Source organism: Ascaphus truei, chromosome 5 (assembly GCF_040206685.1).
Source record: "Ascaphus truei isolate aAscTru1 chromosome 5, aAscTru1.hap1, whole genome shotgun sequence".
NCBI classification, from domain to species: Eukaryota; Metazoa; Chordata; class Amphibia; order Anura; family Ascaphidae; genus Ascaphus; species Ascaphus truei.
Genome location: NC_134487.1, coordinates 148,129,858 through 148,274,036, shown reverse-complemented (window position 1 = coordinate 148,274,036; position 144,179 = coordinate 148,129,858). Strand labels below are relative to the sequence as shown.

At 44.0% G+C, this 144,179-nt stretch overlaps 1 protein-coding gene across 3 annotated transcripts; it reads left to right on the top strand.

Annotated features, from left to right (window-relative positions):
- The first annotated feature begins 31,441 nt into the window (after positions 1 to 31,441).
- On the top strand, positions 31,442 to 111,655 carry RBM27 (RNA binding motif protein 27). 3 transcript variants are annotated; one of them, XM_075601034.1, is made up of 21 exons: positions 31,442 to 31,592; positions 46,967 to 47,085; positions 54,632 to 54,789; positions 64,935 to 65,017; positions 69,206 to 69,378; positions 71,955 to 72,218; positions 73,489 to 73,713; positions 74,716 to 74,850; positions 81,416 to 81,565; positions 82,632 to 82,773; positions 83,414 to 83,567; positions 84,361 to 84,588; positions 88,788 to 88,928; positions 93,046 to 93,168; positions 93,855 to 93,929; positions 94,256 to 94,411; positions 94,956 to 95,060; positions 98,364 to 98,555; positions 100,461 to 100,547; positions 109,536 to 109,646; positions 111,286 to 111,655. In XM_075601034.1, the coding sequence occupies exons 3-21, from the start codon at positions 54,706 to 54,708 to the stop codon at positions 111,367 to 111,369; spliced, it is 2,712 nt and encodes a 903-aa protein (XP_075457149.1). In that variant the 5' UTR covers positions 31,442 to 31,592; positions 46,967 to 47,085; positions 54,632 to 54,705; the 3' UTR covers positions 111,370 to 111,655. The 3 variants fall into 3 exon arrangements, with proteins under 3 accessions (XP_075457149.1, XP_075457148.1, XP_075457147.1); XM_075601033.1 differs by having other exon boundaries at positions 31,442 to 31,804; positions 94,256 to 94,393; XM_075601032.1 differs by having other exon boundaries at positions 31,442 to 31,804.
- The last annotated feature ends 32,524 nt before the right edge of the window (positions 111,656 to 144,179 follow it).

The window sequence follows — 144,179 nt, the reverse complement described above, 5'->3', positions numbered from 1 at the left end:
TTCACTCCCACCCACCAAGGAGCGGCGCCGTCCTCACCTCTCCCCCACCAACCCCCTTCCCTCCGGTCACTTCACTCCCACCCGCCGAGGAGAGGCGCCGTCCTCACCTCTCCCCCACCAACCCCCTTCCCTCCGGTCACTTCACTCCCACCCGCCGAGGAGCGGCGCCGTCCTCACCTCTCCCCCACCAACCCCCCTCCCTCTGGTCACTTCACTCCCACCCGCCGCTCCTCGTGGAAGAATACAGGGGAGGGAGCTTTATGTGTGGGGGGACGGACAGTGTGTGTGGGGGGGGGGACAGACAGTGTGTGTGTGGGGGGTACAGACAGTGTGTGTGTGTGGGGGGGGGGCAGACAGTGTGTGTGTGTGGGGGGGACAGACAGTGTGTGTGGGGGGGGACAGACAGTGTGTGTGGGGGGGGGACAGACAGTGTTTGTGGGCGGGGGACAGACAGTGTGTGTGGGGGGGGGACAGTGTGTGTGGGGGGGGACAGACAGTGTGTGTGGGGGGGGGACAGTGTGTGTGTAAGGGGGGACAGTGTGTGTGTGGGGGGGGCAGTGTGTGGGGGGGGGCAGTGTGTGTGTGTGTGTGGGGGGGGGCAGTGTGTGTGGTGGGGGTGGGGGCAGTGTATGGGGGGGGACAGTATATGTGTGTGTGTGGGGGGGGGGGGAGACACACAGTGTATATGTGTGTGTGGTGGGAAGGACAATAGTGTGTGTGTGGGGGGAGACAGTGTGTGTGGGGGACCCTGTGTGTTTAGAACACTGTAGGGGGGGGATGGAGCTGCACAGGGGGGGGAACACAAACAGAGAGGGGGGAGTGGAGAAACAGACAGGGGGAGTGGGAAATTGTACTCCCGGGCAATGCCTTGTCTCTCAGCTAATATATATATATAATATTATATATATACATTTGGAGGCGCTGCTGAGATACCTGTCAACAGGACAGGCTTTTGCTAGGCACACTAGGAAACAGGGAGAATGTCTGCTGCCACTTTGTGCTGCATGGGACGGAGCCAGGGGTAGTCGGGGAGCTGCTGGAGCTGCAGACCGCACAGACGACCTGGGATCCTGCAAGGGGTTAGTGGGTCTGGAGAAGGGGGCTATAGCTGTCCTAGTCACCTTGAGGTAGCACTAGTGGGGGACGCCTAAAGGGTAAACTGGTAACTTAGGGCTGGAATTCTGGAAGGGTCCGCGCTATGCTAGCCAACAGTAGGTAGATGCCCAAAGTACTGCATGGAAGAGCCGGAGTACTCTAGTCTCTATTCCAGACCACTTGACGTAGGGAGCACAGATTGGGAGGAAGGAGACACAGCAGACACAGCAAGAGTGAGCCTAGCCTGAGGTAGTGCAAACACGAGTCAGATCTACATTAAGTACACAAGGTGGTGCACAAGGCATTTTATTGCATCGGTGTGGCAGCTGCCCCGCAGAGAGGAGCTCCATGTGCGATAACAGAGAAAAGAATGGCGACCGCAAGAATGGAGGAAAATTATCCCTTGGTAGAAAGTGCCCCTCCTCTAGAGTCCACCAGGGGGAGTGCGCACAGTCAACTGCCAGTAGCAACTTCTGTTCCCCCTAAGAAAGAAACAGAATGCAGCAAACCACAACCTCAGCTACCAGGGGCATGGCGGGCCAGAGGAGTGAGTTACCCCTTTCTTTTGTGCCCATGTATGCATAAAGTGAGGAAGGGCGATATGGACTTTGCCTATTATTCATTGCCTAAAGGATTGAGGTGTTTGGGCTCTGATTGTGTATTTCTGGGAAAAGAACTTGTTTGGGGAACTATTTTCTTTGTGAAAGGAGCAAACCGTCTTGTGTCTAGCCCTTTTCTGCCTAAGCTTGAGGAGTTCCAAGCCCCGATGACAGAGACGGCTCCAGATCCGGTTCCAAAACCGGAACCCCAGATGATGGAACCACAGCTGACGGAATCAATGAAGGGTAAGGTGACTGCCCAGGGAGAAGGGGGATCGCTACCACTGGTACCGCCGGAGCAGGACCGCTTCAGGCCGATGGCCACCAGCGAATGTGAAGCGCCCCAACGCTGTTCCCCTGCGGAGATGTCCCTACCCCCATCCTGTACTACTGAAGACAGTAGTCAACCAGCTGTGGTGATGCGCCAGCCGGCGGACCACACAAGTGAAGTTGAAGATAAAGAGACGTTTATCCCATCTGCTGCGGACCCTGATGTAGGCCCGTGTGCCCTACAACGGCCAGTCCGGCCTACCACAGAGGAACCCATCGCAAGCCAGCGGAGTGGCGAGGAACCTCCTAACCCCCCACAGGCGCCGGTGGTGGCAACGGCGGAGAAAGGCCTAGCTCAGGCTCGGACGGAGCGGAGAGCAGAACCATCACTTCCGGTGGCAGATGTCATTCTGGAGGAAGAGGTTCCGGTTGGGAACCCAACGCAAGATGGCGGCGAGTCCAGCGAGATGGCCGTGTCCTCGCAGCCAAGCAGCTGTACCAGGTCGTCTGGGTCCGGGAATAGCCGGCAGGCCCTGCGGAAGCCTGGGAACACAGACACGGGTGAACAGTCCGATGGTACCGGGCAAGGTAGCGAGAAGTTGCGGGTCGTAGCCCCGCGTATGCCGGCAGTGTTTCCCTATGCCCAACCCCCGGCCATAGTTAAAACCCCTGCCGCTGTCACTTTTTCCTATGGGTCCCCGTCTATCCAAGGGTTGTCTGGGGAGTCCCGAGCCACTTCTGAAAACTTGGACTGGGGCGAGTGCTTTACATCTGATGATGGGTCGGGAGGGGAAATGTCTATGCGAAGAGTGTCATCATGTACCAGTGATAATAGTAGTACTATTAATATAAGGTGTAGGCCTAAGAGCCTTGGGTCCAATTCTAGGTTCCCAGGGACATTGGGAGTTTCATCTGGGAATTTGGGTAATGTTGCTCATATTGTGCCTATTGCCCGGGGAACCCCCTATGTGCCTCCACTGTCGGCAAGAGTTATTAGGGATCGCCAAAAGTTGTTACTTAATTTTCACCATCCATGGAAGGGAGCAATGACGTTTGAAATGGGTTCCCTTGATGAAGAAAATTAGGATCCTGGCGGGTTAGACGAGAAGTGGTGTAGTCAAGAGGACATAGTCTACATCTCCAGGAGATGCCTTAGGGAAGTGTATGGGCATGATCCTCTCAGTCCACTAGCATCCAGGCAGGAATTTTGGGCTGATTGGGGGTGTCCAGTATGTCACCTAGAGTGTTACAGCATTGCTGCTCTAAACCCAGTGGACCATGCAGGCGCAGGCCACCTTAAGAGGGTATGGTAGTACCAGTATGGATACTCCAGCAGGGAGTAATCCTGGTTGTTAGACATCTACGTTAGGATGTATCTGTTATAATGTTTATGAGAAAAGATATGTACTGTAATAATGTGTTATTATGTTTTGCAGTGCTACCTGAAGGAAGGTTCCGAAAATTTAGGTCCCAGCCGGGTCGTTAGGATTCCACCAGGGGTAGAATGTAGCATTGTTTAAGATTGGTGTACATATCTCTTTCTCATGCTGGCAGTAAACCTGGTAAGTATGCAGGATTGCCAGCAACAATCATGAGGTTTGCCCTCAAACCCTGGTGAGGTGTCATATATCCCAAAGGAAGTGACAACATGCATTGTGTCCACACTTAGTGATACAGAGCATGTTTGTTCTCTGGGGGGTGATATAAGACACAGCACTGCCTAAAGTTAGGAGTTCAGTTTCCTGTTGTTGTGCTGCCTCTATTCAGTGAGAGGCACGTGAAGGTCTGCAACAGTGTTGCAGTGGTCTCATGCTAGCTGTGAGTCAGTGAGATACAGCAGCAGAGTTAGAGGAGCTGACAGCGACAGAGCAGCTCAAGAGAGAGATGCAGAGGTAGAGAGCTTACAGCAGACAGAGAAGCTGGGGAATCTCTTTGAGAGTAGAGGAGGAAAGCAGATCTATTAGAGGAGAAGGGACCTTCCTAATGGAGTGCTGCAAAGAGATGAGCGGCTGAGCTGCTAGCTGTGAGGGGCAGCTTGCCCATACCATCAATAAAGATGCCCTGTTCAAAGATACCCCCACTGTGTGAGTGTGAGATTACTCAACAGTGGCAGTCACCACCGAGGAGTTCCTCACCAGGACCATCTCCCAGCGGAAGCACAGATCCTGATGAGGTGGAGGCGCTGCACATGATATAGGTAGGACTCGCACCCACTACCTCAGCTGCCTGTCTGGATGACATCCCCTAATACCATCATGCGGGAGACTCAGGAGCCCTGTTGCCTACAGGTGCACCACCAGACACGATCATGTAATGGGGACTGGTTAGACCACATGGGCCAATGTGAGATTGGGTGGGTCAGTCAGGAGGGAATACCCGTTACATATATATGTAGCCCCCTGTAAACAGAACGGGCTACTTATCCTTCTACTACTGGAATAAGCCCTGGTAAGGGCAGGCGCCAGTAGTGACCATGGGTTTTTCCCCCTCACCAAGCCCCGCCTCTGTGGTACAGACAGGCCCCTGAGCTCTGTGCAGCCAAGACAGAGGGGAGGTCCTGCTGACATCATAAGGGACAGGGCTGTGTCTATTTAGTGGGCTGTCCTGTGTGTGTGGGAGTGGGTTGGGTTTTGGATGTCAGTCCGTCTAGTCAGCCTGAGAGTTCTGCATGGAGGTCTGAGTGGAATCTGGAGTGGCAGCTCTGCAAGGTGTCCAGGCTTGGAGTTCTGCATACATTTGGAGAAGAGAGCATCTGAGTGCAGAGCTGGAGGAATGCATCAGATGGGAGCTGAGGAGTGTGTATGGGTCTGAAGTGCTGTAGGACTCAGGACCATAAGGACAGAGCCATAGAGTTGGACCAATGCCCCTCACCCTGCTCAGGGGGTGAGGGGAGGGAGATCTAGCAACACCCACAGGGCCTACCCTGGTGGAGGTGGAGGCTGGGGTATTGAGGCCCCATCCAGACCATCCTGTCTGGAGACATTGCTGGAGGGAAGGGGAGGAGGAGTACCCCGGTGCACGGGGTATAAGGCTGCTGCTGGTGTTGAACTGTGTGTGTACACCTAAGAGACAATAAAGAGACTGTTCTATTTTACCCGGAAAGACTGTGTGTGGTTTGGAGCATTCACCCTGGGACCAGGGTTACTTCTCTATAAGGGTCCTACCCCACATCCCTGGGAAGTTATAGAGGATGGAGGCGCTGCATCACTAAGAGAATGGAGGCAACTACCCCAGAAGCCTGGTCCTGTATCCCCGACATTACCGCGGGAGACTCAGGCCCTCCTGTTACCGGCATGTTTGCACCACTAACAAACATGTAGCCAGCCCTCACTACACCCTAGACATGGCATCTGTGTCTGGGGGGGGGGGGGGGGATATGGGTTATATATATATACATATATATATATATAACAAAAGAAGAAATATATTAGCGCCAACCTATCACTATATAAAATCTCTAGAGTAAAAATATAAATAAAAGTGAAATGGAAAATGTTATTACAAATAAAAGTAAAAAACCTATGCTAAGCACAGTGGATGTGGTAAAACATTTAAAAATAATGAACCAATAAAATACATAATAAAATATCAAAAAAGAAAATGTCCAGAAAAATATATGTAAAAGATATACAAATCCCAAAATGTTCCAATTGCTATCCAAAAGAGTCTCTGCAGCCCGAATGAAGGGAACACCACTTCCTTAGGATATCTACAAAAACACAGAAAAAACAGGCGCACTCATAGCGTAAAATTGTATAACAATAAATTTATGGAGTAAGGGATAAAAATGCACACTCACAAACAAAGCTGAAAAAAATGCGTTTTTGAGTACAACTCAGCCCGTTCAGATGCAGGAACCCAAGGAGGAGGACTTCGGTGTGATGTCCGCGGTGTGTCTTGCCACAATAGCCCCTCTAGGTCCTGGCAGGGACCGAGAGCCACGAGGGACGCCGCCTTCCCCTCTCTCCGGTGCTACACAGAGCATACACTGAATAGAGTCTCGCGTGAACTCGATGATGTCAGCGAGGTTTCAGCCGGGGAGAGTTCACAGTGTAAACAGGAACTTGAATGTCTGAATGGCTGGTAGCAAAATGCTAGCAAAGCAGCAGGAGTGCAATAATGTAGATGAGTGCAAATAAAATATATAACCTGGACAGTAGGCTCCACAGCAATCTCTACGCGTTTCGTCTCAAGCGAGACTTCATCTCCTGATTGCATAACATTGCATAACATTGGTATAGATAGATCCTCCCTACGCTGAAGAATCTATACTCCTCAGTAGTAGTACTTAGGATCAGGCTTGCGAACCTTCCTGTCCTCACCATCCGGTACTGTGACCGAATAACAACTCTTATGGCCCCTCTCTTAGATATACTCAACCCTGTCCAAATAAATGTTCCTGCCTACTTTCCATACGCTCATTAGGTAGGACACCTTCTCTTCATTATTGTAGTACGCCACTGTACAGCGGGCAGCTACATAATCTAACACGGCCTCACTGAGCCATTCATCCCTATTGGCCTCTGCCTCTCTCATATGGAGTTCAGGAACATATGGGTGTAACCCATGTCCCCCCCACCCCCTCTGGGAGGTAAACTAAATTACTAGGTTAGTGTGGTGCTGAGAAATACCTGCTGGTTCAGGAGAGCTGAGTAGCCACGATGGTAAGGGGCAACAGGACAGGCTTTTGCGGTCTCTGGGTTCTTGTTCATGGTTTCAGCGCCTCCAGCTGTGATGTGATCCTTGGTGTGTGGATGTCAGTCCCCGCCACTGCACTCCTTACCCCTCCTGTCCAAGAACTGACACCCAGGCAGAGGTACAGTAGGAGTTTTTAACCTGATATTCCTCGATGAGAGCCATACCTTGTCTCCTGGTTTTAGTCTGGGCGCCACTAGGCTTTGTCGATCTGCCTGAGTCTTCTGTCTCTGTACAGATTGCAGTCAACAGGCAGCGTTTTAGGTCCTGTGTCGCTACCGACTGTGGCTCCTCCTCACCCCAGGTAGTCACCTTACCCAACAGAAAATGTAAAACAAAGATGCATATTCACAGCGCTTCTACGTGTAAGAAGCATGCTGCATGTGAAAAGATTGGCCATACATATGTGAAAAAACAGAAAGTGAATCCCTGCGCTTCTCCTATTGGGCTAACAATAAATGGGGATATAAATATACATACTGCTGCGGCCGAGTTTATTCGAGCATTTGCCCGTTCTCGGCCGCAGCAGTTACCTGGCGCGTGCCGGAGGGTGCCGGGCGCGCGCCGAAGCAGCGGAGGAGAGGCCTGCCGATCGCGGCTTCCCCCTCTCCTCTCCGGGTCCGCCGGGTCCCCCGGAACCCCTGCCGCCGTCCCCCACATCGCGGGACACCAGGGCTCCCTCGGGGAGCCCTGGACGCGCGTGCAGGGGGCGCAGGCACCCGATGATGCGTGACCGCGCATCGGTGACGCGCGGCACGCCGAGGGGATGCCACTTGCAAGCCGGGAAATCTCCCGGCTTGCGGAACTGGCCACACTGCAATAAAGTGTGTCGCCAGTGTAGTGTGACCTAAGTCTGTAAGACAAAGGAGACTTTTGGTTGCATCCTTTGATCAAATAATGTTAAGCCTGCTAACCAACGTCAAGGTAAGTCTCAAAAGCAGGTCCCTATGCTAAATGCATAAATGTACTGTGAAATATACCCTGAAGGGGTTACTATACTAAGTGTAAGCTTATGTAACTTAGTGCAGTTAAAAACTGGTGTATATATGGTGACAATACTTATGTAACGGGTATTCCCCCGCAGATAGAGTGAATGTGAGGGGGAACCTATATGTTACCAGGTTCACAGGAGCCTCCGCTGATGGGAACCTGGGATGCTTCTCAGGAACGTTCTCATCGGTCAGCGCCTCCACCTATGTAGGATTCTATAGGAATGTAGAATGGCCCTAACATAGGAACTCACATACACAGTAAGCACATACACCGAAGTATATATAAGAACAGTTTACTGTATACAACATAGAACATAACTCATACATCAATGACAATAACCTTAGTGTCACTCCTGTAACACTGGGCCTCATAGGCCGTAACCCCACACCATATATACCTGTGTCCCAAGAGTCCCGCAGCCCCACCCACGTGTGGGACAGCGCTGCCCACTAAGATGAAGTGCATAGGTGGTGCACTTGGTGACTTGGATAATACCTGCCCGGTGCTCCTGCTACCGGGTGCGCAGATAACCTTTACTTGGAATCCCTTGCTCCAGGAGATGATCCAAGATGCCTCCGCCTCAACGGTGGGTGGCTCCCGCATGGAGTCCCAACCTTTATAATGTCACTTATCTCTGCTAACGCAGAGGATGTTATATCTTCACAGCAATTCACCTTCACAGCAATTGACCTTCACAGCAATTCACCTTAGTTACGTTTCCTGGCTGGACCCTCACTTGTCTAGGTTCTACAGGACCCTGTCCCTAGTCTAAGGGGAGCCCCTGTTGTAACCACAAGCTGAGGTGAGTAGGATCTTAGCTGGGGCCAAGGGGAGACTTCTGGCCTGGTGCAGGAGGCTACTTTCCTCCCTGCACAAACACACCCTCCCCTCTCTGTGTCCCAGCACCAACTGACACTCACACTCGTGCTCCACTGTCAGCTTCCTGACTCCAGCACGCAACTTTGTATCTCCTTTGCTGCAGGAGAATCTGTAAACCCTATTGGCTTCAATGCAGCAGGTGATAGGGGTGAAAGGGCAGTCCCCAGAAGCTGCTGGGAATTGTAGTCTTTTATGGCCCTCTTTAACATTGGGGCCGCGTGCGCGAACTGTAATGGCTGCCGCTACTCTCCACTGAGCAAGCGCAATTCTGTAATCGCCGCCGCATCGCCCTAACTGCGCATGGTGACTTCTAGGGGAGCCAGTTCTCCCACACTAAAATGGCCAGCGCGTCGCGTCTGCACATGCGTGAGCCTCCGTGCCCCCGCGGACATAACAAAGATGGCGGCGCCCTGCCTCCGACGCCACCGGGAGACGCGCTCACCCCCGCAACTGCCTTCTGACTGGGGAAGGTAAGGGGAAGAGGAACGGGGAACCGGGGAGCTAAAGGGGACCTGGCTACACTTACATTTATGCAAGTACAGTAAAGTGCAAACTGAATTACAGGGACCTTGCTGGGAGATTACTGTATATATCTTGAAAAAGGAGGAACTACGCTCCCACAAGCTGCTCAATAAGCAGTTACAGGTGGATTGGCTACATACATTAATCACACACTAATAGTGGTGACATATAAATTCCCCCATTTATTGTTAGTCTTGTGTCCCTCCAAAAAGCGGGCACTCCTGACGAAGCTAGGACAGATCTAACGAAACGCGTAGAGTGAAGGAAGGAGAGAGCACACCGACTGGACCTGAAACTTGTGGCGTCGGGGCAGCGTGACAAGCAGAGTGTCACTCCAGGAGGCAGCTTTTTGGAGGGACACAAGGCGAATCTACCCAGCAAAGACGTGCACCAGGATGCAGTGTCGGAGGACGGGGTATCAAAGATACCATTATGTGACTATAGGGCAAAAACAAATGTGAGTGCCCTTCAAAGGGACTATTTTACCGTGTATATTGTACATTAAAACTTTATCAGCATATTTTTTTTTTTTTGTAACTTAATTTTATTAGTTTATAATAGTATACAGTACAATACATTACACGATACATTATATCATGGTGATTCTCCTTGTATCCGGAAATATAACTCTACTAATATCAGTGGAATAGAACTTCAACTTGTGGTCAGACTGGTGAGCCTAAAGGGGTATCAAGACACGGCTTGCAGTCCAGAGTCCATATTACGGTGTCATACCCCCTTCTAATCGGGGGGGATCAGGTGTACATTCTCTGTCACCGAGTCAATAACTGCCCAATCGGCTAACCGTCTGACACCCTACTCATCCAGACGACGTATACATAGACAGTTAGACAACTACATGGTTAGACAAACAAACGTGGAGACCGACAAACAATCAACCATACGGACGGACAAACCGGTAGACAAACATTGAACCAAGAGGAAGAAAAAGGGGGGGGGGAAGAGGGGGTTGGAAGTATGGGGGTAGGGATGGGTGTTAGTGATCGTGAATGTGTCTTAGAGTTGTTACGCGGCCTCTCTAGGTGTGTTGCCTGGCTGGAATGCGGTCATCCGATGCAGAGCATGGGTGTAGTACACCTCTCCCAAGGAGAACGGACCTGAAAACTATCATAGCCAGATTGATGTCCTTTCTATCCCCGGGGTGTCTGTCTGTGCCAACCAAGGCGTCCAGACTTTTAGATAATTGTCGCCAGTGTCGTTAACCAGACTCGTTAACTTTTCCATCTGGCAGATAAACCAAATACGATTCCGAATTTTTGGGATGGTTGGTATGTCTGAGCTTTTCCATAGTGCTGCGATCTCACACCGCGTTGCAATTGCAAAGTGAGCAATAAGTTTATTGTGAGCTTTAGAGAGACCCGCTAGTGGTCTGTTCAAGAGAAACAGCCACGGGTCTGGGGGAATAGTGAGATCAAACAGTCTCTGTATCCAAAGTCTAATTGTCTCCCAAAATGAGGAGATCCGCGGGCAAGACCACAGCATATGTAGCAGGTCTGGTGATCCTCCACATTGGCGTGGGCACAGCGGGGAGGATCCCGGCACGAACCTTGATAATTTTAGTGGGGTAAGGTACCATCGCATCAGGACCTTATATGCGTTCTCCTTGAGGGTGGTACATATGGAACACTTTGCTGTGGCTAGAAAAATAGCACTCCAGTCCTCGTCTTCCAGACATTCCCCGATGTCTGCTTCCCATCGTGATCTAAATGAGGGTATCTCATGGGCTTGTTCACTAGAACTGATCACCTCGCTGTATAGCTGCGAGGTAAGTCCCTTTGTGTCGGTCTCTGCCAGACAGAGCTTTTCGAAGGATGTCAATGGTGGGTACGGGGCAAATTTGTTGTAGAACGCCCTGATCTGAAGGTATCTAAAGAATTCTGAGTGGGGGATCTCTTTTTCTAATCTGACGTGATCAAACGTCTTAATTTTTCTGTCATGGCCTTCCAGATCTTTAATCCGATTATAACCTTTCTTTTTCCAAATTGATATATTGCCTACCGATAGGCCTGGCACGAACTCGGAATTGTTCCACAGGGGTGACATCATAGAGCGTGTCGTTGTGAGGGAATGTTTAAATTTTGCGGCCTCCCAGATTGACAATGAGTTGGTCATTGAGGATAGCGGCGTATTAGCGCCTTTTCGCACTGTTTTGGGGAGCCAGATTAGATTACTTAATTCTATAGGTTCACATGCTGCGCTCTCTAATTCGACCCATCTCTTGGATCTCGGGTCCGACTGCCATTGTATAATTTGGCTCAACTGTGCCGCTTTGTAATATGATAACAGGCAGGGTACCGCTAGGCCCCCAGCCAAGACCGGCCTTTTCATATTGATTTTGCTGACTCTTGGTTTTTTACCTCCCCATATAAACTTGGAGATGTCGGATTGAAGTGAGTGCAGGTCCTTCAATCTGAGTGGCACTGAGAGAGTTTGGAAGAGATATAAGATACGGGGGAGTGAGTTCATTTTAACACTATGGATTCTTCCTATCCAGGAGATCCTTTTACATGTCCACTTTTGTAGGTCTGATTTTAGGGTCCGGATTAGGTTGGGGTAATTTGCGTCGTATATTTCTTTGACGTTTCTGGTGATGTGGACACCCAGATATTTTATAGATTTGTGTTGCCAGTGAAATTTAAAGTTTAGTTTTAATAGGCCATTACGGAACTTAAACCTTCAAAGGCACCAGGGCCAGACGGCTTCTCAGGGTTATACTACAAGAAATTTATCAAGTTGCTTGCCCCACGGTTGCTCCAAGTATTCAACGCTATTTTAGCGGGAGCCCCCATCCCCAAAGAGATGTTACATGCGTCTACTGCACCGACACACTTTATTCGAGCAAATACCCAGTATGTACCTGGCAGATACCTGGAATGCGCCGCTCCTCACCTCTGACAAGCCCCGTTGCGTTTGCCTTCCCAGCCTGGGTTCATGCCTGGCTGACAGGCGGCTGATCTGTTAAATGATAATGATTAGGATTTAATAGGCTGCAATGCTTCGCGTGTCTACCAGATGGCATAAATTCATGAATTGTAATGCAGTATATATATATATATATATACTGTGCAGTATTGCAGCCAGCGGGAATAAAATGCTTCAATCCCTGCCTGGAAAATACCTCAATGCACTCGGGCAGAAAACAGTCACAAACCTCAATACACCCGGGTATACCCGAATTCGTGGGACTAGCCGAGCTCGAATAAAGTGTGTCGCCAGTGTATATCAATCATTCCTAAACCAGGGAAAGACCCACTAGATTGCAAAAGTTATAGGCCCATATCACTAATCAATACGGATATCAAGCTGTATGCTAAGTTGCTGGCCAATAGAATATGTCTTATCCTACCCAGACTTATACATCCAGATCAGGTCGGATTTATCAAGGGCAGACAAGCCGCAGATAATACCCGTCGATTTATAGATCTGATAGATTTGGCCACTAATGACACTGCTCAAAGTATGTTGTTAAGTCTGGACGCCGAAAAGGCTTTCGATAGGATAGACTGGCCCTACCTGAAGGAGACGCTTGCAGCATTTGGCTTTGGAGATCGGGTGAGTGACGCGATTTTATCGCTGTACTCTAACCCCACCGCCAGGGTTGTGCATCAAGGCTACCCCTCTCGGCCCTTCCAAATTAAGAGTGGTACAAGACAGGGTTGCCCATTATCACCCCTCCTATTCGCCCTCTGTATCGAACCCCTGGCGGCGCAAATCAGAGGAAACCCTGACATCTCAGGGTTAAACGCATACTCCCAAACCCATAAAGCGGCCCTGTACGCAGATGACATCCTCTTGATGATCACTAAACCCCTCACCTCACTACCGAACCTATTTGACCTGCTGAACCGGTTTTCTAAAATTTCCGGCTTCAAAATCAATCAGTCCAAATCTGAGGCTCTCAATGTCAATCTCCCCAGACACATAGAAAAATTATTAAAACTTTATCAGCATATTTAATGCTTTATGCCCTCCTCATTTTCGAAGACTCTACTTTACCTACCAGTACTTATAATATAATAATTTATTGACCACAGTGATCTGGTCTGTAACTGTTTCATACGCCCATAATACATATTTTCTTTAACTGTGCATGCAATTTCTTGTATATAATGTATACCCTGTTCATTTATGTAACTGTATTTATAACCATGTATTATTTGTCTGAACTCTGTGCCCAGGACATACTTGAAAACGAGAGGTAACTCTCAATGTATTACTTCCTGGTAAAATATTTTATTAATAAATAAATAAATCTATCTATCATTGGTTACTGTGTTTACCTTCAGTGGCTTACATGCAAATGATCAACTCCCTTACCGTCTCTTTTTTCTGTACTATTGGAGGAATGTGGTTGTTCCTTGTTAAAGGTTGAGTGATTACAGCAGTACACTTATATATATTGTTTTCTGCATTTATTCAGATTTTTGTTATATTTTTTATTGGTTGTATTGCTATTTACTGTGATTTACTATGCAACCACTGGGTGGTGCTATCACATTTATATATTTTGTGTTTGGGAAGCACCGAATAGTAGAATCTCCTTTTTCCACATGCTCACCCCTACTGGAAATGTCCCTTGTATTTTCAGATGCTGAATTCCCCAACTGACAAAAAGAAAATACGGTATTTCTTCGATTGTAAGACGTACCATCGATTTGGCCCTTACAATTGAGGAAAATGACTTTTTCACTTACCATGTTTCAGGAGAGGTCCCATGTCAGCGGAGGACGAAGCGGGCGGCAGCAGGAGAGGTCCCACATCTGCAGAGGTCCAAAGTCTGCAGGTGAATGAAGATAAGAAGACAGCGGGCGTGTGGTGAGGTGCGGCGGCAGGAGATCATACTGTAATAGCAGGAGAGCCGAGCAGGAGCAGAGCGGCATTGGGGAACGGTTTGGGAGGTGCACACTGTAACCGGAAGTCAGACACTGGTTAACTTCCGGTGTTACAGTGTGCACCTCCCAAGCCGTTCCCCTATGCCGCTCTGCTCCTGCTATTATGATCTATTAGCCGCCTCCGCCACCGCACGCCCGCTGTCTTCTTATCATCATTCACCTGCAGACTTGGGACCTGTCCTGCCGCCGCCACCGCACTCCCGCCCATTGTCCATCTTCAACCATCTGCAGACGTGGGACCTCTCCTGCCGCCGCCGCACACTTCGTCCTCCGCTGACATGGGACCTCTCCTGAACCATGTTAAGTTTTTTTAATACATCGATTCTAAGACGCACCTCCATTTAAGACATGTGAAAATCGAAATTGAATAGAATTGAGGAAATAGGGTACATATACCTTAATACCATAATCTCTGCACGTCATTCTTATTTGGCTGTATCTCAAAGCCATAGCCACAGTAAACCTCGGCACAGGAAAGGAAATAGGGAAGTAGTATTAATTTAAAGCAGGCACAGGAGAACGAGTAAAAGACAAAGGGGAGGAGAGATACGAGTAGGGCCTCAGAAAACAGGAGTCTCTACAGAAAAAGCTAAGAAATAGAAGGGCAAAGGGCAGAGAGAGATAAGAGAAAGGGTCAGGAGGAAAGGAAAAGAGGCTGGGAGAAAGGAAAAGGGGAGGGAAGGTATTGAGAGCAAGAGGAAGACGGGTTAGAGTGAAGGAAAGAAGGATAAAGAGGAAGAAAATAAATAGAATCAGAGAAAGAAAAAGAAAGGTGAGGGGACAGAGTAAAAGAAACAAATATAAATGTAGTATTATTATTATCTTTTATTTTACATTTTACGTGGCACCAAAGTATTCTGCAGCACAGTGCAATGCTGGAGTGAGGACAATAACATTGTATAACAAAAGAGTACATATGTTCAAACAGACTGAGACCATGGGAAGTACATCCCTGGCCAAGGAGCTTTCAGTTATGGGGAGAAAGGTAACGGAGAAAGGTGGGAGAGAGAATGCAGTGGTGCACAAGAAGTAGAGAGAAGGGGCAGAGAGAAAGACATGGAAATAGGGTTGAAAATTAAATGGTTAATTAGGGTGACCAGATTGTCAACAGGAACAGAGACGCATTAAAAAATTATTTATCTGTAGCACATGTATCCCTACCCTCTGTGTGCTACGTGCCTACGGTGCACATGTGGTGCAATACCTGTGGCTCACAGGAGGTCTGAGCCTCCGCTGCAGGGAGCCTGGGGTGGATTCTGGAACAATCTTGGTCAGCGCCTCCACCTGTAACGGATCCTACTATGTGGATTTGCCTGTTACAGGACCCATATACATATATAGGCATACACTCACACAATGAATACACAGGGTAACACAGAAGAACAGTTTACTGATAGCAATGTACAGTATATTATGGCTACTGGTTACAGCTACCCACTTGCCACACACGGCTGTAACTCACCCACCAATGTCCCCAACTCTGACCACAGTCCCCACAATACCTTATGAGGCCCTCGGGCACTCTACCACATAAGTGTCCCCAAGGTTATAGCCCCCAACCCTTAGGAGTGATCAGCGCCGTCACTGTACAGTGTATGTTGGTGCATGTGAGGAAGGTACCTGCCGGGTGTGTCCACACACGGGCGCGCTGGTTTGGTCTTGAGGATGATGGGATCCACGGACCCAGTACTGCAACCCGCGAAGCCTCCGCCTCTAGTTGGGTGGGTCCCGCATGGATGGTACCACCTTAGTAGTGTCTTTGTATGGTGTCTGGTCCCAGACCACCGTTGAACAGGATACCGCCGTGTACTGACTGTGTCCCTCACTCACTATGGTACTACAGGGGGCCGTGTCACTATACTATGGGCCGGTCCCGGCAGCAACCACAAGCTGAGGGGAGTTGGGGCCTAGCTGAGGCCTAGGGGGAATCTGGCTTAATGCAGAGGGTCACTGACCCCTGCACACATACCTCTTACCCCTATCCTGTCCCAGCACCGACTGACTAGCATGGGCTGAGTGCGCGAAATGTATCTAACTGGAAGCGGGGGAGTCCGGCCTTCCGATTGGCTCCCTGGCGTCATATGACTACCTGCCCCTATGCTTTCTGGGGGCTGTAGTCCCTGCGGAACCTTCCCTGCCTGTCAGACGCGCTCGCGCTATTTCCTGCGCATGCGTGACTTGTAATGGCCGCCGGGACTTATCTCCGCGCATGCGCGATGGCCCACAAGATGGCAGCGCCATGCAAAGGGAGCCGACGCGAGTCTCCGGCGAAGCGCTTGCCTGTGCTGCGCATCGCCCACAGCTGCCACGGAGGAAATGGGGGGAGTTCTCTGGGAGTCCAAGGGTGCCGGGGCTACATATAAAACAAAAGATATCACTTAAAAATAAATATTATAATGTTATCTGTCTATTAGCGTCCCCCATTATACAGCATTATTGATTTCTTTTCAGTTTCCTCACATAAAAAAAAAAAAAATTCTCGAGTGAAGCAAAATGATGGTTTAGTTTATATATAATAAATTGTTTCATTAGAGTTTACCAATATATTTAAAATGTTTGCTTTGATATGATCAATTCGATCACATAAAAACATGGAGTGTCGATTTTTGTACGGTTTTAGAGTTAAGTGAATCCACTCAGATAAAAGCTAAAAAACAGGACATGTGAACAATTTTAAGAAAATTGTCAAGACATTTACTGAAAATTCCGCACGTGTGTTCACCCCATGGTTAACCCCATTCCTTGCTAGTGGAAATTATATTTCATTGCCTTGCTTTGCAGTGTAGTGCAGGGACATCAGATGGTTAGACTTCTTTAACAGGAGTTTACTAAATTTGTACACAGAAGCAGTGTCTCAGTGAATAAAGACACCGACTGATAACAATGACACTGTGTTTCCAGCAGAGGAACCTGGCTCAAATCTCGGTGTCAGCTCCTTGTGACCTTAGGCAAGTTACTTTATCTCCCTGTGTCTCAGGCACCAAAAACATAGATTGTAAGCTCATCTGTGCAGTGGTTGTTTCTTATACTGTAATTGTGAAGCGCTTTCAGTCTCATTGGGAGAAAAGTCTCCTGAGGTTTCGGTCTCTGCTGTCTGTACGTGGCAGACCATGGACCGAGCCGCACTTCTTCTACTGGGAGTGTTTTTTCTTGGTCGTCCTTCTCTGGGCAGTCCCTGGAGAAGTGGCCTTTCTGCCCGCAGCCGTAACAGATGACTTCCTTGAGTTGTGGGCGAACCGGGTACGTGGGAGATACACTTCCTGATGGTCTGGACTTAACGGAGGGTGACTTAGGTGAAGCCTCCTCTTCCCGACTATAAGGTTTCTTGACCTTTGTAGCGGACGCTCCCTTAGTGTCACACTTGGGGGATTCTTGGGTCCGCATCACAAGATCTATGGGGTGGGAAGGCAGCGAACCCTTCAGTAGCTGTTTGAATCAGTACCGGTCCACTTCTGTGGCTGATACAATATTCTTGAATAGAAGGGTTCCCAGGGACAGGCCCTTTTGACACCTACGTCTCTCCACCCTCCCTCTCTTACACCCCCTCTATCTTCTTTCTCCCTCTCCCTACGCTATCAGCCTTACCCCCTCTCACTCAAACAACCTTTTCCTCCCACTCATTTCGCCCTCCTCCCCTGTCCACACACACTTCCCCCAATACACATACAACCCCCTCCCATTAGATACAATTACCTCTGTCACCAGGTTATTTACACCTTTTAAACAGGATCACTAATTTAGCAAAACAAGGTAGTGAAATAAATTGTAATTTATTTGGCATAAATTCACTTTCACACAATGAAACACAAAATACAGATGAAAAGACACTTCCTTTAGGGCTGGGGTTGAAAACTAGACTTTCCTAGGTGCAGGGAATTCTATGGGAGAGTTTTACCCTAACCGGGACTTAGCCCAGAATCTCCTGGAACCCAAATCGGCATAAAATTCCATACGCCACCGCTACGTTCTTGTAACGCTTGCACTCACCATGAAGAAGGAGGGACCCCAGTACTGAGGTGGGAAAGAACAAGACTGCGCACCCACAGCAGCGGAGACACGCCTGGAGGGTGGATAGTTAGCATAGCCGGGTCTGGGATGGTGATATTGGGTAAATCCAGATACTTGCCGGAATCCAGGGGCGAAGTCAGGAGAATGGTCAGTGTCCATTGTGCCATGGTTTGGGGTTGGAGCTGGGAGAGTGGTAGCATGTCTAAAAGCCGTGGTCAGGGTTGGAGAGGTGCAGGTAGTCAGGGGCAAGAAGGGGTCATTATCCAGAAAGGGTCCAATAGTCAAGCCGGGTCGGTACACATGGACGCAATAAAGAGAACACTGCAAGGCACAGGGCAAGGCAAAACAAAACGCAGGGAACACAAGGCTACTCAGGTTATGCTCAGCAATAAGAAAGTGAAAGTCTTTTAAAGTAAACAGGAACCAATGAGGCAGGTGGCGGAGCGGAGGCACGGCCTCTGCGGAGGCATGGATAGGCTGCAGGAGACAAGTGGGCACTTAGGACTGTTGACATGCAGCTAGGGGGTGGTGCATGCCTTCACGTGTGCGCGGCGTGCGTGACAGACGCGCAACGCGACCTCGGGCCGGAGCCAAGCTCCGTGGCACGGTATGAAGAGCTGCGGGTGCGCGCACGCTCTGTAACCAGAGCGGGGAGGCGCACTGCAGCAGGGAAGGAGAGAACACGCCGCGGAGGACGTGTTCCCCGATTCCTTACAGTTCTCTTCTGAGAACTTGGTCCCTTCTGACCGCGAGTCAGCCCAAATCTCCTGGAACTCAAATCATCATAAAATCCCAGCCACGAAGGCTATGTTCGATTCTGGGAACTTGGGCACAAAATGCTGGACTTAGTGTCTGGCGGGCAGGCTTTTCAGGCTTGAAATCAAAGCCTGATGCTTTGCTATTACTGTACAAAGCATCTTTGAAAATCCAGTCTGCGCTGTTTCGGCTCTGACTCAAGGGGAACACACAATCTGATTGGCTCATAGCTTCTTATAGCATTCTCTGCTTCATTCATAAAATAGAAGCAGACCGGACAGCCAATCAGCGAGTGGGAACATTCTCAAGCAGCCAATCAGAGCCAAGCTTAGTAGAAAAGCAGCGTCAGTGGGAAATTTGAAATACAGTATGAGAGATGGCCCTTGACTTTCAAAGGGTCCCCGGAGACTGCCTGTGAAATTTGTTGTGCTTTTGTTTGCATACACTTCTTGCAACAGCCTGAGAAACAAAACAAAGAATCACGTGAAGCAGTGACCAGAATTAAAGGGCTAAACATCCAGACAGGAAAACTACACTGCACTGGAGAAAGACACAATACCACAGTTTGACTGGAAGGACTGACAGACGGTGACCCACACAAGGTACTGATGCTGTGACCGGAGTCTACCAAACCACTTGTGTGAAGAGAGAAAAAAAAACCATGGGATTTTAAAATGGCCACCCAGCTGAAGTCAAATACAGACTCTGCAAGAATGGGGAAGTGTAAGAGACGTGTTCAGAGGTACGCAATGGAGACTGTTTAAAGTGAAACTAAAATTAGGCTTTATTGCGCCTGTCCCTTTAACACAGCAAAAGCATTCAAAATAAGCGAAAGAAAACCTGCTCCACTTTGGAGAATATCTACACATGTAGTCCAGTCCTCTCTAACTGGGTGGTTAGCTAAGCTAATTACCAGCCGCAAATATATATACATTTATGCAGATATATAACAGTCCCAAAAGAAAGTCTTATCTGTCTCTTGTAGCTGTAGGGGAAGCCTCTCTGCTCTCCTGGGTCAGCACCTTTGTGTGCTAGGCAATGTCTGTCCAGGTTTAGAGGTCTGGTCCCCTTGTCTTGCTATCAGCATACAGTCCAGTCCTTCTGCAGCTCAAGACATCTGTTCCTCTGGTCAGTCCAGTGTGGACTAAGGAAAAATCTGTCTGTCCTTCCTTGGTTCAGCCCCCAATTTTGAGACTAAGGAATCCTCATTTCCTGTCTCAGAACAGGCTCTGAGAGAGCTCTAATCAGCCAGGTGGAGTTGGTTAATTACTCGTATGCAATTAACCAGCACACTGCTGGATTAGAGGCAAGATTGTTAACAGGCATAAGTCCCTGTTACAGGAAGAAAATATGTTCCTGGTGTAAAGAGCCCAGCCACATGGAACAGTGTCCCTTCTGGCCTTATTCGGATGATGAGGATGGTCCCTATGTGGCCTCAGAAAAAGGGCAGCAGCCAAAGGAATATTTTTTTCAACGTGCCAAGGAACTGCAGCAGCAAGCAATGCGCTGTGGTCACAAGGAAGATACAGAAGTTTAACTTGGCAAGGGCGCATCCAATATCACTGATGAGAAAGAGTGTGTGCACAGTACTGCTGATGTTTCACAACCTACCAAAGTAAAGAAGAAAAAGTCTACAGAGACGCATGTGCGGGCTACAAACTCTGCAAGCAAAGTCTGCCCACCTGTAGGACTACCAACTGGGGTTCTAGCAAATACAGTCAAAACAGCGGCAATAGCGCCTCCCGGGGTTAGGAAGAAAAATACACCTGATAGCCCCAAAATGGAGGACAAGACATGGCATTCCTGCAATGAACCCTACCCCACAGAAGAGTGGCCCTTCCAGTCCTATGAGGATAAGGATGAAGATATCTCTTATGGGGAACCTGAACCGAGTCGCACCCACAAAACACCACAAGAGTGGTGGATGTGCCTAAACTCGGTACGCACCGAACAAACAGGTCTCTGCCAGTTAACGCAACCGCAAGAAAAGCCTGGTGGATACAGTGAAGCTGCTGAAGTTTTAAATAAAGACGGAGACCCCAGTATCCCTGATGGGATGGAGTCATCCAAAACACAAAGTTGGAAAAAGAAAAGCGGGTCTTCACTTACCGTGGAAGGAACAGACACGTCCGCATATCCGAGCGGAGAAAAAGGGGGTCCGAGATGCCCTGCAGCCTAGAAAAAATGTATGATTCGTCACGTGGATGACAGAATATCCAGAGGGCCCAAGGCAGAAGTTGTGTAACACAAAGAAGTGTCTGTTCAGTGCCAACAATGAGGAACCGTCAACCAACCATACCAGGGAAGCGGAGCTGGAACCAGTGAGTGACGATCCCTTGACCAGCCCTGAAGATGCACTGCAAGCTGCCAGGCATTACTGTGATCTGCTCCTTGAAGAATTGAAAATGACAAGAGAAAATAATGCTGAGCTACTGAAGACTGTTCTCGTAATTTATCTAAGGACGGATCGAGATACTGAGAACACTACTATTACCGCCATGGATGAAAAGCAGAGCAGGTCTGACCGAATGATTGCTAATCTGAAACAGAAGTATGAGAAAGCACTGAAAGAGATTACAGTCTTTTTAGCAAGAGGTTCACAATTGCCAGAGAGTTGGAAGTCTCTCAGAAAGAGGTTCACACTCTGCGCATAGAACTGAATGCCTCACACCAGGAGGTCAACAGTGTCCGGACAGAGGTGGACATATCACAGAATGAGGTTCATACTCTCTGCGTACCACTGGTTGCCTCACACCAAGAGATCAGCAGTTGCCGCACAGAACTGGAAGTCTCTAAAAAGGAACTTCATAGTCTTGCTGAGGAGCTGGACATTTCTCAAAAAGCTGTCTACAGTCTTAGTATGGATCTTAAAGTTTCTCAGGAGCTTCACACCCTCAACCTAGAGATAAAAGTCTCATGCCAAGAGACCGGGAGTCTCAACTCAGAATTGTGTAAATGGAAGGAGGACTACAAGGAGGCCCTGAAAATTACAGAGACTGTAAAAAGAGAAAATACAAGGCTGAAAGCAGAAAATTCTGATTTGACTGACCACGTCAATGAAAAAAATGAAAACCTTCATGAGCTAGAAAAAATTATGAAACTATTTGAATATGAAAAGTTAGAAGCATTGGAGCAACGCACACAAACAGGGCACCAACTGCAGAACCAACTGCAAGGTCTGCATGCGCATCTACAGATTGCCAAAGAGAAGCAGCGATCTCTGTAGGAAGAAAATCTACAGGCTGCTAAAGAAGTACAAGTGCTGCGGGAACGTCTGATTACCCAGTGTGTCCCTGCAAAGCAGCATGAGAAGATAAAGGATACCCTGAGCATCACCAGAGCATAGCTGGAGGCCAAGTTTAGAGGCCAGGTGACTCGGTACAAGAGGGAGTACAAGAAAATCCAGAAACTGAGGCAAGCATTTGCGGCCTGAGCGAAGAAATCCGCAGTGCTCCAAAATATAATGAAGAATGCGTTGATGCACCACAGCAGACTCCAGAAACAAGATTCTCTCGCTGATAAGCTAAACTTCTTAAAAAGGGAGAAAAGCAGCAGAGTAATCCAGAAGTACTACAAAGCTCTTGTCCAAGCAAGGATGGAAAGAGAAATATATCTGCCCAAATGCTCTGCAGCACTCACCAGACAGGCTGCCTACAGAGGAATGAAAACTCTTCGGCTAAATAGCCAGAATAAAGCAGCCTGCCTTCTCCAAACCATATGGAGAAAGCAACTTCAAAGAACGAATTATGAACATTTGAAGCAGTGTGACATCTTAATCCAGTCAAATGTTAAGAAGAGTCTGTAGCAAAGATACTACAAAAAAATGAAGGAAGCTGCTGGTGTGATTCAATCCAGATATAGCTCCTACATCACAACCAAGCAATCTGTGCGTTGCTATAAGCGCACCCGCAATGCCATCTCAGTACTACGATCGGCTTTCCACACAAGTCAGGAAAGAAGAACCGAATTAAGACTGAGAAGCGCAATACCAATACAGTCATGCTACTGTGGTCCCATGGCCCAAGCCATATTCCTCACAATGAAAATAGCTGTTAGAAAAAAAAGGGATTACCGGCGCCTATAAAATCCATTAAGTGAATATCAATAAATATCAAACCAGTCCTTGGAAAGTCCCAACAATGTCCTTAGGATGAATGGGCAGAGATGGGATGAATGGATAACTCTCACCATGCAGCAGTGCAATATGTAGAGAAAAAAAACAACAGAACAAATTATGGTTCAGTATGCCAATCAATGTTGGTAAATAACAATAAAAACTAACAACACAAAACAAACATAACAGACAAACAAGACAGACACTAGCAAGGCTTAAGATAAACACAAAGCTATTTAATAACACATAATACTGGGTTCCGGAGGATAACAGAAAATTGCAGCAGGTCCAGAGGGGTAAAATTGAGACCCTACTTACAAAACATTAAATGAAAGCAGGCAATGGAGATGAAAATCGCACTGGTAGTCCATCAGTGACCAGAGCTCCTTTCCATGCGTCCCCTCGTGCTCGGCGTGGATGATGACGTCACTGGAAGGAGGGACTTCCGGACGGATATGACGTCACACGTCATGGGACTTCGTAGAACGGTGCTCCCCTCTCTTTTCTTCCCCCTACAACTTGGATCGGCTGCTAAAATAATGTTGTCCTTCACCAAAGACAGCTTTACAATAAAAGAATAACTTCCCAACGCGTTTCGTGCGCATGCGCGCACTTCTTCAGGAGTACAGGCTGCCTGTTTTTCACTGCTATTTAGGTACACTATTTATGTGTTGTAATTTTTATCTATTTGTAACCATGCTGTAAAATGGTTGTAGTCATCTCTCCTGCTGACAGTAAGGCCTGGTAAGTTATGGGCATGCCAGCAGTAATTATGGAGGTTTGCCCTCACACCCTGGTGAGGTGCCCTATGTATGGATGTGAGTGGTCACAGGCTCTGACTCCCTGGTTGGTGATGTCAGAGTTGTGTCAGCCCCCAGAGGATACATAAGGCACAGCACTGAGCAAAAGTTAGTTCTGTTCTGTCTAGTCTAGAAGTTATCAGAGGAAGATCAAAGTTAGGGTATTAAAAGGACTAATGAGACTGTGACCAGGGACCTGGCACAGGTGCAGTATCCCTGCGGGGATAGGGAATCCCTACATTAGGAGGACACACCTTTCAAAGGGAAGTACGGTGATCAATGGAGGGCTGAATACACCCCATTGTGGAGGGCAGCTGGCCCACCGTACAAATAAAGATGTCCTTGATTAACAACACCCTCGTGTGCAAGTGTGGAGTTATTGCACGGAGAGGGGCACCACAGAGGAGTTCCTCGCCAGGACCATCCCCGAGTGACCGAAGGGACCCTGATGAGGTGGAGGCGCTGCACTGGATCTAGGTAGGACTCATCACACTACCTCAGCTGCCTGTCTGGGTTGGCAAATCCCCATACACCATCATGCGGGAGACTCAGGAGTCCTGTAGCCAACAGGTGCACCACCAGACACTACACCGTAATGGGGACTGGTTAGACCACAGGGGCCAATATGAGATTGGGGGGGTCAGGCTAGTTCACAAAATCCGTTACATTTGGAGGCACTGCTGAGAGGACCGGTCAACAGGACAGGCTTTTGCTAGGTCACTTGGAAACAGGGAGAAGTGTCTGCTGCCACTTTGTGCTGCGTTGGGACGGACCTAGGGGCGGTCAAGGGGGCTGACGGCATGTGTCAGTTCGCAGGGACGACCTAGGGGCCTGAAAGGAGTTGGGGGTTTGGAGCCGGGCTATAGCTGTCCTAGTCACCTTGAGGTAGTGCTAGTTGGTAGGATGCCAGAAGGGATAGCCTGTTAACGTGGTCAGGAATCCTGGAGAGGGTCTGCGCTAGGCTAACCAAGACAGGTAGACGCCCCAAGTACTGCATGGAAGCCCCAGAGTACTCTAGCCCATTCCAGACCTCTTACCGTAGGGAGCACAGACTGGGAGGAAGGAGATACAGCAGACACTGAGAGAGTGAGCCTAGCCTGAGGTAGTGCATACATGAGTCCAGCCTACTTTAGGTACACATGTGGTGGTGCATCAGAGACATCTTTATTGTACCGGTGTGGTGGCTGCCCCGCAGAGAGGAGCCCCCATGTACGATAACTGTTATGAGAAAATGGCGACCGCAAGAATGGAGGATCCGCGCGGTGCGGATAGTCCAAAATGGCGACCGGAGGTTAATGGGGAAAGCACACGAGGCGTGCGCCCCACTGAAGAGCAAGCTGTTGCTGAACTGTCTTTTTCAAGCCTGCTCTGGAGTGGAGCGAAAGCTGTGGCCGCACCGTTCTGGTCCTGCCTAGGACAACGGGGCGCCGCCCTGGAGGACTGTGTAGAGGACATTGAAATTGTGGCTGATGGAAAAGACTTACAAAATGGCGGCTCCCGCTTCTCTGGGAGACCGCGTGGGCCGATGGCAGACTATTCTGCAACTACAGAGAATTGGCCAGAAGTGGCGCCAACAGGAGAGCCCCGCCCGCTTGGAGGGTATGGCGCGAAACCTTTGGCCGCGCCTTCATGGACAGAGACTCACTCAGCCCCAGTGCTCAGTCAACCACTTAGTCTGTGGGACCCTCCCCTAATATCTACCAGGGGGAGTGGCTTCCAGCTATGCCCCGTGGGCCCAGGAGCTGGTGCGCTGACGGCACCACTACCAAAAGAAGTTCCGGCAGCTGAAATTGGGTGCAAGAAAGAAGGATACTTTGCACGCAAGGCCGCTGCAAGGAAGCGGCTGGAGTCGGCAGCAAAAACAGAGCCCCACCCTGTTGGGGAAAAGCGCGTGAAAGCTGTGGTCGCGCCCTCTAGGACTGAGAGAGGCGCGGCCTTAATTGAAGGACACCCTATTCCCTTGTGGGACCCGCCCATAATTGCTACCACTGGGGGCGGATTCCAATTGTGTCAGAGGAGGGCGGAGCTAACCCAAGGAGTGGCTGTCCATTCAACCCCTGTTGGTCACTCGTGCAGAACCAGCTCCCTGGACAGACCAGTATTACGGGTAGCTCCTACCAAGAATATGGCCTGCTCCCCAGATGCGAACCGGATGGTTTCGACCCAACCCTACGCGATACCCGGCGGGGTACTAGTGATCCGTGTGGGGGGCGCGGAGACAGTAGTAGGCCTCTGCCTACAATGCCGGCTGCCCGGCGGCGCCATGGGCATGGCCACGCGCTGTCCCCAGTGTGGCACACAATATCTGTGGCCAATGCCCACCTTCGTGCCCATACAGAACAATGATCCTGGGGGAAATACTGCTATGCTGTCCGGCGAGTTTCCCGGTGCGCTATGGACTAAAAGTACAGACCCTGAGGAGTGTGATGTGGTCGGTTTGGCAACCGACCGTGGGAAGAGAAGGCGGTCGCCGCGCTCGGTGACCCCAAGTACCTTAAGTGCGGATCCCTCGGACGAGGGACCCAAAGAGCCAATAAGTACCCGGGTCTGGCCGGTGGCAGTGCCCGGTGGGGGAAACGGGACTAAACGGCCACTTACCGGCAGCGACAGTGGGCGGAGTTGGGTGTCCCCGGTGGAGCAGAGAACGGAAAGGCGGAGCCCAGCTGTTCTCGGGATCGGCGGGTCCAGTGGCAACGGGCGATCAACGCCCAATCTGCGGACTGGTAAGGATAGCCCTTGTCCTTGCCAGACTCCGATACCACCGTGAGATAAGGAGAGGCCGTGCCAGGCCCGGACGGCGCACGTGGACGCGGAGGGACTTCCGGACCTGATTGTGGAGGAAGAGATCCCGCATGGGGGTCCATCCCAAGATGGCGACGCTTCCGCTTCCAGTGACGACAGCGTTTCCGGCAGAGGCGGCGGAACCAGTGGGAGCAGAGAACACGCAGCTCAGCGATCGGGTGGTGGTTCCCGATCGAATAAGAAAAAACGGAGTACGCGGAGGGTGAGACGTCACCGGCGATACCACTGTCCAGTGGTACGGGACAATCTCAGGAAGGCGAGCGGGTCGGAACCCTGCGGCTTCCGACTGCCTACCCCTATGCCCGACCCCATGCCCTAGCTAAGGCCCCTGTCCCAGTCACCTGTTCCCAGGGATCATCCTCTAGCTTGGGGGTGTCGGACGGGTCTTTGGGGGTTGGAGAAAACCGGACTGGGGATAGAACGAGTAGTTTTGATTCCGGGGAGGGATCCCGGGGAGGAGGACAATTGGGACGGGTATCTAAGTCCCGGTGGGTGCCGGAAGAGGAGGATATACCGTCTGGTGAGGCCCCGAAACACGAGAGGTGGTCCAGGCCCCGTTCTGCAGGGACTTCTGGGGTGTGCTCCTGGGGAGGTACTGAAGAGGGAGACTCTCAGGAGTAGAATGAGAAACCAAAGAGACCCGGTGGTGGGCACCCTTACTTGAGGGGTACGTGGGTTGGATGGACCGTACGCGGTTTTTGCTCCAAACAGATGACATTGTAGATTACTGGTGGGCTAGAGGGGAGTTCACGCCCGCAGAGAAGAAAAAGGAAATGCAATATCGGTGGCTCATGATAGACCGAAATGAAATAGAGCCCATGGGCCCTGGTATATTATCTGACCCCGTAGATCCGGATGAGCCCCTATCATGGGTGTTACCAGGGAGAGCAGGGAACGCCAACCTAACTAGGAGTAGTAGGGCGGAAAGGGCGATCATTGCGAAGTACAAGTACTCTCATGGGTTGGAGTACCCGTATGTTCCTGAACCCCTCATGGAGGAGATAGAGGAGAATCGGGACAAGTGGTTAAGGGAGACCATTGAGGAGTACATGGTCAACAAAGGGGGTGCCATTACTGGTAGCAAGGCAGAAGAGAGGATAGAGCACCTTATAAGGGTTTGGAGCATTGGGAGGAGCGTATACAAGCATAGGGTAGTATACAGGCCTGAGAGGGGGTCGCAGCGTAGCTACCATGTGACTGTCCTAGACATGGGGGGTCAAGAGGTAAAGAAACCGGACCCAAGACACTATTATTAGGAGGTACTAGTGACATTACGCGGGCTCGTGGCTGCTGGTCGGGGCGTGCTTGGCGTGATGTGTACTGTTTCCTTGTGTTATTATGAACCTGTGTGATGTTCTAATAATGATGTTCCATTTTACAGTGCTTCCTGACGAAAGGTGTTCAAATTTAGGTCCCAGCCGGGGACGGTGGGATTCACCAGGGGGAGAATGTAACCATGCTGTAAAATGGTTGCAGTCATCTCTCCTGCTGACAGTAAGGCCTGGTAAGTTATGGGCATGCCAGCAGTAATTATGGTGGTTTGCCCTCACACCCTGGTGAGGTGCCCTATGTATGGATGGGAGTGGTCACAGGCTCTGACTCCCTGGTTGGTGATGTCAGAGTTGTGTCAGCCCCCAAAGGATACATAAGGCACAGCACTGAGCAAAAGTTAGTTCTGTTCTGTTCTGTCTAGTCTAGAAGTTATCAGAGGAAGATCAAAGTTAGGGTATTAAAAGGACTAATGAGACTGTGACCAGGGACCTGGCACAGGTGCAGTATCCCTGCGGGGATAGGGAATTCCTACATTAGGAGGACACACCTTTCAAAGGGAAGTACGGTGATCAATGGAGGGCTGAATACACCCCATTGTGGAGGGCAGCTGGCCCACCGTACAAATAAAGATGTCCTTGATTAACAACACCCTCGTGTGCAAGTGTGGAGTTATTGCACGGAGAGGGGCACCACAGAGGAGTTCCTCGCCAGGACCATCCCCGAGTGACCGAAGGGACCCTGATGAGGTGGAGGCGCTGCACTGGATCTAGGTAGGACTCATCACACTACCTCAGCTGCCTGTCTGGGTTGGCAAATCCCCATACACCATCATGCGGGAGACTCAGGAGTCCTGTAGCCAACAGGTGCACCACCAGACACTACACCGTAATGGGGACTGGTTAGACCACAGGGGCCAATATGAGATTGGGGGGGTCAGGCTAGTTCACAAAATCCGTTACATATTTTATTAGCGCTGTTTACGCCGTCTTTTTTTCGTTAGCTGTTAGAAAGATACATTCTTTGGCTAGATTGAGGTAGAACTGTTTCAGTGTTCACACCTCTGCAGGTACAACACTAGGTAACTATCAAACTGAGATGCCACGGGAGTCAATCGGTATGGATAAAAACTCCGCCCAGCTTGAACCACCCGTGAATATGGCTACAGAACCCGATGCAGGTGGTCACCCTAAACTCAGGGAAGAAATGATCGCCGCAGCAGGGGAAAATACGTGACCAGGCGATCAGAAGAAAGACTGTGTTTGGGAAAAGTTCTCCTCGAGTGACTGAAGAGTGCTGAGTTCAAGCACCTTCTTGAGGAGACATTACTGACTTGGAGAAAGGACTCCAATCCCAGGAGAGCAGAGAAGCCTGCACACAGACACTGTCTTGAGCACAAAGCTGAGATCAAGACACACAGAGACCTATATTTCCTGGACACAGAGGACCCAGGAACATGCCAGAGACTGACATGGAGGGCCACCTGCTTAAGGTACCTCCTGAGACTTTGGGGTGATAGGCTGGTAATGGGAATATCCGTCCAGTCCTACAGATAGGGTCTGGGGAATTAAGTTAGCCCTTACAAAAGGATAGGGGTTTGTTATTTTTTTGTTTTTGTATGTTTTGCCTGAATAAAGGAACAGGCTCAATAAAGCCAAGATATCATTTCACCCAAATCGGTCTCCATTATATGTACCCCTGCACACAAATCTCTTACAGTCCCATTATCCTAATGTAACCCTCCTTAACCGGCTCCAGAGGAGTTTACATCAGATTGACTATATACATTGCATTGCTTAGTCTCTCATACCTGTTCCGGGTGTTGGGTAGGTGCAGGCTGCGCACGAAAAAGCATAGGCGCCAGGAACTTTTGTAAAATATAAAAGATGCTTTATTTGACATCCATCTATAAGGCTCCACAGGTATTGACATACATCTCACTTGACAGAAACTCGTGGAAAAATATAATACTCTGAACTTGATCCCCTTTGTAGTTCTCACTCTAAGGCTAAGTCCCCGGTGGAGGCTGCGGCGCGTGCACAGCTTAAAACCGCAATCTGCGGTCTGTAGGGAGCGATGGGAGGTGTGTGTGTGTGGGGGCGGGGGGGGGGGCGTGTCCTGCTGCACTCCACTGATGCTGCGCTTCCAATGGTCCAAGTGTATCTGCCCTCATATTGGCTCCCAGCGCACCACGTGACCGTGTCACCGCACGGGAACACAATCATGTTGTATCCTCTGCTGGCTGACGCGCCACAGCACTGCGTGAGCTAACACGCAAGGAGATACTGGAGGCTAACACTACTGAGGTGAGTGATTGGTCTGCGGTGCGCACACTGCCGCCGAACACACAGCCGTCACCACCGGGGACCTAGCCTTACGCTGGCTTGGTAATTGGCTTGTTACCCATAAAAAGGTTTACATTGCATTGAGTCAGTGATGCCCCATATTAAATGGACCTCCATGGAATACACTCTGGCCTCCGGGATTTACAGTATATCCCGCTACGGTGTACTGCATACTTCTTCCATACCTATCTGATCAGAATTGCACTAGAGACCTTCCGGTTGAGCTGATGAAAACACACCCCAGAGTTATTAACACAGAGAACATCTTACTAAAAGCATGCTTCCTCCTCAATAGTCAGAACAATCTCAACCATTACTACTGGCGCATACTGAAAGGGCACGGTCCTTAACTTAAAACAACAAACGGGGACGGGACATTTCTTAATACATTTAGCTAAGCACTTAAACCTATATACAGGACTCCCAGTGAGGACCCTAGGCAGAACTCGGAAGAACCTGCTTCTAGAACATTGGGTGGAGCTATATATACCATTCTATCTCCCTACAGTGATATAGTCATCCTACATCACATGATGGAGAGGGAGGAAACCTGAATGAGCCCACACAGTTAATCCATTAAATTATATAGTGGTCCAAACGAGGGCTACACTAATAGGCAATATTTGGGAATTCAACACACAGAAAACGCTTTTTATAACAGCCCTTCATGCAGCTCGATTTTTGAGGGACTATTTCTTTATACCTAAGTAGCTTTGGGGGGATGACCCCACCGATTTCAACCACCTGCTCCCAACTAGGGCCCCCCTAGTTGCCGATAAATTAACCCTTGGATATTCCTGGGAAAAAAATACTTGCCCCCTGGCCAAGGTGAACAATTTTGCCGCCTTGGCAGCCTTAGTTCTGGTGCCCAGCAGAAAGTGGCAAAGTCGTCAGGAGTTTCTATTGGAGATTCCAGCAGCACTTTTTGTAGATTTTGTTAAGTTAAATATACCGACAACCGGGGCTCTGCGTACTGGGTACACAACTGTTGAGCAATGCGGGACCAACACAAGTTCTACTAAGGTAAGAAAATACTAAAAGGGATTTGGGGGGATTGCCACTTTAATGGGATAATTGCAAAATGTAGAGTACCGACACCTAGGCCCTGTGCACAGGCAAGAAAGTAAAGTGTCAGGTCTAATGCAACAGAGGAGGAGTTGAATGGCTTGGTGCTTTACTTGTATTCCAGCTGCAATACATGCTGCTAAGCCGTGGCGGCCCCTTTAAGACACACATACACATAGCACCTTCACCATGCGGCACCAGAGCTTCACGTGCCGGGTCCGCCTACTCCTGCCGCGACCAGCCCAGGGTCAGCCCCGCCTCCTGGGCGCGCTGATTGGTTCACTCCTTCCTCGTCCCGCCTGGTTATTGGCTAGTTGGCGCTGTCACTCTTCCGGACTCACCGTAGGCCCCGCTGCCTAGCTAAGTTGTGCGGCGGTCAGTGAGTTTGTCAGTGTCGGGCCCTGCAGTGACCGCGGGCCGGAGTGTGAGTGTGTGCCAGGAGGAGGTGGGACCGCCAGCGGTCACAGGTTCGTATCATTGGCCTTCCCCCTCTCTGCTTCATCAAGATAAGGAAGGAGGAGGACGGCCTGGGGGGAGAGGGAGAGAGAGGACGATGAGCGTTTGTGTCGCGGTGTTGTCGCGATAGTGGTCCCCCTCCCCAGCCCACGACGGCCGCCGACATGCTGATAGAGAATGTGGATGCTCTCAAGACCTGGCTGGCCAAGTTACTGGAGCCCATGTGAGTAGCTGGTGGGGGTGGTAACAGGGGCTGTGGGTCAGTAGCCATAAGGCCTGGGGGAGGGGTGAATATATGTATCCCCTTAACCCATGAGCTGCCGGAGGGGCTAGCAACACATTGTTGTGCAATGTTAATATGTCACTGGCCCCTCTGGCAGTGAGAGGGGTAATCCCTTGCCTGATGATGAAGCCTGGCACTGGAGTGGTTAACATCTGTTGGGCTCTATCACTTCCCAGAAGTTATACTGGGGCATTACACCGGCAAATAAGAGATTCGTGGGGGGGATCGGGGTTGTCTTTGGCTCACAAGTGGTTAAATGTTTATTTGGATTGTAAGTGGTTAATTGGGAATGGAGGGTGGCAGGTAATGTTATTAGTGGTTGCGGTTAGTAAGGGGTTAATGAAGATTGGGGTGGATGCTAAAAGAATATGAAGGAGTTAATGGCGAGTCAGCGGTGGCTAAACTGGCGTTACTGTAGATCGGGCTATAAGAGTATTTGGCGGTGTTGACAAGAAGGGGTTAATTGGTATTGGAGTGGCAAAGGGTTAGCAAATGCAGGCTTTCAGGAATTCTGCTAGGAACCGGTTAATAAGAAAGTTGGGGCTGTATAAATGACTGAAGTGTTGGCGAGGTTGTAAGGGGGTGTTGCTGGTGAATGGGTTAATGGCGCAGAGATTTGACTATAGGGGTTTGGCCAAATGGTAGATCTGGTAGAAAGAGGTAAAGTGCCAACATATCACAGTGGGTACACAGTGACATGAATTGCATGTACACAATGACAGACAAGCGCAAACAGAGAAGTAATGAGGGCCCTGTCCCTGAGCGCTTACAATCTAGAGTAGAGGTTCCCATCTCCAGTACAAAAGGACCACTAACAGTGGAGTTTTTAAGCATACCCTGGCTTGAGCACAGATGGTTCTGTCAAAATGATTGGGCCACCTGTCCTAATGAGTGGATAGCCTTAAAACCTGCACAGTTGGTGGTCCTTGAGGACTGGAGTTGGAAACCTTTCCATTATCCTCTAGATTCAAAGATGGTCTCTAGCGATCTGTAGGGTGGGATGATCATTCAACAGGTAATGTTCAATTGACGGTATTGGCTAATGGATCTACATAGTACAGATTTCCGTACGGCAAAAATTGGGCTAATGGAGCAGTGCGTTGTAAAGACCTTGCAATAAGGGATTAATAGCAGTATGTGATATACACGTCTATCCGGAAAAGGTTAAAGGAGCAGAGATATGCTTCAGAGATAATACAATTATGTGGGAATAATTATTGCAGGGAGGTGAATGTGGTGGTCTGTGTATTTGTCAGAGCAGCAGAGGTTTTGCAGAAAGGGAGGAAGGGATTATTATTCTATTTAATGTACCAACTTGTTCTGCAATACAATGGAGGTTCGAGGGCAAAACACAATAAAATATAAAACATTAACATTCTGCTCCAAGGAGTTTACAATCTACAAGAAAGGAAAAGTGGACACAAGGAAGAGGGGATAAGATTGTTGACACTTCTTTCCCTGTCGGCCTTCTCCAAGCTAAATGTGTGTTTGTCATGCATGCATATATACCAACCTGCTCAAGAAGGTATAATCACATTATTCTGTAATGATTTTAAACAATATAAAGGAGAGTCCCACTCTGAGGTGGTCCTGTAAGGTAATATGAAGATCTAATCATGAAAAAACCTGAAAGGTAGACCTATCGGTCAAAGCACTTTATAGAAGAACACACTTTTGTTTTTGTTTTTATTTTTTTTAAACTGATTTAAGGAAAATAGTGGAAAGAGAGTGCACTTTGGATTTGTTTTTTTTTTCAATGTGGATTTATTCAGCCATACTGTGATCCACGTTTTCGGCTGTCGCTGCAGCCTTTCTCAAGGATATTGCCATCAGGAAAATGCCATCGGCAAAAGATAATCCACAAATATCACTGTGAAATAATTTGTTACAAAATGTATAGATTTGGCTTACTGGTATATAATATATTTGAGATGTATAGATACCTCAAATATATTATATACAGCTTTTTTTTTTGTTTGTTTGTTTTTTTGGGACGTATGTATCCAAGTAAATGACAACAATGGTTAAAGCGAGACCCTGCCCCAAAGAACTTACAATATAAGTGTTTTGTTGGGAGGAAACTATACTTCACACCACTGGAGTATGATGAAAGAGACACAGCACTGCTAGATCAAAAAAGTCCAGTACAAGAAAAGTTTGTGTCCGCCTTGGGACCTTTTCTCTGGGTATTGTGTGAAAAAGTTTTGTATTTCTCGCCCCTCCCCCCTGCGAGGCCGGTGGCACGTGCTGCCGAGTCCCCCGGTCTGCAGGGGGAAAGAGAGGAGGGGGAGTGACTGGGGCACGGCCGTGATGTCACCAGGCAGGTTAGCCCTCATTGGCTGAAACGCCAGGGGGCGTGGCCTTGCGCTCCGTTGGGACTCCTGCTCTCAATTTTCTTGAGAGCAGGAGTTTGTTGGCGCAGCACGGCGGTCCCACCTCGAAGCGGGCCCAGCCCCATTGTGAGGCGGATCTTGTCCCTGCAGTGTCCACCACAGCGGGCACTGCAGTAGCCAGCGGGGACCTGGCCTTACTCATACATTATACAATTTGGTTCTCCAGGGTCATGAGTCAAAATCGTTGTTGACCTGTAATGGGGTAATGAACTATTTTTGTCAACTTGTAAAATGTTTTATAGAGTAATACTTTGCTAGGCATTTAGGGGCCTTTAGGATTAAGCGTCGCGAACGACTTTATTTTTTCTCTCTAATGTCCCTCAATTAAGCGATTTTTGGATTTTGAAAGATTTATGGAAGAAACTCCAATGTTTTTTCAATGATTTTCAAACTTTTATCAGTTTGCATTTTTTTTCTTAACCCTTTGTGTCAGAGGGGCTGTGAAGCATGCGATTAGGGGATCTCTATCATTGATGGCAGAAGGGGGAGGAGTTATCACCCTTCCGTTCTTCATCCGTGAATATCGCGTTGAACTCGGGACACGATCTCAGGCTTAATTTGACAGTTACTATGTCGTTGGTCTCCTGGAGTGCCAGACCATGATGTAGTAGTAGCACCCAAAAGGTTAATTTTCAGCCATTTTATTTATAAGAAGAAAAAAAAATCCAGAATCGAAAGATCCTTGCGTTTTTGCAAGGGTTTCGTTTGTATTAATATCACCTGTGAGCACATTCATGTCACCATTATCTCTTGGCATACAGTGCTTCCGCTGCAGCCAAGGATTCTGGGAACTTACATGCAAATGAGCACAGTGTCACCTTTTTACTTCATGTCCATTTTAACATGGGAAGCCTGGATTAAAGAAGTGCATTGCCAGTAAACCTACTCAGACAGTTGTTTCAACCTTTTAAGTCTCATCAGTATGTGCTTTTGGAAAAAAAAATAATAATAGTGTGTGTGTGTGTGTGTGTGTGTGTGTGTTTTTTTTTTTTTGTGTGTGTGTGTGCGAATCAAATGCCAAGTTCAAGAAGTTTACATTTTGATTGTTCTGATGCTGAGTACGAACCTTCAGTTTGGTTAGAGGGCAGCGGGGCACGTTGTGCGACGTTTTGCCGCGGCCAAAACACTTTGCTCCAGGGCACCTCGCCGCAGGACACTTCGCTGTGATGTCCGGTCCACCTCACACCCGACCCGCAAAGCCGAGTCTGCTGCTACGACAAGTGCATGTTTAAATGTCTCGTTCTGAACTGCTACACGCCTAGACTGGCCGCTCAGAAGCGCCATCTCTAAATGTCCCACGTGGGACATTTAGAGATGGTATGTCGGAGCGGCCTGTTTATACATGTAGCGGTGCCGAGTGGGACATTTAAACATGCACTTGGAGCGATCGGGTGCGGCAGACCTGGCTTGTTGGGTTGGTCGGGCGCAGGAGCGGACATCCCAGCGAAATGTCCAAGCTGCGAAACGCCGGTGTTTTTGGTTATGGCCACAGTGAAATGTCCTAGACCGAACGGGGGTGTGCGCCACACAGAATCACCATGTGGGACTTTTGTAATGGAGTGATAGTATTTTTTGTTTTTACACCCGCTGTACCATTCACAAACGTGTACACTTTCAATTTCTATTTTAAAAGATAGGGCGTTGATTTAGGAAGCCACTCCTTTTTCCAATGTAGTATACATCTTTCTAAAATACAGTCCAAAGAGCTTTGCTTCAATCTTTTATAAAATGTCGAAATTTTCTAAATCGGACGCAGTACTACTTATTTTTTTTTTTTTTTTTTTAATATAATCCACTTTGACTGGCTAGTGGGCTAATGTCATGTTTGTGCTGGAGGATTTGGGAATTTGTACCTTAACCCTTGAACCGCATAGCTCTGCAATGCATTTGTAATCCCTTCTGGCACCAAAAGGGATAAAGCAACACTCATCTTCAACATACATCACAAATGTATTATATACTGTAGTAAGTGTCTCTAAAGATCAGGTTGCACTTTCAGATGTGCAGTCTGCAACGTACTGTGTGTCCGAGTTACTTTGAGATAAAGAAAGTACTTGGCCATGTGACTCTTATTTCATTGTGTAAGGTAAGCAAAATATCAGGGTTTTAGGCCCCGTGCTCTTCTCCAAGGAATTTAAATTAAAGGCCGGGGGACCGCGTGAGGCTTCTGTAACCTGCCTACCATGATTCAGCCGGCTTCGGGCACAAAGGTAAGGTAGGGCGAGAGCGGGGGATGGGGGGGGGGCAGCACCAAACGTTGGCGAACACCTGGTGTAGAGATGATGATGATGGATGCGTTGAAACTGACACGTGTCATCCCAAGGTGGTTATCCTTCTCTTGATCAAGACAGTGAATGCACTTTCTGCAAGACTAACTTCTACTTAAACTATTTTTACAGCTCCTGGTACTTAACGCCTAATTTCTTTACAACCCATTGCCCCACATTAGGGTACAGGAGGGCCCCAGTAATGCGGCGGGTTCCGTTCTAAGGACCCGCTGCAAAGCGAAAATTGCTGCAAAGCGGAACCGGCAATTTTAGTTATGTGCTCATGCGCAGACCTGCAATGCGCATTTCTGCGCATGCGCAACATTGGCAAAAAACCCATTCCGCGACCGGCCCGTTCTCGGTACATGGTGGCCCCCTTCTCGGTACCGGCGGATCGCCGAAAAGTGGGGCACCGAGAAGCAGGGCCTTGCTGTATATGTATTTAAAAAAAAAACATTTTTGAATGGACTGTTTACAGAAATGTATGTTTGTTTCATAATACATCTTTCAGCACCACCACCACCACCACCACCACCACCACCACCACCACCACCACCACCACCACCACCACCACCACCACCACCACCACCACCACCACCACCACCACCTTCACCTTCACCTTCACCTTCACCTTCACCTTCTTCAAGGTTTTTTTTTTTTTTTTTTTTTTTCCTTCGTCTTGGTCCCATCCCATGTGAATATTTAATTGTTTAATTACTATGTAAAACCATGCAAAAAAATAAGTACATTTCTTTCTTTTGTGCGCTGGGTCCCAAAGTGACATCAGACATTATTTTTTTGTACACTGTTGTTTTTCTCATAATTATAGACCTAGGGGCCTATGCAGAGAGCAGCGCTATTTCTAAACTCGCCATTTTTTGGAGAAAATCGCGCAGAAAATGGCGAGTTACGAAAAACGCGCCAATTTTTTTTTTCTATTTCTAAAACTCGCCTCGCGGCTGGCGAGAACCTCCATCTCGCCAGTTTTAAAAATATCCTAATGCAGAGAGGCGCGAACGGCATCTAGCGCCTGTTCGCGCCAATAAAATGGCGCGATTGTCTCCTTTTTGCCTCGCCAGCAAAAGTTGGCAAGAACCTGCCGCTCGCGGCCATAGGAAAGGAAAAAAAAAAGGTGCGAATTTTTTTTAACACATTTCTGCAGCGCACATCTCGCCAATTTAAACTCGCCACACGCATTCATGTTAAACATAGCAGAATTCGCACATTTCTGCATATGGAGAATAAAACTCTCCAAAAAAACTACTTTTTATTAAACTCGCCAATTTTAAAATTCGCTGCTCTCTGCATAGGCCCCCTAGTCTGTTTATCATACTAAACAACAAGGCACCAAAGTGACGAGTTCCATTTAAAAAAAAAATAGATTTTTATTTTTTTATTTTTTTATATGTGCATAAATTTGAGGTATGCATGTATGGGTTACTAAATGCACTTATGCAAAATAGTTATTTAGGTGTGTTCCTAATGATAGATAAAACAACGCGTTCATATTTGTATACTTGCTAATGTCTTGACATGGTTTAGGGAACCCCTGAAATATGTTACTATTCTCTGCAAAGTTATTTTACATAAAGCTTCAAACTAACACATTTTATACATACACATTAGAATACGCCTTGCTGATGTGGTTGGTGTTCTCTGGCAATAAACAGCAGCTACATATACATATGTAGGGGTGGAAATGTGCTTGCATGTCCTTGTGATAGTAGCTCCTCGAATCCATAACACGTGTAACAGTTGCAATGCCTGAGTGCAGAATGTCCAGATGAGGTAGAGAGTTTCTACCTAATTTATTTTTGGTGTTCCCTTGGGATTTACACAACATATCTATCTCTCATAAAAATGGACATTCGAGCTTGTGATCGTTTTGAGTAGAGATCACATGGTTGTGGGCAGGCCCCCGAAACCATGAAGGGGCCAGCACTTCTGTTCTGGTCGAATCACTGGAGCAGTGAACACAATCCACGCTAGAAAACGAGCAAATTTATATGATTTACCCTGCGTGTTTATATTTGGCCCCATATACATGATCGGTCACAAGGGCAGCCTAACGGTTAATGCCTTGGTAATAGCAAAAAGGGGTTGTAATGCTTGGCATTTAGTGAAAGGTGTTGAGGTGTGGTTTAATGATGCAACCAATGAAGGAGCAGATAAATATTTATATTTCCAATATTTTATAATGTATGTAGAAGTATCAGTAACGTGTTAGCCGAGCTTCAATAATCAAAAAGTAAATAGACGATACCGTTCTGTGGCTAACGAGATGCTTTTATTTGTGCGAGCTTTTAAGATACAGTGATCTCTTCTTCCGGCGATGTTACAATGAATAAAGCAAGCAAAGGGTATACTTAAAACTTAAAATACACTGGTTTTAATATATATATATATATAGATATATAGAGTTCCTTATGACCTTTCTTTATTTTTGGATGCTAAGGAAGTTGCTTTTGGGGTGTGCAGTTGTAGTCCTAGATCCCATTGCATATCTACAGAATCGACATCACAAGTAGCCTTCAAGAGGAGAAACTTCTTGGCAATTTGATTAATATTGCTACGTTGGATAACTCGTATAAAAGGAAATTTATCAAAAATGTGTCGCTCTAAATTTTCAGATTATACACAGTGATAATAGTGCAAAAAAAATATATATATATATATATATATATAAACAGTGATACTTATACAGATGTATAGGAAGATGCAGCTGTAACCCGGTAGAGGTTGCTCGGTCAATCCTCGTGATGTGAAGTAATGATGAAGTATCCGGGAAGCGCAATATGTGAAAAGAAATATAAATCGTGATAGTGCAATATTGTTAAAATTACGATCAGAATATAATGTCTTGGCTTAATATTTAATACTCACAAACGTGAGAGGGTAAAAGGCACATAAAGGTATCTTTTTAGGATGCTGTTAGTTGTCACTCGGTGGACAGGAGATGCAGAACTCAGTGTTCCCTCAAATGTATGGACTCCCAAGGACCTTAATAAAAGATACAACTGGACATAGTGCAGACCGTCAGTACAATTTATAATTGGTAAGTAAAAGGGAGTTACACTCACATTATATATTCTGATCCTAATTTTAACAATATTGCACTATCACGATTTATATTTCTTTTCATATATTGCGCTTCCCGGATACTTCATCATTACGTTGGATAACTGCAGCATTTAATATGCAATAGTAGTACAGAAGTCCCTCGGTTATCTGCGGCCCATTGAATTGCGGATCCAATGTTAATCTGTGGTGGTGAGCATGGGATAATGCGTTGAGCGGAATGCATTATCTGGCATCGGATAATGGGTATAGCGAGGATCACCTTTTTAAAATGAAATTGTCACCAGTTTTAGCTTCCAGACAGCTCTTACTCGACTGGAAAAGACAAACCATTACGTTTGCTATTGTGTACTAGGTTTACTTAATGCATATGTACTGTATGTATATTTTTAATTGATTAAAGATGAGCTGTGCTTCTGTGTTGGCTGGCAGGCTGATGTTCTGGCTTGCTTATCTGAAGACCATAACCATATTTTGACTGACTGTGCCTGGGTCGATCAAACTACAGGGTGACCCAGTACTGTTTTATTTAGTGTAGAAAAGCATTGTCTGGCTATGCACATGATTTGTACCAGTTCTCAAAAGAGAACGGTATTATATTACTAGAAGCGGCTCACACTCCTAGTTCCATGTCAATTGTTCATTTACCAGCTATCTGAGCGTACAGGGGTTTGGTGCATTGTATAATGCAAAACATACGCTATAAATAGTGTTTTGTGGTCCCTTGTCATATTTTGTTTTCTTACAGTACATTTCCATGTAGAGTGACGGAGTTGTGTCGGTTTCATTAAGGCTTATTCTTGTGGGATATTTTTTCACCTGTACCAAAAATTAAGGTTGTGGGTGGGGAAGGGAAGAATATGGGTTCTGAAGTACTTGAGGCTCTGACTTCAACTTCTACCTCTGATAACTCTTTAGTGATGTGAAATGTTCCATTTCTCTTTCTTTTGGTTGTCATAAATTGTTTGGCTGTAGTTCTTGCAGAAACACTAACTATACTTTATCAAAGAAAATATGATCCGGTGAGAACTATTGGGTTTTTGTTTCGATAACTCTGACACTCAACGTGTGTGTATATGATTGCACACACAGCTGTCTCTTAGGGCTCGTTCAGGGTGCCTGCTTTGGCATATGGAGGGCGCGCGTCCGCGAGAGCGCGCGTTGCTGGTGTAGGAGACGTCCGATCATCCCCTGCCGACAGCCTGGGCGTTCTGTCGTTCAGTGGGCGTGTCTTTGACGTCACATCCTAATCCTCCCGGCCACAGACAGAGAGCAGGGATGAGGTGTTGCAGCCTTGAAATCATTCTGAAGAATGATTTCATTGGCTGCCTTGGTCCCTGTGACGCTGCTTCAGCTGCAGTAAACGAAATTTTCGTTTACTGAAGCTGTCGTCAGCGGCAACGCCTGGCTTCGGAGGCAGGGCAGTAGCTACCCTGACAACATGTATTCAATTTGAATACTTTGTTGCTCACGGCAGCACGCAAGTAAGCACGCCCGCCCGCCGAAGCCAGCACCTTGAACGAGGCCTTACACATACAAATACACAATGTAATTCCATCCCTATATACCAATAGGGACCACATAGTATCCACACACACACTTTGGTCGCGTTTATAGTGACGGTGACGCGACAGATGACGTCAGCCGTTGCCACTAGCGAAAGTTAAACTTTAGTTTTAAGCGACGTCGCTGGCGACAAGGCATCGCTCTCTGGTTTAGAGACGGTCACGTGGCGATTGTCTCTAAAAAATCAAATTTACTAGTCTTCAAAAATTTTGGTCGCTCCGTCGCTGTTGCAACAGTCAATGGATTTGTTTTGGAGCGACGTCGCCGTTGCAAGGCACTAAAAGCGCAGCCATATAGTATTGCAACACCCTGATACATTTCTACTCCTACCCACACTATTAGTATACACTCCCACTCCACACCTTTTGTAAAGCGCTATGTATGTATGTATGTATGTATGTATGTATGTATTTATATATACTTATTTACTTACTTGCACTCATTCTTACATCACTAACATTCAGGGACCATTTTAACACCAAGTCATAAATCGCATACAGCACAGGGGGGAGGGATAGGTTTCAGTCACAGATACATTCCAGGATGCACTGTTTTTAAGTAAAAACCTTTCTTGCTTTATCCATTGTAACACCGCCGGAAAGCTCGCACAAATAAAAGCATTTTGTTAGCCACAGAACGGTATCGTCTATTCATTTTTGATTATATATCTATCACCACCTGTATGCCTTGAACTTTAAATACATCAATACCCAAAAAGGATTATGATTTTAAGTGGTACTCTCTTTATATTTCTCCAGTATATAAATAAGCTTCAATGGGGTGAAAGTCCAGAATACCATTTTGTTTGTTTTGCCCCGAGGTTTGTAATGCACAGTGTATGCCTTTGCATAGTTCATGTGTTTTATGGGTTACTGGTAAGTTCAGATACAGAATCACTACCGTATTGTAAGGATTCTGCTCGTACGTGCCGGGTTTTCACTACGGTCCAGGTTTTCTGTCTCCTGCCCTTTCTGCTCACTGTGGCCATGTTGGGTACTGGCAGTCTGCTTTATAAGGCCTCGGGCATGGTCAGCGCTTAGGCGCTGAGGCGCGCGCAAGCTTACCAGTGAGGCCCTGCAGCCGCAATGAGTGCGTCTTTAGCAGGAGCTCGCGCACGCTTCCGCAAGCGTGTGTCTTAACAAATTTTTAGTTTCGGCGCTCACGGGAGCGCAGGGCCAGTCACGTGAGCGGTTCGCCCAATGAGGGCGAACCAGCTCCGTGACGTCACTGGCCCGCCCATGTCTCTATGGACTCAGCCTAAGGCCAGGGCCATGGTCAAAAAGACCACGCTGAGGGGAAACATCATCCCTATCATCACGGCTTTAGACGGTGCTTCCGCAGGCGTGTGGAATTTCAGCCGACAGCCAAATTTAATTTTTCCCACTGAGGGAAGCGCAGGGCCGATCACGTGACCGCCAAAGGCCAATGGCAGTCCGTGACGTCAGCGACGTGGCGCGCTAGCCCTGCCTCCCGCCCGGCACACAAGCGAGCTCGCTGACGCTCATGCAGGGACACGAAAAAGCTCCTGCCTAAGCAGGAGAGCATGAGTCAGCGCTGCTCAGCGCTCTTGTCACTATGTCCGAGGTCTAAGGTTCCTGGTTGGAGTCGCCAAGCAAAGTTCTGTTTCGTCTTTGCTGTCACGCATTACCCTTTCGCCTATTTGGAATCCCTGTTGCTGACTGCCGCCTGCCCTGACCTTTGCCTGGATTCTGCACCACTGCCGCCAGCCCTGACCCCTGCCTGCTTGCCGACTATGAATACTTTTACAGGACTCTGGTCGGTTATTCTGCATTCCTACCTCAGCCCTGCGGCTCCGCCTCCTGCGGCTCCGCCTCCTGATTCGAGACGAGCTCCGACCGTCGCACGTATATAATGACAATGTCAGAAAGCATTCAGTATTTTAATAAACCCTCGCACATCAGAGGTTAATTTTAGTTGTATGTTGCCTTAAAGAAAGATGTATTGTTTTATGCCAGGTCAGGCCCACTGACCTTGTCTGTTTCTGTTTTGACTTGAGAACCTTATTCCTAGACAACACCTGGTTTCGCAAGTGGGGAATTGGTATATAGCATCAATTCTTCTGATGGTAGAAATAAATGGAACCTTCTAATGTCTTCTCCTTACCTTTCTTTTATCTGGCGTCATGTGACGTTGCAATTTGATTGTGTTGCCATGGTGATGCGTCGCCAGAAGCTGCAGGAGACTTGATAAGGAATATAGAGGCCTCACGCACTTCCCCGGAATGTCATTTTAAATGTTGTGGGGAAGAGCACAGGGCCTCTAAGTGCCGCACACCCCTTTCTTATGCTATAAAAATGTCACTGGTTGCACGGGGGGGGGGGGTTAGGATATGTCCAGAGGGTGGGATTTTGCTTGTTCCAATACAGGAAGTTTGGATACATACAAGCCATGCAATTGCGATGTGTTCTGATGTCAGATATGAGTTTCCATATGCCCTAATTGGAAAGAAAACGGATATTATGTAAGTACAGCAAGGCCCCGCTTCTTGGCGTCCCGCTTTTCGGGGTATCGAGAAGGGGGCCGCCATGCATGTGCAGATTGGGCCAGTCTAGGGTCGCTCATGCGAATAATGTTTTTTATTTTTGCCAATCTGCGTATGCGCACATAACAAAAATCGCCGGTTCTGCTTTCCGCGATTTTCGCTTTGTGGAGAGTTCTTAGAACGGAACCCGCCGCATGACTGGGGCCCTCCTGTGACCATGTATCAGAGTGATTTATAAAACTTAAAGCTGCAGATCAAGCAGTATCCTACATTTATTTTATTTTTTTCTCCCCCCCTAATCCCTTCTGTACTATGAAAATACATTTTTTTTAAATGCTACAAGTATTATAATGTAACAACCATTTTGTTTCTATAGCAACCATTTACAAAGTCACATCCCCTTCCTCTTCTGAAACAGGCACACCCCTTTTTTGAGCCCTGCCCCTCTTCTTGCAGTGCAGCAATTGTATCTAGTAACTGCCTGGTCACATGATCTTCCCCACTGAACTTTGTATCTCTGGTCCTCTTCTGCTGCACTGACAGCCATTTGATGAACCCCAAAGCTGAATCTACACTGATCGATCAGGACTTATCGATTGGCAACTTAGCTAATTATCATTGTGTGGATTATATTAATGCACATATTAAAGGGGGGGGGGTGGGAATGTACAGAAAAGACGGCAGCTTGGACTGCTGCTTTAAGTTAAAAATAAAATCAATACTGCAGCTCCAACCTTCACAGGAACTGTGTTCAGTCTAATTGGGTAATTGAAAGTTTCTGACGTTGGTAGAGCGCCAATTAACATGCCAAAATGGGGGGGAAGGGGTCAAGATGAACTCCACATCAGTAAGATATCATTCCTCGTTGTTACCTTCTTTGTGGCTCGCTCAGAAAAATAAAAGGCATGTGAAGTGCAATATATTACAATAGTGGCATGTGGAAATCCCACTCGCATTTTATGAATACAATACGGGCATGTAGCGCAAGTGTACGTCCGATATGTGTACCCTGCGGTCAGCTCTGCCTGCTCCAATGCCTCCATTTCTACAGGCACCGCAGAGCTCTCGAGAGGCTCGTCTTGATTCAGACATTGCAGAGAGTTATCTGGTGCCTTTTGGAGACGGATGTGTCGTGGCTGATTGCAGGGTGCACGTAAAAGAGGTGACGTCAGACACTGGAGGAAAAGAGATTGGAGCCTCAAGGTTTGAAACATGCCGCCACTGTGACTCCTGCTGTACACTTGCACTACATGCCCGTATTGTAATCATAAAATGCGATGTTTATGACCTGCCTGCTCGTTGGGAGCTAGAAAAGAAGAAAACGAGGGATAATATTACACTGCAGAGTTCATCCTGACCATTAAATACTTATACATATATATTTTTTTTTTCATTTTGGCATATTGATTTGCACTTTGCCAACTTTTTAGAAACTTTAAAGATATTGTTTGTGGTAACGTATAAGAATCCTCCCTTTTTATATTTTGAAGAAACTTTGCATTTATTGTACTGTATATTTTGAAGAAACTTTGCATTTATTGTACTGTATGTTCTAGTAGTAATCGTATTATGTAACCTGAGCACTGTACTATTTTTGTATATCAAGTGATTAATATTTTCGGACACATTTTGCTACAATAGATTTTTAAGTGCATATTTTTCTTGAATAACAAGGACCACAAACCCTGCAATTAAATTTTAATATAAATATTTGGTGGTTGCAGCAATTTAAAGAGAAAAAAATGTATGTACATATTTGTGATGGATTGAAGGTAGATCTTCATTTGAGGGACCTTGCGTTGGTGAAAAACGTTTGCTGGACACTGTGTATTAACTCTTGTCACATACTTGGCACAGGCTCATAGGTGTGCCGTTCAGGACACTATAATTGCCTGAGATTTCTTTTCCGTCTGCGGTAGTGTGGTGAATTTATTGTGATCTCACAAATCGCCATACTCTTGAATTTTATCTAGCAGCTGCGGTAGAGTATTATTTGTGATGTCAGAAATAATGCAGAAAGTAGAAGAAAAAATGTACTGTTGAAAATCAAATGCATATCTGACCACTAACCCTAGGTCAACTGTGTGTAATGATCTGGTCCTTTCATATTTTCATTTTCTGGTCTGCTAGCAATTTGTGTTCTAAAATAAATTTTGGAGACAGACTTACCTGGGTTTCCATTTATATAGCTGACATTGCGACAAATTAACAGATCTGAAAAGCAAGCAAAAAAAATTATCTTAATATTGACTGAATTATAGCATTTATAAGGAGTGTTTTTTACACTGTAATAAAAAAACTAATGGCAGGTGATTTTTTTTTTTTTTTTTAAATCTATATCTCTCAACGCTACCGTGCAATTAGATGGTCTTTTACCATGCAATCTCTTGTTACTCATGTAAAATACCATAGGTGAGCAAAACCTAAAAGGCACCTTAACCGTTTGCCAGGTTAGATGTTTCCTTGACCATGAGAACAAAATGCTCAAAGGTTTTCGCATGTCACACTGCTGCAGATTACTGAAGGAATCCTGTATATATTGCAATCTTGACGACTTAATATATTTATTTTCTAAGATGGTAAACTTGAAATTTAAATCTTTTGACGTGCTCTGGGTAGACTTTTTGTGGAAGCCTCATCGTTTTTTGCTTATAAGTAGAACTAGGAAAAAGCTTGCCAAATTGAGGTATGTCCCTATTTTAATTTTAATATCTAGAAATCCAAGCCTGACATTCCTGGCAGAATCTACAAATTATTAGGCTGAATCCATAGAGACTGCAGCCGTGCGGAGGCTGAGGGAAAGCGGTTGCTTTCCCTGGCCTTAGTGCGTGCGCTGTCTGGGGGCGGGCCAGTGACGTCATGGAGCTGGTTCACCCTCATTGGGCGAACCGCTCACGTGACCGTCCCTCCGCTCCCCTCGGTGCCAAAACTTAAATTGATCTGGCGCCTCCTAAAGCCGCCCTCATAAAGGGTGCCGGGGGTAAGTCTGTTGCCTCAGCGGCTAAGCGTTGACCATGCCCCCGGCCTTATGTGTAAATGCTTGTAGGCCTAGTAGATGCACATTTTTAGAACCTTGGGTTATGTTTCTATAAGCATCAGTGCAAATATTAGACAGCTTTACGTAAGTAACCAGTAATAATAAATGGAAACATGTGGAAAGGTCTAGCATGTGAAATAATGAATTCAGAAACATTATTGCCAGGTATCCTTGGGGAGGCCCCCCAACAGTCTTTGTGCCGTCCCCTATACCTGCCTCTCGGAAATAACCAGGTGTTTTTGCTTCCTTCCATAACAGATGTGATGCTGACCCTTTGGCACTAGCAAACTATGTCATAGCTTTGGTCCGGAAAGACAAATCCGAAAAAGAGCTGAAGGCCATCTGTGCTGACCAGCTGGATGTTTTTCTGCAAAAAGGTAATATTTTTAAAAAACTTTATAATTATTATTTTTTTTGAAGGTCTTAAAGTTGTGCCAGGCTTTTTTCCTAAAAATGGTGACACAATGGTTACGTATATCTTTATTTATTTAGCCCCATCCAGGTACATGGTGTTTAAAGCAGTAATACACGTGACTTAATGGGAATAAGTGCTTCAGACATAAATACATTAGGAAAAGGAGTCCCTGCCCCAATGAAGTTACAATCGAAGTGGGGAGAGCTTATAGACAGGAAGGTGTTCTGGTAAGGGCGTTTTCAAGGGGCCACGGTCAGTGCATATGAGGTGTATAGTATCAGCTAGTAGAACTACCCATGTGCTTTGTTTGCTCTACCCATGTGCTCCCCCCCACCCCCCAGAAGCAAGGAGAAGTATGTAAAGAAGGAGAATGTGTGAGGAGGGGTGTGATTTTAGTGCAGGGTGCAGATATGAAAGCAGCTCGTGTGAACTGAGAAGGAAGAGCTGGAGATATATGAATGGAGTTAGAGATTAATGCGGATGGCAGAAAGCCGTGTGTTGTTTGAAAAGAAGTAGGGGTGGTGATCTAGAATGCTGACTCTGATAGAATATGCCTTCCTTTCCAGCGCAGTTCAACACACGAATTCAGGGCCAGTAGGTGTCCAGTTGTTCCCTTGTTTCACTTCTGTTTAAACCAGTGTATCCCACTTAAAAAGGGGCCACTTGAAAGATGGGATGCTGCTTGCCCCCTACAGGTGCTACTTCCCCAGTCTCTCTAAATATATAGGCCTAAGAAGTCACCTGATCCCAATTCCGTTCTCCCCAGACAGCTCAAATAGCATATAAGGCACAGAAGACAAATGTTATTTATAATGGGACAGTTCTACCTATGCCAGCTGTTGGATTTATTCATCTGATCAGCACAGCAGATCTCAATAGCCGAGATGGCAACAAGTAACCCAGTGCATACCTGTGAAAAATCAAACCCTTCTCTAATCGGCAATTGGTCAGCAAGGCTAATGTTAGAAATGCTTCTGATTTATTCTGTTTGGTTGAAGGGGAACACTACTGAATCATTGCCAGTTTAATAGAATGTGGGGGGGAAAAGGACATTTCTACCGGGAACTGCAGTAACCTTATTGCAATAGAACTATTTTAATTGCTTTCCTATAAAGTAAGCATGTTAGAATGGCAAAAATAGACTGTGTATGATTAGTGATGTTGCATGATTGACACATAGAGGCGAAGGATGTTAGAAACAAGCAAAGGCTGGACCGGATCAGATAGACCATATGCCAAGACACTTCCCCACAAAAGGCCATTGATTAGTATTAAAATCAAGCCTATGTTCAGGCAGTATTTTCTTTAAAGAAGCTGTCATCTCTCGCCTATCGTTTTTGTATTTATTTTTTTTGACCTATTTGGAAAGTTAATTAAATGTAATGTCCTTATTTTAAGTCTACTCCAAAGTCTTCAGTATGGTTTACATGGCAAATTCCGCTGTTTATTCTAACTTGACTCACTCTGCAAGGCAGCACAGTTCTCTCCCCCCTCCTGTAGACTTCAAAGAGTCTCATCAGTTGAGCTGTTATCCTGAGCTTCTCAGTGACATTATAGACTTCAAAAGAACTTTATCTAAGTGAAAGGGGGTAAGCAGCCATTTTAATTTGGGTTTTATTGTTTTGAAATAAAACACAGTTTAAAAATGAGTCGGCAGGGAAAATACAGAGGTGAATACAAACCTTCTATTGTGTAGTATGGTGAGAAATTATAAAGAAAATGAAGGTAGACATGCAGGGGAACATGCTGTGCTTCCACTCCCTTGGGAACACAGAATTGTATGTTTTTCAAATAAGTAGGGATTGCCTCTGTCCCTTACATACAGTGGCTTGCAGAAGTGTTCACCCCCTACCAATGTCACCTGTTGAATTACAAATAATGTATGTGTATTTTTTTCAAACTAACTTCTTTACTTTAATTCAAAGCTACAAAACTGTAGTGATTAAACTGAACACTGGGGAAGAGGTTAAATGTCAGCAAAGGAAGTAAAAAAAAATACTTTATTTACTGTGGTTGCGTAAGTATGCAGCCCCTTAAGTCATTTCTTGGTAGAAGGATCTTTAGCAGCAATTACTTCTTCACAGGAAAATTGATTCAGTTCTGATAAGTTTGATAGTCGATGGACTGCAATGTTCAAGTCTCGCCATAAATTGGATTGGATAAGTTGGATTGGTTTCAAATCAGGACTTTGACTGACTGGGCCACTCAGGAACAGTAATTCTCTTCTTATTCCACCACCCCAGTGTGGCTTTGGGTCATTGTCTTGCTGAAATGTTTCAGAGTCTTGGTTGATTCAAACAGGTTTTCTTCAAGGATTTTCTTATACTTTGCACCATCCATTATAACATGATGTTGCCACCCCATGCTTTACAGGTGGGATGGTGTTGACTGGGTGATTTTTTTTTTTTTTGATTTTTTTTTTTGATTTTTTTTTTTGCAAAGAAAAATTGAGCTTTTGCTAGATGTTTAAATTCTAAAAAAAGTAGGTAAAATTTGAGCAATGGAATTCACCCAGTGAACCGCATCCCAACGGTCCATGTGCGTACATTGTTTAAATATGTGATAGAGGTAGCTCCAATATAAGTTCTAAGTATTGTAAGGGTGACTAAAAAAAATGTGACAGACTGAAATGAACAGTCATAAAAAAAAATAAAAAAAACATGTAGATTTGTGAATGATTACAATTAAGGATAGATATGAACCAACATAAATGTGATGTGTGTGAATCCATCCAGATTCTTTCTCTGACTATTCTCACTGAGCACTATGGATTCCTGCAACTCATTCTCCTCACTAGAACATTTAGAAATTTTAACCCACAACAGTTTCTGGCTGACCTTACCAACTGCCCTTGACACAGAATAGATTTCATTCTTGACCCCCGATTCTACACTCGACTATTTCCAATCCGAGTTCTTAAAACTCCTTGTGATACCTATGCTCCACTAAGCAGAATAAGAGTACAGGGGGCCCACCTTCCGTGGGTTACTGGCCTTATAGCGCTGTAGCATTTCTGTGATGCCTGGTGGAAAAGCTACAAATAACTGTCACTACCAAGTATCTTAACTACAGATACCTGCGGAATATGTGCAAAAGCACAATATTGTTCTGACAATCTTCGCCAGAATACATCAAACCCAGCTAACTTCTGAAACAATATATTCCAGCCTTCTAGCCATCAACGTCCAAGTAATATCACTATTGAGGATATTACTCTGATAAATCCCACTGACATTGCAAATGCATTCAATGATTACTTTGTGGGGTGTGCTATTAACTTATTAGCGAAACGCAACCCAAACCACAAACGTGAACCTCATTCTGAGAGTAACCATATAGCCCCACCCTCTCCCAACATTGCCCACAATTTTCAATTTGTCCCAGTATCCGAAGAGCAGATTACACAAGCGCTCCTCAAATTAAAACTAAGTGGCCTATGTGGACCTGACTTACTGCAATCTAAGTTCCTAAGACTTGGTGCCCCAGCCATTGCCAAACCAATTGCTTCCATAGTCCACTCTATTTTGTCTGTAGGCCATATCCCTAAAACCTGGAAAACTGCCCGAGTTGTCCCAATCTTCAAAAGTGGGGACAAAAACACTGTCTCAAACTACAGGCCAATCTCTCTTCTCCCAATACAATCCAAAGTTATGGAAAAATGTGTTCACTCCCAATTAAGTGATTACTATATCAAGACAAATTTAATTTTCTTAGCCAATTTCAATCTGGCTTTTGCCCTAAACATTCCATGGTAACTACTCTGCACTGAGATCCAGTGTGGAATGGAACTGGGACAACTCACTGGTGCAATATTCCTAGATTTTGCAAAGACTTTTTATACTGTTGATCATGTTATCTTGCTTAACAAACTCCAGTGCTCTGGAACAAGGAAGCATGCTTTAAACTGGGTTCATTCCTACCTATCGGGTAGATTCCAACATCTGTCTATCTCAGGCTATAACTCCAACCCCTTGGGTATCACCTGTGGTGTTCCGCAAGGCTCTGTTCTTTGCCCCCTACTATTCTCCGTGTTTATCAATGATCTTCCTACAGCTTGTAAGGGAGCTTCAATACACATGTATGCAGATGACACCATTTTACACGCACACAGCCCTAGCCTCTCCGACTTTGAACACATACTTCAATCTGACTTTTTGAGACTTGAAAATTGGGTTTCCCAAAACAAACTGTTTTTAAACACTGACAAGACTGTAACAATGGTATTTTAAAGCTTCCAATGATTGAGCTCCAGATCAGAACCAATGCTAATAGCACCCTAGCTCCTGTTACTAGTTTTAAATACTTGGGCATGTGGTTTGACTCCCATTTAACATTTGGGATGCACTTTGATACCCTGACATATAAAACCTATGCCAAACTAGGTGTACTTTACAAGAACAAATCCTCCCTAAGTCTGCTGGTCAGAAAGCGTATCGCACAGCAGATGCTAATGCCAATTAGCGACTATGGGGACATAGAATACGACTCGGCACCCCAAACCCACCTGGGCAAACTTGATACCCTCTACAATTCAATATGCCATTTTGTTGTCCAATGCAGCTACAGTGCACCACTGTGAAATGCTCAAAGAACTAGATTGGTCATCACTTGAGTCTAGGCGCAAAGTTAATCTTTCCTGTCTTGCCTTCAAATACTTTCTGGGCAAGCTACCCATCTATCTGAACAAGCTCCTAACCCCTACCACATGCAGCACCTATCATCTGAGATCTGACTCCAAAAGACTGTTCGTGGTCCCAAGGTTCATCAAAGTATCCGTCCGCTCCTCCTTCTCTTACCGTGCACCCCAAAACTAGAACAATCTACCGGAGACTCACAGCCACCACCATCAAAACTAAAGCTGTCTCACATTTTAATCTGGTCGGTAACTGTTACATATGCATTTAATGTATGTTATCTCTAACTGTGCATGCTATGTATTGTATATAATGTATACAGGCATACCCCGCATTAACGTACGCAATGGGACCGGAGCATGTATGTAAAGCGAAAATGTACTTAAAGTGAAGCACTACCTTTTCCCCACTTATTGATGCATGTACTGTACTGCAATCGTCATAACTGATGTAAATAACGCATGTGTAACAGGCTCTATAATCTCCCCACTTGCGCACAGCTTCGGTACAGGTAGGGAGCCGGTATTGCTGTTCAGGACGTGCTGACAGGCGCATGCGTGAGCTGCCGTTTGCCTATTGGGCGATATGTCCTTACTCGCGAGTGTACTTAAAGTGAGTGTACTTAAAGCGGGGTATGCCTGTACCCTGTTCACTTATGTAACTATGTATTTGTAACCATGTATTATTTGTCATCTTAACTCTATGCCCAGGACTTACTTGAAAATGAGCGTTAACTCTCAATGTATTACTCCTGGTAAAATATTTTATAAATAAAATAAATAATATATGTGCCCCATTTTGGGAAATGGCCTAGTGAGCACATTTCTACCTGTTTCCGTTTCTATTAATGGTATTGCACTATTGATGGGTCTTCGTCCTTTCGCAATATGTCAGTTATGTACAGTACATTGTACGTGCTTCGGAGCACGGAATCCAATCTAATTGGTTGGTAGGAAGAAAGCACAGAGACAGTAGCAGGGCGTTCTAGTAAGTGTGTCTGCAAGGGGCCAAGGTTTATGGTGTAAACTATCAGCCATGGAGCTACTCGTGTGTGTTTTAAGGTGGGTCTTAAAGGTGGATAGAGAGGGTACTAGTCAGATATTGAGGGGAAGGGCATTCCAGAGGTGTGGGGCAGTCAGTGAGAGAGGTTTAAGGCGGGAGAGGGCTTTAGATACAAAAGGGGTAGAGAGAAGACATCCTTGAGCAGAACGCAAGAGTCAGGATGGTGTATAGTGAGAAATGAGGGCTGAGATGTAAGGAGGAGCAGAAGAGTGTAAAGCTTTCAAAGTGAGGAGGAGAATTTAGTTTGTGGTACGGGATTTGATAGGAAGCCAGGAGAGGGATTTCAGCAACGGAGATGCTGAGATAGATTTCGGAAATCGTAGAGTGATTCTGTCAGCAGCATTTGGAATAGATTGGAGGGAGAGGCAGGAAAGCCGGACAGCAGGAGGTTACAGTAGTCGAGATTGGAGAAAAATGAGGGTCTGAGTCAGAGTTTTAGCAGTCGAGCAACAGAGGAAATGGCGGATCTTGATATTGCGGAGGAAAAAAACGACAGGTTTTAGCTACCGTTTGAATGCTAGAGAAGTCGAATGTGACCCCTACGCAGAGTGCTTGGGCTACTGGGTGAATTATGGTACTTCCAGCAGTAATGTGGAAGGAGGTAGTAGGAACTGTACATAATACCGCGCTCCTCCCTATAGAAGTTTGCTGCAGGTAAAAAGATAGGCCTTACATATAGAAAAACAAAAAGAACGATTCTTGCGCTCCTACCAATTAGGCTAAGGTTTAAATGCTCATCTGCTTTATATAGCAGTTACTGAGCCCCTACCAATTTTCCAATTAGTGCAGGTATATTACACCCCAGTGCCAGTCTGGACATCACCCTCCATTGAATGGTGGGTGAATGTGTAAGGCTGACAGAGAGATGTATATTTGTAAGTTGTATTATATTCACACCAGGGAATTTGTGCACCCTGATTACCTTTATAGCAACGGTAAGTATTATACTGGCATTAGCCAGATTTTAATTGCACTACTCACATAAGCTTATGCTTTATTTAACCCCTTCAGGGCTTTAACACTTGTTTCACTAGTCCATGGGACAATTATTACATATATATACAGTATAGTGTAGGTACATGCATTAAACGGGTTGCCTTGACGTGGCATGCAGGCTTACAAATGCTTTGGCCAAAGGGTTTAACCAAATACCCTTTTTCATGAGAATATTATTTTATCTTAGCCTAATTGGTAGGAGCGCAGGAATCGTTCTTTTTGTTGAAGGAGGTAGTAGGGCCAGGTTTGGGAGGAAGTATGAGGAGCTCTGTTTTTGCCATGTTAATGTTTAAGGCGGCTGAGGGCCATCCAGGATGATATAGCAGAGAGGCATTCAGAAACTTTAGTCTGTGCATGTGTTCTAGCCAAGCAGAGTGCGTTTGTTATTGAGATTGCATACACAATCTGTCATTCAAATCGGACATCCACAACAACCTCAGACATACAAAGTGCATACATTAAGTTGTGATAGGAATGTGGGATACTTGTTTTCTTACTCCACCTCAATGTGGAAGCAGGAGTGTTAACCGTTACAATATTTGCTACCTTGGTCTGGAGGAAAAGGAAATATCGATGAGAACTTTTCGCTATTAAATTGTGAATGTAGGAAAACCTGGTGTCTAATCCATCAAATGTTACATGAACGTCTTTGTGTTTTTCTATTACAACCTTCAGTCTGATGGTTTCATTAGTTCTACATTCCTTGTTCTTTCTGGAGTCTGTAAATGCATTGCAAAGCAATGTATTATAATTAGACTTAAAGGATTGTTGACTTTACGTGATTGGTTTTTGTTTTTGTTTTTTTTCCTTCTCCAGAAACAAATGGTTTTGTAGATAAACTTTTTGAAAGTGTGCACACAAAGAACTACCTTCCTCCTGAGGAAATACCGATGCCAGAAGTAAAGCAAGAAAAAGAAGAGGTTAAAGAGGACACGGCCGAGAAGCATCATCTGGCATTACCTGGGATGGGATTGGTGAGCTTTCATTCCTTTTCACAGTGGTGTGTGTTCTTTTAGGGTTGAATATTGCCAGAATATCTGATGTTATGACTTGTATTGTGGCCTCCAAGAGTGAGGGGAGAATATTACTTTATATAAACATCCTGTATGTTTGGGAGAAATATACCTTTTTATTGCACAACTGATTTCTCTTCTAGGATCAGTCTCTTTCTAGGCATTTATTATGTAAGATAAACTGAAATACGCTTATTACAGTTGTATGCTAACCCTGCTCAACGTGAAAAAGAGGTCTAATTAACACTAGTGGAAATCTCCAAACAGTGTGAAAGGGCAGTGCTCACAGGGAAAAATACTAAATGTGTAGACTTGGAAAGAAAGAAAGAATCCCTATACGTGGCACGAGAGAGACACCCTAAATTAAAAATATAGCTTTATTAGTATGGCTAAAATAATACTCTTTGGATCTACAGACGGAGAACGAACAAAACAAATAAAACCAATTAAAAATGACGGAGAGCGTCTAGGTACTACTGATTTAGCTAATTATTAGTATGCTGAAATTTATTGTATAATCTGCAACTTGAAGCTCATGATCTATATATGTAGTACATATCTTAAAGTTGATATATAATCGTAACGTCACTTTGTATCCTATCACTAAAAGATTTGATAGGTATTAAGTTATACTGGGATAAGATGGTTTTACCTAATTACCTGCTTTATAGTGTCACAATTAGTAACCCGCAAATGTAAGTGGGAGCCCAAATTTAGGACCCACCTGCCACTAAACTGTTACACATTGAACTTGTTTAGTAGGGTTATGTACTAAAAGTAGCGCCTCTAAAAAGCATATGAAGTCGCTACAGTAGTATTGGACAGCAGCCACTTAGTATCCAGTCACTGAAGGATTGGCAGATAAGTAATACTTAGGAGGTAGGATAGTTATGCCAGGCTACCTATTGGTCAGTATAACAATTTGAAACCCAATATCGTAAACGGGGACCCTCTTACCACTAAACTGTTACAGATTGAACTGTTTAGTAGGGTTATGTACTGAAAGTAGCACTTCTAAGAAGCATGTGAAGTGGCTACGATCATACTTGACATCAATTTAGATGTTGGCACTACAATCCGCTGTGGACATTCGATCATTACTGCAACTGAAAACACATCAATACCAGTCAGTATAACTTTAAACTGTGGTTGAAGTGCTGCTGCTGCCGCCCACAACCGCAGTCTACGAAGCACTCCAACCCAAAATGCGCCCTCGCCTCTCCGATAAGCCGGCGTCGCCACAGCAGTGACACCCGACGTACTTTTCACCTTCGTGGCTTCATCGGGGGCAAATTCTAGGTGATACATCTAGGGTTTATATACATGGTAGTTCTTAAGGTAATTCATTGTTTCAAGCAGCTCATTGGTCCTCGTTTATCCAATAGGCAGTAAATACGTATTGGTACACGCCCACCATAACACTACTTTTTGGCTATTTTGTTGTTCTGGGCATGTGGGTCATATCCTTAGGGGCTATTGGATAAAGAAGCGTGGCGTGTACTGTTGATCGCCCGCTTGTGGACTCACTCCCTGCAGAGTCATGGTTGCGTTGTTGGGTATCCCCCCTCCGTTTCCATGGATACCACAAAACATGGAAACGAATTGATACGCTTTATTAACTTTCTTCCTAAAAGAGATCGGCACAATTTAGTTAGTTTGCAGATTTAGGTATATGAATTCACTTTCTCGTGATCCATGCAACCCCAATGTCCAGGTTGCACTAAAAATTACCGTGACCAGCAACACCATACACAACTGAATCATAATCTAATTCACATTTGATTCGTTGTTGGGTGTTGGATATTAAAGGTAAGTATTAGGAAGCTGTTCCCTATTATTTCATTGTGAATCAGCACAGCGACATTATACAGGTTGCATCGACAGAGCCATGGACAACAGACAACAAAATGCACCAACAAAGTCCAGAACTATGTTTGTCCTCGGCACGGGTTACCCTCGAAAGAGTTAGCTCCATCTTCTCCAGGCAAATAATAAAGTTGTCCTTGTATTGTCTCAGTAACTCTATACATTTGATGTTTGCCGTGCTCTTTGTTCCTGAGGTGAGTCTTGTAGCATATATAGTTACATGAATTGCGCACCAAGGTGTAGACACAATGTCCCTATCCTATGCCCTTGCACGATGTACCAGGGTAATTATATTCTATAAGAGCTCTGGTCTCAATCCCCCCCCCCGACCACTATTTTTTTTATTTATTTTTATATAAAAAAAAAACTTGTTACTTTATTTTGTTTTATTACTGGGGGGGGGGGGGGTGAGACTCCCTTTCTATTGGCTAAAAAAGTATGATATGCGTCATTGTTTGGCCCACTTGAGGACGCACTCTTTGCAGGGTCCTGGTAGCGTTGTTAATAACCACCCCTCCTTGTTACCATGGACATCACGATACATGGAAACGACATCATATGCTTAATTTACTTCCTACCTCATTAAGCTCGGCACGGTTAGATTAGTTAACAGATCTGAATATATGGATTCTTATTCCTCATGATCACTACAAAACTGCTATCCAGGCTGCACTAAGATCGCCATGACCAGCAATATCATGCACAACTAAATCATGATGTAATTTACATCTGATTCGTGGTATGTTGTTGGATCTTCAAGGTAGGTGTTGGATAACTCCAGTTACAGGACATTATTCTAAACCATAGTAAAATAATCCCTATTGTTTCGCCGTGAATGGCTACAGCCACATTATTCAGGCTGCACCGGCAAAGACATAATCGACAAACAAGATGCATCAAATGAGTCCAGACCAATGGGGTTTACTTGTCCATAGGTATGGGTTATTTTTGAAGGAGTTAACCCATCTTACTTCTCCTGGCAAATAATAAAGATGTATTTAGAACTAGAGAAACAAAGGACCCCATTAGAGAGCAATCAGTGTTGTCACAGAATAACCACCAACTAATCACACTGGGCAGTCAAATCTGGTATGGTCTTGAATATGATAGGATATGATGAGTAGTATTAAAGTACACTATGCCAATAGCCCCCGATGGGACTTTGTTACTAGCTCCACATGGGTCCAGATATATGACCAGTTCATGGGTGTTTCTTCCCTGATCACAATCGTACCCACATTATGTCTTATACTTGCCGGAATTAGATATTTTATATATACTCATTTTAGCTAACCAAGTACTCGGGCTCTATTATCCCTTAGATCTTGTATCTAACTTGGATACCAGCTCTATAAGGTTCAGGCATTTCAATTTCATCACAAATTTTCTCCCCTCGGTTGTTATGGTTAACTCTGTGTTTAAGATTGGTTGGATAACAAACATACCTATCAGAGCAGACTTAACCTGATGAATACTGGGGCATTTCAATCGCTCCCGTTAAGCCTGGTCAAAGCCCGTCCAGCGAAACGTACGTCGGCACGCGACGTCATAAATGTGGGGCTTGTGTTCGTGATCTGAACACACTGGCCTCCCTCTTTAAGGAGTTATGCTCTGAATATACTGTGTAAGAGCTCTCTCCTATGATTTTTATTCAGCAGCAGTAGTTACTGATCTCTCTAATAGAAGAGGACCATATGTACCTATAATGGCGCCACGCTCGTGAGAGCGAGTATCAGCACTACTGGCATGCAGGCAGAAGGACATGTTTTATGTTTATGTAGCCCATCTGCTCTCCACTTAATTGGTCAGACAAGATTCTGGACTGACAATATCTGTCATCCCTCAATCCAGACCAGTACTATCAAACAGGATCCCCTTGCAGACTTTTTCTTGTTGAGCCCGTTTTACCCTTATACCTATATGTATTACTGGGGGAGGAGTCTGTGAAGTTGGGTCCCTCTGGTTACAGCAGTTTGGCTATCAGCCCAATACTACACTGTGCTCCTATCAGAGTTCCTGCTATAGCAAAACACTTAACTGCAGCTCGTTTGGGTGCTAATAGGATTTAGGGTTAACCATACTAGGCTATCCCTTTATCCAGACCCACACTATATAGAGAGCCGAATACTATACTGTGCACTTGCTTCACACGTTGAGCATTACACTACAGTCTATGTGGGATTTGGGGTTAGAAATAACAGGATATCCCTTTATCCAGACCCACACTACTGATAACATCAGAGGTGGTAATGCATCACGGCACTATCACCTAGGAACTGTGCTACTTATTGGTGTGGGGCTCACAGAGTCTTAAAGGCTAAGGCCCCGCTCCCTCCGTCAGCGCTCCCGCACTGCAGACAGGCGGGGCGCTGACAGACACAGACCGCGATATGCGGTCTGTAGGGAGCGGGAGCCGGGCGGGAGTGGGAGGTTTGAGCGGCAGGGGGGGGGGCGTGGCTTGAGCGGAGGGACCTGCTACTCTCCCCCCCCCCCCCCCCCCCCCTCCCTCCCTCCACGGGCTCGGGCTGGCACTCATACACAGACACACAGACACACAGACACACAGGCACACACAGGCACACACAGGCACTCTTTTACACACACACACGCACGCAGGCACTCACACACACACACACACACACACACACACACACACACGCAGGCAGGCACTCTCTCACACACACACACACGCAGGCAGGCACTCTCTCACACACACACACACACACACACACACACGCAGGCAGGCACTCTCTCACACACACACACACACACACACACGCAGGCAGGCACTCTCTCACACACACACACGCAGGCAGGCACTCTCTCACACACACACACACGCAGGCAGGCACTCTCTCACACACACATGCAGGCACTCACACACACACGCAGGCAGGCAGGCACTCATACACACACACACACAGAGGCAGGCACTCACGCACTCAGGCACACACAGACCGGCACTCACGCTGCTTTCCCCCCACACTCCTCCCCGCTCCCCGAAGCCTCCCCTCCTCATTGGCTCACAGCCACACCACGTGACGCGTCAACGCTAGGGATCACCATTCTCTTGTATCCCGTAGCGGCTGACGCGTCACAGCGTGTAGTGAGCTGTGCAGCGAGGGGGGACCGGGACCGGCTCGGGAGGATTCCCCTGCTGGTGGGGAACTCGTGTGTGGCTGCCCGCGCCGCCGGGTCCCAGGCCTTATGTATCTTAACTATACAGCTGAATATAGCTTGATCTGAGCACTAAACCGCAGTTTGTATGGGTCAAACTAGGATTAGGGGTTAACCATAAAAGGCTAACCCTCTATCCAGACCCACATTGTGAAGAGCACCAACCACACTGTGCCCCTACTATACTGCAGGGGATGTGGGTCATAATAGGATTTGGGGTTAACCATACTAGTCTATCCCTTATATCCAGACCCACCTTTATAGATGTACATCAGAGGTGGATACGCCTCAAGGCAATATCACCTAATATTCATGTGCCTGTTGGTGAGGTGGCTCACTGAGTCTCATGCATCCTTCACAATAATAGCCGGATTTAGCTTGTTAATGTATTTGTTGTCTGATCAGTTGAGATTTTTTACTCCCCACAACTGGGTCAGCCCTTAATCCAGATCATTTGTATCTTTTCTCATAGGACATTGTGTCTTTATGTGGGGGGTTTGGTAATTATTTTTGCCAGAATCGATCCTACACTGCATTGCGCGCGTGCATATTCCTTCTGCCTACGCAGACCACAGCGCTTCAGCACATGTGGGTCACAATAGGTTCTGAGGGTTAACCACACTAGGCTACCCCAATACCCAGACCCACATCCAACTATATAGCACATTATTTAGACAGTAACTGTGCACTATTTTGGCATATTGACTTACCCCTGAGCCAGTATTCGGGCCTATAGGGGGTTTGCCTCCACGTCACCACCCCTCCTTAATAGTTCGTTCTGCCATCATTTTCGCTTCTTTAGTTTTATGGCTATACGCAGAGCCTATTCACTTATTCAGGACTCATTTGCGTCTCATTTTAATTGAGAGTACGTCTCTCCAATAAAGTGTTCTTTTAATACTACTCATATCCTATCATATTCAACACCATACCAGATTTGACTGCCCAGTGTGATTATTCTGTGGTTATTCTGTGACAACACTGATAGTGCTCTCTAATGGGGTCCTTTTGTTTCTCTAGTTCTAAATACAGTTGATTACCCCAGATCGTAGCACTAATACACCCAGCAGTTGTGCGTGTTCCCACCCCTGTCCCCTTCCCCTCCCTTGGTTCGGAAATAAAGTTGTTCTTGCATAGTTCCAGTCTCTCTGTATATCTGATGGTAATTTTATTCTTAGATCCTGAAGGGATGTGTGTGTGTGTGTGTGTGTGTCCTATCTATCTCATGAATTACACACTAAAAAAGGTATAGAAACGATGTTCCTCTCCTTTACCCGTATATGGTACACCTGAGAAATATTCCTTGAAAGCTCTGATATTGGCTCGAGCACCCTATCTTTACTAACGGGTCTGACTTTATTGGAATGTAATCTTCAATGATTTATAGCTGTCATTTTGGGTGGGTTTCTAAATTCTGAGATAGGAGAAACCACCACAAAGCCAGATAAACTATGGCTGAATAATCACCATGTTGATGCATAATGTAATGTTAATGAGGCTATTGATATTTCATGGATTATATCCAATTAGATAAACAGCGTGAATAAAAAGCCTTCATTTAGTCCCTCTGGGGATAGTGTGTTATAAAGTGGAAATCCAACAGGACTCCTTTTTGTAAAAGCTTCTTATCCCAATTGCCACCCCTACTGGCAAGAGGGACACTGTCCATTCCATGAAGATTCCAAAGATACGCCCGTTCCTCTGTTGCTCGACTGCTAAAACTCTGACTCGGGCCCTCATTCTCTCCCATCTTGATTACTGTAACCTCCTGCTGTCCGGCCTTCCTACCTCTCACCTGTCTCCCCTACAATCTACCCTAAACGCTGCTGCCAGAATCACTGCTCTTTCCTAAATCTATCTCTGCGTCTCATCTCCTGAAATCCCTCTCCTGGCTTCCAATCAAATCCCGCATCTCGCACTCCATTCTTCTCCTCACTTTTAAAGCTTTACACTCTTCTGCCCTTCCTTACATCTCAGCTCTAATTTCTCGTTATGCACCATCCAGACTCTTGCGTTCTTCTCAAGGATGTCTTCTTTCTACCCCCGTTGTATCTAAAGCCCTCTCCCGCCTTAAACCTTTTTCATGACTGCCCCACACCTCTGGAATGCCCTTCCCCTCAGTACCCGACTAGCACCTTCTCTATCCACCTTTAAGACCCACCTTAAGACACACTTGCTTAAAGAAGCATATGAATAGCACTGTGGATATTCTGAACACATGATACATAAAGCTTCGCCCCCTGCAGACGCACTTACCAGAACTCCCTCCTACTGTCTCTGTACGTTCTCCCTACCTACCAATTAGACTGTAAGCTCCTCGGGGCAGGGACTCCTCTTCCTTAATGTTACTTTTATGTCTGAAGCACTTATTCCCATGACATGTTATTTATATTATCTGTTATTTATTTGATTACCACATGTATTACTACTGTGAAGCGCTATGTACATTAATGGTGCTATATAAATAAAGACATACAATACATGAAAAGACAGTGTATTGACATTTCCTTGGTGTCCTTCCCTCACGTGTCTTGACAATGGGGTATCAAAGCTGTTTTTAATGGACACTGTGTTCCAAGTCACGCCTACGAAATTCTCTGCCCGTCTTGCAGATATATTTGATGCCGCAGCAGCAGGTAATGAGGTAGGCGATCCTTGGTGTTTTACAGTTAAAGAAGCCACGTATATTGTATTGTTTACCCTTATTCTCAAAAGTTTTGCTAGGTTTAACAAATTTGCAGGATCCACACTTGTATGTGCCTGCCGTTTTAACTGGAAGCCATGTAATTGATGGTTCTGACTTACAGTAGGTCTTTGGAAGTGGTTATGTTCAGGGGCATCATTCAAATTCCTTGAGCGTCTGCTTACCATATCCGGTACCTCGCTTAGGTCACTATCCTCCAGTACTATGTGCCAGTGTTTTTGGTATATCCACTGTGCACTATATGTGCCTATAAATCTTATCAAAAGAACAACGTAGGATGGGCTGGACGCAAAAGTATCGCATAAATCTTATCACACGACTTTTATCTTCGACCTTTTTATCCTGCAGTAATAATGATCTCAGTGTTGTCAGAGCTTTGTGATATTTTTGTGACTGTATCCACGTTGTGTAAACTTTGTTTTTTTTTTTTTTCATCTGCATGTAATTTAAAGTCGGCTATCTTTCAGTACATAACCCTACCAAAAACAGTTCAATCTGTAACAGTTTAGTGGTAAGAGGGTCCCCAATTTGGGTTCCCATTTACGATTTTGGGTTCCTAATTGTTATACTGACCAATAGGTAGCCTGGCATAACTATCCTACCACCTAAGCATTACTTATCTGCCAATCCTTCAGTGACAGGATACTAAGTTGCTGCAGTCTAAGGTTGAGGCCCCAGTATCTCCGCTGCACGCGCGCCTGAGAGACTGGCGGCGCGTGCAGCCGATTCCCCGGTCTGCAGTGAGCTGCAGGAAGAGAGACCGGGGGGGGCGTGGCGGGGGAGTGACGGGGCGCGGCCATGACGTCACTCGGCCATGACATCACATGACATGGCGCATGTTCGCCCTCATTGGCTGAACCGCCGGGGGGCGTGGCTTAGCGCTCCGTCGCGACTCCTGCTCTCAATTCTATCTCGCTGCGGGCCCGGCACCATTGAGGGGAGGGCTCTCGTCCCTGCAGGGTCCGCCACAGTGGGCGCTGCAGTAGCCAGCGGGGACCAGGCCTAAGGCTTTGGTCCCGCTGCGGTCCACCAGCTGCTTGCCTCCGGTCTGGATGTCCCCGCTGGCTCCTTCCGGCGTGGCTGACTGCGTGCTGTGACGCGTCAGCCAGCCGGAGCTACAAGGAGCTTGTAGTTTTGGCGAGTGCCGCGTCACGTGACACGCAAGGCAGCCAATCCGATTCCCCCCTCTGCTCCGATCACCCCCCCCTGCTCAGATTTCCCTCTTTGCTCTGATCCCCCTTTCTGATTCCCCCGTGCTCCGATTCACCCACGTGTGTGTGCGAGTGTCTGCGCCTGTGCGCGAGTGTCTGCGCCTGTGCGCGAGTGCCTGCGCCTGTGCGCGAGTGCCTGTGTGTGAGGCTGAAGGGCTGTGTGATGGTCCCGCCCCCTCACGTCATAGCTGTGCCCCCCACCTGTTTTGGCCACGCCCACCCCCCCCCGCCGGGAAAAATTCACCGCAGATCGCGGTGCAGTGAATTGAACACGCCGCCGGCACGCAAGGCGTCCGTGCGGGCGCGTGCAGCGGGGCCTTAGCCTAATACTACTATAGCGACTTCATATGCTTTTTAGAGGCGCTACTTTTAGTACATAACACTATTAAAGTTCAATGTGTAACAGTTTAGTGGCAGGTGGCTCCTAATTTGGGCTCCCACTTACATTTTTGGGTTACTAATTGTGACACTATAAAGCAGGTAACTAGGTAAAACCATCTTACCATCCCAGTATAACTTAATACCTATCAAACCTTTAGTGATAGGATACAAAGTGATGATACGATTTTATATATCCACGTTAAGATTATATGTACTACATATATAGTTCATGAGCTTCAAATTGCGGATTATACTATAAATTTCAGGATACTAATAATTAGCTAGATCCGTAGTACCTAGACGCCCATACGCCCTCCGTCATTTTTAATTGGTTTTATTTGTTTTGTTCGTTCTCCATCGGTAGATCCAAACAGTATTATTTTAGCCACATATAGGGATTCTTTCTTGAGTTTCAATGAGTTTTGTGAGATTAAGGGGTGGCAATGGTCCATACTATTGGAAAAAGTAGATCCTAAAAATGTTCAGCATGACTCTTTTTGGACCACTGTGTGCACATGGGGGTGATCATGAAAGGAAAGTAACTGTATCCCTTTCTCTGAGACCCTCCATAACAGTGCACAATTTCCCACCCCAAAGCGTTTTTACTTGGATTTGCTTCTGCTCTATGACGTAATAGAGTTTGAAAAGCCTGTGCAGCTGGGCTAAATGTATTTGGTTGTCTTAGGAGGGAGGAGAGAAAAAAATAGTCTGTCTGTTTTTGTACATCAGAGTAAAACTACAGTAACATGGACATTTTGGTATTTTAGGAGTCTTTTGAGGACGAACGAGATAGTAGAAAAAAGAAGCACCCAAGTCCCCCAAGAAATCGCTCTGATTCAAACGAGAGAAGGTGAGTAGCTTTTGCTTTAATCCAAATGGTGCTGTTAAAGTGTTTTTATGTGAGGTTAAACATGCTCTCTGCTTGTCATGGGATACAAGAATGTACAGTACATGGAATGTGTTCACACAATATTTAATGGGTACAAGGCTAAGTATCCGGCCGCTCCTCCTCTTACCGTGCTCCACAAAACTGGAACAACCACCACTCGCATCCACCACAAGTTTAAGTTCTTTCAAATATAAGGCTATCTCACATTTTAATCTGGTCTGTAACTGTTACATACGCCTATAATATATATTTCTTTAACTGTGCATGCAATGTCTTGTATATAATGTATACCCTGTTCACTTATGTAACTGTATTTGTAACCATGTATTTGTCATCTTCACTCTGTGCCCAGGACATACTTTAAAACGAGAGGTAACTCTCAATGTATTGCTTCCTGGTAAAATATTTTATAAATAAATAATACATTACCTGACCAATCTTGACAACATAACACCCATCAATGGAAATATGATTCTCAATATAGTACTTCAAAATTTTGTGTATACTCTTTACAGAGATTTTGTATAGGGTGCAATATTACAAGTAGAAATAAGTACGTAAGGTATGAATGTAAAAATTGTGAGAAGGGAGTCCCCGCCCCAAAACGCTGGCTATGAGCATGAGGGATCACTTATGTCTCTCTTCGAATGATATTTAAATTGCAACAACGTATTTAAATTAATGGGACAGTAGATATCGGTATAAGCATAGTAATTATATTTATCATGTAAGATGTGGTGGTATGGCAAGTTCTGTTTGGTATACCGATTTTTAAAGAACAGATGTGGTGTTAACGCAGGAATAGGCTTTTTAGACGAAAAAAAGGGGAGGGTGCGCACCGAACTGCAGAAATATACATTTATATGCACTAAAAAGGTGGCCGAACAATACAATAACAATTAGAATGTGAACTTCCAACTTGCTGAGGTGTGAGAAGGATGACCAGGAGATACAACAGCTGTGCCTCAGGAACAGATGACCCGGGTCTGGACCCGTAGTGCTCCGTCGGCTATGCTTTCCCCTCTCCTACTGGTTCGCCTCCATAATCGAAGCTCACATAGCAACCCCTCGTGACCTGTACGCGTTTCCCACTGCATGCTTGTCAGAAAACTCCTGACGAAGCACGCCGTACGAAACGCGTCCGTGAGCTTCCATTGGTGGAGAGGGGAAAGCATAGCCCACGGAGCACTGTGTGTCAGGACCTGAGTCCTCTGCTCCAACAGCTGTGCTTCTGGATCTCCCCGTCATCCTTCTCACACCTCAGCTAGTTGTATGTTCACATTATAATTGCTATTGTTCTTGTATTGTTAGTCCACCTTGTGGGACCTATACTGCATATAAATTTATATGTCTGCATCTCAATGCGCGCTCTCTGCTTTTTTTTTTTTTTCATTGTCTTGTGAGCTCCCTCCTGGGAACTCGTACTACAGGAGATCGTGAAGTTCTCCAAGCGGACGGCAGCAAGAGATTTTGCAGCTTTCACACTAGGACAGCACGAGTGCAGACTTCAGTTAAAATTGCTTTTGGGCATTTTAGATGCCTATAAAACTCCTGGGACCCATGCAAATTAGTCCCCAATGCATGTTTGTACGTCTGAGACTTCCATCTGCAGAGAGAAGACTGAGTAACTCTGCCACCATGGGGAATGCATGCCCATTAGTTTGTCACTTCTGCTCTTTGTGATCACGCCCGGCAATGCCTTGTGCAATGCAAAGGGTGATATTTTGACATGGTAGACGTTTTGTCGTATGTACTGTATGTCAAGCGTTCTGATTTGTTTCTTCCTTTAGCCATGACAGAGTAAGGTTAAAGTAAAAAGAATAATACTGAAAACACTTTAGAGTTTCTAGATGTCACATGGGTTTCCCATACATGTGGTCTTTTAACCTGCAGACCATAGTTATACATGAATTATTTCACATTGCTCATTGTCTGGTCTGCGGCCACTCTTCGTAGACTCTCCTGCAAAGAAGGGAATCGCCTAATAAACGAGTGGACAACTGCAGTTCTCAGGTGTTACCAACAGGTCAGGTTTTAGGGATATCCCTACTTTGGCACAGGTTGCTTAGTTGCCACTGATTAAGCCACCTGTGCTGAAGCACGGATATCCAGAAAACCTGACCTGTTGGTGACCGTTAAAGATTTAGGTTGGCCACCTCTGGTGTAATACCAAGGGAGCCACCATGGAGCTTCCCCACCATCAGTTACCCATCAGAGGTTCAGGTTCTGGATGTGGTTATGCAATGTGATCACACTCTGTGTTTATTCCCATGATGATGTCCAGAACCTGAGTAGCTAATGGTGCTAACTTGTTTTTAGATACTGGAGAAAGTTTGGTAAATGTAAATGAAGCTGTAGATGACCTCTTCCCCCCCACCCTTAGGCTGCGTCCGTAGAGATGGGAGCAGTGCTGAGGCGCACTGACGCAGAGGCTCACCTGCTGAAGCTTGTACGATTTCATGCACATGCAGGCGAGCCAGCGGGCGCGATCGGGAGGCTGAGGGAGGCGGGGCAGTGACGTCGCTGGGCCAATCGCCTGCGACGCACTGACGTCAACGTCACGGCGCCGTGACGTTGACGCTGCTTCCCGCTGATTGGGTGTTTTCAGCCGACAGTGCTCTGAAAAACAGCTTGGCTGTCGGCTGCAAAATCCAACTCGTCAGCACGCCTGCGGACGATCACGTGAGCCCCCTCTAAAGACATCCTCATTGAGGATGCCGGGGCTCAGCGCGGAGCGTCCGCACAGCTCAGCGCGGCCTCCCCTGCTATGGACTTAGCCTTAAAGTGCTAACAGTATTCAGTTTTTACTTTAAAATAAGAGCTGTGAGGCAACTCCGAACAAATACAAAACTTGTGTGTGTGTGTGTGTGTGTGTGTGTGTGTGTGTGTGTGTGTGTGTCCGAAAAATGACCTAGGCGCAAAATAGTAGGGGAAAGAAAAAGAGTAAAACTATCATAGGGTAGTACGTCCAAATGATTATGCCTAGATGATGGGGAGATATGCACTTACAGTTATGTTGTCAGATATATGCCTTTAATCCACTATTGGGACCAGGAGCTCAGCTTGAAGTATTTGTCCAATTCACAAAAAGATCTCCCACACTCTCCAGCAGCTGCAGCAACAGGATCCCCCGGTCGTTTTTGTTTAACCTGGATAAACCGCTTCCATCTCATAGACGGATCCCATTTAGGGGATAAGGCAGGGAAAAGACCATATAGTGTAAAATCGTTTTAAGAACAATTATAAAATACCTCACAGGTAGTGCACTCACACTTTAAGTGGAAAATGCACAGTTGAGTGTATTACAGCGGAGTCTCTCACACTCAGTACTGCACTGATTCCGGCGTCACCGTTCACCCGTGATCACTTTCGCATCACGTGGTTGTGGCACAGTCCCGTTGGATCTCTGCTCTACTGTAGACTCCGGCTCCATGATGGAATTCAGTCTCTCACTGCAAATGTATGCCCTACGCGTTTCTCCAATGTGGCTTCGTCAGGGGCCTAATGCCTGTCCCTACCTAGGCTTTTATAGACACCTCTTAATACTGGTTGGTTATTCTTGAAATCCAGTTTAAATTAAAAAAATGAGTCTCTTTTTCTGTGTATTTTCTACTACTGCAAGCATAATTGAGAACTTTGAAAAGACACCACATAATACACCTTAACCGTAAACCCTTCTTTTTAAAAAAAAAAAAAATTATACAAACTATTTACTCATAAATCACTTAATACCATTCATTAATCAAAAAAGCTAATGCATAATGAATAATATATACCACTCACCATGCATTAGATTTTAATAAATACAAATTTCTACATTCAGAATACAAATTTAGAATACAAAATTCAGATACCAAGTCGCATTTTAATTAATTCTATTAATAGACTCATATTACAATTCAGAATCCTTTATAAATTGGTTTGTATCGTATATGTAAAAAAAGCACTTTACACTAAACACCATGTCCTTATGTTCATATTAAATTTCCCTACACAGACTGTTTATTAATTATATCATTTGAGGAAATACCACACTCTCTAAGTGGTGTTAATCCATATGGATGTACACTATCACCAAGGTGTCTATACATATCCAAGCTTCTGTTTCCATTTGTATGTAACGGTGTGACTTGTGCATGTTCATTATAGGACGCGAGAGAAGAAGAGGGAAGATGGCAAATGGAGGGAATATGACCGGCACAGAGACAAGTACGACTGGCGGGGAGGCAGAAGTAAAAGTCCTTCCAAAAGCAAGCCTACAAATCGGAGTCGGAGCCGCAGCAGAGGGAGAAGCAGGGACCGCGAATCCACCAGGATTCGAGGTACAGTCAAAAAAGTTTACAACATTGCATCTCTCTCAAAGCAATGGCTCTGTGATCCTGGCCTACTGTTGGCAGGTCATTAAAAAAAATTATAAAGCAAAATGTTTTTAGGCCCGTTGAATATAGACCTACTATATACTCTAATTGTATTCAGGGGAAACGTGTGCACATCTGTCGCTACTGCTGATTTACTGCCCTATGCAGCAGTAACAGAGTACGTTTTTACAATATACCAAAAGTGTACAAAATATATCCATTTTTAATTGGAGTTAATTCCCATTTTATATTTTCAGCAGGCAGCTTTGACTGCTTTCCTGAAGTATGTAGTTGAGACACAGAAAATGTTACACTTGGTTTCTAACCTAACCTTTAAGGTGTAGTTTTGGCATGGATAAGCATTTTCTGTGTGCTCTTTGGCTGAAACTTCAACAGGTAGAATGAATAGGTTGTGAAAACGGTTTATCCTAAATTACTGCTGCTTGATAGTCCTTGTCGTTGTTCAAAAGAGCACTGGAAGCATTAAAGTCCAACGAGCTATGCAAAACTTTGTGCAAATTATGTTTGTCCAGTCCCTTTACGCCAAAAAAACCCCAACTATTCCCCACATTTACTAAGCAATTTCTACCATAAGACCTTCCAGCGCTGGAAGACTTGCTTGGTAAATATGGCCCTGTGTTCTTGCCATAGAAATGTGATTATAGAATTTAAACTTTGCAGACGTGTAGCATCCGCTCAGCAGCTTTTCCTGTACACCAGATGAAAACAAAAATCCTAGTTTGTGTGTGAAAATTACACACTATTTATATTACTCCTTGGAAATTTGGTTTGGTACCTTTGCCAAGATCAGTAAAACTCACAATCAAATTGACAAACTGAGTCGAAGTAATTTAACATAAAATGGTGGATTTAAGTTTGTGTGTGTCACTGTTCTATTGTAGTGTTCATTAAATTGGCATGACACTTGCTTTGTACATAGAAGCAATAAACGTCCTCAAGCTTCCGACACATGCAGTTGTAAAGAAACAAGCATACAACCCAGCATGTGATCTAAATGTATTAGTTTTGTTTAAAGGGAAAGAGACACAGTATCTTATTATTTTTTTTGTGCTTGTGCACATACACATAATGTGTATATATATATAATCTCTAATTTCCTTAAAGAAAGGAGGAGCATTTGTGCTTTTAAAGCAATTAAATACCCTGAGCACAGCTTCAGCTCAGGGAGTTTGGCCAAATATAACCTTGTTCGTTTTTAATGTATTCACTAGTGTATTCCTGCGTGTGTGCGTGTGTGCATACATGTGTCTGATTTCTTATTGTTCAGCGATGGCTTCAGCATGGATGTTGCACTGCCTGTGTCAGTAGAAATATTTGGTGTGGTTATTTGATGGTCTATGGGCAGTTTCTCCCTTTTGGATTCCCAATGGAAGACTGGTATAACGGCTATAGCTGGTCTTATCTACGGATGAATCAAGTGACTGAAGTGTTTGCCTGGCGAAGTAATGTAATGTATTTGACTTTTTTCTTGCTGGATCAACAATATAATAACCATCTTCTAACTGGAATGTAGCATTAGAGATGGGAGGTATCATGTTTGAAACTGTATTGGTGCATTGCATTTGTGTGTGGTTACAGTATATTGTTTATTTAGAAACATTGGTCTATATCTGGGTGGGTATTTAAATGTTGTTTTTGCAAGTGCAGTTTTACTCGAGGAATGGATCAAACCCCCTCTCCTCATCTCCCCCCCCCCTTTCCAAATGCTGTGAACTGTTAAATCAGAAATGCAATCAGGCCGGTATTATTGGTAACGAAATGTGGAGGAAATTGCAGCAATAGATTCTGATAATATATCCATAAATATTTCATATATTTGCACACTTTCTCCCCCCCCCCCCCTATTTTTTTTTTTTCTTTTTTTATATATAGAGGAAAATCAGCTGAACTATTTTTAAATCCAACTTTTCCTAGTTTTGGATCCTGTTTATTGCCCTTTTTTTGTGTAATGCTCTACATGAAACCACAGGCGACACTTTTACCCTTGCAGTCACCATATTGAACCCCACCTAAAGGAACCAGTACCATCCCTTGCTGTGCTCTGTTGTCAGACCCAGTCTGCTGTAGGTGGCCTTTTTTTAAATGTGCAATCTTTCAGTTGGATTTAAATTGTGACCTTGTTTTAGAAGCATTGAAATGAGTGCTGATCTGTGACCCCCCCTCCCCCTATACAAGCTGTTTGTGATTTGGGATGCAGCACCAGGAGTATGATTGTAAGCCCTTTTGTGGCAGTAGATTAGGTTTGTGTTGTTTGTGTTGTTTGTGTTGTTGTATTACCCAGTATGTACAGTGCTTTGTATATGATTGGTGCTCTAATACCAATAATTGTAAAACCGATTTAGTTTGTAAGTCTTCTACTTATTCAGAAGAACTGTCAGACCATAAACCATGGTGTAAAATGTTTTTTTTTTTATTGCGAAGGTTTGTAATTGATGTTGTTGGAATTGGCGACAGATATCGAAACGAGTATTCAAAGTGTTTTATATGACCCACAAGCACTGTCTTTTCTGTTTCCACAGAGCATCGAGAGAGACCAAAATTTGAATCCGAAAGGAGCGATCTGGAGCCAGTGTATACTCCAGCCTCCCTTCCAGCCAGCAACGCAACGGAGCTCCAGTATCCCTCTAGCGGGCAGGCGATCCCCAGCACTGCAACTGTGATAGCACCTGCTCACCACCCAGAGAGCACACCAGAGATCTGGTCTAATTACTATAACAACCACAACCCTCCCAACTCGTTTGGCAGAAATCCTCCCCCTAAAAGGCGCTGCCGGGATTATGATGGTAAGAAGCAGACATTAACCCCATCACTGCTGTGCTTTTAATTTTACAAGATGAGTGGTGTTTGCCCTTTTGAACTCCTCAGGAGCTGTATGAAATGGCGAGGAGGACTCCCTCTGTGTTGGGAGCTAACTCACACTAACGCACACACTTGTTTGGATAGTGGTTATGGAGTGTGGCACCCCCTTTCAAACTTTTCTGTGGTGTAGATGCACATTTCAGTTACAAAGACATTTATTACATTTTTTTAAATGGGAATTGTTTTGACATTTTCACTTTGATAATTAAAATAGGCTTTTAATGAATTTGAAAATGAAAGTAGTTGTTCTTCAAAGTGTGTGTGTGTGTGTTTCTCAGAACTTTGCACCCCCATCACTGCATCATAAGTTATGTAGCATTATTTCCTCAGTAAGGCACGTGCTCATGGGACTGCAATACTGATTGCTTGTTACCTGATTTTTGGCCTTTGTGAATTATTGCTAGTTTTGAAAAACATTTAACATATTCTAAATTATTCAAATATATCTATTTAACCGCTTTCCAATTTGGCTGTTCGTAACCTCTGTCTCGGAGGGACATAAGGCCCCACATCACTTCTGTGCACACCACCGACGCATCACATTATGTACATTAACAGTTGGGAGATCCACCCTCCGCGCTCTTCCCCCCCCCAACTGCCTCGCTCAGAAGATTTTCCCAGACCGTTTTTCCCAGGAGCAAAGTATATTAATGGCAGTGGGAGTTTAAAATCCAGGTGATTGGACACCATTTGGAAAAGGATTAAGTGCCTTTTTTTATTTTTTCAATGTTACGGTCTCCATATTAACCGTATGATTTGCAGTGTTTTTACAGTCCTTGCCTAATCTCTTGAGGAGACTGTAATCTGCAATATTTACACACACAAATTGTTGATTCACACTTGCTTGTTCCATTTGTGTTGAAACTAATTACGCTGCTATTGTAAACCAAAGGGATTAGGAGGAAGAAAAAATAATTTGGATAAAATTACACGGGCCTGACAAAATGAAAAAAACATTCAATTTCACACATGCAGCAATTATGTGGATTTTTTTTTACTTTACAGATAATTGAACCATTCAAATGAAACCAAGTAACTTGATATGTTAATTATTTGAAAAAACAAAAAAAAAAAAACCCTTGTACACTTCTAATAAGGGAATGTGTGTATTGTGGGAGTGTAGTAATGCTCTTTTTAACCGTTTAACCTTCCCGGCAAAATGTATCCTGTAACAACTTATCTTTTTGTTTTCAGAGCGAGGGTTTTGTGTCCTTGGTGATCTCTGCCAGTTTGACCATGGAAATGACCCCTTGGTAGTCGATGAGGTGTCTTTGCCCAGTATGATCCCCTTTCCTCCTCCCCCTGGGCTCCCTCCCCCTGGTATTTTGATGCCTCCCATCCCGGGCCCGGCTCACATGAGGGTGCCAGTCCCGCGACCACTTAGCCAGCCCCCACCTTCCTCCATTCTCCCTGCGCAAAGTAAGTGACCTCAGTAAAATGTTTCTACATCCGTTTGCAGGCTTCAGCATTTCCCACTACTGTGATGTCATAGTGGGGAACCTGTTTAAAAAAAAAAAAAAAAAGCTGTGTTTAGACATTCAAGGCAGTATTTAGCCAGCAGTCTCCTACCATAAGACCTGTTTCACCCTATTAGAGTCAGTGGGCTGCAAGATGCCGTTTAGCATCCGTACGTCTTTTATTGCTGAAATCTGAATCGTAAATATGGGTCTTAATGCTGTTCCTTTATAGCTATGTGAAGCCAAATCAATTTAAAGTAGGCTACTTTGACTGAACCAGGACAGCCTATTTATGTCGCACATAAGGGGATACATATCAAGGGCCACAAATGGGGCAGTCAAATATTACGTTGGGGCATGTTAAATGTTGTCTATTTGCATTCATAATCTGAATGTGTTTTTTATTTTTTTGGTCAACTTTTCTCTGGTCAGTGGAAAACTTGGAGATTTACTCAAAGCTAATGTTATAATGGGATGTATGAAAGTAAATTTTTTTAAATAGTATACTTCTTTCCCCCTTGGTTTTTTTTTTTTCCCCCTCCAATTAAGCAGGCCCGATCTAACATGAGATTTAACTCTCTGCATCTTGGATTGATCTCTCTAGAGCTAAAAATTAAATTTGCAAGTTCCACATATTTTTTGTGGGTCCACATTGATCTAAAATAGATTATAGTACTACGTTACGGACCATTATTTTGTTGTCTTGGTACAGAGCCCTGTGTTAACTTGTTAATTTTAAAAAGGTTTTGATTTAATGGAACAGAAACCCTTCAGCTAGTTAATCTTGATACTTTGTGCATGAAATAACCATCTATAGAATTACTGTATATAGTATTTTCTATGTCTTCTCTGGTAAAGTATTACATGCTGCCCGCTTATTAGATTATGCTGGATCTTTATGATTGGTGTTGTCAAGAGAAGGAATTTTCATTAAAATCCAATTGTTCTATTTTTGTACATGCAGGACTACCGTTACCGCATACAAGCTTGCTAAATAACCGTGAACAACCAAGGACAAGTGCGGTGTCCAGTCATGCACCAGTGGGAGCAAGGCTACCTCCTCCCTTACCTCAGAATATACTGTACTCCGTATCAGAACGTAAGTTTGTGTGCCCTGGGTTCCACATGCAGTCTGCATCACTGTTACATTTCTGACTTGGGATAGACACAAGCTTTTATCTACTTAATGACAACAAATTTTAAAGGATTGAGTCAGGAGGAAGCCATATTTTGGTGAAAGGAACTACATACGGCTCAAATCCTTTAGATTGTTCCAACACACCTAGGATCAATGAAGCTGTGGTAAAAAAAATGATCATAAAGGTACTGGTGCTTCTTTCTGATGCTCACCTGGTGGAGAAGTGAGCATTGCTGACACCTTCCTTACTAACAATAAAAAAGGTATTCCTACATTTCTTAATTTAGTAGGAAACAAAAAATAAACCAAGTCGGAATTTGATGATCCCCCAAATTTTCCCCATTCTCCAACTCTTGACTTTCTATAAAGAAATGCAAATATAAGGTTTTTTTTTTTTTGTTTTTTTAAACGTCTTCTTGCAGAGCGTGACCTGCAGCACGGTCTAAGAATACATTTATCTGCAAACAAGTGAATATAGTTATTTCTTTACATACAAAAAGTATATTTGTTTATATAAACGGATTTAGAGACTCTTTTTGACGCCTGATGTACAGTACATAATATAATATAAGTAATATATACATAATATAATATAATATAAGTACACTGCTTTAGAAACATACAAAGAACCCAAACCTATTAATGCTAATGGAAATCTCCTATCCGAAATCTCGATTTGTGTGCCAGACCTCTGAAACACTAATTTTCTCTTGAACATACTCTTCCTTTCAAATGGTGCAAAATGTCATTAGGATATATACACTAACACATGAGAACCTGTAGACTTGATGAAAATGCTATCTCTATCTACTTAACTAGTTAAACTCATTTCAACTGATCTGGAATATTAAATACCTGGATTGTTAACATCAGGACTCCTCAATCCTTTACCCAGTTTGCTAAGAGCCACAATCTATTGTCAATTTTGTTCCGCACCTCACACATGGAGGGGGATCGTTGTTTTTTGAGACTCGTCTCTACTTGCCCCATGCCTTCCCCCCCAAAAACAAAATTAGCACAGGTTTTTTTCCCCCCTTCTACTAATGTCTTTCAGCAGGTATACATCTGTCTGAATTAATTGCACATTTGGCATTGTAAAAAAATAAAAATCTGCATTTGGAATTTTTTTCTTTCTTCATATTTATATATAACTAGCTGATATACCCGGCGTTGCCCGGAGGCCGTGAGGGGGCGTGAAAGGCAGGGGGGGGGGGGGGGCGTGAAAGGCAGGGGGGGGGCGTGAAAGGCAGGGGGGGGCGTGAAAGGCAGGGGGGGGGCGTGAAAGGCAGGGGGGGGGCGTGAAAGGCAGGGGGGGGGCGTGAAAGGCGGGGGGGGCATGAAAGGCAGGGGGGGCGACACACACACACAGTGTGACACACACACACACACAGTGTCTCACACACACACACACACACAGTGTCTCACACACACACACACAGTGACACACACACACACACAGTGTCACACAGACACACTGTCACACAGACACACAGTGACACACACACACGTCACCTAGAGCGACACACACGCGACACCTACCTCTACTTCCGGCCGTCGCCATCTTCTCACTCGACGCCGCGAGGGAAGAAGGGTGTCCTTCCGGTTGCGCCGCCATCTTAGGCGCCGCGAGGGAGGAAGGGGGTACGCTGCCTGTTCCCCCGCCGGGGATGGAGATGAGGGGAGCGCCGGGAGAGGTGAGCGGAGGGGGTGTAATGTGCGCGCGTGTGCACAGGGACAATAAAGGTAATGTACGCGTGCGGGCGGTGTAATGTGCGCGGCGGCGGGCATATATGAGCGGTTTAGACGGGCATGTGGCCAGAGAGCGGTCGGTGGCAAGAGATGATGTGCACAGGGACAATAAAGGTAATGGACGCGTGCGGGCGGTGTAATGTGCGCGGCGGCGGGCATATATGAGCGGTTTAGACGGGCATGTGGCCAGAGAGCGGGATGAAAAGAGATGATGTGCACAGGGACAATAAAGGTAATGGGTGAGTGTGAATGTGTGGAATGTGTAAGATGTGTGTGTGTGTACACAGGGGTGAGAGTGTGTGTGTGTGTGTGTGTGTGTACACAGGGCTGACCGTGTGTGTGTGTACACAGGGCTGACAGTGTGTGTGTGTGTGTGTGTGTGTGTGTGTGTGTGTGTGTGTGTGTGTGTGTGTGTGTGTGTGTACAGGTTGTTGTTTGACAGGGGTGAGTGTGAATGTGTGTGTACACAGGGGTGACAGTGTGTGTGTGTGTGTGTGTGTGTGTGTGTGTGTGTACAGGGTTGAGTGTGAGTGTGTGTACAGTGTTGAGTGTGACACTGAGTGTGTGAGTGTGAGGGGGTGACTGTGTGTACAGGGTTGTGTGTGAGTGTGGGGGGTGACAGTGTGATATGTCAACTTACCAAGGAGTCCTCAGAGGTTCTGGGCGTGTGGTGTGACTGCAAGTGTGTGAGAGTGAAGGAGGTGATGTCACAGTGGGGCGTACCTCTTGGCCAATGAGAGTCACGGACCAATCAGATTCACCGCAGATAGCACTAACCTCACTAACCATTCGATTTTATATATTAAGATATCCATCATACATTTGCAGAGCTATTTTTAAGAACTGCTTTTTTTTCCCTTACCCCCAAAACGTGTTATTTCTTGTTAAACAGCTGTTTGACTAGTATTGAGTGTGTAAGTCGCCCCTTCCTGAGAGAGGAATGTGATCTCATGTAAATATACCTTCGTTATTCCGATATCTTGTAAAAAAGAAAGTGAATTTAAAGGGGACCCTCCTGTGCTTTCCATCATCTTGGTGTGGTGGTGTGGCCCTCTTAGGCTGCACGTATAGTGCGGCAACTGCAACGCAATGTCGCGGCAAAACAAATGCATTGCCGCCGTTGCGTGCGCTCATAGTAAGCGCGGAGCGACGGATTTGTCGCGATCGCTGGAAGTCATCTCTATTTCATTTTCCAGCGACCGTCGCCTGACCGTCGCGTCACCGGCACTATAAGTGTAGCCTTACATCCATTCCCAGAAGCAGTGTTTTCCTCTCTGGCTCCATCTTCAGTAATCCATTATTGTTGCAGTTTATGAAGTGCGAGGCTCTGCTAGCACTGGAAGCGTTGGAGCACATTGTGGTCTTGGTTATTAGAAAAGGGATCTATGGGAGAATAGAAGCATTTATTGCACACGTGTCCGTTTATGTGGCCATTCCTATTTGTCTTTTGTATGTTCAGGAATAGAGAGTCAAGGGGTGCTCCAATCTTGTGACAACTAGATCATAAAGTACAAATCTTCATGGACCCCAATATAGCAGTGTGGGTTTAAATGAAATGGCCTGTGAGTCACTCATAACAATATGTAAAATTATATCCTCATGGTAACTTGTACAGTCCAAGTTAGAGTACTCAACTATAGTGGTCAAACATAAAGATATATAATCCTTACCCACTTCTGCTGTCTCTAGGGGTCCACTGTGGCGTGCCAGCCATGGAGGTAATCCAGATACACGTAGAACAAAGAAGCAAAAGGCGCACTGCCAGGGAGTCAGGTGGTGAAATAATAAAATCCATTTATTTCAGAACATATCTGATAAAAAACATCACCCCAGGGGGGGCAACAAGCAACCTCCTACGCGTTTCGGACAGGTAGGTCCTTTATCAAGGAGTGTGGAACATATGGCAATAAGGGCGTCCTATATACCCCTCAGTAAATAAGGAGAACTAAATCACCTGAAAAAATCGTCTCAAAAAACCCCATTGCGCATGCGCGTGACGTCACGCAGGGCTCCGCCGATCAAACATCCCTCGGTAGGTACACCCGCCACGCGCATGCGCACCCACGAGAGGAGCACCTGATAGATATACTACAGCCCTCAGTTTTATGGCAGATATACTACAGCCCTCAGTTGTATGGCAATCTAAAGAGCTCGGCCCAGACCTCACCGCGCATGCGCGTGACGTCACGCGAGGCGACACCGTCGCTAGCCAAGCATCGACAGATGGACACGCCCCCCCCCACTCGCCACGCACATGCGCATAGCAGGGAAGGACACTCGATGGGTGTATTAAAGGGTTCATAAAGACAGAACAATACTCCGCTCCCAAGGTCCGCCCCTAAAGGCTACCCATAGGTATAGAGGTGCCACTCCTGAACCAATCAGAGATTGTAATAAGTAAAACACACTCCCCCCTACTGGGCGCCGTTCCTGACGGCCCTGGATGGTCAGGGATAAATGAAAGTATATATCAGCGCTCGTAATGTGAATAAATAATTAAAAAATGTTAAAAAATAATACATAGGGTATAAAGCGTAAAATACTGTAAACAGTAGGGGCAGGGAACCACCTTCAATTGCCTCACGTTCCACAAAGAAAACACGTACAACAACATTAAATATACATCAAAAAATTGCTTAACTTTACATAAAAACATATACATAAATTCCAACCAGAGCAGAGTGATATCCCTAAAGCCCTTAAACACATTACTAATACAATCAATGAAAAAATTCTATGGATATCACACTGCTCCAGAAATGTATACATCCTCCCTGGAAGATGCAATAGTGAACCCACAATGTTATTTAAAAATTAATAATGATAATAAATACATCATTAATTAATCAATTCAATAAATCAGAATAACTCCTAGTGTTCACTGATAGTAAGTGGACCTTTGTATGGAAAAATAGACACAAGCATAATGATCTAGACAATATGAAAGCTAAGATTCAGTCTCAAGCAGAAACATATACACATAAATTTATTTAGGTCAAAAAGTGGCTCAAATTCCACTTAATATTCAGGCCACAGGGGGCTCTAGTTTGTAACATAAATATCCAGTAAGCCTCCCTGCGGTCCAAAGGTTGAGTAAATCTCCTTTCCTCTCGTTCAAAAACACCCTTTCGATACCTCTCACTGTTAATCCTTTTATCCCTCCTTTATCACAAGTTGAAAAATGCGTCGAAACTGGGTGTGAGTAGTCTTGTTTTTTAATTAACCTTATGTGTTCTAATATCCTAACCTTTAGGGATCTCATTGTTCTTCCTACATAATTCCACATTTGCACGTAAGAAGATATATCACGTACTGTGTGTCACAATTAATAAAGGTTTTGATCGTAAATGAATGTCCAGAAGAAGCACTTTCAAATTGGACTGAGGGTACCAGAGTGTCCTTCCCTGCTATGCGCATGTGTGGAGAGCGGGGGGCGTGTCCATCTGTCGATGCTTGGCTAGCGACGGTGGCGCCTCGCGTGACGTCACGCGCATGCGCTGTGAGGTCTGGGCCAAGCTCTTTAGATAGATATACTACAGCCCTCAGTTGTATGGCAATCAGGTGCGCATGCGCGTAGCGAGCGGGGGGGATGCGCAATGGGGTTTTTTGAGACGATTTTTTCAGGTGATTTAGTTCTCCTTATTTAGTGAGGGGTATATAGGACGCCCTTATTGCCATATGTTCCACACTCCTTGATAAAGGACCTACCCGTCCGAAACGCGTAGGAGGTTGCTTGTTGCCCCCCCTGGGGTGATGTTTTTTTATCAGATATGTTCTGAAATAAATGGATTTTATTATTTCACCACCTGACTCCCTGGCAGTGCGCCTTTTGCTTCTTTGTTCTACGTCTTTTGTATGTTATTTATGTGACATTTTCTTGTGTTCTCAATTTGTAGTAAATGTATCACAGTGTAATAAATGATGGAATAATAAATTTAACCCCACTATTGCAGTCGCAATTTCTGATGGCTATAAAAACATTCAACAATCCCCTACTTTGGTGTCCTCTGCATTTTAAGCTGCGAGTCCCTCACAGAACTCCTCAGCATGGAGTTACTAGGCTCCGATCGATACCTGGTTTACTCTCCATGTCCGAGCTCTGCATCTCATCGTCCAATTCAGGGGTGTGGCTCAGGACTCCTACTATGTGGTGCAGGGGAATTGAAACAATTGGCCCTGTTTCATGGATAAATGTCACTTTATTAGAACCACTCACGTAGCAGTAAGTATTTAAATTCTCACATAGTAGTGCCACGAAGTAGGCCTCCTGAGATCTCCCAGGAGCAGCCCCTGAATAGGAGTATGGATTGCGGAGCTCTGACTTCATTGGAAGCAGCTGTCCGCACCTGTGTCAAATCTAGAATGGACTTCATTTGCTCAAGGTGCACATAATATTTCCCGTGGGTTTTGTCTCTTGTAAACTTTCCGTTGAAAGAAGCATCCTTTTCTCCTTTTTATTGTAGAGTTCTCAAATGGCAAAATTTTATTTATTTAAAAATTAGGATTTCAAGCATTTTGTACTGAACAACATGTTTTTTAAATTATTAAATCGAGGAAATGTTCAAATTCATAGGAAAACTGGGACTTCAAACATTGACATTTTTTTGCAAAAAAAATTGCTCCTCGTTATTGTGTTCTGTCATTCAAAATAACTGGACATATACAATATTACGTAGTGTTATATTAAAAATATAAAAACGAAGTACAAATGTTCTTTGTGTCATACTCTGATTTTATTGAGGATAAACTTCCTTTCCCTCCCCATTTGTTTCTTTAGACACATACGAGCCAGATGGCTACAATCCAGAAGCACCTAGTCTTACGAACACTGGTAGAGGTGCATACCGGCAGTTCTTTACACGAACACCGATGCAAAGGTCAAATTTAATTGGACTAACATCGGGTGACATGGATACAGCACCAAGAGGTAGGTGGTGTCATCAGTCAACCTCATTAATGAAGGGTGTTAGCCATTAACATCTGATTCCTAATTGTTCTTGGAAATAGGACTCTGGTAACATCCTTCCACTGCACTGTAGATGGGTTCTTTTAGTCTACTGTAGATGCATTGGAAGAATAAAGGTTTTTCGCAAGAGAGCTAACCATAAAAATTGCTATGTCGTGGTACTCTGACATTAGATGTGCAGTTTACATTCTACCCTAGAATTTAAGATCAAAGACACACCTAATTCAGTGGTAATATATATAAATGTAAGTGTTCACCTCTCCTGTGAACTGTTACCTTTAACAGTAGCTTATACAGAGCATTATATGGGACTGCTTATTTTGGCTCTGCCTGTTCTCCTGTAATATTACCAACCTTAAACATGTTCCTTTGATGCCCTGTGATCTTTATTTTTATCGCAAAGTGTTATCATAGAACAGATTTTGGTTCTTTGGTTTTAGCAAAATGCTACATGGGGCCAAGTAAATATGGCTGTATATCAAAATATCCTTAATAGTTCAATCAGCATATTTAGACCTGTTGTGCTGCAGATCGTCGCTTTATATACATGTCACCAAGGGAACCACTATATAGAATCCACTTCTGAAGTGGATAAAGTTTTGCAGATTTGTCGTCTTAGTACTTTGCTATAAGCTTTAACTGTGCCTGGTCATTTAGTTTTTGTTATAGTTTTGCTAAATAACGGCACATTTTCAGTGGGTTTAAATGCTCTAAAGGCAAATTGAAGATGGTTTCCCGACGTATTACATTTAGAATTTGGGCATACTAAATATCTCCACGTTTCAAGCTATTAATATATGATTAATAAAGCCAACATAATACCACCAGGTACACCCATTGGGTATTTAATCTATAATCTTTTATAATATTTTGACTTCTGTAAATTAATATTAAATACATTGTACCTGTGTGTCTGTGTGTGTGTGTCTGTGTGTGTGTGTGTCTGTGTGTGTTGCTTATTATTGATCTTGCTAAACTTTGTTCTATTGAATTGTTTTTCTAATTTTTTTTATTTATTTTTTTCCAGCTGCTAATATTGTGATTCAGACAGAGCCGCCTCCTTCAGTCCCTGTAAACTGTAACGCCAACAGAGTGGTGGTAGAACCAGACCGGAAGAGAGTGCTAAGCAGCCTTGATGGTCCCTTTGCAAAGAAACCCTGGATGGAGAAGTAAGGACATTGCACTTGTGAATTAAGGGTAGCGGAACATTTCAGATTCTGCTCTGCCTAGAATCCTATCCCTATCCAATAGGATATCCCTATTGGATTCTATTCCTATCAAACTATTTGAGACTTGCATATTTGTTTGGCTAGTTCATTTGGTTTGACAATGAATTGTGCTGGTGCATTCTCACCAACTATCCTATTCAGGGATCTCTTCAGCATATAATTTATTTCTTTCCGAGTCATTTCATTCCCTGTGCTCTTGCTCCTTCATTGGGGAAGGCTTTCAGTGTATATTAACCAGGTAAAACAAAAGAATAAAAGTTGGAGGCGAGGAAGTCCAATCCCCCCTAATCCATTTAAGATTTATCAGCTGTACTTTTCTCACACTGTTCTGTGTGGCAACCAGTGATAAGCCACCATTGAATTGAAGTTGTTTGGCTACTAGTCTAGGGTCAGAGGGCCAGAGTAATTGGCAAATTACCACTGCTGTTACATAAGTTACGTAGTAGATGAAGTTGAAAAAAGATCTGTCCATAGAGTTCAACTCATGTTCAATTTAGACGACAAATACTTATCCTATGTTTGTATTTACATTGCATGTTTCCTAGGAGTGTAAGCTAATTTTTTTCTCTCTCACTTCTAGTCAAGGAAACAACAACCATAATAAACCAGTATATATGAAAAAGATTCATTACACAAATACCATACTTGAAGTTCGAAAAATCCCTCAGAACCTGAACAACATCACCAAGTTGAATGAGCACTTCAGCAAATTCGGTACCATTGTGAATATACAGGTGAGTAGTAAATTAGTATGCATGATTTGCAAAGCCGATTTATCATTGTTCTGCAAAAAGTTCTGTTTATTGATTAAGAGGGCTGTTCCATATACAAACAATAGCAATATACCTTAGTCATCACATAAGAGACGATTCAAACGGTTTATAATAGTTTGTTCTTGTATAGCACAGCTAGTTTAATGTAGTGCTTTAGAGACAATTTTGCAGACACAGTCCCTGCCCCGTAGAGCTTACAATTGGTTTATTCGTTATCCTATCAAAGCATCGGATTTGTGTGTAGAATACTAATTTCTCTTCTGTATGCTGTAACATTAAGAGCACCTGCATGTACTAGTGGGGTTTTTTTTTTTTTTTTTTTTTTTTTTTTTTTTTTTACACCATGTAATAAGCTGTATTTGATCAAGTGATGAGCAGAAGATGGAAATCAATCACCTTAAGAAAACCCTGGAAAAATGATAATTCTTGAAAGCCTTTACCAGTTGAAAACTTTTATTTCTTTCTAGTTTAACATTAAATTCTGTGTTTGTTCAGAAACTTTTACAGAAGCTCAGAAATTAATGCTTGCGGGGAAAGAACATATACTTCCGCTCCCAAATCTCTCCCCCCCCCCCCCCCCCCCATTTATGGCCTGTCTAGCATGCATTATCACAGCTAAAGAACACCTGGGTAGCTGAAATTCAGACTACAAACATACACTAGTTATAACTTGTTTTAACTTTATAGCAGATACTTTATATAGTTTGAAAGTGTATAACTGCTTATGTTTTTATTTATTTTGATATATTTTAAGGTTGCATTTCAAGGAGATCCAGAAGGAGCTCTCATCCAGTATTTATGCAATGATGAAGCCAGGAGAGCTATATCTAGCACTGAAGCCGTTTTAAATAACAGATTTATCCGAGTGCTCTGGCATAGAGAAAACAGTGAGCAGCAGCATTTGTCTCACCATCACACACCGCATACAGCACAGACGGCACCGCCACCTCTCACATCGGCTGGACAAGGACACCTGCAGAAGGTACCTCCTGCGTGTTTGTGTTTGACTTCTTTGTGTACAGGGGTGATTGAGGTTTAACCATGTTTCCTGAAAATAGATACATTTTGTGAGGCAGAGAAGTAATGAAATTTAGTACACAATACTTTTAACGTAGCATTTAATAGTTCATATTTGCTTTCCTGTAAAGCAGGGCTGCACAACACGCGGCCCGCGGGCCGCATGCGGCCCGCCTGGCCTCTCTGTGTGGCCCTCGATGAGATTTAAAAAAAAAAAAAAAAAACTTTGAAAAAAAAAAAAAACTTTGAAAAAAAAAAAACTTTGAAAAAACCAAAATGGCGGCGATTCCCCGCGGTCCCGGCGCGCATCCGCAGGGCCCGCTCCTTGCTCCCTCCCACCACCCCCACCCCCCGCTCGCAACGTGGGACGGAGGGGGAAGTCACAGCCAGCTGAGCTCTTCTGCGGCCGCTCCCCCCCCCTGATCCGAACTTGAATATGTGCAGGGGGGTGAGGTGAGGTGAGGTGCATTGAGGTGAGGTGCAGGGGGGTGATGTGAGGTGCAGGGGGTGAGGTGCAGGGGTGATTGGAGGTTCAGGGGGGTGATTGGAGGTGCAGGGGATGTGATGTGCAGGAGAGGGGGGGTGATGTACAGGAGGGGTGATTGGAGGTGCAGGGGGGTGATTGGAGGTGCAGGGGGGTGATTGGAGGTGCAGTGGGGTGATTGGAGGTGCAGGGGGTGAGGTGCAGGGGATGTTATGTGCAGGAGGGGGGGGTGATGTGCAGGAGGAGTGATGTGAGGTGCAGGGGGTGAGGTGCAGGGGTGATTGGAGGTGCAGGGTGATTGGAGGTGCAGGGTGATTGGAGGTGCAGGGGGGTGATTGGCAGTGCAGGAGTTGATTGGAGGTGCAGGAGGGTGATTGGAGGTGCAGGGGGGTGATTGGAGGTGCAGGGGGGTGATTGGAGGTGCAGGGGGTGATTGGAGGTGCAGGGGGGTGAGGTGCAGGGGATGTGATGTGCAGGAGGGGGGGGTGATGTGCAGGAGGAGTGATGTGAGGTGCAGGGGGTGAGGTGCAGGGGTGATTGGAGGTGCAGGGTGATTGGAGGTGCAGGGGGGTGATTGGAGGTGCAGGAGTTGATTGGAGGTGTAGGGTGAGGTGCAGGGGATGTTATGTGCAGGAGGGGGGGGGTGATGTGCAGGAGGAGTGATGTGAGGTGCAGGGGTGATTGGAGGTGCAGGGGTGATTGGAGGTGCAGGGTGATTGGCAGTGCAGGGGGGTGATTGGAGGTGCAGGGGGGTGATTGGAGGTGCAGGGGGGTGATTGGAGGTGCAGGGGGTGATTGGAGGTGCAGGGGGGTGAGGTGCAGGGGATGTGATGTGCAGGAGGGGGGGGGGTGATGTGCAGGAGGAGTGATGTGAGGTGCAGGGGGTGAGGTGCAGGGTGATTGGAGGTGCAGGGGGGTGATTGGAGGTGCAGGAGTTGATTGGAGGTGCAGGGGGGTGATTGGAGGTGCAGGGAGGTGCAGGGGGGTGATTGGAGGTGCAGGGGGGTGATTGGAGGTGCAGGGGGGTGATTGGAGGTGCAGGGGGGTGATTGGAGGTGCAGGGGGGTGATTGGAGGTGCAGGGGGTGATTGGAGGTGCAGGGGGGTGAGGTGCAGGGGATGTGATGTGCAGGAGGGGGGGTGATGTGCAGGAGGGGTGATGTGAGGTGCAGGGGGTGAGGTGCAGGGGTGATTGGAGGTGCAGGGGGGTGAGGTGCAGGGGATGTGATGTGCAGGAGGGGGGGTGATGTGCAGGAGGGGGGGTGATGTGCAGGAGGAGTGATGTGAGGTGCAGGGGTGATGTGAGGTGCAGGGGTGATGTGAGGTGCAGGGGTGATGTGAGGTGCAGGGGTGATGTGAGGTGCAGGGGTGATGTGAGGTGCAGGGGTGATGTGAGGTGCAGGGGTGATGTGAGGTGCAGGGGTGATGTGAGGTGCAGGGGTGATGTGAGGTGCAGGGGATGATAGGAGGTGCAGGGGGTGAGGTGCAGGGGATGTGATGTGCAGGAGGGGGGAGGTGAGGTGCAGGGGGTGAGGTGCAGGGGGTGAGGTGCAGGGGTGATTGGAGGTGCAGGGGTGATTGGAGGTGCAGGGGTGATTGGAGGTGCAGGGGTGATTGGAGGTGCAGGGGGGTGATTGGAGGTGCAGGAGGGTGATTGGAGGTGCAGGGGGGTGATTGGAGGTGCAGGGGGTGAGGTGCAGGGGATGTGATGTGCAGGAGGGGGGAGGTGAGGTGCAGGGGTGATTGGAGGTGCAGGCGTGTGATTTGAGGTGCAGGGGGGTGATTGGAGGTGCAGGGGGGTGATTGGAGGTGCAGGGGGGTGAGGTGCAGGGGATGTGATGTGCAGGAGGGGGGAGGTGAGGTGCAGGAGGGGTGATGTGAGGTGCAGGAGGGGTGATGTGAGGTGCAGGAGGGGTGATGTGAGGTGCAGGAGGGGTGATGTGAGGTGCAGGAGGGGTGATGTGAGGTGCAGGAGGGGTGATGTGAGGTGCAGGAGGGGTGATGTGAGGTGCAGGAGGGGTGATGTGAGGTGCAGGGGTGGTGATGTGAGGTGCAGGGGTGATTGGAGGTGCAGGGGGAGAGAGTGGTGTGAGGTGCAAATGGAGAGAGTGATGTGAGGTGCAGGGGGGGGAGAGTGATGTGTGGTGCAGGGGGGGGAGAGTGATGTGAGGTGCAAGCGGAGAGAGTGATGTGAGGTGCAAAGGGAGAGAGTGATGTGAGGTGCAAGGGGAGAGAGTGGTGTGTGGTGCAGGGGGGAAGAGTGGTGTGTGGTGCAGGGGGGGAGAGGTGTGAGGTGCAGGGGGGAGAGTGGTGTGAGGTGCATGGGGGAGAGTGGTGTGAGGTGCATGGGGGAGAGTGGTGTGAGGTGCAGGGGGGAGAGTGGTGTGAGGTGCAGGGGGAAGAGTGGTGTGAGGTGCAGGGGGGGAAAGTGGTGTGAGGTGCAGGGGGGGAGAGTGGTGTGAGGTGCAGGGGGGGAGAGTGATGTGAGGTGCAAGCGGAGAGAGTGATGTGAGGTGCAAGCGGAGAGAGTGATGTGAGGTGCAAAGGGAGAGAGTGGTGTGTGGTGCAGGGGGGAAGAGTGGTGTGTGGTGCAGGGGGGGGAGAGTGGTGTGAGGTGCAGGGGGAAGAGTGGTGTGAGGTGCAGGGGGGAGAGTGGTGTGAGGTGCAGGGGGGAAAGTGGTGTGAGGTGCAGGGGGGAGAGTGGTGTGAGGTGCAGGGGGGGAGAGTGGTGTGAGGTGCAGGGGGGGAGAGTGGTGTGAGGTGCAGGGGGGGAGAGTGGTGTGAGGTGCAGGGGGGGAGAGTGGTGTGAGGTGCAGGGGGGGAGAGTGGTGTGAGGTGCAGGGGGGGAGAAGGATGTGAGGTGCAGGGGGGTGGGATGTGTGTGGTGTGCAGGGGAGTATTGTGTGTTTGATGTGGAGAGGGAGTATTATGTGTGTGGGTGAGGGGGAGATGGGGGTCTGAGAGATAGATGGGGAGTATCGCAAAGGTTGATAGTGAGGGGTTCTGGGGGAGATATGAGGATGATGATTATGATGATGATGATTTTACCCGTGCGGCCCAATTTTTTTTTCCTTGGAGCAGTTCGGCCCTTCTCGCTTTACGAGTTGTGCAGGCCTGCTGTAAAGCATCAGACCTATGTAAAATCTTGTATGGAAAAACTTGGATACACTTCTCAAAAGGGCAAGTTTTAAAAATAAAAGTACATATATATTGAGATTGAAGCTGTGGCATTTACAGTGCTACTTGTACAGATGTTGAAGGTCCATACAAGCTTTTTGAGTGCTGGGAGGTTTGGCAGGAACTCTAAAAGGGCTTTGTGATGATATGATTAGCCTAGGAGTTCAGGGGCGATTTTATAAAAAAAAAAAATTCCTTCAATAAATCGCACAACAATTCTCCAGGGTAAATGTGTGTCAATCGGTATAACACATCATGCTTATTATAGTGCATTTTGGTGACGCTTTTGGGCAGGGATCTTCTGAAACCCTGTACTGCATATCAATATTTATGAAAATGAAATGCCTATTTTAACAACGGTTTCAAATGTATTTATTGTTTTTGCACATTTTGAATTATAAACTTTTACTAGTGCATAGTTTCAAATATGACAGAATATACAGTACATACTAGTACTGGGCTTGTGTATTTTTATTGATTTCTATCTTTATACTGTATGTGTAGATGATGCCTAAACCACTGAGCCAGGGCTCCTATGTCCTAAACAAATTCCCAGCAAAGCATCGTCTTGCACCACCCAGCATCAACCAAGCAGATACAACACATCTGGTATTAAACCAGGTTAGCACAGGAGAGGAAACTCAGGTGTGTATATGCAGCAAATGGAATATACAGTGGCGAGAGTTTGTGAACCCCATTGCATGTGTACATGTTTGAGAACTAAAATGTTATTCGATCCTAATATAAGTGCTAAAAATAAAGATAACCTTCTCAAACAAATGACACAAAAACATACTTTTTCAACATTTTATTTATCCACAAATGATTCAGCATCCATCTCTGAAAAGTTATGTGAATCGTTTAGATTCAGTACCTGGTGGCACCCCTTTGAGCAGCAATGACTTCAACTAAGCGTTTCCTCTAACTGCTGGTCAGTCTCATCGGTATTGAGGCATTTTGGCCAATTCCTTTTTACAGAAAGGATTCCTTGCACGGACAGCTCGCCTCCGGTCCTGCCACAACATTTCAATGGGGTTTAGGTCTTGATTTGTCTAGGCCACTCTAAAACTTGGAATTTCTCCTTCTGCAGCCATTCTATTGTAGATCTGCTTGTATGTTTAGGATCATTGACTTGCTGCATGACCCACTTTCGTGTCAGCTCATGGACGAATGGTCTGACATTCTCCTCTAGAATCTTCTGGTACAATGCAGAATTCATGGTTGTGTCAATGATGGCATACCGTCCAGGTCCTCCGGCCGCAAAGCAGCCCCCAAACATCACACCCACCACCAACCATGTTTGACGGTTTGGATGAGGTTCTTCTGTTCGAACTTGGTGTTTGGTTTTCACCAAACATTGCTTCTCATTGAGGCCAAAAAGTTTTACCTTTGACTTGTCTATCAAGAGAACATTGTTTTAGAAGTGTTGTGGATCACCTATGTGTTCTTTGGTGAACTTCAGTCAGGCAGCAATGTTCTTTTTAGAGAGCAGTGGTATTCTCCTGGCTATTCTTCCATGAACAGCATTCTTGTTTAGTCTTTTTCTTGCAGTTGTCATGAACACTCACATTAGCCAAGTCGAGAGTGGCCTGTAGATCCTTGGATGTTACTGTGGGGTTCTTTGTGACTTCTTGGATGATTTTGTTAGTTTATTCTTGGAGAAATTTTGGTAGGATGACCGCTCCTGGGTAGAGTGACTGTTTTGGTCTAGAACTCTCTCTCCATTTGTAGACACTGTCTGACAGTGGATTGGTGGAGCCCCAAGTCTTTAGGAATTGTTTTGTAACCCTTTCTAGACTGATGAGCATCAATAACTGCTTTTCTGATCTCCTGAAGGATTTAAGTTGATCATGGCATAATGTTTTCACGCACCTTTTAGACAAGGGGCGCGCAAACGTTTGCTCTGTGCCCCCTGCCTGCTCTTCTCCCCCTCCCCCCCCCCTGCCACCCCATAACATGTCTCGTGACCCGCTGCGTCATTTGCTGCCGTGGCGACGCGTCACCCGAAGCATTCTGAGTCATGGTAAGGGAACTTGCCGGAGCTTTGCATGGTCCCGTCATTTAATTTAAATGCTTTGGGGGAAGAGCGCGGACCATCTTTAAGCGTTTCACCCCCCCCCCACCCCCAATAACAATTCTCGCGCCCCCAAGTTTGCGCACACTTGGTTTAGACCAAGCTCACCCCTCACCTCATCTTTAAACTCACCCCTGAAGATCTACCTAATTATTTAAACACCTGATTCTAATTATTCCCTTTAATTTAGCTGATTAAAAAAAGGGTTTCACTTTTGTACATACCCCGACTTCTAACTTATCATTGCTTATCTAAATCATATATCATGTTTCAAAAGACATGCAGTTGGTTATTATATAAGCAAAAATTGAAGGTTCAGGGAACTGCGGATTTTTCAAAGAATTTATTATCTAATGTGCTATTAGATAATAAATTCTTTGAAAAATCCGCAGTGCCCTGAACCTTCAATTTTTGCTTACTTTGGAGTTTTTTCACTGACAGTGACTCCTCTGGACCAGGAGCACCGGTAACAGCAAGTATTTGTTATTAGCTTATGGTGTGCAGCATTACTATTGTATTTTGTTGGTTAATATAAACCATATTGGATATTTAAGTAAGGACTTTTTGGTTTTGGTTCAAGAAGGTTATCATGGAATTTCAGTATTTATCATTGGCGTTCAAAAACTTTTTCTCGCCACTATAGCTTAGATATATCTACTTGGTCTTGGTTCTAGGTTAGTTAATATTTTAATGTTGAAGTCTGGTTTCTAGAAGGACTGATTCAATTACCCTGCTACAATTGATATAAAAGAAGGTTAAATATGACATCTGATTAAGTGGACTTTATATGTTTTAAATATTTTTAAATGTAGATTTTATTCATTTAGATGAATTAAAAACTCTTTTTGGTAATGAGTTTTGTAATAAGTCACATTTCCAGACTAGCATCAAATATTCGCTTGACCAAAAACCTTCCTGTGTGATCTCTTTTTCTACCTCTACCACCTACCCTCTTGAACCCATTCCCTCCCATCCCATAAAACCTCTTGCTCCTACTGTAATCCCTACACTCGCACACATTTGTAATCCCTCTCTCTACTCCAGTTCTACCATTACTCAGAAAGACAGGTATGATCAAACTTGCCGTTTTTAACTATCGTCCTGTCTCCCTACTGCCTTTTACATCTAAACTCCTTGAACGTCTTGACTTCTCTCGCTTGCTCCATTTTCTCACCTCTTATTCTCTCCTACACCCTCTACAATCTGGCTTCCGCACTGCTCACTCCACTGATACAGCCCTCACTAAAATAACTAATGACTTCTATGCTGCCAAAGATAAAGGTCATTACACTCTGCTATTACTCGATCTCTCTGAAGTATTTGATACCACCCTCTTCTTCTCCTTCACATTCTCCATACTCTTGGTATTCATAGCAAAGCTCTATCCTGGATCTTGTGTAATTTCAATGTCTTTTTGCCAACACCTCCTCTGTTGATCTCAGTGGGGGTACCCCAGGGCTCTGTCCTGGGACCTCAATCTCTTTAGGTCACCTGGAGAGAGTGTGTGTAATCACATCTCTTGGGTTCAAATATCACCTCTATGCTGATGACACCCAAATGTACTTTTCAACCCCTGACCTTACACCTGCTGTACAGACCAAAGTTTCTAAATGTCTCTCTGCTATCTCATCCTGGACGGCCCTCCGCTGACTTAAAAGTAACATGGCAAAAAAAAGAGCTCCTAGAGTTACTGTTGGAAGTACTATCATCCACCCAGTAGCGCAAGCACGTGGCCTAGGTTTCACACTCTACTCCCCTCCCATTCTCACATTCATAAGGTAGCTAAATCATGTCGTTTTTTCCTCTGCAATGTTACAAAGATACGCCCTTTCCTCTGTTGCTCGAATGCTAAAACTCTGACATAGGCTCTCATTTTCTCTCGTCTCGATTACTGTAACCTCCTGCTGTCCGGCCTACCTGCCTTCCCTACAATCTATCCTTAACACTGCTGCCAGAATCACTCTACTCTTTCCTAAATCTGTCTCGGCGTCTCCCTTGCTGAAATCACTCTCTTGGCTTCCTATCAAATTAAGCTTTTAAAGCTTTACACTCTTCTGCCCCTCCTTACATCTCCGCCCTAATTTCCCGCTATACACCATCCAGACTCTTGCGTTCTGCGGTGTCTAATGCCCTCTCTCGCTTTAAACATTTCTCGCCGACTGCCCCACACATCTGGAATGCCCTTCCCCTCAATATCTGACTAGCGCCCTCTCTATCCACCTTTAAGACCCATCTTAAAACCCATCTCCTTAAGAAAGCATAGGAGTTGCTCCGTGGCTGATACTTTACACCTCGTACTTGAACCTTGGCCCCTTGCAGATGCACTTACCAGAACACCTTCCTATTGTCTCGGTACGTTCCTCCTACTTATTTAGGAAAAGGAGTCCCTGCCCGAAGAGCATACAATTTAATGTCACTCATGTCTGAAACCATTTCTTCCCATTGTGTTTGTATTATTTGTTGTTTATATGATTTATCACATGTATTACTTATGTGAAGCGCTATGTACATGAATGGCACTTTATAAAATCATTCATTCATATTAATGATGTATGGTAGACTAGCATTTGAGACTGACCAAAAGCATTGGCCTATATTGCATGGTGAACGAGAACTAATAAGACAAATATCTATGTCGACATTCAATCCATTCAAGGTTGTCATCTTTGACTTTTTTTTTTATTCCAGACATTGCCACCTTCCACGAGTCATTCAAAAATGGTTTACAGTTCCCCAAGCTTAAAGACTGCCAATAAACCTACAGCAGGATCAAAAGCGGTTGATGTGCAAGACGCTCATAAGAAGAAGCAGGTATGCTGACTTGACTAATATGATTTTTCTGTGTTGGTGGATAGCTTTATATGATCTTACTGAAGATCTAAATCAGCAGTGCTGCCCACTCTGCAACGTTTTGATATGGGACTACACTCAAAGACGTAGTCCCTCAAAATAGCCACTGATGCTTGATGCTCATTTAGCAAAACTATAAATAAAGGGTGTTTGAAAATGTGGTTATAGGGGAGAGGAATCCCTACACAGTGGGCCCTATGGAGTTAAATTTCCAAGGTGTTTTTATTTTTTTTAAATATACTTTAGGTGCAGAATGAAAATGTTAACAATTGTATGTGTTTTTTTTTTTTTTTTTTTAAATAGGATGTTGCGTGGCACTGCACGGACTTAATTTATTTTAACCAGCCACAGTATTATGCTCTCTTGTATTGTCTAATAGCATTGTTCTCTTGTAATTCTTTGTGTACACTTGTGGGTATCTATAGTATTATTACCAAGTGCTTTGCTATAACACTGCAACCGATTTTGTTGCCCCATAGACATAAAGATGATTTTATAGGTCTATTAAATCAAGGTTTTTTTTGTGATGATTCTATTTTTTTCTTCTCATTTTGGGGGTATCATCTAAAAGACTCTGTTTATACATTACAAAGCTGAGGCATTTTAACTCTTTGTTGCTTTTCTCGTATCTTTAATTCATTGTACAGGAAGCACTAAAGCTCCAGCAGGATATGAGGAAAAAAAAACAGGAGATGTTAGAAAAGCAAATTGAATATCAGAAGGTAAGACTAGATAATCGTATTGTATAGTTTCTATGCCTGTGATTCTTTTGGTGGTTGTCCTATTTTCTTTTTCCTTGAGACCTCATTGGCTAATATTGCACAGAGGAGCTCTTTTGCCTTCGTTTAGATTAATACAACTATAAATATAGGGTAAATATTCAATTTGCATATAGCAAAGGTTGTACTAGATGGACACACGTCGAGTTTTGAGCTGAAACTACCACATGGCATTTTACTGTCCGGGTTATGTCTTCTGTCCGCACTGGTTTTAAGACGTATGTTTATGCCTTGTAAACACAACCTGATGATGCTAACCCATTTTATAGATGTTGATATCTCGACTGGAAAAAAACAAATCCATGAAAGCGGAGGAAAGAAATGAGATTATGAAAACACTGAAAGAACTCAATGAAAAGATCTCTCAGTTGAATGATGAATTGAAAACACTGTCTACACCATCAAAGGTGAAATCTAAGACCGAGGTATGCAACATAGCAATGTCTGTTTGCATCTTGTTGCCCATTAAACTAAAAGCAGAGCTTTGAGGTAGATAATTTTACAATATTTCTACAGATACGGTGAAGACCATTTGAAATGTTTCGACTTTTGTATAGTTTACCGGAGAGGTCCAGTCAAAGGACCAGTCAACGACGCCTTGAAATATTTTACAGTCCACGAGTGCTAATGTCGCCGTACATTTTCTTCACCAGGGCTGGACTCGCTGTAGTAGCAGATAATGCTAAAGCATTGCAAGCATAGTTTTGGGCTTCAATGATTTACAGGAGTTTGAAATGAAAGATAATTTGCACACATGGTTTAGAAATTACATTCCTTATTACAGAATTTGTAGTACTGACGGACCAACTGTTTTAAATAAACAGGTGTAACATGGTGTCCCAAATGCAGGGGGCCATAAGGCCTGGGGATATGTATTCTTCTTTCTTTTTTTTTTTTTCTTTCTCTATGCAAGGTGTACAATGGCTCAATGCACTTTCAGATAACTCCCTTTTTTTTCTGTGGTTAAAGGCCCAAAAGGAGCTCTTGGATGCAGAGATGGACTTCCACAAGCGACTGACCTCAGGGGAAGATACAACAGAGTTGAGGAAAAAGCTTAATCAGTTGCAGGTTGAGGTAAGGCAGTCACTGATTTTTGTGCATCTTTTTATCTTATTTCGTACTTGCATAATTATCACACAACAACACAAGTGACATATACTGCTCTCTAATTATTAGGAAGGTGTGGATGGGATATGAATTTGTCCACAAATGCCTAGATTGGCATTGGGTGCATACGATGAGCTATATATGATAGTTTTATCAAAAATTAGAAGGAAAAGTGTATTTAACACCTATACCCTCTAGCTACAAGCTCATTTGTTGTAGCACTCCTGGGACAGTTAAAATATAACTTTTATTAAGTCTCACATAAAATAAAGTCAACAAATATAGACATACAAGAATACAATATTCATATAAATTTTACAGTGGTGGGGTAGGGGTTGAGTGTGAAACCAAATCAGCGTTATCCTTATTAATGTAAGTTGATACACGCTTGGGACAACCCAAAAAAACCCAGATACAAGGAGGTAAGATATCTCTATGCTGTCTGGAAATGTGACACAATAAGTGTGCAATGTATCAAAATGCAGTCACTAACACAGCATACCGATCAAACCAACCCATGATCGCTATGAAGTAAAGTCCAACACTAGTACCTATACTGATAAATACAAAAGATGATAGAACAGTGCCTGTAAAGATCACAGAAATAGGTATATAACTGTCTATATCAATCAATATAGGGTGGGATCTCACTCACTTAAATTAACGTGATGGACTTTACACAATCGTGGGTTGGTGGTATGTGGATTAATTCCGTGTGTGACAACAATTTTGCAGTAACAATAATGTAATAATATACACTAGTAGGTGTATATAACCAGTGACTGAATCAGACAATGCACATAAAGGATGCTGCTGTGCAGCCGATAAAATAAATGTTTTTAACTAGGAGAAACATGGCCATAAGTGAAACAGACCACCTATTGTGCAATGCGTGATTTGTCAGTGCTAATACATAGAACAAACAAGCCGCAGATTATCTGCAATCAGATTCTCTAATATCATGACAGTCTAGAGCACCCGCAATCACAATGAATGTTAAGCTAACATCTGAGTTACAAATGCACACAGAGGTGCTACATATAAGTGCAACAGACAGCTCACAGCAGCTAATAAACACATAACACAGGCAGCAAGCGTAATGTCAAATACAGACGGCAATAATTGGCACGCCGCCAGTTTCTTGTGTGTAACCAAGATCAAGAGAGATGCATGTTACCAGTTTGTAACACTGCACGGCACCTTCCAAGCGACGTCACTACGCTGGACGCCCTACGCGTTTCCCACCTACACGGAGGTTCGTCAGGGGCGAATGAGTGACAGTGGAGGGAGGTCTGGTAATTTATAGCGTCTCTGGTTGACATAGCAACCAGTCACCAATGAAAATGCGCATAAGTATAAGCGCTTGTAATCACGTAATAGAAGCCTCTAACTGCCACTGAGGGTGCAAACATTACATTAAACACAGAAAAATGTAAAATAAATAAAAAGGAGGGGTAAGTATCGAGTAGGGTACCAGTTACTAATGGCAGGAGAGGCTTGATAAACTCAAACTGCAAACCGGAGGCATAAAACATTATTCAGGCTAATCTATACAGAGTTAGTTATGTGCTGAGAAGCATGCTTTCAAATAGGGCAAAGGAGATACCTTAAAGGGAGAGAATGACATATTGTAATGCATAGTAAAACCACGAGGTGATACATTAATACAATGTAAAGCCATGATCTAAATTTGTCAATATGTTCAGACAAATCACAATATGCTATAATGATCAAATATACTTAAAAAGGTGTACATGCTGTGGGATGAAATAGATGTACTTTTGATTCGTTGATAGATATTTAAATAAAGGGGGTGTAGGTAAAGCCTTCATTTAGGCCACATGGATAAAGAGTTTTTAATTTATAAATCCACTCTGCTTCACATTTAAGCAGCCGATTGTCAATATTGCCACCTCGTATGTTATTTCTAAGGTGTTCTATGCCTATAAATGAAAGGCATTTAACGTCCCTATGATGGAATTGGTTCACGTGACGGGCCACTGGGGTATCTAGTTCATTGATGACTGAATTTACATGCTCTAGAACCCTCCGTCTGAACTCTCTAATTGTCTTTCCCACATATCTTTGTCCACATGTACATGTTATTAAATATACTACATTAATTGACTTACAATTTATATATTGTCTGATGTCATACATTCATGTCATATCACTATTATGAAATGTTTTTGCTGGTTTTATGTATTGACAAGTTTTGCATTGAAACATACCCTTTATAGGAAGTTGTAACCACGTAGGTTTGCTTTGCCTTTGGAAATGGCTATGCACTAGACCATCATAAAGATTAGCTGAACGTCTGCTAGTAATGCTCGGAGTGTCCTTCAAAACCTCCGTAAGATCAGTATCTTATTTTAGAATTTGCCAGTGTTTGGAAAATATAGTTTGAATCTCTTTCCATCTGTAATTGTAAGTTCCTATACATCGGATTTCTTTACTGGGAGGTCTAATAGAGTGCTACAACAAATGAGCTTCTAGCTAGAGGGTATAGGTGTTAATAAATACACTTTTCCTTCTAATTTTTGATAAAACCATAATTATCACACCACTCACACAGACACAGTTGAAATCTGCAAAACATTTGTACAGTATGTTTCAGATGTTGGATATTTAGAACCCTGTTAAGTTGCAAAAAACCATCCTAACAAAAGATGCAACACTACTGGCTTATTGAGCATTCACAATTGCCTGTATAATTGTTAGACATTCACTGCCCCTTTAGCCTTTATCAAATCTTCTGCTTATCCAGCTTTGTGTAATGTGCGGGAGTTTTCTGTTAACGAGCGACCTTTTTATTTTGATCTTTATTCGGTTCAGGCTGATGCAGCTTTCCCAACAGTTGCATAATTACAACATTCTGAAATATTTATCTGTGCCCAACTCCCGTAAGGAATACAACACCATTTTGTAGCATAATCACAAAATGATTGACTAGTGATCACAGGGGCTTAAAGAACAGTAGAGGTGCTGTGCTAGGTTAAAAAAAAATCTCTTCATTAAACATTATCAAATACAGTCCAAAGAGCTTTGTCTTTAAGCTTGAAGCAAGATTTCTTATGTAAAAATAGGAAGGTGCGAGTCTTAATGTAAATTTTTTTTTAAAAAGGGTAATTCATATTGTAAATGGAAAAATGTAGTGCTACTGTGAGTAGTTTCCGCCTAGTGACGAGTACATTCACGCGCTCCATGCATTCTATAACCGTCTACCAGCAAATACACTGTGATGACATGCTGTTTTTTTTCCCCCCCTAGGCTGCTCGCCTGGGGATCCTGCCTGCAGGCCGAGGGAAGACGGTACCCACCCAAAGCAGGGGTCGAGGAAGGGGACGCGGTGCAAGGGGAAGGGGCTCATTAAATCATATGGTTGTAGATCATCGGCCCAAAACCATAGCTGTTGTTGGATTTGTCGAGAAGGAGAAAGATGAGTTGCTCCAGCATTTTGCTGTAAGTCTGTAACACATTTAGGTCCATACCTAATCTCCTTTAAAATGGGCGACACCCCAATTATGACGTACTTTTTAATCTGAATGATTTTATGAAGTGTTCACTTTTTTGTGTTCTATCTAGAAAGGCCTAAATGTCAATAAACAAATCAACCTAAATGATAGCACTTTTTCCTCTGTGCTGCCATGTTCAGTGTTTTGCATCTCGCTCTTCTGCCCAGTTGTTAACACTTCTTGTGATGTCTTTTTAGACTCTGCTTGTGAGAAGCTCTATTTGGTAATGATAGGACATAGTGCTTTAAAGAAGTATTTAGCAGAACAGAATTAGGGTAGCTCAAACCTACACCTGTACTGGAATGCATCAGTAACACTATATAATGCAATACCTTGAAGTATGCAGCTAGGGAAAAGGCATTGGCTATACATTTATTGAAAACAAACCCTGCACACCTACAAATTGGCGTGCAATTTATTACTGAAATTCTCAATTTTGATCCCAAGTCATATAACAAAGGTCCTTTAGTTGCATCTTTTGATCAAATAATGATTACACCTGCTAACCCCATCAAGGTAAACTTCATTTCAGCTGGTACCTACACTAAATGCTTAATATTTCTTATTGTATTGTGGACTTAACATGGTAAAATATGTGGGTGCCTGAAGGGTTAAATGAATGAAGTATATATGCTCTCTGCGATTCAGTGCAATTAAAATTGGCAAAAACCAGAAATACATTTGGATTATGAAGGAAAATTTGTGAGTGCACAAGTTTCTTAGTGTAAAGTAATGTACCTTTGTTTGTGAAACACGCTGCTCCATCTTCAGACTATCACATATAAGTATTGAAAAACCTATTTGCTAATTGGATAATTGGTAAGGAGCTCGGAACCTAAAAGGAGTGGTCTAACACCTCCAAATAAACTATTTAGCACAACAGAATTAGGTGAGCTCAAACCTAACCCTATAATGGAATGTATTGTAACACTATATAATTCAATACCTTTATGGAGTATGCAGCTTGGAAAAGAATTGGCCATGCATTTATGGCAAATAAATACACAAGCCTGCGCTCCTCCAAAATTGGCCTGCAAGTTATTGGTGAAATTTTACATTTTAATCCTTGGTCTTTTTAAAAAGGAGTAATTTATTTGCATCTTTTGGTTAAGAAAAAGATTACGACTGCTAACCCTGTCAAGGTAAACTCCATATTTTTGCAAGTAATTTACCTACACTAAATGCATTATATTTCCTATTGTCTTGTGGACTAAACGGCGCATAGATGATTAAATGAATGAAACGTATATGCTACTGTATCTGCAATGTCATTTTAATGGAAACATTTTATTTGAAAGTTTTTTTTTTTTGTTTTTGTTTTTTTTGTGGGTTAAAAAAAAAAAAAAAAAGTAATCCAGTATTTTAAGTACCTATATTCCTGCAGTAGATCATTTAGCTACATTTCATCTTGCTGTCCTGTATGGAGCATTGGAAGTTATGTGAAATTACATTTAGTTCTGATACCTGTAACTTCCTGTACTATAAATGACATTACCAAAGGGGCAACATGACCGCCCCTTGTTCTATTTCCTAAAATGCTTCCTTTTATAAGAAAAGTTTAAAAGCAATAAAGAATAAAAAGCGTACTTAAAATATTTAGGGTATAGTTTGCTTTTCAAGCTAAGCAGCTCTTAAGCTCATGATGGATTTAAAAAAAAAAAATTTTTATTCAATGGGGGTTTTTTTTTCATTAATGATGCACAGACCTCAAATCTCATCCGATCTATTGTTGAATACAATGTACATAACGCTGCTACTGCACACATTTCTTATAGCAACTTAAATAAGGAAACATTGCACCAATGGTGTTCTTGTTGTTTTCCTTGTCTGTAACCTCTTCCTTCTATTGTAGAAATGTGGTGATATTGAAGACCTCAAAGAAGAAGAAATTCCGCTGAGTGTTATTTTAACATTCAGGACAAGACAAGAAGCTGAAAATGTAAGTTTGGCAGAAAATATAAGATATGCACTAACTAATGTCGCACACAAAGGATAATGAGAACATTAGCATGTTGTAATGCCATTTATTGGACTATCGTAAAAAGAAGTTAAACGCTCCTTCCAAAAAATGTATTAAGATGGACACCCAGGGAGAAAAATATTCAGAACTGTAACATGCCTTAAATTTAGAAGCAAAACCATTGTCATTTGATGGAACTGGCAGTGAAAAATATACATAAACAAAACGTTCTAAGCATACATTTCTGATGGCCAATTCACTAGTGAGATTTTTATTAGAAGCTGATATGAGAGCCGCAGTATTGACTTGGTGAGAATTGTAGTAGAACAGCCATCCTAGTGCCAGAGAAATTTTATCACACTAAATAGGAACTTGTCCTATACCACAATGGCTGTCTTGGTGCTCTTTGTCGATGGGCCAATTGGGAACAGTGACTTCTATTATTGATTGGTTTGCCAGCAGCTTCCAACTGGAGGCTTTTTTAAGCTGAATGGACAATCCATCAGGCATAGGTAGGGAATATATCTTCTGAACTTGGGGGCTGCCTGTGGCAAGACAGCAGTGGTCCTTCACTTGGGAGAACACCTACTACAATGCTAAACAAAATTGTCAGCCGGTATTTATTTGATCAAAAAGTGTTTTTCAAGTATTCCATGCAAAAAAAAGTGTCACTTGTAAAGAATTCAGATGTGAGCAGGAATGTTTAATTGGTCTTTTCTTCTAAGGTGAGACAAGTTAATAAATGTTTAGATGCGATTTACAGCTGTAGACACTTTTCTAGTATAGTACTGTGATGATTGTTTTGTTTTCTTCAACTTTCGCATCTGAGGTTATCATGGGTTGGGGGGGGGGGGGGGTGGGAAGAGAAGAGAAGACTGGATTTCACAATGTAGCTGTCTCAGTGCTCCAGGTGTGCAGCTGGATGAAGGTGATCCCAGATCTTCCACAGAGTCTGCTATGAGGAAGACAAAAATATTGTTTCTTCTGTGATAAGTCCTGCATTGGAGGATAAGAAATTGTGAATTTATGTCTTAAAAGAGGCCGTGAAGGAGCAGACAGAAAGATGGCGGAGTTCTTCCCTTGGATGAAGAGGTGGTAGCTCAGGGCATTGAGGTGGACTCTCCGTCCAGAAGTTAATGTCAGAAAAGGACACACTAGTCTGGACAGACCCAGTGGATTCATCCTCTGAAGATTGACTATTTAAATCTAGTCTCAATTGATCTGATCCTCAGATGAAGAAATGCAGAAGAATCCTCTGACTTCGATTGTAGACCCACTGATTAAGGCAGTTTGCCAAGTTTTAGGGATTGGTGTGACCGCAGCCTTTTCTGGGGTACCCTCGGGGTACAAGGAACTGCAGGCAGGTTCGCTGAGTATCAAGGATTCTTTATTTACGAGTGCACAAGGAGATGACACATCAACAAGTTGTTTCAGTGTGATCTGAGGTGGGGTCCTCTCAGTATTTATACATTGTATATAACCATTCTCTTATATGAATATATTATCACTTCACCCAATCCACAAGCTCATCATTGCACATTGCAGCTATCCCATAATACTTGTTTTTCCCCAAATGTAGGTTTCGATTCCTAGGAAGTACATGCTTTACCTGGGATAATCCCAGAACAAACCTCGCCCAATCACACATTTCATTATGTTCACAGAATGACCAAAAACACTCATCAGACACACACACAAAATAGGAGACAAAATGGAAGACCAGTAACCCCAGATCCCCCTTTCTTATCTATAGCCCTCCTGTCCATAATTATTTCACATTGGTATTTCGCTTACCCATGCAGAATCGAAGAACTTTCCTAGTACATGACGTAGTCACGAATTTGACCAAGCCAGAATGGACTCCACTGGACAAAGGTTTTGGTATCCAACAAGTTAGCCAAGATGTATCCCTTCGAAGAAAAGTATATAGAATGCTGGAATTATCCACCTAAGGTGGATGCGGCTATATCTAGGTTTGCCAGATAAACAACCTTACCAGAAGATGATGCGACTTCTGGGAACCCATGGATTCATGGATAGAAAACTCTTTCAAAGTCCTTCATAGCAGCAGGAGCGTCTTGCACGCTGTTGGTTGCAATTCAGTGTCCACAGCTATGAAGTTGTGGATTTCTAATGTGGAAGAAGCGCTTGAGAAAAAAGGAGTAAAAAAAACCCATCCATTTTGTGTGCTCTTCCTGAGATGGAAGAACGGCTCATTCAGAGCAGTATTAGACCTCCAAAACAATCAAAACTTTTTGGAGGTAAAGTTCAGAATGGAGTCGTTAAGCTCCATCACAGCTGTAGATTGCAGAAATGGGATGGCCTCGGTAGACCTCAATAATGCCTATTTTTACATTCTTATAGCCACACCTCATCAGATATTTAAGATTTGCAATTAGGCCAAACCCTTTATCAGTTTGCAGTACTTCATTCCAGCCTTACGATCTCTCCACAATCTTCACAAAAGTTTAATCTAAATTTTTATAAAAGCCCAAGAGAACTCTTCTGCTGTGACACTTTGCAAGAGTACTGGAGTTTCTAGAGCTACACCAATGGGTAGTAAAGGTCTCTAGGAGTTCAATTTTTCACATTAAAGGGAGTAGTCATTCTTCCCTGCGACAAAAGGCAATGCCTAACAAAAGATCAAGGCCATCACACCGCAACCACATACCTACACTATATGAAGCTTATTAGCATTCTACCTTCCACCATACAGGTGCGCAAGATGACACTTGTGAATATTTCAGACCCATTCAATTTTGTCAATGGGAGAAACAGTGACCCGTTGCAGAGAAGTCGACTGCCAGATCGAGTGAAACAGTTTTTAACATGGTGGCAGCAGGAAGAAAATGTAAAATGTGGCGGTACTCTCAAGACTGGATCATGATGACTACATCAAATGGTTCGGGCTGGAGGGCCCAACTGGGTCACCTCTCGGCACAAGGAAAATGGGCAGTCATAAAGCAAGAAACCCTAGCAACATCTTGGATGAGCACGTATATGCAAGCAATGAGGTTTTTCTCGCAGGAAATGCAAGGAAAGAGCTTACATCCGGTCAGACAATATCACAACGGGGGTGACTTACATAAAGAAGCAAGGGGTAACAAGGAGTCTCTAGGCATTAGAAGAAATTGGCCCTATTTACAAATGGACAGAGAAGCATCTGGAAGGCCTTACAGCAGTGTATTTTCCAGGAAACTTAAATGCAAAAGTAGACTTTCTATGTCGAATAACAGTCTTGCCATGGGAATTGTTCGTATCAGACAACATCTTTTACTAGGCTTTCAAAGATTTAGTATCTAAGGACTATCTGATGGCTTCAGCCGCCAACACAAAGAGGATTATTTTCGTTCAGATGGAAATTCCATCTGGCATACAGCTTTCCTTTAGTACCTTTTTGTATTTATAAAAAAAAAAAAAGAAGAGTACTTGGGAAGATAAAGCATAAATAGTGTCTCTCATTCTGTTTTTGCCTCACAGGACATGGTTTCTCCTGCTTGTCAGTATGCTAAGGAACCAACTATTACAATCCCCGATTTTTATCATCCCAAACTACAGTTTGTCTTTGATCCCTCCTGTGTAGCAAGCCCCACTCAACATCCAGGAGATTAATCTATAAGAGGTGTCAAAACGTTAATGCAGGCAGGGAAGGCTTCGCCCTCCTGTCTACCATAAAATATGCCAATAACAAAAAAAAGTAAGTTGTGCAGTGTCTATTTACATCCATCCATGCCATACATTTTTGGATTTCTTACAGAAAAGCCTTTACTTGGGTCTCAGCACCGCTCCTTGAAAGTTCAAGTCTCTGCGTTTATCGGCATTACTGGGCAAACAGTTGGCCACACAGGATTTAAGAACACATATTTTCCAGGCTATTCGTTGGGGGGGGAAAAAACAGTTCAGAGTACCACTCCATGGGATTTCCCTCTTGTTTTGCAAGCTCTCACCAAGGGTGGGTTTGAACCACTCCAACAAGCTTCTTTTATGAAATGAAAGACGGCTCTATTGGTGGCAGTTATGTCTGCATGCAGAATCTATGAACTGCAAGCTCTATTAATAAAGGGGCCATTACTGGTATTTCATCAAGACAAAGTAGTCCTCAGACCATTACTCCCCATTCTTAACAAGTCATATCAGGCTTCCATCAGAACCACAAAATAATTCTGCTTTAATTTTGCCTGATCCCAGCGAATGCTAAAGAACTACGTTAATTGGATGTTGTCTGATGTCTAGAGATCTACCTCAATGGAACCGTTCAGTAGCTCGGAAAGTCTGTTTTTCCTCCTTTCAAGGAAAAGGGGACAAGCCGCCTCGGAGGCTACCCTCAGTCACTGGATCACTGCAGGTATCAAGGCTCTAAAAGCTGTAAGGGCACATTCCAGTAGCTCAATGGCTACACCCTGGGCTGCGACGGGTCAAGCTTCTCTGGAGTTATGCAGGGCAGCAGTATGGACTTCTAAATGATGGAACGTAATGAAAGTATTTGTAGATGTGCAGGCCTCAACAGGCACATGCTTTGGCTGCAAAATGCTCCAGGCGGTTGTTCATTCTAAAAATGTTTTAAAATGTTTTCAGTATCAATCTGGTGTATGCCTTATGTGTTTGGTACTGCTTGGGCATTTCCCGTTGGTGCCCCTTGCCACGGATCTGCTCAGGAAAGGAGGAAATTGTTTATCGATCTTACCGTCATTTTCTTTTCCTGAGTAATGTCCAATCTCCCGGCCCTAAACTTAGGGCTGTATTAAACGTGTATGTTTCATCTTCCAAACTACAAGACAACTTGTGAGGAGGTGTGTTTAATATGTAGGTCCTCCTTACAGTTGCAAATCTTTTCAGTCTTATCCCAGCTAGAAGGTGGAACTTAACCCTTTTGGTGCGCACGTGATATGGAACATCACCCGGGAAAAGAAAATTCCTTTCAACTGCACTTATCTCCTGAACAGAGAATCTTATTTAAAAAAAAAAACATCCCTGAAAGAAAATGACTGCTGCTTTTAAAGAGGCACTCCAAGTGCCATGTGTTTATTTTTTTTAAAAATGGGTTTCAAGCAGGGGGTCTTCTGAGCTGAACAGCATTGATTTGAGCACTAGGAACCCCCCTGCTTCCCGAGATGCTTACCTCCAGAAGGTGGTGCTGGTAGCAAATCTTAAATTTCCTGCATCACAAGGGCAAATCGGAAGCTGTGATGTCTACCTATTGGCCCACGTGATATGGGAGCTTTAAACAGCAGTGAGATGCTGGTACCCTCTATGGGAGGTAAGTTTCTCGGGAAGTAGGGGCTACTCGGAGCCTAAATCAATGCGGTTCAGCCCCTGAGACCCCTGCTTCAAACCTATTAAAAGAAATATATAATGTTGCTTGGACTACTGCTCTATGTTAAACAACCTTTTATGTGTAGTTTTAAAACCTGGCGAGAGAGAGGGAGAGGGAGGGGGGGGGTACAAAATGTGTGTATTTATATCCCTAAACTTTGCCTAGCCATTACACTGCTCTTGTGATGTACTTGGTACAGCATGTGCCCTAGCATGTCAAAGGCACTTACGACGTATCTGGTACGTGAGGGGTGTGCAAACTGGGCTGCGTGAGATATTTTTGGGGGTCGGCACTTAGAGGCCCCGAGCTGTTCCCCAAAGCATTTAAATGAAATGCTGGGGAGCACGCAAGCCTCTAACTTGATTACCTTGTCTCTGGCGGGTTCTGGAGACATGTCGCCATGGCAATACTGGGTCACATGATGCCTCGTTACTATGGCAACGTGACGCTGGAGACTAGGTAAGCGGGGAGGCGCGCACAAGCAAGTGGAGAGAGCAAGCAGGGGAGAAAGTTTGCGCACCCCTGGGCACTTGCTGGTTTTCATGGTGTTGATCGGGTCTGACAGTTACCCGCCCAATCGCAACAGAAGGTGGGAGTGTTGCTCTACTTTCATTTATGGCTTTCAGGTGCTGGTTACGTGATCGTTCCGGGTCATGTGATCACACCAGGAAGTGCCTTAGGTCTGTTGACTCTCCAAAGATTAAATATATCCAATTTAATGAATGGGGCATTAGTGCGATATGGCTCATCCGCAGGTTTTGCAACTTATCGCACTGAGGTTACGAACTGTTTTAAAGCTGAAAGAAATGGGCGTTTAATTTATCCTCAAGGCTGTTTGAACGGTCAGTTCCACCTCGGATCTGAATGATTGGCAATGGCATATTTAATAGGTTAAATATAGATGATGGAATCTCTCTCACGTCCATGTCCATGCATACTGTGCTATATGATTGCACACACGGCTATCTCTTACACATACAAATACTCGATGTAATTCCATCCCTATATAACAATAGGGACCACATAGTATCTACACACACTTCTAGTAATGCAACACCCTCTTACATTTCCACACCTATCCAGACCATTGGTGTATATACTCCGACTCCACACACACCTTTCTTAAAGCGCTGTATAAAATGTGGGTATTGTATAAATTTATATTTACATACATACATACATACACATAGACACACACTTTTACATCACGAACATTCAGGGACTTTTTAACATCTAGTCATAAATCTCATACAACACAGGGGGAGGGATAGGTTTCAGTAACAGATAACATTCCAAGATGCACTGTTTTTAAGTTAAAACTTGCTTTATTCATTGTAACACCGCCGGAAGAAGAGATCAGTGTATCTCGAAAGCTCGCATAAATAAAAGCATTTCGTTAGCCACAGAATGGTATCGTTGATTCATTTTTTATTATTAAGCTCGGCTAACACGGTACAGATATCTCTATATCTCTCAAAAGGAGAGCTACTGAGCGTGGCCAAATGTACACAACAAAAGACAGAAAAGCCCAATGTGACAAAATATATAGTATATAGTTAAATACTTCAATAATAACATTCTCATAAGTAAAGGTTATTTAGTTAAACCCTTTGGCCAAAGCATTACAGGCATACCCCGGTTTAAGGACACTCACTTTAAGTACACTCGCGAGTAAGTACATATCGCTCAATAGGCAAAAGCCAGCTCACGCATGCGCCTGTCAGCACGTCCTGAACAGCAATACCGGCTCCCTACCTGTACCGAAGCTGTGCGCAAGCGGGGAGACTATAGAGCCTGTTACAAATGCGTTATTTACATCAGCTATGCACGTATATGACGATTGCAGTACAGTACATGCATCGATAAGTGGGAAAAAGGTAGTGCTTCACTTTAAGTACATTTTCGCTTTACATACATGCTCCGGTCCCATTGCGTACGTTAATGCGGGGTATGCCTGTATAAGCCTGCAAGGCGTGTTTTATTTTTTTTTCTGTCCCATGGGGCAGTCTTCAGGCTACAAATGAATAAAACTTTTACTTTACATTAAGTGTGATTTGAATCTTTAAACAACTTATAAATGGAATTGACTTTAACGGGTGCTGTGTCTTCAAAAGTGTTATCTCTCAGGAACAAACCTTTGAGAGAGAGGAATGAAAAAATGATTCGCTCCTTGCTTTTCTGTGGATAAAAAAAAGTGTGTGTACGCATGCATGCATACACGCACACTGTATGTATATCACCCATGTCAATGTAACTTGTCAATGTTGGTATACCATTAACAAAGTACAGGCATACCCCGCATTAACGTACGCAATGGGACCGGAGCATGTATGTAAAGCGAAAATGTACTTAAAGTGAAGCACTACCTTTTCCCCCACTTATCGATGCATGTACTGTACTGCAATCGTTATATACGTGCATAACTGATGTAAATAACACATATGTACAGGCTCTATAGTCTCCCCGCTTGCGCACAGCTTCAGTACAGGTAGGGAGCCGGTATTGCTGTTTGGGACGTGCTGACAGGCGCATGCGCGAGCTGCCGTTTGCCTATTGGGCGATATGTCCTTACTCGCGAGTGTACTTAAAGTGAGTGTCCTTAAACCGGGGTATGCCTGTATGCTGTTTCAGAGAATCCCCCTTGGCAGTGCAGTTACACGCGATCTGTCAATCTTGATTTGATGATACTGCAGAGTTTATTTTGAGAAGGGGCAAAATGTGTTGTTCAGGATCTTAATTTCCAAAAGATCTGTATGCTTCCTTAATATTAATGACCCCTGAACTGTAATTGTACGGATTCATTGCATGTATTTAAAAAAAAAAAAAAAAACTTCTTGGCAAAAATACATACAGTAAATTTACACCAGTGAATTTCAGAACTTTGTAATTTCATGTTAAACACAAGGGGGCAGAGTTTCAATTTCCTCATAAACTTTCATTAACAAATATTGTATATGGTTTTTTTATTTTATATTTATTTACAAAAAAATATATATCACTATAGAATCAATAATCCAGCCCTAACCTTGGTTTATCCAACAGGCTAAATGTATATTTGTTTTTGTGCAGTTAAATGAACTGGCTTATTTGATGCTCTTTGTGCCAAAAAATAGCACGGTCATGCATAGGCTATAAACAAATGATATGGTATATGCAACTGCTACAGTTGGTCTTTACCTTTTGCATATGGTGCTCAGGAAAATAGATTTATTTTATATCTGGACTCTCACTGAAGAAAACTATCACATTTCCACCACATCCCATTTGTGATTCGAGTGAGAAATTTAAAGCTGCTTATCTGTGCAGAGAATATTGGTTTCTTCACTTCAAATGGTTTATTCCGTAATTAACAACATTGAAAAAATATATAATTTTCCTCTCCAGACTAGCCCCACACGGCATAAATAAACAAAAGGCCATACTTGGGGCCATCACATTAGCTGCTAGAGGATGGAGAAGCTGTGAAATCCAACCAAATAACTGATTTAGATGTGGTAACATTTGCAGTATAACATCACATTTTCCATAGGGTTCACTGCTAATACTTACACGTTGGTCATGCCAGTATGATCAGGGATTGTCACATACCATAAAACCTTTCCAAGTTCAGAAATACTAATGTGACTTAATTGTTTTTTTTTTTTTTTAAATAGGCTGCTAACCAAGGCTCAAAATTCAAAGGAAGAAGGCTTCAAGTATCCTGGCACAAACCTAAGACGCCCTCCATATCCACAGAAATGGAGGATGAAGAGCCGAAGGAAGAGGTACGACCTGTATTGGCTTTAATTCTACTTATGTACTGTTTCTACATTATGTTGAGGAATGTTTTGTTCCTTGCTGCATGGGCCTGAGTCATTCACTTGTATACACTACACGTGAAGGGTTTAAATTGTTCTTGTTAATGAAATAGAATATATTATTAGTGTGTGTGTGTGTGTGTGTGTGTGTGTGTGTGTGTGTGTGTGTGTGTGAAGACACACACGCACACACACCTATCTATTCAAAAATAAATAGTCGATACTGTTCTGTGGCTGATGAAATGCTTTTATTTGTGCGAGCTGTCGATCATCATCTCTTCAGGCGATGAGATATAGATATATATATAGATATATATCATTTGTTTAATTTGAATGAGCCTCTTTACTCGTACATTAATAATTTCACTATTTGTATGTAAACAGGTCAACCCTATATGCTGATCCAGCACAGTCCACCTACCGGATTGCCGTAGCCTACCTCCAACAAGCTTGAGTACCCACTTTACCAAGTTAGCTTGAAGTAACTAGAATGGACATTATTGCTTGATAATAGCAAGCAACTCCACAGAATGAAGACACACACACACACACACATTCTGTGGAGTTGCTTGCTATTATCAAGCAATAATGTCCATTCTAGTTACTTCAAGCTAACTTGGTGAAGTGGGTACTCAAGCTTGTTGGAGGTAGGCTACGGCAATCCGGTAGGTGGACTGTGCTGGATCAGCATACAGGGTTGACCTGTTTACATACAAATAGTGAAATTATTAATGTACGAGTAAAGAGGCTCATTCAAATTAAACAAATGATATATATCTATATATATCTATATCTCATCGCCTGAAGAGATGATGATCGACAGCTCGCACAAATAAAAGCATTTCATCAGCCACAGAACGGTATCGACTATTTGTTTTTAGATGTGTGTGTGTGTGTGTGTGTGTGTGTGTGTGTGTGTGTGTGTGTGTGTGTGTTTTATTTTGCACATGGGGTGCTCTGAAGTACCATAGATCTCTAAAGTTAATTGTCCTTAATTCTATCCAATTAAATCACCTCAAACACACTAATTCCTATAAATGCCAGTTACAGGCAAATCTTGGTAGGTGGTTACTAGAGATTTGCGAAATCTTCAGACGCTTGCAAATATCTGAGATTTTAACACTGAGCAAACCTAAAAAATTTTTAAAAGACCCTGCACTCATTTGGTGCTAAAAAAATTAAACTGACAAGTTGCTGGGCATGTCCAATCACGCAATTCTTTTACTGTACAGCAAGTAAACTCTGTGTCTTCTTTGGGGCAACATTTGTTGGTTTTGTGAATTTTCTTGAACAAAGTAGCACAAAACTAGGAGACGGTATTGAAAGTGAACAGACCTTGTCACCTCTAATACCCAAAGGTTTTACAATGATTTTTTTCTGAGCATTTTTGAATTCTCCATTTTGTTTTCAACTCCACTATTTCTGACATTGAGCCCATATCCAATTAAATCCTCACTTTATTGGTATCTCTTGTCCAATGCCTCGATTACCCTGATTAGTATTGTTGGTCTCCCACTTCTCAGAGCAGGTATAATTTCTTCTTGTGTACTATAGACTGGCCGATTTTTAATTAAACCAAATCTCACACAACCCTCCTCTCGTTTAGGAGGCTGAGATCTCGGACCCATTTCTTCATGAAGATGACGACGAGGATGAAGACGAAGATGAGTCTCGCTCCTGGAGAAGATGAAAAACAACAAAGTGTACATAGAAAATAACGTTTTTTAAGGAGTGTTCACAGACCTTTTTATTATTATTATTATAAAAAAAAAATCCTAAAGTCAACCCACATGAGCCAAAAGTAGTATTTTTTTGTTTTGTTTTTTGGGGGCTTTTTTGCTTTTTCTTGGCAAAAGTAGTAAATATCTTGTATGTGTAAACCATACCGAATGCAACACTTTTCTGTGAAAGCCAAAGGCAAGATACTTTTTTTTTTTTTTTAACGGTCCTGGCGTGCCTGTATTTTTTTTGGGGGGGGGGGGGGGGGGGGCCTTCAGAGATAATAGTTTCTTTTTAAAGTCTAGATTACTTTAAGATCTGTCATATTTGAGCACACACTCTGTGCCTAAAGAGTTAAAAAAATAAAAAATAAACACCATTTAGACATTGCATTGAGGTCCCCACTGGCTACAAAGTTTAAGCCTGGTTTCATTTTCTACTGCAAGTCACAAATTATTTTGAGGTCATCATTTGACCCATTATTTTCATGATCATGTCAGCTATTCCTCTAAAGCAAACAAAGGAAATTCTGACCTGCGTAGTAGCGACTGTATAGTGATCGCACTGTTGAGGCATGGGGGAGATTACAATGGCTTCCGATGAACGATTGCTGGAGTAGAAAATCTGCTTGTGTAACGGCCCATCCACGTAAAGGAGCCCGTGTAATGCTGTGTGCACTAATAACCTACATATTTACGGTCAGGTGCTCACTCCAGTAGCTGACAGGTTAAATGCAGAATGACTCGCGCTTGAGCAAGTTTGCTACATCATTTAACTTTTTTAAATGTAAAACCTGAAGAAAGTCAGTGGACTGGTTTTGGTTAGCAATGCAAAAGGCAATATCTTAATTCCCTCTGCTTTTTCACAAGACATGCCTTAAATCCTGAATCGGTGATGTGTGTTGCATTTCTGTCCTGTAGGCCAGAAGTGAACGTTCTCCATCAGCCCTAGATGCTGAGATAACATTGTACTCGGCCAATCCATTCCTTTTTCAGGAAACTTTCCTTTTATTCTTAATGTGAAGCCTAAAGAAGAAGAATACATCTATGGTTCATCTGTGGCCAATATATAGGCATAGACTTCCCCAGCTCTCAAACGTGATCATTTAGTAAGCCCCGATCCCATCGCTACACAATAAGACATCATTTATACTCTGATGCATTGTTAAAAAAACAAACAAAAAACCTTCCTAGTCAATGGGCATGTATTTCAAGCTTGTAAAGTGGCCCTATAATATCAGTTTGCCCAGACTCGTCCTCTTTATTAATGTGTGAAAACAGTTTCACGTGGTTGTCTATGCATTTTAACCCTTTAGCTCTCAAGAAGGCCTTTAGTGCACTACAGAAAAAGGCTATGAAGGTCTCTTCCCTAGTGGAAGGTGTTTAGCAGAACAACAATGCACAATTGATATAAATGGAATGACAAAAAGCAGAGCTGTTTGCCTGAAAAGCATTTAACATCTATAATCGGTTTCTACTTAAGATTGGACAGTGAGAAAAACAAGAAAGCACTGAGATCTAGATTCACTAAGCTCCATGAAATCGGCAAATTACCTTAAACGGGTATGGCCATTATTTTCCCTGAGTTAACACCTTATTCACTTAGGTAATTATATGCAAAAACAACCGTAATTGAGCTTGTTGGCATAGAGATGTAGCGAGATTAACTGTCTCCAGCGCAGTGGCTGAAAATGCTAATGACCGCTACACTGGGAACAGTGTCTGCCACGATCACGGGATCTATACTTCCGGATCAGACCCCAGCAGCGTTAATCCATCCAGGTCGTAGCAATGCTAATGATGATAAATTTTGCTGCATTTGTAGGATTAACCCAGACATTGAAATAGGACCTTTCGAGTAGATCAAGACCTGTTTGGGAGAGGGACAATTTACTTGTGTACCTCCAAATCGATCCACCCATACTCCACAGTTGAGATGCCTTTCAAATATGCTAATGTAAATATGAAAAAGTATATTCAAAGTATTTTAATTGGCATCTTTATCCTGTACTTCAGTCTGTTTGGAGGGATAAAAGTAAACCTGGTTTCCTCCTAAATTGATCGTGTGTCTCTCCTTCTGCAAATGCCTTATTTCAGTGTCTGGATGGGAGTAACACCAGAGTTGGGTATGACTTGAATAAAGTAGATTTGCTTCCAGGCCTTCGCATTAACAGAGCTTTGTATATGGGATAAATTTAATTTGGGCTGTATTGAGCTCATTTACATGTCATTTAGAATAACGTCCTCTACAAATAACAGTGATTTTTTTGGGGGGGGAGCATAACTTGGTTTGTCATGTTATTAATGGTCATTAACCTAAGTTAATGTCCATAAATAGGCTTGTGGAGCTTAGTGAATCTGGCCTTCAATGTGCTGTAAACCCATAACCTTTTTGTTTCAAGAGCAATGCCACTGGCATCAAAGAGGTTAAATGCGGAAGGCCAGTTTCTGGCTGTACCAATAAATAACATTTCAAGCGGGCAACATTTACAGAAAGGGAATTAAATGTATTGTAAAAGAATAGAATGATTTCTATTTTGGACAAGTCAGACTATAGTATCTGTGACTCATTAACCCTGTTGACACTGTCAGCATTGAGACTGATATTTTGACCCTGCACAAACCTCAATCCTAATTTGTCGTCAAACCTTTTTATTTTGTTGCTTTATGGCAGAAAGTGTGATATAGATCGAGATATGCCTTTTTACCCTCTTGCAATGAATTGTTTCAGCAATGATAGGCACAAATGGACATTGTCACTAAAACTGTCACTGTGCAATGTAATTTCCACCTATATTTCGGAGATAAAGGATCAAATGACCCATGAAAGTTTTTATACGGTTTTACTCTGTCCCTTCATCATAAATAAGTCAAACATTTGAGTTTCTTCACTTTTGAAGACATCCAGCCCTATGCTGTCATGATAGTTACTGCATTTCTCAATGTTAACAATTTATAGTTTTGATGATGTGTTCATGGTAATGTTGACAGCTTAACACTTTATACATAAAAACAGAAGGGGCAACAAAGGCTTTATATAATATGTACAGATGTTTTCTGAAGATGTATAATTTTGTACATAATTTTATCCTTTCTGTGTACGAAGACTACCATTGAATAGATGCCCTAAAATGTTTTATTTTTGTACGAAGAGGGGTAGGGAGACGATTGATTGAAACATATGAAAGACAAAGCTGTGCACATTACATGTAATGCTCTTAGTGAAGTATGGACCTGAAGCAGTGACAAGCTACACAAACTTTATTCTCAAAAATCATACACCACAGATCATATGTTTCATAGTGGACTCTGATAGATCCGTGCTTGCTTTTTGGTTTTCTTCCCACCCCCTTTCACTTTGCTGTTTTAATATTTGAAAACATAGTAGATCTAATGTTTTCTATAGCTATGAAGAATTACTTGAAGGCCTAGAAATGTGTGCAAAATGCACAGACTTAAAGATGAATAAACCTCTCAATGCAGGATGTCTGCAAGGCGATGATTCCGATCCTCGCAGCTTTGAGGTAGTTAAGTGAGAAACATTTATTTGTAGATTTTCATTTTGTTTCTTAAGACCTGACACCCCATTTCAAAACCAGCTCAGATTTATGCTACTACTGGTTTCATTTTTATTTTGTTAGATTTTTTTTATTTTTGCCTTTACAACAAACAAAAGTTGGGGTATTTGCAATAATAAACCTAATATTGTCCTTCCCCCCCCATATTGCAAAACCGATTTTAAAGCTGAATGCTCACTACCAATGTGTATTACAGATAAAGACCCATGAGGCAACTATGAGAATTGTATGCTTATGGGACTTGGGCCATATTTTCTAGACACTGCTGCTCAAATGAACAGCCATAAGGTGTCCTACTGAGTAACGCCACTTGGTAAATATCCCATGGTCTCTGCTACCTCTGGAGTGCCTTAGTGCTGTGAAGTTCAACGCACTGTTAGATCAAACCTTTCTGGTACTAAAGGGGGTTCACATACAGCTTTCACAACAAAGGTAGGCTCCATTAAGTGCAAGGGAAGAAATATATTATTTTAACCCTTTCCATACCAGAGGGCCCTACAGTGCTTTACATGCTTTCCGGAGGTATGGTCTTCGTACATTGTAATTACATATCTTTATTAATACAAAGGTTCTAGGTTATATTGTCTTATGCATTACTGGTTTGGCAGTGCTCCTATACACACATTTTTAATAAAATTTGAAAAAGTTTTGGAAGGTTATTACATGGGTTAACGCTAATACAATGGCAAAATACACTGAGCCCATATGCATCCAGCTTCTAATTAAAGTGTTACTTTTAAATGCATTCACAAAGTGAACGATGTATACAAAGGAAAAGGCCTTATGTTTTATTGCTCTCCTATTAAGTGAATTGGTTGTGTTTTTGCAAAACAAGTGTACAAAAATGGATCCATCAAATCCATGGACAAACTGGACTAACAATGGTCCATAAAGAATCATGTGGATAGGGCTTGGGTCTCCTTTTGATGTACAGCATACCTGTATTATAGTTTTTACAAGATGGTGAACTTGTCATAGTACTATAGGCAATATTGTTGAATTTCTAACTGTTTATACATTTAAAATCATCCTATGTAATGTTTGTTTTATTGATTTACAAGCTGAATTTCTAAGAGCATGTTCACTTTTACAATAAAGAAACATGGTTCAGTGGTTCAAAACAAAACATAAACAAAGTAAATGAAAAAAAAAATCAATTTAAACTTCCTGGTATCTTCTAAAATTTGGAATCAATTTCAGAACCACTCCAGAAAATTTAAACCGTCAGTATGTGTTGTGTCGCTTTATTGTGTGGCTGTATATTGGTTATGATTTTTTCCCGGACAATCTTAAGCCCTTAGGAGCCGGAGGTGCATTTGGACCATTGCTCCTCAATGAGCTTCAATTCCCCTGAGCCTCTATCTGTAGTAGATGACACCTTCTAGCACTTCTTTCTCTGAAATATGCTTCCCTCCTGTAGTTTGAAAGCTGTATTAAAGAGGCACGTCAAGCCGGTGTTATTTTGTTTTTAATAAATGCAGGTTTGAAGCAGGGAGGTTCTGGAGCTGAACCCTGTTCATTTCAGCTCTGGTAACCCCCTGCTTCCAAAAATACCGCCAGTGGGTTCCGGTAGCCACTTCAGGTTTCACTATATGGCAGCTTTTAAAGGCACCTGGCTCTGCCGGCCAATAGAAAGTTGTGACGCCCTGAGCTTCCTATTGGCCCATGTGACGAGTAAGCTGAAAACTGCAGAGAGCTATAGGAGAGTCCAGCACCCCATTCAAAATGTATCTCTGGAAGCGGGGTCCATGAAGCTGAAATTAATGGGGTATAGAAAGAACCGAATATCAGCTACTGAAGTATAGTGGTACAATAGCAACTCATGTTATAAAGGTTATTATAGCAATGTCTGGTATATCAGGTAAGTATCAGGGAGGGGGGAGACCACAAGATGGGGTATGTAAGGAATAATGAAGCGGAGTACTTACAGAGAGGCGAGGAACCCCCACCAGGCTGCGTGACCCCTTGTGTGGCTTCTCCTTACCCCCGTCTCCGTTTGGATTGTCTGTGGTGTTGAGCCGCACGTTCTCTATCCATCACCATTGATCAGCTCCTCCTCCTGCCGCAATGAATGAACCGGTGGTGTCCGTCGATCCGTGACATAACAGGAAATGATCGAAGGGACTGCCGCTTGCACAGGAAAAAAGTTGTGACCTCACCAGCGTAGAGGCTAAAAAAATCTTTAATAAACTACGTAAAATTGAGACAAAAACTCCTCCCACGTGTTTCACACCCACTCTGGCGCTTTGTCCAATTTTATGTAGTTTATTAAAGATTTTTTAGCCTCTACATTGGTGAGGTCTCAACTTTTTCCTGTGCAAGCGGCAGTCCCTTCGATCATTTCCTGTTCCTGAAATTAATGGGGGTCAGTTCTGGAGACATCCTGCTTCAAACCTGTATTAAAAAAATTAATCGGAAAAAAAAAACCGGCTTGGATTGCTGTTTTAATTCCAATGTATTTGAAAGTTTCTATACAATCATCCCATCTCCAAGTTGTACATATTGATTAATTTTAGCCTTTCCTGCTAATGTTCTTAATTTGTTATATAGGCCATGCACAGTTTTTATAATCCGCCCCCCTCCCCCCCCCCCCCCCTTTGCACAAACTCCAGATTATGTCCTGGAGATATGGTCTATAAAACGGAATACCGTAATCTAGGTCAGGGGTGGGCAAATTTACCTTCATGTGCCCCCCTTTCTCTCCAGCTCGCGCGCGCCCCCCATCCTCCCCCCTGGCACGGCTCCGGCATCAAATGCCATGGAGACGCGTTGGAACCAAGGTGAGTTAAGAAGTTACAGAGGCCTCATTTATTTTAAATGCCTTCAGGGAAGCGCGGGGCCTCAAACAGCCGCGCACACCCCCCCTCCTAGATATTCTAGGGCACCCCTTATCTAGGTGATGTCTTGCTAATGATCTATAAAGTGACATCAGTGCCGTGCTATTCAACCAAGCACCATGCTGACTTTCCCCATTGCTTTGTTACAGTACATTATTCACCTATATTTTTGTTGAAGTAAAATCATGACTCCCACACACCTTTCCTCTATGGTAGTTGACTTACCACTTTCTTCTCGATTCTAAGACACTTATTTTTTTTAACATTTCTAAAATTGGGATGTAGCTTACCATCAGTCATTGAAAAATGGGTATTTGTAACTGAATGGTTCCTGTACCAACATGGCCGCTAATGTGGGTCAACTGTGGATCACCTGGTCGTCGATGTTGCAGAATGACGTTCCTAGACTGCGATACTGCCAACCCTAACGCACTGCCCATAGTGCCGAGCAGGCGGTTGCTGTTCCTATATGACGGGAATTTGTTGTCATTGCCTGCACATGTGCGAAATAGCCATGCACAAGGTATCCCTAATTGTGACTTAAAATGTCATCGAAAAGACTTCACTATGATGCAGCATTGAAATGAAAAGTTATGTACGCAAAAGAGCATCGAATTAGAGCTGTGGGAGGTAAATTTATTATAAGTGCAGCAAATATTCGTTGCTGGAGGAATGACTGCACTGCCATATTTTCTTGTTAAGCAACAACCAAGTGCTTTACAGGACCTAAGAATGGAAGATACCCACAGGTAGGTGAAGCTGTGCTTCATTTTGTCATTGAGTCACATGCAAAAGGATTGCCTGTCACACAGCAGTAGAAATTGCCAAATATCTCGGAATAGACCATAGAATTTTCAAAGCTAGAGGCTGATGTGACCAATTCATTAGTCGTGAAGAATTATTACTCGGGTGCGAACGTCTGTCTGTCAAAAGCTTTGAGCTGACTTTTTCAAGAGAAGCTGCTTAACTTGCAGCGATATGTCATTCAATTAAGAAAAAAACAAAACTACAAGTTTAAGCAAATAGGAAATGCAGACGAAAGCCCAGTATTCAATATACCTCGAAATTATACTGTCAATCCTAAAGGTGCTAAAGAGGTCAAGATCACAAGCATGGGTTATGAAAAGCAGCGTGTCACATGGTAGGCATAACTGCCGATGGCCAAAGGTTGCTGCCTTATATCATTTTAAACTGCAGAACGATACAGAAGATTGATATCTGAGCTGATGGAAGACTGGGTAAAAAAATTGTCTGGAATACACATCCACGAGCTCTTCGCAACATACCCAGTATGTTACTTGATGCGTTTCGCGGACATTTATCTAAACGGCTAAAGAATAAGTTCACCAGAATCCTTTGTGACTTGGTTGTTGTTCCTGATGGCATGACTAGCCAACTTCAACCCCTCGATGTTTCAGTGAACAAACCATTTAAAGAACATATAAGGAAAGAATATGAGGTATGGTTGCTATCTGAAAACCTTCCTTCCTGTCAGATGCATAATAGCCTCACATTGGTTGAAACAAACCGTTCAAACTATGCCTCAAATTACCCATAAAGCTAAAATGTGGTTCATTTGCCAAATGAGCAATTTCACAAGCTTAGTTAATGACAACTCTTACAAATACAATGTGATCTGGCAGCCTGGCTGGAGTTTTGCAGAAGCTGGGCGAACCCATCCCCATTAACATATTAATGAAATGACTCCAACCTGTTACTATGTATAGCCTATGTATTTTCTTGTATCTACGACATCCATATCTCAGTATTTTATGACTACATTGTATAACTATAACTTGATAACCAAATATATTGTCTGTAAGCAATCTGTACTCATCCCCCTTCCCGATAATCCTCCCTACTTATTTTTTTGTAGCCCTGTACCCTGAAAAAACAATAACAAATTTGAGTTTAAAAGGGGAGACCCACTTACTTGACTAGAATAATTATTTTTTGAACTGCAAATTAATAATCAGTCTTCTTAATCCTTCACTCAATTGGCACTGCTCCAGTGATTATATATTCGTAACTGTGAATGCCTGTTCCTATCAGCGTCAGAAATGTCCACCTATAATCCTGACCCATTGGTGCCTCCTACTAAATCACAAAAGGTATAAAAAAGGTTTTCTCCCCCCACCCCCCTTCATGGGTAACATGAACCAACACAGAAAAACCGTCTTCAGTGCTAGGCACAAAGCTTACGTTTTCTAATGTTATCCATTGATTGGCCTATAGATTTGAGATCATACTTGCTAAATGGTACCAAAGCATACAACACCTTTCACCCCTGGGCGCCTTATGGATTACTGCGGTTTTGTGATAATGTCCCTTTATCTTATGCTGATTATGAAATTACTCTCATAGCAAGTTGGGAAATAGGAGTATTTCACTGTTCAAAGCCCGATTTGATTACTTGGACAGGGTCGTAGACTTAGTAACTAAATCTTTGCAGTCATTTTAATTATTGTTAACAACTTGACTATCAGAGGGGCCATAAATGCATTGCAATCTGTTGTAGGCCCCATCTGGCAGTGAAATTGTTAAAATCAAATGACATACAGTTCATATTTTTTTAAATATAAAAACAAAGCAGCAGCTCATTTTAAGAACCTTTTGTAAAATTAGGTAACGTTGTCATATTTTACAATTATTTTCCCCATTCACTTCATTGCTTATTTATTGAACGTTTTGTAAGAATGATGACAAGTGTATTTCTCTTTTCCCCCCCCCCCCCTTGATTTCTCACACACCTTCCCACTCCCCGCATTCCCTTGCAAGTTATTGCAGCAATCTTACTCTCCCAGTGTTGAGATGTCACTGCTTGCTAAGGCATTTTATTTGTGTCTGTCAAACATCAACATCTACTGGCCTTTTCTGACTGACTCTTTTGTTATTTGCATCCCTAGAGAATCAACAGAAGAGCATCTTGTCTTGAGAGACTATATTGGAAAGCACATCTAAAACTGTTTAGCTATGTTAATTTGCAGATAAACATATTTCCAAGCAATATCCCAGATAATGTACTTTTATGAGACTTGATATATTATGAGTGTGCAATGTATGTTTATTTAATTTTTCAACGGCAATGTGACATTGTTATAGTAAACTTGGTGACCTTTATCTATAGCTTAAAACGCATTCATTCTGTTTGATATGTTGTATTTATAAAAAAAAAAGGAAAAAAAAGTGTTTCAGGTGTTTCAGTAAACAAATGTGAACCTAGTTAAATATTTAGGTGTTTTATAGAGTTGCTTAAAATAAAAAAAATTAGCTTTTTGATGCATTACCTCTTAAGCGCATAAACCAATTTAAGTGTGCATGTGTATATATGTATGTGTGTGTTTGTGTGTGTGTGTTTGTGTCTCTAATTTTACAATATATATGAACGTGTACTTTTACGGAAAGGTTCATTGTCCATTCATTTTAATGGGGTGTGATAAAGCACAGTAAACAATCTATTAGCTTCCATTCAATGGGAAGGAAATTAATGCATGGCTAGCTGTATATGACCCCACTTTTTAACATATTGAATAAACGAATGTTGGAGGGCAGCAATATTGTACTTATAGGAAATTAGATTTTGTTTGGTAATTTATTGCATATAAAATGTGTGTGTATATATATATAGACATATGCATGTATGTATGTCACAGTTAAATTATCCTACATCTTCAGTTATATCATCTTAGACAGCTCTGCATATTCAATTCTTATTCTTGTATCTTGGGATTGTTTCATTTCTTGTTCTCTCATTAACTGCGATTCCTCCAGTTTGTTTTCTTCTGCACTTACAAGTCCTTCATATTTGCCCCCTTGCATTTTTAGCAATATAAAGCGATTCTTCATCTATAGTTCAAATTATCAGTCATTATTCTTGAGATTCTTGATGTTGATTTGTTTTTGCCTTCTTTTTAATCAGGTTTCTTTCCATCTTCATATTCAGATGTCATTTTAAACAAAACAATCCGTGATCACTCCTTGTGTAAAAACGGTTAAGGACCATGTAGTCTTCAATCACACGTTTCTTTTTAGCTATAATACAGTCCATTTCATTCTTTAGTCCATTGGGTTCTCTACATATCCCTTTTTTGAAGAATACATTGGTATTATAAGGAACATTACTGAGAATGCCACAGTAGCCATTAGATGAGGATACAAACAAGATAAGGATCAAAAGGGCATGTGACAGGGAGCCACCATGCCACCAAATCTTTTCACAGCAGTACTTGAAGAGTTGTTCACGACATGAAATTGGAAAGAAAACAGAACTGAAATCAGAGGTGAATACTTGAGTCACCTACGATTTGCAGATTGTTTTTGCCAGAAGTCAAGAAGACATCCAGCAACAAATCAGAGAACTGACCGAAGAAAATAAGGTGACCCTCCCATATGAATTTTAGTCAGAACAAAGTGATGTTCCACAATTGTGTCAACTATACAAAAATGTTTTAAAAATTGTACAGATTTATCAATAGATGGAAAACTTTCGAATGTTAAAGTCCGTTGGAGTGACTGGTAGGAGATACAAGAAAGACGAAGCAATAGACAGAGCAGGAGTGAAATCTAGAAAAAGGGATCAAACAAATGGAGAGAAAGAAAGTGAGACAGAATGAGGAAACGCATACGAAAGAGTGTATGGAACAAGATTCAAAGTGAGTGGGAAATTTTAAGTGTGTGTGTGTGTGTGTGTGTGTGTGTGTGTGTGTGTGTGTGTGTGTTAAAGTGGAGAGACTGAATAACTAAAAGAGGTGAATTAAAGGTTAAAGGAAAAAAAGTTGATAAAATAGATAAATAAACAGAAAGGTAGTTAAGGAATGTGGGGAAATTGATATTAAATAGGTAAATTGCACATTTAGATCTAGGTATATGGATAAGGGTATAGATGGAATATATACTTTGTAGGGTAGAGCAGGCACTCCAGGACTTAGCATATAGTGCAAAAAAGGTTTTTATTGGTCAACATTTTGGTTCTCTATGGAACCTTTTTGCAGACGTGTACAGTGAACAAAGTGTCATGGGAGACCAGGTTTCTTAACACCTTTTTATTACCGGGATCATTGATTGAGCAAAACAAGATTGTAAAATAAATGGTAATTTATTTCTCGTAAAAGACAGACACACAAAGTTACACAATTCAAGATTAACACACTTACTGGGAATGGGGCTAACGAATAAATCCGTTTCCGGAACGAAATTCCTTAAGATCACCTTTTTAGAGCACTTTCCAATGACCGGTAGCTACTCCCAAAAGTCCTGGAACTGTTTTCGGCATGCAATGCCTGCCGCGACCGCTACGTTCTTATCTGCCTTGAAAATCTTTGAAGCCGGCTCGCGTCTATTCAGTTCTGAGCATCTTTGAATTCACCACTGTTGGTTTGGCGTTTGGAATCTGCGCTCCCCATTGGCTGCAGGCTCTTTTAAGCTTTCAGGCCCTCATTCACTAACCTGGACAGCCTATCAGAGCGTGGCAATTCTCCTGCCAGCCAATCACCGGTTTGCCGGTATTGTAAAACCGGGGGGCACCTTTTCTCAGGTAGCAAGGGGGCATGGGCAAACCTGGCCCCTCTGCCTCTTTGCATACTGAGCAAACACCCCCCCCCCCTCCCCACTGCTCAGGCTCCACAGAGTCTCGATTTTGGCAAATGGTTATCGGGTAGCCTTGTGTTAATCCAGAACGTGGGTACTCAAGTATAACTGCAGTGCCCCTCCGGTTCTAACACCTTGGCATCACTGAGTCTTTCAAGTACAGACTCGGCACAGACACAGAGGCACCACCTGGGTTTTCCGGAATCCATGACTTTGTCTCCTTCTATGTGGGGTTCCCCTCCCCCTTTTTCTGAATTGATACAGGATCTACCACGCTTTGATGGGTGTTTGGAAAGGATTCTAGGATATCTACAAGAGTTGGTCACTCATAATAACCTCAATGCCTAATTTTGATGCAGAACATGTGAGTGCAATATCTATACATTCCAGCTCATCTGCTATTATCTATACAGTGTTGCACTATATTTCTTTATTTTTTTTATATATATTCTTGGATCTATTTGTGCCCCATATCCTGCTGCCATTGACTACATATTTGTATGCATTTTTCTATTCTATTAGCATTAAAATACCATTTGTTGGTTAAATTCCAGTGTTTCTTCTATTTCTCATTTTTGATTGCGGAGAGTTTATGTTTATTGTAAACAGAATAGATAGGAATGGGGAAGTAGCTAAGGGTAATGGAAGTAGAGTGGGGGGAAGTGGGAGTTTAGCAAGCATATTAAATACAGATAATACTAGAAAACATCTAAAGACAATCCAATTGGAGAAGAAAGGCACGAGCAGATAAGATAATAGAACAGTTTTACAGATAATAGTACCAGTCTTAGCAATAGTGCACAGTGTTTTGCATTAAACGCTGAATGGATGGAAGGGAAGAAAGCACTTCGAAGTACATTCAAAGTACGAAACGCGTTGGATGAGAGGACGCATTCACAGTACTACCCGCGGTGTTATTTTATCCTGTATACATCTTTTGTTCATCTCCGTTCCCTCCCGCTGCCTCCCTGACCGGCCGAAACTGTTGGCACCACCGGATGACGTCATTGACGCGCGCCGGAAACAGACATCACAAGCCGAAAGCCAGGGAGTGAGAGCCTGCTTCTCTGCAGTAACAGCCGTGAGACAGACGAATTCAACCGGGCTGCTGTAACCACGATGTTGGGCTAACGCCATACACCACGGCAGCGTTGATTTATGCAGACCGCCTTCAATGGAATGAATTGTGAACATCGATAGAAGATTTTATATTGTCCACCATAAATCAATTATGGATGCCACCCACAGTGGGACATACATAATTGCACTGTTAGCCCTTTGTCAGATACTTTTTTGCAGCTATTCTATTATACATCAAGCTCTTATAGCTGAGAATGGTATAGTATACTTTATTTGCTTTTGCTGTTCCTTCTATTTCCCTTCACCCTTTTGTTGCACACACCACGGGTATATTATACTCCACTTTACTTGCTTTATTATAGATGCAGATCATCTGCAAAGCTTTGCATGTGTTTATTGGAAACTGCAGACTTACTTTGTTTTGTTTTTTTGTTACAACTGTAACTTTGGACACTTGCCTCTTGACTCTTCCCCAATTCGCCTCTGTAGTACAACACGTCCTCTCTGCTCCAGCTGCTGACTTCTACTTCTTATGCATATTCATATTTTACTTCTCGGTAGAGTTTGTGACGTCATTATCTAGGGGTCATTTTTGTGTGCAGGCGGGTTTTCTGCATCTTCGTGTGCTCTATATATAGCACCGTGCCCTGCACTAATGATTGAACCTTGAGAGACTCCCCTGGTAGCTGAAAACATTGATCTGTTGTAATAAGTAAGAATTACTTGGATGTGCATTGGGGCTTCTTTGTTCACAGCTGTATATTTGAGGTAACTTTCCCAGTAGCCCTCCAATTGACACAAATAAACATATACATATATAGTACTGTTGGTCTGGGTTTTTGAGCTTGCTAAAATGTTGCATGTCTAATTGTAAATTATTTGGGAGGTCTGTGGTCCCTCCTCCTTAGTTTAAGCTCACCCATCCCACTTCTATCTAATGAACAGATCCATGTACACACGTGAATGTAGTACAGTATAGAGAGATTTCTTCCTCCAGGAGAAAGGTGATGATAATTATGATGGTAGGGGTAGATTTGGCTGCTTTTAAATAAAGGTTAAGACTGTGATTACCCCTACTTGTCAATGATATGATGTATTTATGTATGTTTGAACAGTTTATTGTACCAGTCATATATATGTTTCTTAAAGTATGTGAAACAGTGATGCACAGCCCTGTTCAAGATTATAGACCTGTAGGGGCTAACTCTCTCTTGCAAAATGGGCTGTTATCATATCAGAGTTTGGTATTGTAGGCCTGGACACTGATGGGATTAGGCACATTGTTGAGGAACCAGGGAGAGGTCGACCACCTGCCGAGTGGACCTGCGCTGCAAGAAAGCTGTAAGATCTGGGGCTGTATCTGTATTGTTTGCCTGTAGAAGGGGATTGTATCAGCATTGTCCTGGCCTATCTTCAACCCCAGTAATCCCATCAACTGGGTCTAGTGCAGAGACCAGGAATATTTTTCCTACCCTGACTAGCTTTCATCTTTTGCTAAAACATTAGAAGCTGTATGGACCTTTTCTTCAAAACTCTGCATACTTTTAGTATTATGTCTACGGAACATCTTGCTGTGCAGATGTTGTGGGCTTTTGTTTTCACCACCTTTTCTGTCTTGACAATACTAAAACACAATCAATGGGCAATAACATTCAGGTAGTCACCGCCTCCATGACCTCTACTCCACATGTTAGTAGTGCGTTGTACCCTACTTTCCTCCGACTGCTAGGGCGTCAACCACAGATGCAAAAACTTTGCTGTACAGTTCGGGAAGCTCCTTCTTAGAGAAATAGGATCTGCCCAACATGACTCGCAACTTTTAATAAGCTATCTGAAGCCTTCAGATTCACAAATTTGAATGACAAGAAGTCTATACCAAGCATTTTTGCTAAATTGCCATTCAGCACCATAGCTCATTCGTGAGTGTGGTGGCATTTGTTGTCCCCCTTTTCAAATGCTTTACGAAATGTGGGTGACTGCTGTGGTATTGGGGTGCTCCATATTAGGCTGCTTGTACTAGTACTAGGTGCATTAGCACTAATATCATCATCATCATGTTTGCTTTGCAAACTGCTTCTGTGCAAGAGAGCATATCTACCGTCGTCGTCGTCGCACCATCTAAAGCAAATCATTAAATGCAGAGCCACCATGAGACAATGGTGATTGTGTTGGGGGTAACTGTGTTAAATCTACTGACACCAGTGACTTTTGTCTCCGTCTCTACCTATGACATTACACTCTATTGTCTGATTTCTGCAACCCCCCTTTGTCTTATGTTGGCTATCCAAGGTTACCTGCCACTTTGTGAGGTGGTGACGAGTCATGTTAGCTGTTAAAGAAGAGGTGCCAAGATGGGTACCCTGCTTATCTCTTTTCACAACTGTTCTACATAAGCAACATGTAGCTGTAACATGACCCTTTGAAAGTTTAAAATAACGCCACAACATGGCTCTTGTTGCGTTTGAAGTATTTGAAATGGGAGAAGTAACTGGTGTTTGTGGATGAACTTGTGAATGTAATCATGGTCATCTATGTTGTGGTGCAGGTAGTGTTGGCCCAGGGGGTCATCATCATCATCACAACAACAAGTACCACGATTGGTAAATTGTCATAGTGATGATGACTTCTGTGCAACAGAGGGGGTTGATGTTGATGCTGATGAGGAGAAAGTAAACATAAATGTACGTGATGTTGTTGACGGTGAAGGCTTCTGTTGATTAAATAATCAATATACAGAGTTGTTGTTATTATTATTTCGGGTGCAGGGCAGACATTGTGGTAAAATATCGTGGCAGCGTTTTGGTCTCAGCCAAATGGCCATGGGCAAACATTCTAGACCATATATAGAGGCCCCGCTCTCGTCCCCACTAATTTCTAGGGTAGAGCATAGGGACTCTGTAAAGTTCTTACCTCCTTCATGCAGCTCTTCTCCTTCAGCATAATGACATCAAATGACGCTGCAACATCACATGGAGACGTGTTGCAATGGCAACGTGACGTCACATGGTGCCACGTTGTCATGTAAACGCGGTTTCAAGTGATGTCATATGGGAAGAAGACGAAGAAGACTAAAAGGTAAGAAAAAACATTGAATGTATGTTATTTTTTTTTTACAGATATGATTGATTGCCAATATATTATGTATGCCTCCTTAGGGCATACATACAGTGACAAGCAATGCTTTTTTGGGTAAATATTTGCTTTTATTTCTTTTAAATGTATTTTGTAGTAGCTTTATTGATTGATGGTAATTCTGTTGTGTTTACTTGTTTATTGTTGTTTTATTTGGTGATTGTTTTGTTTGAATTTGATATTGTTGGTGGTTGTTTTTTTTTTAATGTAGCCAGGTCTTTCCCCATGTCCCCTTTCCTCCCGGTTAGTAGCGCTGCTGGTGGGAGTGTGCGGCTGCAACGGGAGCCGTTTCGGGGTACTGCGGAGGCAGGCGAGTGGATGTCGGGAGGCTGCGGGCAGCGCTTGGAGGGGCGACCGGGTCACCGGGGCTCCGGGGTGGTACGATCAGAGGGCATCACCATCTTGGACGTAATTGCGCATGCACGAGATCCGGCGCATGCACAGAGAAGCATAGTTGCGGCAGTCAATAGGTATAGGCGCCATAAAGGGAACTACTGTTCCCAGCAGCCTCTGGGGCTGCTATACCACATGATCTACAGCAGCCAATAGGACAGTTAGAACAGTTAGGACAGTTAGAGCAATTAGTCAGTCGGGAGATGGACAGCAAAGGGATAGGTAAGGTCCAGGGAGAAGTGCTCGGCTGGACTAAGCCAGAGTATCCCCTTTCAGGTCCCAGCTAGACCCCGACCATCTCTAGTTTGTGGTGCTATAGGGAATGCCCCCTCATATACGGACGCGCCCCTTAGCCTGTTAGTGTTAGTACCGGTGATGGACGCACGTGGTGTGCGTGGCCTGCATCACAGACCAGGCCATCATCTCAGAGACTATCTAAAGGTGGGACGCTCTGGCTGGAGGCCACCCCACGTGGAGGCGGATCTTCGGTGGAACAGACTGACCATTACTTGGCCTTACTCAGCGATTCCCGTGGCTGGAGCTCCGGGCAGGTATTTTCCACAAGTGCACCAACACATCGTGGGGCAGCACTGTCTCACACTTGGGGCGGGATTGGCCTTCGTGGCCTGGGCACTGGGACACTGGTGCCCCTGCACCAAATTACTGTGGAGAATACACTGTGGGTCCATAAAGCTATACTGTATATGTATATTGTGTGTTCATGTTATTTGTTTAGTACCTTCCAGTAAATACTGTTACCCATACTTTGTGTGTGTATTACTGTATATATTGTCTTGGGAGGGGCCATCCTACTACATAAGGATCTCTCTCAGGTGGAGGCGCTGTTAGTAGATATTGATACACACACCCCAAGTGCCCCGTGGCGGAGGATCAGGCCTCCTGTTTGCCGCGCAGGTATTAGCAGCACACATAGTCGCCTTGACACCGGGGAAAGAGGGCTACATTTAGGTTGACCATTGACTGCCATAGTGTTAAATAATGCCAATATTATGTTGATTAAGGGGTTCGGGGCCATTTTTTTTATTGCATTATTTCTGGCAACGGAGAACCAGGACAGTGATGAGGATGAGGACAGCCTTCAGCCTGGCAGGCTGGCAGGGGTAAGTGCAAGTTTTATTTACTGTATGCTGCTGGTTGATGTTTTATTTTAAATGAGCAAATGCACTATTATCCATATCTGGATAATAGTAATTTTGACCATTACTGTACTGTATGTGTTGGGGGGGTCTTTATAGCAATGTATTGCACTTTATTTTTTTTGGCACAGGATTGGTACTGCAGGCTAGCGGGGACCACCAGACACATGCGAGGACCCCTGGACCCCCGTGGGGCCCAATGGACACCTGTGGAAACCACCCAAAGACCCCCAGATCCCTGTGAGGCCCCCAGACACCCACTAGGATCACCTGGAGGCCCCCTGAGACACCCGCGGGGATCACCCAAGGACCCCCAGACACATGTGGGGACCAACCGAGGACCCCTGAACACCCGTGGGGCCCCCAGACACCTGCAGTAACCACCCAGTTACCCCCAGACACCCACGGTGACCATCCGAGGACCGATGTGGGGCCACCGGACACCCGCAGGGACCACCTGGAGGCTTTCTGACATGTAGGGATCACCCAGAGACCCCCGCTGGCCTCTTGTATTAATGGTGTGCAGGAAAAAAATGCTTTTATGCATGTCTCCATCTCTTTTGCGCCAGCCTTTAGCTGGTGAAAATAAATTGTTAGCATTTATAGTACGATAAAGTTATCACTGCTTTGTGAATATCAGTTACTGGCAAACAACGGCAGATTTGCCATTTTTTGGCCTATCGTATGACACTTTTTCACTGGCTGTTTATGGGTGATATAAAGCCATTATAGCGGGATACTGCACTGTCATCACTGCTTTGTGAATAGCAGAGCAGGCAGTAACGCGCTATAAGTGCATTTATCGCACTTAAAACCACTTATCACTGCTTTGTGAATAGGCCCCACAGTCTGTTATATTTATATGCTCCCTTCAGCAGGCCTTTGACATCCGCCATATTTAATTCAGTCCCCATTTGCTGGCACTCTGTAAGGATTCTGCTCGATGCGTGCCAGGTTTTCACAACGGTCCAGGTTTTCTGTCTCTCCTGCCCTGTCTGCTCACTGTGGCCATTTTGGGTACTGACAGTCTGCTTTATAAGGCTGCAGTTACTATAGGGAGTCGCCGAGCAAAGTTCTACCGTTTGCAGCTCCTGTTGGTCTTTGCAGTTACGCCTTATCCTCTTGCCTGTTTTGATTTCCCTGTTGCTGACCCCGGACTGTGACCCCGACCTCACTGCCTTCTGCCTGCCCTGACCTCCGCCTGTCTCCTGGACTTTGCAACTCTGCCGCCAGCCCTGGTCCCTGCTTCCATACCGATTACAGATACTCTTAAAGGACTCACACCCTGGGCTCTGGTCGGTTTATTTGCATCCCTACCTCAGCCCTTCGCGTCCGTTTGCAAATAGTTTTCGAGCATCAGAAAAACACACCTTTGCAAATAGTTTTCGAGCATCAGAAAAACCTTGCACCAAAATCATTTCACAATCTTTAGCATTGAGCACAGTTTCAGCGTCGGGAAACGCACATTATAATGCATGTTGTCATATCTCTATAAACATTAACGATGACAAAAACATACTCTTCGCTCCAAAACGACCAAAATATTAAATTATTTTCTTTTGATTATCCAGTCCCATGTTGGGCGCCATATGTAACCCCTCTTTGCTTGGCCCAAAGGAGTGTTGCGTCAAGATAGTGTTATTTAGGCATAAACTTTATGCTTATTGTGGTTGGGTTACCTTTCTCGGGCTGCTGGCATCCGTGCAGGCTGGTGTTGTAAACATTGGTTGGAATAAAGGGTGCCAGGAACTTTATTTAAACAAATTAGATTCTACATCTTGTGTACTCAGGCAGCATCCCAGGGAGCAACATGGCTTGTCACCTTACTCATACCTTTAGTGGATAAACAGCAATCCCTTGCTGGGGATCTAAGGTTTTCCAGCAGCCTACCAGGACTCTTATGCAGGGTGCACCTTCTATCCAGGATCCTGTTAGGACCAATATGTCAGGCCAGAATCTGCACTCATGTTAAGCTTCCATTTTGTCTGGTCATAACTAGTTAAGATTCTGTAGTCAGCCTTTTGCTGAAATATAATTCCTAAATGCACACAGTTTCTGCTAAATTACATTTCTTTTCTTCCTGCTAAGGATATTGCTAAGATACTTTTGTGTTGTCAATTTCCTGATGTTTTAGTTAGAATATAATAGAATGGTTCTCTGCAAGAAGCAAAATAGTGTAATATAGTTGCTAAAGATTCAAGGTCTCTTTTGATAACAGACAATGAATAAGCTATGTAGTCAGACATTGCTTGTATGGTAAAAGACACGTCCCAAAAGTCACGCCACTAATATGTCCTGCCCCTAAATCACGCCTCTAATCAAAGCTACGCCCAAGACACACCTAGGATACGCCTATGTTACACCTAGGATACGCCTATGTTACGCCTCTAACCAATATCTTCTTTTTTCTGTATAAAAGTCATTACCCTATGAGTAATAAATTGAGACAAAGGATTTGAAACCTGGCATGCGTTACGTTTCATTTTGTTCGTCTTCCAGGCCTGATAAGTTCCCCAAAGATCGAAGATAACAGTTGCAGGGCGTGAAAGCTTCTCCGGGGAAGTCTGCTGCAAACGGTGCATATGGTGTAGTATCCAGTCACAAGGCTTCAGTGTACCTGGCAGAGGAAAGGTTCCTCTCGGTTCTGAAGCATAGGCGAGGAAATTAGGTCTTCCTTCAGATCCCATCTTCCAATCCTCCTGTGCATATCCCTGCTAGTCCCTACTCTGGCTTGCCAGTGTGCTGTTTGGACTTGTCTGTAGGCAAGTCCCCTGTGTGACACTCTGGGCCCTTCTAAAAGAATTCCCTGGCTTGAGTGTCATGCACATACTCTTTAGACACAGTAGGATGCTCCTGAACCTCCATTGTAAGTTGCCGTTGTTAGATAAGGGATACTTTTCCCTAACTGAAAAAAATAATAAAGATGACCTGGCTCACTACATATATTACACATTAAAGACAGCCAGTATGTACAGTGAGGCTCCACTCCTTTTATCCTCCAGGAACCTAAAGGCCTAGAACCTTCTGCAGCTCTATTTATACCCTTGTGCAATGTCACTATCTCCCTAGATATAAAGGGTGGGCCTTGGATGTTGCTTAGTCACACTGACCCAGGTGGAAGACTAAACATCTTCTAAAAGGTAGGTGTGGTGAGAGTCTCTGCCAAGCAGCTTTGACCATGTGATGAAAGAGGGGTGTTACTCTGCAACAACCCAAGCAGTTAACCATTTAGGTGAATATAGTAATCACAGAGGGGTGTTACATGCAAATAACATGGAAATATAATGTCATTAGGACATACAGTACTGATCTATTAAGTTAAGCTCATTCTAGTTGGAGAAAGAGTTTACATATTAACTCAAACTTGTTTTGCTCTAATTTTCATTGTCATTCTACGTGGGTTTTTGTCCAGTTTAAGTAATTATCATTTAATATTGTGAGCACCTTTAGAACTCGGTCCCTGTGATTTATTTAAATACCAATGAATTATAAATATGTGGCACTTTAGTAATTCATGTGAAAATTATTTGGAGACAGCTTACTATAATGCACCGTTGCGCAGTCTCTGGTGGCTGCAAATACATCAGACAACATTTTTCATCCACTCTTTGATTTCATATCTGAAAGCATAATGTTGTTATCTGTAGGTCAAAAATAGCTAACAGTGCCTGCATTTTGGGGTTATTGGTAATTGACCCAGATCCACAAATGGGTTCTAAGCTTTAGCATGCCTATACTCCCACTCCTATGAATGGAAGTAAAGGAGTGTTAAAGATTAGAGCCCTTTTGTGGATCTGGGCCATGGTGAGCTGAGAGTTGGGATGTTGGATATCCTCTAGATACTCTCTTTTGTTTGATACCACTGTGAGTTCTACAAGACAGATCCACCCTCTCTTCCACTCACTTTTATTGTCTCTCTGATAATTACAGCATTGGCTAAGTGGTACAGAAGACACTTGTTTGAGAAACACTCCCGCATTCAGAGGCAAGCAATATGTAATTAATTGCTAGAGAAATATAAGAAGCCACATCTTTGCTTTTAGTATGGCTAGGTTAGCAGGTCAATCATATTGTTACATTTATTACAAAAGGTTGTTTTTTGGCTGGCTTACGTGGTATTGCATGGAGATACCAACTCAAGAAAGTTAAGTAAAGCTGGTTCATGCTGGTACCTCAACCCCAACATGGAAACATAAGGCAGGTTATTTATGGGTGTATGCATGTGATGTGTTTGATAGCATAGCACTGGTACGAAGAGCATACATCTATGTAACAATTACACATTTAACTTTGCATTTCATGTTTTTTTCCTCAACAATCATGAGATTTTTGCACATTTTTAGGGTTAGAAAAAAATAAAATATCATAGCTTTGGGCAGAGATTCCCAACTCCAGTCCTCAAGGACCACTAACAGTGCAGTTTTTACGTACAGTAGGGCCCCACTCATACAGCTGGTTCTGTTCTAGGCTGCCGCCTGAAAGCGAAAATCGCTGAAAAGCAGAACATAGCTGGATGTTAGTGCATGTCAGACCATTGAAGCAGGATACAGCGTCATTGTATCATCGCGAGAGAGGCTGTGTTGGACGAGTACAGCTGTGTGTTTCTTCCCTTCCCCTGCATCCATCTTGAAGAGCTCCCTGAAGCCGGAGGGAAACGGGACACATACTGCACAACGGAGAGCCCACAGAGGATCCTCTCTGCAATCGGCATCTGTCTCTGCTTGGTTATACACGCCTAAACATTCCGGTCCTGTTGTAAGTAGGGTTTTGGGTTTTAACCCCTTGATGACCCACTGCAGCAGGCTCCTTTGTTTTAATAAATAGTTATTTTATTTTCAGCTTTAGTGTTAAGTGTTATGTTTTTTGTGGTGTGTTTTGTGTTGTCTGTCTGTTTTTAACTATTACAAGTTACACTATGATTTTCTTTTTTGTCTTTGTCCCTATGTTACGGACCCCTGGATTGGAGATTTTCTTCTGATTGGACTACTTGGATCCTTTCTGCGTATGCACAGACTCGGCCACCCCCCTTCTGCGCATGCGCAAACTCAGCCGCTCACCCGTTCTGCTCATGCGCAGCCTTGGCTGCTCCACCTTCTGTGCATGCGCGACCTCGGCCGTCCTCCTTCTCGGTACCGCCGTATTGGCGGATCGCCGAGAAGCGGGCCCTACAGTATACCCCGGCTTGAACACAGGTGGTTCAGTCAAAATGATTGGGTCACCTGTCCTAATGAGACGATAGCCTTAAAACCTGCACTGTTAGTGGTTCTTGAGGACTGGAGTTGGGAGCCTCTGGCTTAGGGCATTAAGAGCTGTCAGAATGAGTGAGAACGTTATTTATTTCTGAGCTATGGGTTTACAATATAGTGAGTTGCATGGTCACTATAGTGCATTTCCATATTATTAAATAGAATATGTATACAATCTAGAGACCGTGCACCACAATCTTTCACCAGCCCTAAACAGAGACTCTAACACCATTATCTCCTGACATGCCTCTTTCTGTTGCACATTGCTGCCACACTTATCACAGTAGATTTTTGAAAGGTGTTAATCAATTGTGGCATAAGAAGATTTTTCTTTGAGTTATTTACGCATGGAGCTTTCACTAGCGTGTATTTCTCTAGGTCTTTTTGGCATTGAGGAGTGCAGAATTAATGGGAAAAAAAGAAAAAAACATGGTGTAATGTTGCAAAACAATGGTGTACTGTAGATGAGACGGAGAAAGCCAATGATACCAAAACTCACATGGTATAGAATAAAAATGGGCATAGGTGTAAACACTCGAGATGTATTGATATCAGGTAAATTCCCTCTGGCTGGACCGGAACCCTCCGTCTCTCCACAAGAACTAGATAGGACACAGGAACAGGAACGGTAGGTTAAAGTAACAATGTTATAATAAATAAGTGTAACATCAACACTTACATGTAACATAGGTATAAACCAGCGCAGACTCTGAAGGGGCCCTCGCCGTGAATGCCACCGCTTCCCCGGGGATGATATCCACTGTGCAGTGCCGCCTCTCACTCGGCTGTGTGCACGTTCTCGAGGTAAGGTGTCAGACATCAGATTGATCTCCTCGTCTCGGCAAATCACGGCACAACGCATTTCGCCTTACGTCAGTGGCTATGTGATGCAGGTGTGGAGTACATAAAAAAATATATAGCCGGAGTCGTGATTGTCGGATATTAACTAATCATCTCCTCTATAGCTACAGCCAATGCCCGTGAGGTTAGTGGGCCAATCAATGGTGCTCACTGACGGGATATAGAGGAGATGTACACCTGACTCACATTATTATTGCTACTATAAACTCCTAAAGAAATCTCTAAATAAAAACAATCTAAAAAATATAATAAAATAACACTAAACTAATACCATTTGTATTTCAACAAGCCTGAAATGCATTATAAGAATTGTAAAGGGATTAATTGGCAATAGGTAACATAGACTTGAGACTGCAAGAACCTGTAAGTGCACTAGATGTATATATGCTTATATTTCCAATTTGTCAGTTGATTTGGTGGGCAATATTTAATCCTAATGACTATTCATTTTAGTCTCCGTGATTCTAGACTGTATGAGCCTAAAACATTTTGTTCCCAAGACCTGCCAGCAACAATAACAGGAGAGGATGAAGCGTATTATTTTAAGTAGACGTTTGAAGAAGGGACACAGGCACACAGAGAAAACTATTGTGCTGAAGATTACAATTAAATAAAATATCTATATGATTTGCATACACATGTAACACATGTTCCCCCCCTCCCACCCACCTCCACTCTGGGAGATTTCACTGCTACACGGTGTGGTGTAGTGCATACCTGCTGGCTCACAGTAGATCTGAGTTTCCTGCGTTGTTGTAGGGGAGAACAGATCAGGGTAGTAACTAATTCGTACTCACGGTGATAGCGCCTCAATCTCTTGCAGCCCCCAGGGATGTTGGGACATTGGGACAATCCCTACAGGAGAACTTCTTGACCTCCCCCTGATAGATTGCAGTCTCAGGCAGGAAGGTATATGTGAACAGGAACACACTTTATGCTTACACACTGCAGATGGTCAGCATACACAGTGGTTACAGCAGTTCTTGGGGCTTCACCCTCAGGATGTACCCTGGACCTCCACGGCGGGTACTGGGCCCCCCACAGAAGTCCTTGCTCTTCCCTGACTCCCTATTAGATCCAGGGAAATGATCTCAATCCTAACTCCCCAAGGGTAGAAGGCAGTAAGTGCACAGCCAATCCGCACTTCTGTGTGAGAACCTGTCTCTCTCAAGGGTAGAGACAACTGACTAACTTTGGTAGTGCAGCCCCTTAAGTACAAGAAAAGCAGGAACCAGGTCTGAGTCCCTGATTGGACACACATAGGCCTAGTCGCACCGCCTCCCCTGTGACTCACTGAATCTGCTGGGGGTGGGGAAAACCCATGATTAATCCTGGCAGGCCTGCTCTTACCAGGGCTTACTGTCAGGAGAAGGGCAGACTGGTAGACAGAAACCAGTCCTGGCTACACACACACAAAAAAAACCAACACATTTTAACAACTTAATAATGTTATTTGTCTTTCTTAAACAAATTTAAAAATGGAGGAGTGTTTCTTACTCGAGTATTTCTTTTACCCTTCGCATACACAAATACCTGTTTTTTTAGTTTGTCATTCACCTAAAATTTGAATCACCAAAGATATGTCACTGGCATTGGTTATTGTAGTCCTAGGAGGAGGAACGGCACCTTTAGATCGCTTTATATTTCAGAACGTAATTTTTCTTTATTTGTTATTGAGGGACATACACTGCTGCTCTCTTACATTTTTCTGAAGCAAACGAGCAGCCTAACCTGCACATTCAAATAAAATACATTTTCTATTATAGTTGCTCTAAGACTGCCAAAAGAAAGGAGGATATTTTTGCAAATGAATGGCATTCATTTCGGAACTTGTTTTGCTTTGTATTACTTCCGTTATGTAAATATTATGCAAAATCGAAGGCATCGTTATACATTTCTTTCAATGTAATCTCAAGGTTAACTGTTCAGTACACTGCATTAAATCAGTCAGTAGTGCCAATGCAGGGGAATGTAGTGTGTGTATGGAGGTACTCGTGCCAGCAACATGGCCCAGTGGATTCTCCTACTTAATAAAACATACTGCAGCAGCTGAGGATGGCTTAGCGCCTGAAAACTGACACCTTACCTGGGACTTGCAGTGCTAATGCTATAGGAAATACTTAGGGGCCTATTCACAAAGAAGTGATAAAATCCGTGCTTTTGCATCCGACAATGCATTTTTTTGTCGTGCTATAAGACATGAAGCCAAAAGCGGGATTCACTAAGAAGTGAAGGTCATTTTTTAAAGTCCGATAAAAAAATGCACTATCGTGCGACCTGTTTTTTGTATCAGTGCTATCGTGCTATATATTCTATTGCGCGATAGCTGATAGAAAAAAATGCAGCCTGTAAGAGCTGCATGGAGACGCTGCGTCACCATGCATGACTCTTACAGGCAATCGTGCACAGGGAATACCGGCACCCCAAACGGGGCCTGTATCTCAGGAAGTAGGGGATCCCTGAGGCTGAAACCAATGCGGTTCAGCTCAGGAGAACCTCAGCTCAAGCACACTATTAACATTTGTATTAAAGCAGCTTCATTACCTTAGCGGATAGCTGCTAAGACAATGAAGGGGTTACGGCGCAATAGCAGGTTCTAACATTGCAATATGTACTACCCACCAATATACAACCACACCTACCCCATCCTCATCAGCATACTCAAGATCCATGTCTTCCGATGCCAGCAAGAATACATGAAAAAATACAAGCTGGAGTATGCAGATGAGGACGCCCTTCATGATGGCAGGGGTAAGGAGAAATGTTTATTTACTTTATCTTTGCTGGCAGCCTAATGTTTTATTTTATAATGAGCAATTGAGCTATTATCCATATCTGACCAATTCATTAGCAGTTAGGGAGGCCTCCAAATTTAGATGTTCCCTGATTTCCAAAAATTAGTTAATGACTCCATTACTTGATAACCTTGAATTTGCTCTGGGGCTGAATAGCGTAGATTTTAAAATTTGGAAACAGAAATGGTATTGTAGACTCAAGGATCTGGAGGGTAGAATAGGCATCAAAACCTTTGACCAAATTAAGTCACACAAGGACATCCCCAATTCAGATTTTTTTAGGTACCTTCAGATCCGGGCTTTTAATAATAAAATCACTCCCCGCTCACAATTGACGAATTTTGAAAAACTCTGTATATTAGAAACAGATACGAGTGGACTAACCTCTCAATTGTACAATAAAGTGATCTGTTCTGGAGCTGAGTATAATAGGAAGCTCCAATACATAGCTAAGTGGGAAGCGGACTTAGGTGAAGAGCTAGAATCCGAAGGTTGTGAAGAGATTTTTCTGGCAGCTTCAAAGAGCTCTATTTGCACGATCTTAAAGGAGAACGCATATAAGGTCCTGATGAGGTGGTATCTTACTCCACTTAAACAATCTAAATTCTTCCTACTGTAGGTTACTCGCCATTGTGCCCAAGACAGTGTGGAGAGCCAGCAGACTTGTTGCACATACTGTGGTCTTGCCCTCGTTTGAGTCCCTTATGAGAACTAATTAAGGATTGACTACAGAGGATTTTGGGCCCCGTGATCCCTTTTGACCTGTGGTTGTTCTTATTGAACAGACCATTAAAGGGTATATCCAGAACTGACTCTAAATTGATTGCCTATTTCTCTACGGCAACGAGGTGCGAGATCGCAGCATTATGGAAAGGAGATCCCGTCTGTCCTTAGGAGCAAAATTTGGTTTGTGTGCCAGATGGAGAAATTGACACGTCTGGTGAATGACTCTGGCAATAAATTCCAAAACGTCTGGTTGCCATGGTTAGCCCAGACGGACATCCCAGGAGTGAATGCCACCTCAATATTGCTCTGATAGTTCTAGATACATTTTCCTTTGACTAGTGACAGGAACATCAGTGACGAAGGATGGGAATGGCACCGCACAGGAGCCAAGGCGAGCCAAGCCAGAGGGATCTAAGCCAGATCCTGGATGCTACCAAAAGTGACTGGAACAAATAAGACAAAAAGACCTTCATCACCCCCTTCCCCTCCTTCCCCCCCTTCCCTCGTCCATTTCCCACTGTTTTCTTCTTTATGATTTGTACATACCATTTGCATTGTTCAGTTTACCAATGCATATTGTTTGAAAGTATGAAATGGAATGTCACATGTTTTCAGCTCAGAATATTAATAAAAATGTAAGTTACAAAAAACAAACATTTATCATTGCTTTGTGAATAGGCCCCTTAGTGTGACCAGCAAAGCTTCACATCTCACTTTTGAAAACCAGAGGAGAGCCCAATCTAAGTGTGTTAATGTGTGTCTTATGATGGTAATTTTAAGTGACAGCAAGGTTTTAGTCACCATTCTACTTGCATGCTATATTTTTATTTTCAACGTTTAATGGATTCTTTTAGCGTGATTGTGAAAAGGACCGGAACTGTACCAGAAAAACATGGATTTATGTACATCTGGAAAGCCATTTAATCCTCTTTGATTCTGCATTCATTAGGATGCATTAACCTTTTGTTTTCAAGTAAAATGTGCTCTGCAACACATTTCTATGCAATTCATTAGAGGCTACACTGACAGCAAAAAGTGAATACACCAACACTACCAATATTCTATCTATATCTATCTACGGTATCTATCATCTATCCTCTCATCTTCCTTCTATCTGCTCTGTAACTCTCACTTCATATACATTTCACCTTCACTCTTCTACTCTGTTCCCATGAACTTTTCTCCTTTTTACATTCATTTCTTCCAACCCCCTGTACTGTATCTCTCAATGTAACATATGCTCCTTTATGTCCAATCTCACAACCTTTCTCTCTCCCTCCTCCTGCTACTTGCAGCCGGACCTATTTATCATGGCCTCTTCTATATTACTACTTCTTCTTGTCCTTTCTTACCTCCTATCTCTGCTAACAACTGTATCCATGAGGATATATCTTTTCCCTGTCTCTCACCATGCTTGTCTCTTTTTTCATGTGTCCTCTGGAATACTCGCTCCCCCTCTAACAAGGTCATATTTATGACCTCTTCCTTAAATCTTCTTACTCTGACTAACTTGGTTCTCTGATTCTGACTGTACTACAGAGGCTCCACTCTACATGGCCTTTTATCCTCACCTGCATGGTTGTGGTGGAGGGAGGGGGGGGGGGGGGATATCTTCTCTCTCCCTTTCTTCGCTTGCCCTACTTATTGCTGTAATCTAGTGTACCCCTTTTGACTTTATCTCCAACCCTCCTTCTAGCAGAGTTTGTCATACTAATGACATCTCTGTCTTCTGGGCTTCCCGTTTTCTTTCCTGTATTTCCTTCTATGCCCTTCACCAATGAAATGCTTCCAGCACACATAATGATGCCCACTACTTAGACCTTCTCTTCACTAAAAACGGTTCCCTTTCTGACTTTTCTGTCTCCCCTTTTCTGCTCTCTGACCATCACCATTCTTTGGCATTCCTGACTTATCATCCACTACACTTCCTGTCTTGCTTCACTATTCCAGAGACTGGTGTTACATGGATCATCAAGCTCTGGAGTCCTCCCTGAGCTCTAAACTCTCTTCTCTATAGTCTCTTGACAATATTGTCACCACCTTCAACTCTTTCCTCTCTAACCCTTAACCCTGGCTCCGCTTTCTACTCACTCTGACACTGTAAGGAATCGGGGGCCACGTCCCTTGTGGTGTGACCCCTCCTTACCCACTACCAGTACTGCAGCGGCTGCTGCCCCTGCCCCCCGTCGCCACCCATGCCGACGCCCAGTGCATACCTTGAACTCTGCCGTCGCCATCTTGGATTCTGGCACTGGTGTTACAGACTCTCAGCTGTGCTCCACTACTTCCTGGTCTCTCAGCCACTCACGAGCAGCTCCTCGACACGCCTCCACCATGCCCCTCGTCCGGATTGGTCACTGTCGCTTTAAATATCCTGCTTTGGCTTCACTTCCTTGCCGAGCATAGATCCTTATGGGATGTTACCTGTGTTTCTGCCACAAGCCCTGTTCTTTCGTTACATATCTCTTTGTTCCAGTTCGTTGTACTCGTCCAGTTTCCTCCAGAACTGCTGCTGCTACGCTGAGTTCCTGAGTTCTTGGTTCTTAGAGACCTGCTTCTTTTGCGCTGTAACACGGGGTTACTAGTGCTGCCTGGCGGTGTGCCTATTGCGGTCAGTCTTCCCTCTCCTAGACTGGCGCCATGGGTCGTGGACGCCACTCACGTAAACCTCGTTCCCGACCTGCAGCGATTGCGCTGACGCAAAAGGACCAGCTTGATTTCCTGTTGCCGACTCCCTGCTTGAACTACGACTACCCGGATATCTCCTACCCCGACTCTGGCTTGTCCAACAACTATGCTGTTATCTCCAGTCCTGAACCCGGCCTGTTTGACTATGAACTGCGCACTCCGGACCAGTCTGCGCGGTCTAAGGTCGGTGATTTCATAACCCAGCCTCAGCCCTGCGGTCCGGGCCCGGTTTGTGGCGAGCACAATCGTGACAGACACTGAGCGTCAATCGATAAAGTTTCACACTCCTGTCGATTTCCTCCACTACAAATTCCTCCTGTCTTGTTTCAGCTCACCACTATTTCTGGCTTAGCAAAGTTATTTGTCTACACTTATCAACACTCACGGCATAATTTCTCTGTTTTTAATTCTCTTCTCAAACTTTTGCTAACTACTTCAAAGACAAGGTGACTATCAGATGAGAAATCCCTTTTGTGTCTTCCTCTACATCTATTCTCTTGAATCCCCTTTCATCTATTCTCAATGATTTTTCTCGTGTAACACAGGAGACGACTTACACCGGGATCACAGCACAAGGCAGAGTTAGGGGTTAAATAAACAGAGGTTGATTCTGGCAAAAGCAAACAGGGAACATAAAAGTTAAACAACAGTTAAAACACACAAATAACGGCATAAAACACATAGAATAGCCAGATTCGGCACTAACTGGGATCACCTAACTCACTGGCTGCTGGACGTGACATAAACCCGCTTACCAAGGTCATCTCACACAAATCAGGCTTCCGTGGCTACCAAGTCTTTCTGGCTCGTATTTCCAGGCAGTCTCTGATCACAGAGACTACTCGTGTGCCACCACCTACTGCCTGGAGTGAACTGGTATTTGTAGTTTTTTCACCTCTATTTCAAACCTATGGAAAAACAGTGTTTGGCCAATCACAGCATGACACGAAGAACAAATGGACAAATCAGAGAAGAGAGGGGCGCAGCAGCAGGTCTGGCTGTTTGTGGATTGGGACGTCAGGACAATTGGGAAATACGGATCGGCCAATTGGAGAAGCGACTATGGCCACCATTGTCAGATAAGATGATCAGAGTTCCCAGAGGGCGGATAAGATGACACCGATTTTGCAGTCCTCCAGATGATTCAGCTTTCAGTGTGTGGGCAAAATTGGCAGATTTCCTTTGCTCAGAAACTTCTCCGGACGCTGCCCTCTCCTCCTGGCAAACTGGACGGAAATGGGGGCCTTTGTGCCCTTTCTTAGCCACCCCCCTCAGCCCAGGACTTTTAATTTCTCCAGCAGGGGGCCTATGTGCCATTTCTTTGGCATCTCCCTCAGCCCAGGGCCATTCATTTCTTCAGTCTTTCTCTGTCTTTGAAACTTGCAAAGTAATTTGGTCACTGTTGGTTTAGTTACAAATATTTTTATTTGTAATCACAAAGTTTACATTAAAGTATTTATCAATGGTACAATTAGGTAATACAATCAACAGAAATTGTTTGTAGTGTAAATAGGGGAGGTATCTGTCCCTCGAATTATCTCTCTCCATTTTACAATCATCCCTCTTTATTCCATACAGTAGGTCTCTTTGTCGCTGTAAGGCAATCTGCCTACGAGCGGTCTCCCACACCATGCACTCAGCCTAAGCAAATCCTCTGCTGTTCACACAGCTTTTAAGCACAGCATGGGATTAGATGGATTAGTCAAACCACTCACAGGCAGCTGTTTCAACCTTTTGGGTTTCTTGGATCTCTTGGAATTGAGACCTGAACTTATTCAGAACTTTGCTAGTTTCAAGAAGGAGTTTCAACAGGTTTTTGATATCCCAGGCTGAAAGGGCACTGCTGCCTCATCTCTATTTCACATTTCACAGGGGCACAGGACAGTAGCGAAATACGCTCTTGAGTTCCGGACCATTGCCGCAGAGACAGGTTAGAACAACGAGGCCTTGACAGCAGCCTTCTGGCAGGGTCTCTCCGGGTCTTTAAAAGGCGAGCTGTCCGCTCGCGAACGACCCTCCGCACTGGTGGACCTATTTTCTGTATGTATCAGGGTGGATCAGTGCCTCCAAGAGAGACGGACTGAGCGCCACCGTACCCAATCTTCCTCTCCTTTACTGTCTTTTCCTGCTTTTCCTACTACTAACAAAACGGCTCCTGAGCAAGACGGCTCCTGAGCAACCTATGCAAGTGGGAAGTCTCAACTTTCCCTTACTGAGAAACAACGTCGAAGAGATGAGGGTCTGTGCCTCTACTGTGGACTTCCTTGGACACATAGCTTTTTACTGTCCCACAAGCCCAGAAAACCGTCAACGCCCAATGAGGTATGAGAGGGCCTCACTGGGTACCATTTCCTCTTTCTCCTCTCTTATGGAAAACTTGCCAAAGAGAATAATGCTGCCTATTCTTCTCGAGGGTCCTGACTTCCGCGTATCTGCCTCCGCATTCATCGACTCGGAGTCTGGGGGAAATTTTGTGGATCAAGAATTTGCAACCAAACATAAAATTCCATTAGTGAAGAAATCTGTGCCCATGGGTCTCGAAGCTATTGACGGACGTCCCCTCCAGCCAGCTTTTATTTCCCTGGAGACTATTATTCTTACCCTCTCCATGAAAGATGGCCATAAAGAGGAGATATCCTTGGATGTTATTCACTCCCCTTCTATGCAGGTAATTCTGGGCCTTCCTTGGCTACAATCACACAA

Coding starts and splice junctions, on each gene's coding strand:
- RBM27 (XM_075601032.1), top strand. CDS start 31,746: ATGCTGATAGAGAATGTGGATGCTCTCAAGACCTGGCTGGCCAAGTTA. Junction 47,086..54,631: donor GGATGTTTTTCTGCAAAAAG/GTAATATTTTTA, acceptor TTCCTTCTCCAG/AAACAAATGGTTTTGTAGAT. Junction 73,714..74,715: donor CTCCATTCTCCCTGCGCAAA/GTAAGTGACCTC, acceptor TTGTACATGCAG/GACTACCGTTACCGCATACA.